The 144,179-nt window shown below is 40.1% G+C and overlaps 1 protein-coding gene across 1 annotated transcript; it reads left to right on the top strand.

Moving 5' to 3' along the window:
* The first annotated feature begins 40,261 nt into the window (after positions 1–40,261).
* On the top strand, positions 40,262–126,804 carry SLC39A8 (solute carrier family 39 member 8). The gene is made up of 8 exons (XM_004431027.3): positions 40,262–40,952; positions 70,467–70,629; positions 78,222–78,391; positions 80,800–80,922; positions 81,420–81,587; positions 123,050–123,257; positions 123,451–123,635; positions 125,729–126,804. Exons 1-8 carry the CDS (start codon positions 40,734–40,736, stop codon positions 125,876–125,878), a joined length of 1,386 nt encoding a protein of 461 aa, XP_004431084.2. The 5' UTR covers positions 40,262–40,733; the 3' UTR covers positions 125,879–126,804.
* Positions 126,805–144,179: the final 17,375 nt, after the last annotated feature.

Here is a 144,179-nt window from a genome sequence, read left to right as displayed (position 1 = left end):
TGTTTTTATGGAAAACCTTGACTAATATAATAGCATATACTTTTCTTCTCATAGAATTTTTACTAGACTTCCTGAAACTAAATGACAAATGCTTCTGCTCTTGGTGTCCTCCTGAGCCTCAGGAGAGACCAGCCCAATATGCAGAGAAGGAGAAGAAGGGTCAAAGGAGCTCAAGAAATCCAACTGTTTAAATAGTCAGCTGCTAAATAATTGAGACTTTCGTAGTAGTTAATTTCTAAACATTTAAGTGAAATGAAATGGGACAGTACAAGGAGTCGAGCAAGGCCAAGAGAAGCAAAGTGTTATGTTGACAATTTTCTATAGAACTTGCATGAGTTCAAAGATTTTTAAAATATCTAGAACTGTGCTGATTAGAATCTTTTATGTTTGCTTGATTATTTGATTTTTTGTAGTTCAAATGCATATTGCTCTTATATTTATGTGAATATGCTGCTAACAATCTGGCTCCAGTGTTTATGAGCAGGTTAAGTGACAGTCTTCCCTATGAACATGCAGTCAATCTGATCCCTTTCCCTGACAGCTCTTTTCTTACATGTGACTGCTTTTCTAGGCTGTGTTGTTCTTTGAAATCCTTCCTTGAGTGTTTCCTATGGCAATCTTACTTAAAACACCACAAGTCTTCCCACTGTCATATCTAGCAATATTAGGAAAGAGTTGCAATTATTCGATAAGAAAAGATACATGTACTAAACGAGATTAATCTTTTCTCGCTCAAGTAGAGTCACAATTCAACATTCTGCCACCTGGGTCAGTTTGTCTTAATAACACTCAAGGGAGCTTGAGATAAGCGTGTAGGGAGTCCTTACTTGCTATCCAAGTTTTCATTAAGATAGCCCCCAATTAAGATAGCCCCAAAGTAAAGTTACAAATTTGCATAGGGAAGCAAAAGTCCTTATAACATGAAAATGTTAACTAATGAACTTCTGCTTACAAAATTATTCTCCACTTATGCTTCCCTTCCCTTTAACACCACTAGAGACTGTGATGCCTATAGTGTCTGTTCCATCTGCGTCTTACTGAGTTTTGGATGCCACGATAAAATGCAAATCAATTGCGTAGTGAAATTCCAAATCTTGCAAAAAAGTAGGATTACATGCAATGTTGAACACAATGTTGAAGAACTTCTCAACCCTTTATTGCAAAAAGTACATCAGGCACAATTAAATCAGTTAGCAATAGAAGTTGACAAAAATCTACCTGGATGATAGAGTCATCAGTACTTCAGAAGAGATTGATTTGATTATTAAAGGATGAAGAAATGTACTCAGGAAAACTGATGAAGCACTCAAATATTTCTACAAAAATAATGAAACTTAGATCATGCTGCACAGTCAAATATGAAGGCTGTGATATTGTAATCTCTTGGGATTTTGTCAGAAAAATGTTACCAGAAAAACACTTGAAATCCAAACGGTACTTTGTTCATTCTTTACTTGTTTTCCCTCCTCTTTTGTTTGACCACAAGTAGAGAAAGTTAAGTTAATAATACTTTCTAGCTTATGGCATGTCATCATTATTATTCTATTAGGTCCCTCTCTTGTTCTGTCTATCATCTATCTATCTATCTATCTATCTATCTATCTATCTATCTATCTATCATCTATCTATCATCATCAATCTATCAATCATCATCTATCTATCTATTCACCTCTCATCTATCTATTCTGTTTTAACCCTGGTTCCTAATTCGGTTCAGCTCCCTCCTGTAGGAACTCTCTTAACATATTTGTTGTGTAGCTAATTGATGCCATCCTTTGACCTTTGGTCCTTGACCTAGACCACTTTATAGGAACCTGAATATCACAAAAACAATTTTATTGAAGAACACTTGGGAACGTCTGTCACTTGGAATCTGGTGCTCAAGTTTGGCACAGCATAACTGCCAGCTCGACATTCACACTGCAGACTCACACCCCTCAGCCCCAGGGTAGAACTGCTCACAGTCTTTGGCCTGTGTACTTTGTGTCCAAGTGCTCCTGAGGCTTGTGCACTGTGCTGTTGCCAGTGTCAGAGCAGACTGCCCACAAACACTCAGGGAAGAGAAAGTTACCTTGTCAAATCCTTGCTCTCGGTATGAATGTCAGAGATTCTGGCTAAATGAAGTAGCATTTTAAGTGATGAATATTTTCTTAACTTCTCTTTGTGTCCATTTCTTGCCTCTTTTTACGTTCAAGTTGTGGTTCAAGAATGATATGTAGGGGCTTGCTCCATGGCCTAGTGGTTAAATTTGGCGTGCTCTGCTTTGGTGGCCTACGTTCGGATCCAGGGCAAGGACCTGCACCACTTGTTGGCAGCCATGCTGTGGTGGCAACCCACATACAAAATAGAGGAAGACTGGCAACAGATGTTAACTCAGGGTGACTCTTCCTTAGCAGAAAAAAAAAAGAATGATATGTGAATTAGCATGTTTTTTGCAACAGTTGCACATGGCAGCCAAGGAATAGTCTGTAGTTCAATAATTGCTTAGCCAAACATTGTAGTCCCATAACAGAACATCCAGCCATGTTTAATAGTAACTAAGTTCAGTCTCATAGTTGATATTTTGTCAACTTTTAGTCATATATATATGTGTATATATATATATGTACACACAAAGATATCTTTACGTATGTTTTTAAATTTTATCATTAGGAAGGTGTATTTGTCAAAGTGAAAGGATAAAACATTTTATTTAACAATTTATAAGCCTGATTTATAACTTTTAAATTGTTAGATGTATGCAACCTCCACCTGCATTCTTGTTCCAGGCCCTGCTGATGTTGTACATGGACTTAATCCATTTACTTGTTTGGTTTTGCTAAATAGTTATGGTTGTTTTATGTACATTTTTTCAATTGTTTTATTGAGGTTGTAATGGCTTATAGCATTGTGTAATTTCAGGTGTACATTATTATTAATATATTTCTGTATGGACTGCATTGTGCTCACCACCAGTAGTCTAATTTTTATCCATCACCATACATATGTGCCCCTTTACCCCTTTCACCCACCCCCCCATTAGTGGTTATCCCTCTGGTAACCACTAATCTGTTCTCTTTATCCGTGTGTTTGTCTTCCACATATGAGTGAAATCATGCAGTATTTGTCTTTGTCTGGCTTATTTTGCTTAACACCATACTCTCAAGGTCCATCCATGTTGTTGCAAATGGGACGATTTTGTCTTTTTTATGGCTGAGTAGTATTCCATTGTGTATATATACCACATCTTTATCTGGTCATCAGTTGAGGGACACTTCAGTTGCTTCCACTTCTTGGCTATAGTGAATAATGCTGCAATGAACATAGGGGTGCATAAGCCTCTTTGGATTGTTGATTTCAGGTTCGTTGGGTAGATACCCAGTAGTGGAATAGCTGGATCATAAGGTATTTCTATTTTTAATTTTTTGAGGAATCTCCATACTGTTTTCCATATTGGCTGCACAAGTTTGCATTCCCACCAGCAGTGTATGAGAGTTCCCTTTTCTCCACATTCTCTCCAACATTTGTTATTTTTTGTCTTGGTGATTATAGCCATTCTGACAGGTGTAAGGTAATATCTCATTGTAGTTTTGATTTGCATTTCCCTAATAATTAATGATGTTGAACATTTTTGCATGTGTCTGTTGGCCATCTGTATATCTTCTTTGGAAAAATGTCTGTTCATATCCTCTGCCCATTTTTTAATCAGGTTATTTATTTATTTATTTTTTGTTATTGAGTTGTGTGAGTTCTTTATATATTTTGGAAAATAACCCCTTGTTGGATATATGATTTGCAAATATTTTCTGCCAGTTGGTGGGTTGTCTTTTCATTTTGTTCATGGTTTCCTTTGCCTTGCAGAAGCTTTTTAGTCTGATGTAGTCCCATTTGTTTATTTTTCCTTTGTTTCCCTTGCCTGAGTAGACATGATATTTGAAAACATGCTGCTAAGACCGATGTCAAAGAGTGTACTGCCTGTATTTTCTTCTAGGAGTTTTATGGTTTCAGGTTTTACATTCAAGTCTTTAATCCATTTTGAGTTAATTTTTGTGTATGGTGCAAAATAATGGTCTACTTTCATTCTTTTGCATGTGGCTGTCTAGTTTTCCCAACACCATTTACTGAAGAGACTTTCCTTTCTCCATTGTATGTTCTTGGTTCCTTTGTTGAAGATTAGCAGTCCATAGACGTGTGGTTTTATTTCTGGGCTGTCATTTCTGTTCCCTTGATCTGTGTGTCTATTTTTGTGCCAGTACCATGCTGTTTTGATTACTATAGCTTTGTAGTATATTTTGAAGTCAGGGATTATGATACCTCCAGCTTTGTTCTTTTTGCTCAGGATTGCTTTGGCTATTTGTCTTTAGTTGTTCCATATAAATTTTAGGATTCTTTGTTCTAGTTCCATGAAGAATGTCCTTGGGATTCTGATTGGGATTGCATTGAATCTGTAGATTGCTTTAGGTAATATGGACATTTTAACTATGTTTATTCTTCCAATCCATGGGCACGGCATATCTTTCCATTTCTTTATATCTTCTCCAATTTCTTTCAATAATGTCTTATAGTTTTCAGTGTATAGGTCTTTCACCTCTTTGGTTAAATTTATTCCTATATATTTCATTCTTTTTGTTGCAATTGTAAATGGAATTATCTTCTTGAGTTCTCTTTCTGCTAGTTCATTATCTGTGTATAGAAATGCAGTTGATTTTTGTAAGTTGATTTTGTACCCTGCAACTTTGCTGTAGTTGTTGATTATTTCTAAGTTTTCTGATGGATTCTTTAGGGTTTTCTATATATAGAATCATGTCATCTGCAAACAGCAAGAGTTTCATTCCTTCCTGTCCAATTTGGATTCCTTTTATTTCTTTTCTTGCCTGATTGCTCTGGCCAAAACCTCCAGTACTATGTTGAATAGCAGTGGCGAGAGTGGGCACCCTTGTCTTGTTTCTGTTCTCAGAGGGATGGCTTTCAGTTTTTCCCCATTGAGTATGATGTTGGCTGTGGGTTTGTCATATATGGCCTTTATTATTTTGAAGTACTTTCCTTTTATACCCGTTTTGCTGAGAGTTTTTATCATAAATGGGTGTTGTATCTTGTCAAATGCCTTCTCTGCATCTATTGAAATGATCATGTGGTTTTTATTCCTTGTTATGTTCGTGTGGTGTATCACATTGATTGATTTGTGGATGTTGAACCATCCCTGCATCCCTGGTATAAACCCCACTTGATCATGGTGTATGATCCTTTTAATGTATTGCTGTATTCGGTTTACCAATGTTTTGTTAAGGATTTCTGCATCTATGTTCATCAGTGATATTGACTTGTAATTTTCCTTCTTTGTTTTGTCCTTGTCTGGTTTTGGTATCAGGGTAATGTTGGCCTCATAGAATGAGTTAGGAAGTGTTCCGTCTTCTTCAGTTTTTTGGAATAGTTTGAGAAGGATAGGTATTAAATCTTCCTCAAATGTTTGGTAGAATTCTCCAGAGAAGCCATCTGGTCCTGGACTTTTGTTTTTTGGGAGATTTTTGATTACTGTTTCGATCGCTTTACTTGTGATTGGTCTATTCAAATTCTCTATTTCTTCTTGATTCAGTTATGGGAGGTTGTATGAGTCTAAGAATTTATTCATGTCTTCCAGGTTATCCAATTTGTCAGCATATAGTTTTTCATAGTATTCTCTTATAATCCTTTGTATTTCTGAGGTATCTGTTGTAATTTCTCCTCTTTCATTTCTAATTTTATTTATTTGAGACTTCTTTCTTTTTTTCTTAATGAGTCTGGCTAAGGGTTTGTCAATTCTTTTTATCTTCTCAAAGAACCAGCTCTTAGTTTCACTGATTGTTTCTACTGTTTTTTTAGTTTCTATTTCATTTATTTCAACTCTAATTTTTATTATTTCTCTCCTTCTGCTGACTTTGGGCTTTGTTCTTCTTTTCCTAGTTCTGTTAGGTGTAGTTTAAATTTATTTATTTGATATTTTTCTTCTTTCTTGAGGTGGGCCTCTATTGCTATGAATTTCCCTCTTATAACCTCTTTTGCTGCATCCTATAAGAGTTGGTATGTTGTATTTTCATTTTCATTTTTCTGCAGGTATTTTTTAATTTCTCCTTTGATTTTTTCACTCATCCAATGGTTGTTCAGTAGCATGTTATTTAGTCTCCACATATTTGGACTTTCCCAGCTTTTTTCTTATAGTTAATTTCTAGTTTCATAGCATTATGGTTGGAAAAATGCTTGATATGATTTCAATCTTAAATTTATTGAGGCTTGCCTTTTTTCCCAACATATGGTCTACCTTTGAGAATGTTCCATGTACTCTTGAGAAGAATGTGTATTCTGCTGTTTTTTGATGGAATGCTCTCTATATCTATTAAGTCCATCTGATTAAGTGTTTCATTTAAATCCAATATTTCCTTGTTGACTTTCTGTCTGGATGATCTATCCATTGATGTAAGTGGGGTGCTGAGGTCCCCTACTATTATAGTGTTGCTGTTAATTTCTCCTTTTAGGTTTTTTAATGGTTGCCTTATATACTTTGGTGCTCCTGTGTTAGGTGCATATAATATAATATTCATAAGTATTATGTCCTCTTGGTGGAAAGTCCCTTTTGTCGTTACATACTGCCCCTCTTTGTCTCTCATTGTCTTTTTTTTTTATCTTGAAGTCTGCTTTGTCTGATATAAGTATGGCAATATCTGCTTTCTTTCATTTGCCATTTGCTTGGAGTATCATCTTCCATCCCTTCACTCTGAGCCTATGTTTGTCTTTAGAGCTGAGATGTGTTTCCTGGAGGCAGCATATTGTTAGGTCTTGTTTTTTAATCCATCCAGCCGCTCTTTGTCTTTTGATTGCAGAATTCAATCCATTTACATTTAGAGTGATTATTGATATATGAGGGCTTAATACTGCCATTTAATCCCATGTTTTCCAGTTGTTCTATATTTCCATTGTTTCTCTTCCTTTGTATTTCTGACTGCCATTTCAGTTTGGTGGTTTTCTCAGTTTTCTCTTTATTTATGAATCGTAGCTCTGCTCTGAGTTTTTGTTTAGTGGTTGTGGTGAGGTTTGTAGAAAAGATCTCATAGATGAGATAGTCCATTTTCTTTTTTTTTTTAAAGATTTTATTTATTTATTTTTCCCCCAAAGCCCCAGTAGATAGTTGTATGTCATAGCTGCACAGCCTTCTAGTTGCTGTATGTGGGACGTGGCCTCAGCATGGCCAGAGAAGCGGTGTGCTGGTGCACGCCCAGGATCTGAACCCGGGCCGCCAGCAGCAGAGCGCACGCACTTAACCGCTAAGCCACGGGGCCGGCCCGATAGTCCATTTTCTGATAGCCTCTTATCTCCGTTAGCCTAAGCAGATTCCATCCCTTTCCTCTTTTGCTTCTGAGTTATTGTTGTCACAAATTATTCTGTTTTGTGTTGTGAGTTTTTGACTAAGTTGAAGTGTTTATGGTTACTTTTGATGCTTTCCTTCACTTTATCTTTTAGGTTATAATTAAGTATTTGCTACTCTGTTCTGAAAGAGAGCTGAAGTTTTCTGATTTTGTTTGTCTATTTATCTCCTTGCTCAAAGCTTTGTAGACCTTTGCCTTTTTGTTTCAGGTATGAGGGCATCCTTGATCATTTCTCATAGGGGAGATCTAGTGGCGATGAATTCCCCCAGCTTGTTTATCTTGGAAAGCTTTTATTTCTCCATAGTATCTGAAGGATAGTTTTGCTGGATAGAATATTCTTGGCTGACAGTTTTTGTCTTTCAGTATTTTGAATATATCATTCCATTCTTTCCTAGCCTGTAAGTTTTCTGCTGAGAAATCTGCTGAAAGCCTGATAGGGATTCTTTTATAGATTATATTTTTCTGCCTTGCTGCCCTTAATACTTTTTCTTTGTCATTGACTTTTGCCAGTTTTAATATATGCCTTGGAGAAGGTCTTTTTGCATTGATATAATTAGGAGTTCTATTGGCTTCATGTATTTGTAAGTCTGATTCCTTCCCCAGGTTTGGGAAGTTCTCAGCTAATATTTCTTTGAACAAGCTCTCTGCTCCTTTCTCCCACTCTTTTCCCTCCGGAATACCTATAATCCTTATGTTGCTTTTCCTAATTGAGTCAGATATTTCTCAAAGAATTCCTTCATTTTTTAAAAATCTTAGTTCTCTCTCCTCCTCCACCTGAAGCATTTCTATATTTCTGTCCTCTAAATCATTAATTCTTTTTTCCATAATATCAGCTCTATTTTTTAAGAATTCTAGATTATTTTTATCTCATTAATTGTGTTCTTCATATCCAGAATTTCTGCTTGTTTTTTTTTTTTAAGGGCTTCAATCTCTTTGGTGAAGTATTCCTTCTGTTCTTTAATTTTATTCCTGAGCTCTTTGAACTGTCTTTCTGAATTTTCTTGTAACTCGTTGAGTTTCTTTATGACAGCTATTTTGAATTCTCTGTCATTTAGTTTGTATATTTCTGTGACTTCAGGGTTGGTTTCTGGAGAGTTGTCATTTTCCTTCTGCTCTGAATTGTTATTGTAGTTTCTCACGCTGTTTGATGAACTAATCCTTTGCTGGCTCATTTATGGTAGTATCAGGTTACAGATTACATTTGCTGCTGCTGGAGGGAAGCAGGAGCTGTGTTTCTGATCCCACTCTGTCTGCTGGAAGTTGTGTGGGTATGATGGGCACTCCTGCTGGCCAGGAAAGTGTTCACTTGTGGGCTCAGGGCTGCTACCACCTCTTCTTACAGTTGTGCTGAGGCATGTTCCCACTTTTGGGGCTGCAGAGGCACTATGGGTGCTCCCACTGGCTGGGAAAGCATTCACGCAGTGCACAGGGCTGCCAAGGAATGGTAGAGAAGTGCTCACTTATCTCAGCTACTCCCTGGGGAGCCAGTCCATCCACTTTCAGATGTACAGCTGAGTGGATCTCTCAGGCATCCTGTTGTGCTGTGTAGATATCCTCCATTGGTTAATGAATGTCCATTTAGTTGTAGTTCAAAGGGGAGAGATAAAGGGAACAGCTCACAAATGTTGCCAATGTCATTCCCTTATGTACATTTTTAAAGAAAAATTATAGAAATGCTACTGTCTTGTAGAGTTCATCTCATTCTTCTTTTGTTTTTCTTAAACTTGGCTTCTTGATGTAAGACCTAACCATGTAACTGTGTAAATAACATGGTCCATCTAAATATTGTGTAATATTCTTTACTGTGCATCCATCACATCATACATTTTAGTTCTCTTGGAGGAAGAAAGACTGAGATTGTTTTCAACTTCCTTTTATGACAAACAATGCCGTGATGAGCATCCTTGAATATGTTCCCTACCAACTCGTGTGATTGTCAGATTTCACTCCAGAAAGACTGCACCAGTTTGTACTCCTGCCAGCAGGGCACAGGGGTTGCTATATCACCACATCCCTGCCCAAACTTGGCATTATTCTGTTTGCTAATTTTTGACAATATAATGCACATAAAGTGACAATCATTGTTGTTTTAATTTGAATTTATCTAACTGCTAATGAGTTTCATTTCTTTTGTGAATTGCTTATTCATAAATTAAGCTCTTACCTTGTTTTTGGTTTTGAAAGAATTCTTGTCTGTTCTAGATAATAGATCCTTGTAAATTTCACATATTTCTCTCAATCTGCCATTCATTTTCTTACCTTCTCGACATTGTCATTGTTGGAAAGACATCTTTACTTTAGATCTAATCAAATTAATCAAATTTTACCTTATATTTTGTACTATTGGGATTTTATTTAATAAGTTTTTTCTCTTGTGTATAAAGATACTCTCCAACATCAGCTTCTCTAAAGTGTATCATTTTGTCATTCACTTTTGTGTCTTTAACCCGTCTGTGATCCCATGTTGCATATAGTGTTAGGTCTTCTATGCAGAACAGTGACTCACTTTTCCACTGACATCCACTGCACTGGTCCTTCCTGTCGCTATTGATTTGTGGTGCCTTTTTCATCATATATTAAATTCCCATGTATACAATGATCTACTTCTTTGTTGTCTATTCTGATACATTGTTCCACTTTCTATTCTTGCACTATCGTGTATTTTCTTGCATCATAATACATTTTAATGCCTGGCAAGAAAGTCTTCCCCTTTGCTGTTTTTTTCAAAGTTGCTTTAGTTATTTGTGGGCATTTATTCTTCCATATCAACTTTAGAATTACTTCAATATATTCCTAATAAAATCTGGTTGGCATTTTTATTGGCATAATTTTGAAATTGTAGATTAATTTGATGAGAATTGACAACATTATAAAATTAAGTTGTCCTATCCAATAGCATGGCATATTGCTTCATTTATTCCTCTATTAAAAAAAGTATCTTCTCATATAGTCTTCAAATTTTCTCCAGAGGAAATAATTTCTCACTCCCAATTGCTATTTTCTCTCTTTCTGGGAGTCCTGCTTTCAAGATATTGGCATTTCTACTCTGTTTTCCATATCTCTTGGTTTTTCTTTTATATTTTCAGTGCCATTACTCTTTTAAGATGCTTTCTGGGAGAGTTCCTTCAATTTACCTTCCATCTTATTGATTATTCATTAGTAGTATCCATCCTATTTATCCAATTTATTGTGTTTTAGTTCAATTATGATATTTCTTCAATTACTTCTTTTTCCTAGTTCATATTACTAATATCCTCCTGTATGTAACTGAGGACATTTATTATACTTACTTTACATTCTTTTCCATGTGGTAGATTCTTTTCAATGTGTCTTCCTTCCTTTATGCTTGTTGTGTCCTTATCTGATTAGTGATGCAGGCAGTCAGCCACTATCTCCCTGGGGATGTCAGCTACCTGTCTGGAAATATGTATTGGGAAGGCCTCTAGACCTTAGGCAGTTCCAAATGAATAAATAATTTCAGTGAGGGTAAATGGTATGCAGAAAATAAATCAGGTTGATGTGATAGCGTGAGTGCAGGGACATTTGATAAGTTAGCATGGCTGGTTGGTAAGGGAAGGTCTTTCCGAGGAGGTTACAGCTGAGCCGACAGTGAACTAAGAAAAGAGCAGCAGTGAGCAGATCTGGGAGAAGAGCATTCCAGGTAGATGTAGCACATACGCAGACACTTGGACGACAAAAAAGCTTGGTGCACACTTGAAGAACATATGCAAGGCCAAGGTCCTGAGCAGAAGAAGCACAGTGGAGCGATTGGATGAGAACAGAGAGATGGGAATGACCCAGATTATATAGGGCCTGCCTACCATGCATTAGGAGTTGGGGTTTTATTCTGAATGAGATGGGAAGCTTCCTTAGGTTTCTAAAGAAAGAATGAGATGATCTCATTTGCTCCCCTGCCCAACATTTTATTCTGGTAATTTTAAACATAAAACAAAGTTGAAAGAATTTTACAGTGAATTACAGTGAACAACTGTATGCCTACAAATAGATTCTACTATTAACATCTTACCAAACTTACTTTATCACATACCTATTCACTTGTCCAGCCATTAATTTATCAGATGTTTTTTGTATTTCATAATTATGTACAGATCCCGGTACATTGACCTCTAATTAATGCAGTATGTATATCATTACCTAGAGAGTTGGTTCTTTTTATTTTGATGAAAAATTTACATAAAATGAAATGCGTAAATTGCCGACTTTTGACAAACACTTCCATCTATGTACTCAAACCTCTATCAAAATGTAGACTGTAACCTTCACACCAGAACCTTGTGCTCTTTCCCAGTTAATATTCATATCCATTGCCCCAGAGGCAGCTACTATATTCATTTTTTCCATCATAGATTAATGTAGCCTGTTGTAGAACTTCCTATAAATATGTTCGTACAGTATGTGCCCTTTTGTGTAAGGTGTCATTCATTCAAGATATTCTTTTTGAAATTCACCTATGTTGTTGCATGTATCAGCAACTTGTTCTTTTTATTTTGGAGTAGTATTCCATTATAAAAATATACCACAGTTTCTCCATTTTATCATTGGACATTTGGGCTGTCCGCAGTGTTTTGCAATTATGAATAAAGCTGTGATGAGGATTCTTGTACAAATCTCTTTGTAAACATATGGTGTCATTTATCTTGGGCGAATCACTGGGAGTGGAATTGATGGGTCATAGAGTAGGTGTGTTTGTTTTACAAAAACTAGCAGACCTTTTCCTGAAGTATTCATACCATTCTCATTTAGTTTTTAAAAATGATCATTTTGGTTGCAATGTGGAGAGTATTGTGATAGAACAGGAATAGAAGCTGGGAAGCCAGTTTGTTGTCATAGCCTACAGAACCTATGTGTGGGTTTTACTGGAATCTCTGTAAAATATTTGTATGATTTTTCTTTGCTGGTAAATCTGATCTCTGACTCAGAATGTGATAACTAACCGTGGGGCCAGGTTCAGCTGTGTACTTTGGAGATATGGAAGGAATTTAACACTCAAGTTCTGCTTACAGGAAAGAGCCTTTCATTTTAGAGAAGGTAATACCTGTAAATCACCAGGGAAAATATTTCTGGAAGCCTCTATGGTGTTTTCCACGTAGTGAGGAGGTGTCAAGTAAAGCTGTATTAGTTTTGATTTTTTTTATCACAAGGATTATATTTTTCTTTTTCTCTGTAAAAAAATAGAATACAGATCTAGAAAAACCACACAAAAGAATTGTATGGCTTTGAATTAGTATAAGCCAAATGCTCTTTTAACTATCACCAGGCCAAAGTAAAAGTTTTGCCAGCCATTCCAGAAGCCCCTCCAGGTGACCTGTCCCAATCACACCCGCCCCCTCTCCAAAGGTAACCACCATCCTGACTTTTATAGTAATCACTTCCTTCTTTATGATTTTATCACTTGAGTGTGCTTTACTAAGTACTATAGTTGATTTTGCATATTTAAAATATTCGATACGTCTTTTATGTCTCTTTTATTCTACAGGGTATCCTCCATTCCATTCTTTGCCTTACAGTTCACCAGTTGAAGACCCTGGGCCATTTAACATGAAGTATCTTGCAGGCTGGACTGTTTTGATTGCATCCTCATGGTGAAGTTCAACCCGCTCTTATCGTCTGCATTTCCTGAACACTGGCAGCTGGATCCAGGAGCTTGATCAGACTCAGATTTGAATCCATTGATCCATATGTCTGGCTGTTTTTCTTTTTCTGACATTAGCAGACATTGACACTCATTGCCTCAAATTATTCATTCATGGGGCATTGCAAAAGGGTGATACTCTAATTCTATCACTTGGTTTTCAATTATTGGCTGAACTACTTTTATAAAGAGACACTTCCTTTACCTACAATTGGGTTACCTAGTAGTACAATTTATGTAGGAAAGGCAGGGTAAATTTTTGATTAGTGCCCTTTACTTACCTGTTTTCGAGTAAAGGATTGGAATTGATTCCATATGATCCTCTGATGGTGAGCATTTCATTTTATATATGTGAAGGGGGAGGGAGTTTGAAAAAGATTTTTAAAAAATTCTCTTACCTGGAATGCTAGCAATTGTGCTAGCATTCAAAAAGAAGGGCTGTTTTGTCAAGATATACATCGTGTGTGTGTGTGTGTGTGTGTGTGTGTGTGTGTATGTCACAGGAAAAACAAACTGGCACAATAAAAGTGTTGAGGAATAATTGTACTTTGGCTAATATAACTAGCACTTGTCACTTTTTACACGGTAGATTTTCTGTAAAGCAAGATAAAGTACTCCTGTTGGTCTGTACTATGACATAATACACTGAATTAAATAACTATCTTTATGGAATTTTCTGTCCTTATATTTGTGTAAGAAATTTTAAGTAGCCATTTTACTTACTTCACAAATTCTTTGGCAGTATTATATTGCAGGATAAGGGAAAGTTAGAAATCATAGAGTTACCTAATTAAGAGTTAATATGTGAGGCTCTAAAGTTGACCAGACTCACATAATCTCACTTTATTTCTTTCATTCAGGAAGTAGAATAACTTCACCTCTAAAAAATAAAAGAGAAGTATCATACTTCTGTGAGAAGGCTGTTGTTTAGTGGCCAGACATTTTGGGACACAGCCAAATGGGGTGGGGATCACAGCCCTCACCTGGGCACAGTGGTTGTGGCTGCCGCGCAGGCTGCTACCTCCTTTGCTCCCGGCATCCACTGCTCCCCTCCTCGGAAGAGGGATGACAGGAGGCATCTTTGTTTACTCTCCAGTGGTGAAAAGGGGGTCAAGGAAACGCTGCAGTTTTTCAAGCTTCAGAGTTGGGAACATACCTACGCCTAAAACGTCCCGTCCCAGAGCCTTTTCAGCTGACGTCTCTTCCCTAGGTTTGCTGATGGGGTTCCTGAGATTTAAAATCACTGTTCTCTGCGTCCTGTGCAATGATGAATGGATATGATGCAATCTGCTGGGCTGCCCTAGCCCACCGTCAGACTCCATTCCTCAAACACCTCTCATGTTCTTGGTTATAAAGACTTCTAGTAGCAAATTGTGTAATTGCTAGCATTTCAAGTAAGGGAATTAAAAAAAATATTTTTCAAATTCCTCTCTATCCTAAAAAAAAAAAGAGGACTATTCTTAGCGATATTAGGAAGCACTTTCGGTAAATAATTTGTGAGTTGTGTATCAAACTTCAACACTGAAGTTCGTTGTCATTTTGAAGCTAAAATAGTTCTGTCTCTATTTTTGGCTTTGTTTTGGTTATGTTATTTATCTGGTAAGTGTTGTCACTCTACTTAGTGGACTTAAGGTGTAAACACGTGAAATGAAAAGAGCATAATTGCCATTTAATGTGGAAGAACAGTGCCACTATGAACCACAGCGCCTGTAGACCGCAGATTTGGAGTTGAGCTGATCTTAGCCAGTTTCCATTGCTTGAGTTCTGAATCCAATAGTATTTTCACTAGTTGTTTGAATTATTTATTTCTGAAGCTGCCATCCATAGGTAGGTTGATTGATCCAATTTAACTGGCAATCAGTCTGTGCCACCTGTGCCTGCTGTGTGCTACCTGAGGGGATACAAAGGTCAATAAAAATACCCCTCCTGGAGGAGCCTCTGTCCCAGAGCAGTGCCGCCCAAAGTGGGAGCCCTAGACCAGGGCCAGCCCGCAAAAATCAGTACAGTCTGGTCCACAAAAATCAGTACAGTCCGGTCCACATAAAATCAGTACAGTCTGGTCCACATAAAATCAGTACAGTCTGGTCCACAAAAATCAGTACAGTCTGGTCCACATAAAATCAGTACAGTCCGGTCCACATAAAATCAGTACAGTCTGGTCCACAAAAATCAGTACAGTCCGGTCCACAAAAATCAGTACAGTCCGGTCCACATAAAATCAGTACAGTCCGGTCCACATAAAATCAGTACAGTCCGGTCCACATAAAATCAGTACAGTCCGGTCCACATAAAATCAGTACAGTCCGGTCCACAAAAATCAGTACAGTCCGGTCCACATAAAATCAGTACAGTCCGGTCCACATAAAATCAGTACAGTCTGGTCCACATAAAATCAGTACAGTCTGGTCCACAAAAATCAGTACAGTCTGGTCCACAAAAATCAGTACAGTCCGGTCCACATAAAATCAGTACAGTCCGGTCCACATAAAATCAATCAGTACAGTCCGGTCCATATAAAATGAAAAGTACAGCAACTGAGAGTAAACGTTTAAGAAAGATTATAGCAATTTAACAGAGTAAAGTTTTTGCGTGTTGATTTCATTCTGCTAGTAATTTATTTTTATTATATTTTTAAAAAATATTGGTGTGAGACAGACGGGAAATTAAAAAAAACTTCGTTCTACACCACTGACAGTTTGAGAAGCACCTGTTAAAGGTATGAGTCAGACTTGTAAACAAATAACTACAGGTAATCAAAAGGTCCAATCAAGAACTATGAATAACTGGTAACTAGGTTTCCTGTCATCAAATTAATCTCTGATTCAGATATTTTCTCATTTAATTTCAGGATAAGTAGTTTGATCTTTCTCTTTTATTGTTTTTTAATTGGGATATAATTCACATACAATAAAATCCACCCCTTTAAAGTGTACAATTTAATAGTTTTTAGTGTATTCACAAGATTGTGCACTCCTCACCGCTATCTAATTCCAGAAGTTTTTCATCACCCTAAAAAGAAACCCTGAACCCATAAGCAGTCACTCCTCATTTCCCCATCCTCCCAAGCCCTTGGCAAACACTGATCTACTTTCTGTCCGTATGAATTTGCCTATTCTGGACATTTCCTACAAATAGAATCCTACAATACGTGACCTTTTGTGTCTGGCTTCTTTCACTTAGCATAATGTTTTCAAGGTTCATCCATGTCTTGGCAAGTATCAGAAATTCATTCCTCTTTATGGCTGAATAATATTCCAGTGTTCCAATAATATTCCATTCATCCATTGATGGATATATGAGTTGTTTCTGCTTTTTGACTGTTTTGAATAATGCTGCTATGAACATTCATGTACAAGTTTTTTTGAGAACATATGTTTTCAATTCTCTTGAGTTTATACCTAGGAGTAGAATTGCTGGGTCATATGGTAACTGTGTTTAACTTTCTGAGGAACTCCCAAATGTTTTCCAAAGTGGCTGCAGTGTTTTTCATTCCCAGCAGCAACATATGAAGATTTCAATTTCTCCACATCCTTGCCAACACTTGTTAGTGTTTATCTTTTTATTATAGCTATCCTAGTGGGTGTGAAGTGGTAACTCACTGTAGTTTTGATTTGCATTTCCCTAATGATTAATAATGTGGGATGTGTTTTCATGTGCTTATTGGCCATGTGTATATCTTCTTGGATAAATGTATATTCTAATCCTTTGCCCATTTTTTAATCAAGTTTTTTTATTGTTGAATCATCAGAGTTCTTTATATATTCTGATTCTAGACTCTTATCAGATATATGATTTGCAAATATTTTTTCCCATTCTACAGGTTGTCTTTTCATTTTTTGGACAGTGTCTTTAAAGCACAAATGTTTTTAATTTTCATGAATTCAAATTAATCTATTTTTTTCTTTACTTGTGCTTCAGGAGTCAAATCTAAGAGACTATTGTCTAATCAAAAGTCACAAAGATTTGCACCTATTTTTTTAAGTGTTTTACAATCTTAGCTCTAACATTTAGGTCTTTGATCCATTTTGAGTTAATTTCCATATGTGGCATGAGGTAGGAGTCCAACTGTATACTTTTGTATGTGGATAACCAGTTGTCACAGCATCATTTGTTGAAAAGTCTATTTTTTCCTCATTGAATTGTCTTGGCACCTTTGTGGAAAACTAGTTGCCCATATATGTATGAGTTTATTTTTGGACTCTTAAGTATATTCCATTGATCTCTGTGGATACTCTTATGCCAGTACCACACAAGTTTGATTACTGTAGCCTTGTAGTAAGTTTTGAAATTGAGAAGTGTGAGTCATGCGAGTTTGTTCTTCATTTTCATGACTGTTTTGGCTAGTCTATGTTCATTGCATTTACCAATAAATTTTGGGGTCAGCTTGTTAATTTCTTTAAAAAAAAAACCAGCTGGAATTTTTATGGAGTTTCGTTTAAACTCTAGATCAACTTGGAGAGAATTGACATTTTAAAAATATTAAGTCTTCTGACCCATAAATATGTGATATGTTACCATTTATTTAGGTCTTCTTTAATAATTTCTTTCAATGGTGTTTTGTAGTTTTTAGCACACAAGTATTGTACTTCTTTTATTTAATTTATTCCTAAGTATTTTATTTATTTTGACACTATTTTAAATAAGATTGCTTTCTTAATTTTATTTTAAGATTGTTCACTGTTAGTGTATATGAAAACAATTGAGTTCTGTGTGTTGATCTTGTATCCTGTAACCTTGTGGAACTCATTTATTGTCTCCAATAGTTTGTATGTGTGTGTGTGTTTTCCTTAGGATTTTCTATATACAAGATCATGTCATCTGTGAGTAGAGAAAGTTTTACTTCTTCTTTACCAATCTGGATGTCTTTAATTCTTTTTCTTGCTTAATTGCCTTGGCTAGAACCTCCAGTGCAATATTGAATAGAAGTAGTGAGAGCAGACATCTTTGTCTTATCACTAATCTTAGTGGTGACCCCTCTGTTTTAATCATAAACAGATATATATATATTTATAAAATATATATATGTAAAATGTGGGCTGTTTCTCCACTGTATTTTCAGCCCAATCCCTCCCGAGAGGGTTCACTTTCTCATTTTTAAAGATATTCATAATCTTAACATGTTAAGATTGTAAAGAGTAATACTTCATTTTGAGTAAAATGTAGATAAACCTAGGCCAGGATAATAAATATTACTATATATACAATAATCTCTTAAAAATCCAGAAGATAACGTACAGAATGTTAGACTAAAGAGCTAGTTCTCTTGTAACTTATCAATAACTCTGAGTTTTATTGTAGTCCCTTTAATGAACCATTATGATGTGAATAAGTCACAGGACATTTTAGAGGTGAAGTGGGAGGGTGGAAAAAGTTATCCTTGGTTGTTCAGGACCTGCTTATTCAGTAGGTGGAATTTAGAGTCATAGAATTTCTAGGTTAGGAATGAGAAATCCACAAAACTCAGCCCTGATCTGATGCTTGCATCCCCCATTATGCTTTTCTAAGTACCTGTGTAGCCCGCGGTTCACTCCCTCTAGTGAGAAGAAACTCTCTATCATACAAGGCCACCCATTCCACCTTGAACACTTCAGAACGTTTATTGTTTCAATACCCTAAACGTTTTTCTCATTAAAACCTCTGCAGAGAGTGGTAAAGCAAGGGAAATGAGGCAAGATTATTATTAATATTATTACTAGTAGTAGTACAGTTGGTTAGAAAGTTAAAATTAATTGCTCAGTGATTTAAGAATAATAACAATTTCATTTTTGTTTAGAAAATGAAATTTCGTGGAAAATCAAATATCAAAAATAAACTGAATAATAAGCATTTCTTTAAGTTTATGGTCAATTTTTTGACTATTAGGTCATAGTGATCTTAGCATCATGTGTATTAAAAGAGAAATCCATCAATTAAAGCATATTTATTGAAGACCTTGTGGTAAGTGTGGTGCATCATGTAAAATCTTGAGATTCCACCTTTCAAGAAGCTTGCAATATCCTTGAAAAGGTAAAATACAAAAATAGAAAATAATTGAAAATACGAGGGCACTGACAATATGCTCAGGGAAGGGTTAAAAATAATAAAACTTAGGGCTTCTCAAAAAGGAGATTTACAGGGTAGGTCAGTAGATGTTTTATGGAGTTTGGAGGACATGGGTACTGATGGAGGACCTGGCTCTATAATGGAGGATGAAGGACATGGGAACTAAGCTGGGCCCTGAAGGATGGTATGACTCAGAGAACTGATAGGATGAGGATGAGGAGGCCGTTTCAGGCTGAAGGTAAGGGTCAGAGGATTCGAGCACAGCCACAGAGGCAGGAAAGAAGAGTACCTGGAGGCAAGTGTGGTAACTGCAAGAGATGAGGCTGACAAGTTGAAAACAGGCCAGATGGTGGAGGTCCAGGGTAAGGAATGTCGGTTTTTGTCTTGCAAAGTTTTGCAGGTTAAAGAATGTGTTTGAATAAGGAAGTGCTGTGGTTCAGAAACTCTAAAAACCCAGAATAAATGCAAGAGACTGCAGTATGTAGACTTTGTGATTATTGTAGGACTTCAGAACTGAAGTAAAAAGTCTGACCTAAGTTGACACTGGCAGGAATGGAAAAGTAGAGCTGGATGTTAATGAAGTTATACAAGAAGAAAAAAGAATTCAGTAACTTGATTAAGAGGCAAGGGGCTGCTAACTCTCAAACTTTTTAATGATGATCATTATAAGAAATGTATTTATATATTTCATATATAAGTACATATGTTATACATGTATAACAGAAATGAAAATCCTAAGAAACAATATTTACCTTTAAGCGATTCTTGCCTTGATATTTCTATTTCCTTCTTTTCTATTTTATTAAAAAATAAACTGTTATTAACCCACTAAGTGGGTTGTTAGCCCAATTTGATCACTATGTCCTAAGAAGGATGCTTAAAGGACACCAGAAAGGTATCTTTCCCCAAGACCTCTTACTGATGCTGCATTTCTAGCATTGGAAATTTTGAGAGTTTGGTTCTCTGCTAAAGCAAAGGTATTTGGAAAAAGGCTTAACCTTTTTCCAATCTTACACCCTAGAGTGAATGATTTATTAATTTTTCTGGAAAGCAAATTGTGTTAGAGGGGAGAGTAGAGAAAATGTGGAAGCCTGAAATCTGTGCCTGAAAGGGACCAAAGACGAGAGAGGTTCTGAGAGAGAAATATTTCCTTTACTGTTTCACCCAGAGGGTACCACAAGTACAAAATAAAATTAATATTTACTGCTAAGCTTAGCAGTATATTCGCTGAATGAGAAAGGATCTGGGAAGCGGGTTAAGCCAGGATTGGCGAACAGGACACTAATGCATCATTTCTTAACTTGGCAGATAGGGTATTAACCATACAGCTGGAAGATGGAAGGCAGGAAGAAGAGTGGTCTGGAATTGTCAGACTAGGAGAGGAGGGAGAGTGTGGGGTTTACCTTTTTTAAGCAGGATGTATCAAAGGGCCATAATAAAAGTGACTCTGTCCTCAGGTTCAGGCAAGTTGCCTAGTCTAAGTTCTCTATCTTTCGTTGCCAAGACTCAACCTCACTAGTGTAATCTGCCCCAAAAAATCAACACGTGGAGAATTAGGAAAACTGGTTCAAAGGTCATCAATGGTATCGTCAGGAGGACAGAAAAGTCAGGTAGTTGGTGTTCTCCTAGTGATTCCATAGATTGAAAAAAAATCCGTTTGGAAGAGGGGCCGAGGGCACATGCCTGAGTTTGTGTGTATGGAGAAGGACCCTTCCAGCTTGTTGCGAGAGGGCCAGGTTGCCAGCTTGAGTTTCGCTGTTGGTATGTTCTGCACCTTGATGCTTTGGTCTGAGCTGAGGGTCTCTTCTTGGCACAGCAGGGTTCTTTTGCACCAGGCACTTCGTGAGTATGTAGAACGTGTCAATTTCACCTGCAAGCCTGAGGTATTAGTTCAGCACAAACAGCAGTCAGTGAGCGAAGTCAAATAATTTAGATAGAGCACAATGGATGCATTAAATTTTATCATGCCCCTGACTTCTGTTTTCAGTAGTGTAAGACTACTTTTCTGTGGAGGCACCAATACCCTCAGAAGAAGGATCAGTTTTCTCTTATTTAATAGAGGCATTACACATTATTTGCAACTTGATCCTTAAAATTTGTACCTAACACTTTCCCTTTAATTTGGAGTAAATTCTGTGGAACTGGAATAACCAGATGAGCTCACCCATTTTCTCTTTGTCAATTTACAGAAAAGGAGTCATATAAAAGGATATGGCCACACTGCTTTCTTCCCAGAATAACAATCACTCAAGTGCCTGAGGAGAAGCCCAACACACAGTTCAAAGTCTTTATTTCTAATCTCTGGTGGGAGTGAGAGAGGAAGAATGTGGACCTGTCCTTACCTGCCCGAGATTGAAGGGGAAGGGAAGGGTGTGTGTGACCCCCCTCCCACCTTCAATGACTGCCATGAAAGTCTGGCATTGTTCCAGGAGTCCCCACTTGCTCTACACTAGTAGCCAGAGAAGTGAGCTGGGTGGTGGGATCAGGAATCCCCCTGACTGTTGTCTTTTGCCATTTCCAGTAATCATGTAAAATAACCTACAACTAAGAGATGGGTGTTACCCCTGCCTCCCAACACAAATGCCCCTCACTCTCTCCTCCCTCTCAGAGATAGAGGTACATTCTGTCTAAGCCACATCTTGTGATGCTGTTGACCTGGGGCAGAGATGAGAACCTGCAGAGGAAGCAGTGGACCACAGTACTGGATCTGGAAGTTCTGGGTCTCTTCTCATCGAGGAGCAGGAAGTACCTATTTGAGATCTTTGGTGAGTAACAACACCTGCCTCCACTGGCAGTACTCCATCATTGCTTCATTGATTCTGCAGTGAACCATACTCTGAAGATTTACCAGGGGAGCTCGTCTGTGAACATATGCTCCTAGTTCTGGTTCAGAGGAACAGGTGTGAGAAATTCAAGGTCATAAACAGTCAAATGATTGAGCACTTTAGAAGACTAATTCACTGTCCACATGAAGTTAGCCTTTGCACATTTGATATGATTTCACAATCATGATAAATGACAAAGAACAGCATGGAACATGCTGCCAGCCAACTGCTCAAGAATGGCTGATTCAGGAGGTTGAGTCTCCATCCTCTGAAAGACTAGGCTAGAATCCTGATTTTTGTGGCACATCCCTCTCCTTTCCTCAGTTGTAGAGGGGTAAAACACTGTGCTGTATACCGGCGATTCCCAGTCCACATGGCACAGATGTGCACAATGACGTGGTGAAGTGAGCAAAGTCACAAAACGGAGCAGGTTTGTCATAAGGCCAAGTGTATTGCATTTAACAGAATTTTTCTTACTTTAAGATTATGCTTTTACATTTTAGGTGATAAAATGCCCTTCCTTTTTAAGGAATATTATGGAGAGAGTGAGTGTGGGTATATGTGTATGTATGTGCACACACATGTATATATTTACTGTGCTTACTTGGCAAAGGAAAAGTGGAAAACTTTTGATCTCTTCCCAACTCTTCTGGGGAAATTTTACTAGTCCTTGATGTTCCAAGATCTGGGAGCCACTGTTTTGTACAGCGTTTCACACACCGGAAGGCCAAAAAGATAGAGTTTGTCTTAGCCTATTTCTTAAAAAAATATTAGTAGATTTATTTTAGAGCAGTTTTAGGTTTACAGAAAAGTGAGTGGAAAATACAGAGAGTTTCCATATGCCTCCTTCCATCCCCGCATTTCCCCTATCATTAATGTCTTGCATTAGTGTGGTACATTTGTTACAATTGATGAGCCATTGATACATTGTGTTGATACATTACTGTTAGCTGAAGTCCATAGGTTAAATATTTGTGTTGTATATTCTATGGGTTTTGACAATGTATAATGACATGTATCCACCATAACACTATCATACAGGATAGTTTCGTTGCCCTAAAAATCCTCTGTACTCTGCCTGTTCATCCTTCCCTCTACCAAAACCCTCGGCAACCACTGATCTTTTTACTATCTCCATAGTTTTATTCCTTCCAGATATCATATTGTTGGAATTATGTAAAATGTAGGCTCTTCAGATTGGCTTCTTTCACTTATCAATGTATTTAAGGTTCCTCCATGTCTTTTGTGACTTGATAGTTCATTTCTTTTTATCACTGAATGATATTCCATTGTCTGGATGTACCACGGGTTGTTTATCCATTCACCTTTTGAAGGACATCTTTGGTGCCTCCAACTTGTGGCAAGTATGAATAAAGTTTCATCTTAGCCTATTTTTTTTTGCATTTAAGAATACATAATGTAGTACTCGCTTGCTGCTATTAAAAGAATATTCATTAAGAAATTTTAAAAAGTACAAGAAATATAAAAAAGAAAATAAATATTATTGATAATCCTACTCCAAAGATAACACTAGTAACTGTTAGTATATATCCATACTCCCCTTTTCCCCCTAACTCTATCTCTAGCTATATCTGGAAGCTATATCTTCATATGCTTCAGTTAGTTTTTTCATAAACTTGGGAATCACATATATACACAGTTACATCGAACACGTGTATATATATATCCTATATATGTAATATATATAGTTTTGTATCCTAACTTTTTTCCTACTCATCATTATGTGTACATATTTTCAAATCTTTAAATTGTATTCTTTAAGAAGATGATATTTAACAACTACACAGTGACTCATGTATGATAAGTGTTTTTAAAAAATGAACTGTGTTATTTCATTCTACTCCAACTAAAATATGAACTCTAAGAAGGCAAGGATTTTTATCTGTTTTGTTTGTTGATGACCCTTCAGTACATAGAAGAGTGCCTGGCAACCACGTAACAGGCACTCCAAAAACATTTGTTGAATAAATGAAAGAATTGTCTTTTTGAAATTTGTATGAAGTCACTAGCTACTCCTTAGAATCACCCCAGAACTTTCTTATGGTAAAAGTTATTGCCTGCTAAATTGAGGATCAAATAATTGTGCAGTCTTAAATACGGTGTTTATTCCTGTGAAAAACGTGCACAGACTTGTGGGGGAGCCTCTGAAGAACCATGTTGAAAGCTCCTCGGAAGTGTCCCTCTGGAAGACTGGAGACTGGGCCTTTATTTCTGACTTTGGTCTCTCTTTGGTTTGTGGTTGCTTCCAGGGATAACTCCTCTGTTCTTGAGAGCTGTGGAGCAAGTTCGTAGAACTTTGGAGAAAACCCTGAGGCAGAAAATCTGAGAGAACTACTTGAGATGAAATTGGAGTTAGAGGTGAGCCAAGGGGATTTGACATGGGGAACAACTAGGGTCTACTCCAGGCACCATGTTTTTGGCTCAGGCAGAGTTTTGGGGGAGAGTGAAGATAGCTTGAATACCTAAGGGTTGAAGTAAGATTTCATAAAATAGCATGCAAATGTATTTTTTTTTTTTTTTGTGAGGAAGATTAGCTCTGGGCTAACATCCGTGCCCATCTTCCTCTATATGAGACGCCATCACAGCATGGCTTGACAAGCTGTGAGCCCATCTGCGCTGGGGATCTGAACCCGCGAACCCCAGGCCGCTGAAACGGAGCGTGTGAACTTAACCACTAGCCCACCAGGCTGGCCACAATAGTGTATTTTTATAAATAGATAATTTTTCTGTTGTTAAATTCAATATCACTTTCGTCCTTGAAATTTCTTGTATCCACTTTTTTCCATGAAATCAAAACATTGACATTTTAAAAAGATGAGTTTGGTGAAAATATGAAACAATATTCTTAAATCTATTGTTATTGTGTATATACATGGATGATTAAAGTGCTATTGTTATGTTACACCATTTCCAAAAACTAGCTTGAATAAAATGCAGAGTGCTCCTTTACTGTGGAGGCCTGGACAGGCAGTGTAACCATGTGTCCCTGACAGCTTCAGTTAGCAAAGTGTCAGCATCTGGAATGTGCTGCCTTATCTTGCTGTTGAGCTGCTGTTTACTACTGATAAAGAAAGAGGGCAACAAAGTAATCCTTTGTGATATGAGTTACAAATACATTGCTGGTAGGTATTATCTATCAAATTACAATAAGAAAAAATTACAAACTACAAAAAGACAAAACAAAAAGTTGAAGATGTGAGGTGCTAAGGTCAAGAGAAAACATTCTCTTACAAATCGAGAACACTGAATTCTAATTCTCAGATCTATCACAGACAAGCAAATCATTTAGTGTTTTTAAGTCAGATTCCTTTTACACAAAACAGAGAAAAAGGCCACCCAGTATCCAATGGATATGGTTATGTTAAAAATAAAGTAAAAGTAAAATGTAGTATGGAAAAATAAGTATATAAACATTAAAAATTCAGTTTTTGTTTTAAAACAAAACAGAATACAGTGGCTGGCACAAAAGTATGTGCTCAATAAATATCAAACTTAATATTTCTAATTTGAAACTTAAAAACACTAATATCTAGGAATAAAGTACTTTGCTATTTAAAATAAGTCAAAATAAGCAATAATTATGACTAAGAATAAAAGTAATTAAGCAATAAAAAAAAAGAAAGAGGGCAAGGAGAAAATTGAAAGACAAGTTTATGGATATACATGATTGATCACTGTGAACTGTTGCATCATAGACTGACGTGATCGTAGCCCCATTCACATTTTAGATAATACATTTTATGAAAGTGTTTAACAGTGCTCCTTAATTTTTTTTTTACTCGAGTCACTGTGCTAAATTTCTGCAGCTCTTTAGAACATTAAACTGAGCAATAAATCTTCATTTATTGCATTTATTTGCATAATATCTCTGATTTCATATTCCTCCTCTGTAAATTGCCTTACTATCCAAGAGGAAGTTATTTTTTCTCAGTTAATATAATTAAGATAATAATCTTAAATGTCAATAAAATTATAAGGTGGGGTTGGTGATGGGGGATTTTAATGGAAATTAAACTGATTGGATAGTCAACTTTTATCCCAGTTTACATTTTATCATTTACACACTTAGATGTCACAAGAAGGCCCTTTGGTTCTTAAGTCACTTAATTTCCAAATCTGTAAGATAAACGTTAAAAACCTCCTTTCCCTAATTCATGGGATGAATATAAAGATTAATATCTGCTAATGGCTTTGGAAGGTATAATATAAAATAAAGACATCACGTTTTACCTTAGGGTAAAATATTAGTGATAAAATATACTTGTAAAGCATAAAATCCCTTTTTATTAGTAACCTTCGAATTCTTGAAGAATTATAACAAAATCCTTGCAAAATTTATAGCATCCATAAACAAAGAGTGCTTAAATCTAGGTGGAAATTTTATGTACCATATGCAATTAACAATCTAAAAGCAAATGCATTGCATCATTCGACAAAATTTCATTAAGGACCTGCTGAGTGCCAGGGTTTGGAATGTGGTAGTAAAAAACACATTAATTCCTTATTATTTTGGAACTTAGATTCTAGTTCCAAAATGTCAGACAATAACTAAATTAAGAGATAAACATCTAATATTATTTGCTTTGAAGAAAACTGAAGTGCAATGAGTTGCCTTGACAAAATGGTTTCTGAGGAGTGGAGAGGTGGGATCCTGAGCGGATGAGTGCTCCAGAGAATGGCAGCAGAGCGAGGGATGCCACCACTTACAGGTAACTCTCACGAGATAGTGTTATCAAAAGGAAGCAAAAGACTAGGGTGCTAGCTGAAGTCAGATTTAGGGTCAAAGAAACTTTTAAGACATCATGTTTTCTGCTCGTGGGAATAATCTAGTACGTAGAGTGGAAATGATATGTTAGTTTCCTAGGGCTGACATAACCAAGTACCATAAACTGGCTGGTGTAGAACAACAGAAATTTATTGTCTCACACAGAGCTCTGGAGGCTTGAAGTCTGCAGTCTAGGTGTTGGCAGAGCCATGATCCCTCTGGAAACTTTCGGGGAACCCTTCCTTGCATCCTCCTAGTTTCTGGTGGTTTCCTGGCGGTCTCTGGCATTCCTTGGCTTGCAGCTGCATAACTCCAATCTCTGCCTCCATTGTCCCAGTGCGTTCCCGTGCGTCTCTCTCTGTGTCTTCACATGTCCATCTTATAGGGACGCCAGTCGTATTGGATGGGGGCCCACCCTACTCCAGGATGACTTCATCTTAACTAATTCCATTTGCAGCAAGCTTATTTTCAAACAAGGTCACATTCTGAGTTACTGAGGGTTAGGAGTTCAACATATCTTCTTTTGAGGGACACAATTCAACACACAACAAATAGAGTGATAGCCTGAGGGATACATAGGGTGAAAGGAACTTTTAAGAGATAACAGATGTTGTTTTTTGCTCATGGGAATGATCTAGTACAGAGGGAAAAACTGATAATATAGCAGGAGAGAGAAGGTATAATTGTGGAAACAAAGACCTTGAGTAAGGGGGCTGGCCTGGTGGTGTAGCCGTTAAGTGCGTGTGTTCCGCTGTGGCGGCCGGCCTGGGGTTCGCAGGTTTGGATCTCGGGCATGCACTGATGCACCACTTGTCAAGCCATGCTGTGGCGGCGTCCAATAAAAAGTAGAGGAAGATGAGCATGGATGTTAGCCCAGGGCCAATCTTCCTCAGCAAAAAGAGGAGGATTGGCAACAGATGTTAGCTCAGGGCTGATGTTCCTCACCAAAAAAAAAAAAAAAAACCCACAAATTAAGTAAGCAAGAGAGGATGGGTTCTATTGTACCAAGAGAGGATGGGGTCTATTGTACCAGTGGAGGGCTGGTCTTGGAAAAAAGCTTGGAAAGTGCATTGCTCTAACAGGAGAGAAGGCAGAGTTTAAGAATTCAGATAAGGGTGGACTGTAGATTTGATGGTGGGAAGAGAAATTTCTCTTCTGAGTGTTTATATTTTCTCAGTGAAAAAGAAACAAATGTATCTGATTTGAAATTTAGATCAGCGTCATAATCACAATTAATATTGTTTCAGGAAATTGTGGTACATATGAAAATACAGCACAGTGCTTGACTGACACACACACACACACACACACACCCCCCATGCCTTTATGCTAGATACTTTATATCTATGATCTACTTTAATCGCCACAACATTTGACAAAGGAATTTCCTGGCAAAGGAGCCTCTTTTTCTATGTACCGTAAAGGTTGGGTTCAGTATTAAATATGTTCACACAGTGATCCAGAGGTTAACTAATAGCACATTGTCATGTCAGTAGGTCCTTTGAAGATTGTAAAGTAATCAGTACAAAGCTGAGAAGAATAGTCTAAAAAAATAAAAAAAAAAATTTAGGATATAGATTAAAGGTCAATTAGTGAATATTTACCAATAAACAAATCATTTTATTAATATCACTGTTTATCAATAATCAGTTTTGTGCTATAAATGACAGCACCAAGACGCCTAAAACAGAACAAAACAAAAAGTCTCTCTTGTCGTTTAAAACTTTTAGGGAACTCCATATTATTTTTTTGTCATGTATTTTGGATAGTAGTTAGCTGTTAGAAGAATCCAGGCCAAGAAAAGAAATACCGCCCCCCCCGCCCCCCGCAAATACCAACAAAACCAAACCCATTTTAACAGCTGTCAAGAGTTGCAAGTAGAAATGCCCCGTGAGCAAGCCCCCTAGGGTTAGTCATAGCCAGCTCCCGGCTGTTCACACACCTCAGCCACTTGGTGCTTTAACCCCGCTTCTTGGCCAGAAGCCAGTCAGGAGGCATTGTCCCTTCTTGTTGTTGCTTCTCAAATGTAGATCAATTTGTTAGTAGGTAGTGGTTTTTACCATCCTTATCAACGTTTATATCAAAAGAAGCTTACAAATTTGAAATGTATACTGCTATGGTTTTCAATGTTGGCCTTTGTTTTAAATAGTCAACATTTAAAAGCCAATTTACTTTTCTATACTTAGCCTATCTTTGATTTAAATTCACTCCTAATATTTAAGAATATAAACTATATCCAAAGTGTTCTTGTCTAGTTAAGACAATGAATTAATTTTCCAAATGCTCATATGCTAGAACTGAAATATCAGATAATAATTCAAGCAAAGGTTCTGTGAGGAAAATAACATCTGTAAGGAAATGGTGGCATTTAACCAACTGCACGTTAACCCGGATGATACAGTGGAATGCTGTCATCTTCACTGTAGGCCTCCACCAGACCTGCCCTATAGACCTGACTGTGGAGTGGAGAGAGTAATCACTGATATGTTTGCTCATGGCATTGGAGCCTCAGCCATAAACATTGAATTCTATAGTGTCAGCAGGGGCATAGATGACTGAAAAATGACAGTCACATACATGGTCTCTATCTTAAAACCCAGGCATCTCTGAAGCTAGTCTAGAAGCGGCTGTGATATGATCTGGTCTGTGATGGCTCCCAACCCTGTTCTTTGGTTGTGTATCTCTGGCAGAGCCCAGCCTTGGCCAACACAGAGCATTACACACTTCTCTCAAGACAAAAGAGCAGAAAGGACACCAGGGCTGATCAGCTTCAACTTTCTGTCAGAACTCTCTGGATGACAAATTCATTTTGGCTCCAAGTTTGTTTCGACTTTTCTTTAAAGATTCAAATCCTAGAATCACAAAATGATGAAGAATAAAATAGGCAGTGACCTAACAGAAAGAATTTTGCATTATGAAGATTGAAAACTTGAACATAATATTGCTAAAAACTTGCTTTGTATTAACTTTCAGTGGATTAAGTAGGAAGAAACAACTTGGAGAAGTTACACTGATTCCTATTTTATTTTATTATAGATCAAATTTTTAGATTTTATTTATATTTTATTTTATTTTATTTTTTTTAAAGATTTTATTTATTTATTTTTTTCCCTCCAAAGCCCCAGTAGATTGTTGTACGTCATAGTTGCACATCCTTCTAGTTGCTGTATGTGGGACGCGGCCTCAGCATGGCCGGAGAAGCAGTGCGTCGGTGCGCGCCCGGGATCCGAACCCAGGCCGCCAGCAGCGGAGCGCGCGCACTTAACCTCTAAGCCACGGGGCCGGCCCTAGATTTTATTTATATTTTAGTATTTATTTATTTATTATTATTTTTTAAATAATTTTATTTATTTATTTTTCCCGCAAAGCCCCAGTAGATAGTTGTATGTCATAGCTGCACATCTTTCCAGTTGCTGTGTGTGGGACACGGCCTCAGCATGGCCGGAGAAGCGGTGCGTCGGTGTGCGCCCAGGATCCGAACCCGGGCCGCCAGTATCGGAGGGCACACACTTAACCGCTAAGCCATGGGGCCGGCCCAATATATTTTAGTATTTAAATATTAAGTGATATTTTAGATCAAAACTCTCTAAAGTAATTACCATCCCTATGCACTATTTTAGATGAAAACTCTGCGAAGTGGTAGCTATCCAGAATTTACTGGACCATTTATTATATCTTAATCATTTGAATTTTAAAGTTTTAGTCTACATTTGCCCTTTACATGTGGGAGGGTACAGTCGCAGTTGGAAAATTTTATGGAGCATAAAAATTCTGGCCTTGGGGGATTTTTTTCCCCTGCTAAATATTGGGTCTGCTGACTCAGTTCTAGTTCTTAATATGAGTCTGTATTTAACCCTGTAGATAAGGAGAAAGCAGGGTTCTTTCCTCAAATCAAAGGAAATCCCACAGGCATGAAATCTAGAATGAGAAAGTTTCACCCCAGCTTAACATTGGCTTTTCAATGAAAAGCTGTTTATATCATCATTCTGCTTAACTCTCTAACTTCTTATTTTGTTCTTGTTGCTGTTTTAAAATTAAAGCAAAAATTTAATTGTGGAATCATTTTTCAGCAGATTTAGAAAATATAAAAAAATCACAAAGCAAAACTTTCACATCCCTATCACCCAGAGGTGATCAGAGTTGATGATTTTGTGCATTCAACGCTTTTTTCTATGCAAATTTATTATTTCATTTTTTACAAAGATGAATTCAAGCTCATTAAAAAAATTAAGACTAGATCAGAAACAGTTTTCCATGACAGTTAAAATGATGAAAACTGTATTTAAAGAGCAACGACAGTGGGAGATATGCGCTCAGATGTGCAATAACCCTCCAGTTGGCTTGAAAACAAGATGGTTTGGAAATTACAGTTTGGAGATTCAGTTTCATTTTTAATAATAAAACTAATAGGGAAATGTCAAAGGAAATAAGAACTTAGTTTAATATATAAACTCATATTATCAGAATCATACCACTCTAGAACATCTCATCTACCCTCCTTCCTCCTTTCGCCTCTCCCTCAAATTCACAAATGATGGATAATAAACGATTGAAAAAGAATCCATCTGAACTCCATATTTTCTTGGAGTTAACTCCATATTTTCTTGGAGTTAACTCCATTATAGCAATTTTTTTCTTCCTTTAGACCAGGAAACCTAGGCGATAGTTATGGGACTTTGGAATAAAGCCACTATGTATTCCTGCTTGTATTAACCTTAAAAAGACTCATGGTGCTTTTGTCTGAGTAAATATTTGGGCATCTTTAAACACAAATTTTTTTTTCCCTATCTAATTTAGTTCCCAAACTGCAGTGGAAAATACATTTTTCATTTATGAAAAAGAACAAACGTGTTTTGGGTAACTTGAATTAAGACCAGGCTGTGAGGTTCCTAGAAGATGTCCAAGGGCCGTCAGCTGTCCACAGACTTCAAGAAATAGACACCCATCAGAGAAGGCTTTTCTAGAGACTGTGCCTGGAACATAACAACCCCAGACATTTGAGAATCCATCATTTTCTCAGTGGCATTAGACTTCTGTCACAAATACAAGTTGAACACTTCCCTACAGTTCCGAGGATATTAGGATATGTTATTTTTGGACAGTAAGTTTCCTGTGTATTCAAACCATTGTCTTTCCCTGTAATATCTATCCTGCTTTTACGTTATTTTCATGTAAATCCTCCTTTATTCCAAGTACATTTATCTACATTAAGACTTTCACATAAGAATGGATGATATTTAAGTGTAAAGCCACAGGTGGCAAAGCTTGGGTTTTCATTTGTGTGTGCCAAGAATAATTTTCCTCCTTCTGAAACATACTGAACAAAGGCATCAAAACAAGTAGAAGTAGAAAACAAAGTTTCTATGATAAATTGACAAATTCCATCCAAGTTAAAAAAAAAAAGCAAGCAGTGTTTTCTAAAGTGGGCTCTCTGGACCGAGCTCAGGCCCTACAGAGAAGTAATTTTTGGGTCTAGAAAGGATGAGCTGCCTCAGCTGTTTGATGTTATGTGTTTCCCACAGACAAGCAGTGTCACAATGCTGTAAACCACGCTCAGTATGACACCTCCACCTGGTTTGGCTAGTTTGAAATTTTAGTTTTCCTTGGCTTTGTAGTTTATAAAATGCTTTAATTCCTGTTATCTCAATGAACTCTCCCAACAACCCTGTGAGATCCTTGGAAGAGCTATGGGACTCAGACTACAAAGACGACAAAACTGTTCAAATGGTTTCATTTAGAATGAGAGTTTAAGTCTCCTGATTCTTATCTCATTGCTCTTTCCTCAACACTGTGCTAGGGTTGGAGTAATCTGTGGTCCATTCCTTAGAGAACAGACAGCTCTATCAAACAGGGCTTCCTTACCAGAGGTCAGAGGCAAATAAATGCCTCAGAACAGCGAGTACTGCCTCTGCAGCAAGACTGTGGTGTGACCGAGTCCCTGGAAAAAGACTCGGAGTGAAGCTAGTCAGGAGGACTCGTACGTAGATTTAAGCTCCTAATAGCGCATACACTGAAGAAAGAACACTTGTTCTGTTTGCTTTTTACTCCCAGTAGTCCCATTCAAAATTCTTGTGTTAAAAACGCTTTGTGAACTAGATAAACCAGTGATGCCATTGGCCAAAAAAGTTGTAAACAGTGCCTGGATCAGTTATTACTTTTTAGTTCTCAGTCTTTTGTATTTTAATGTGAATGGAGATACCATACTGGGATTAGAAGATGCGAATGAAGGGAAGGCAAGGGAAGAGGATGTGAGTCTGAGTACTCAGGAGCTGAGAACCCAGAGGGGAAAAGAGTTCCTTGTCATAGTTTCATTCCATAAACTTGCCAAAAGTAGGCTTTGTACTAAGCTCTTATCTTAAAAACAAAATTCTTAATTGTTATCACATGGTTATAATGCCTAGCAGCTCAATTTTGCTCAAGCTTTGGGACTCTGACCCCCAGAGAGTTGAGTTATGGGAAGTACCCCTTCCAAGGAGAATCATGCGAATCTACTGTTCAGTTTGCCTGATTCCCCATCAAAGACCTGGGGCTAATCAGGATTCACAGAGTGAAAGGACTTGCATGCCTTTCAGGGCTATTTTTATAAATCTATGCTATTTTTGTTAGCCGTCTGTGATAAGAAGCATGCCAGCCACACAGCACGGGATCTGTGCACCTGCTGCTCAGGATTCTCCTCGCTGGGCACGTGGAGACACACTGGTCCTGACTCTCCATGGCCCCATTTGAGAGGCCACCTAGACTTCCAGCACCAGCTACATTTTGACAATTTTTTATTCGTTTCATTATAAAAGTAAGACACACCTTTTGAAAAATTCAACACCATAGAATTGTGGAAAGAAAATGGCACATTTTCCTCGTTTTTCTCTCTAGAGAAAGGGGTCATTCGTACCTTTGAATCCCCTGTTCCCCAAACCTACTCCTTAAGAGGAAAACCTTGTAAACAGCTTGGTGCACATTCTCCAGACCTTTGTTAATTTAAGTGGAACACACATATATATATTGTTGTTTATATTGTTTTACAACATATTCTGCTCTTACTTTTTCATTTATTTATTCGACATCTTTCTATGGTAGTACATAAAAATTTTCCAAAAATTCTAAAAATATCTTTAAAAAATGTATGGGGGGCCGGCCCGGTGGTGCAAGTGGTTAAGTGCGCACGCTCCGCTTTGGCAGCCCGGGGTTCGCAGGTTCTGATCCCGGCCGTGCACCAACGCGCCGCTTGGTAAGCCATGCTGTGGCAGCGTCCCATATAAAGTAGAGGAAGATGGGCACGGATGTTAGCTCAGGGCCACTCTTCCTCAAGAAAAAAGGGGAGGATTGGCATCGGATGTTAGCTCAGGGCTAGTCCTCCTCACACACACACAAAAAATATATACATATGGAGTGATAAAGCAAAGAAACCATGGTGAGGTCATTCTCAGCGAGCAGAGCTGAATGGGAGCAAAGCACCTGGGGACATGGGTGCATCAGAAAAGAACTAAAGAAAAAGGAGAGAGAAGAGGTAGGAAAAACACAAGCTAATACAATTTCCAGTTTCATTTACTCAATCAAATTAAAGTCACACACATATTATTCTCAAAACATCGACTGGTGTTTGTTTTTGGTGGTAAAATGGAAAGAAGCGGATTTGGGCCTATGTTCTAGTCTAAGTATGTTTCTTCACCATTTCACTTAACTCTCCTGAGCTTTCCTTTCCTTGCCCCAAAATGACCGAATTAGACTGGATAAGAGCTATGGTTCTTTCCATTTCCGATTAGTGCTTTAATTTCCTGGAAAAACACCTCAATTGTGTTTGGTATAAAGTAGTCTTTGCTCAGGGTACTCTTGGTTGTTCTTGTCCACTTCCCAATGGCAGTTCTCAGGGCCGGTGACAGGGGTCACATCAACCTATGGTGTTAGCTTAGAATAACAATGCCATTCTGTCTTACGGCTCCTGGAGAGTTTTCACACCTCTGTCTGGTGTTCACAGTTATTCAGTGACGTAGACTGAGCAGGCATTATTGTCATCCCCACTGTATAGATTATGAATTAAGTTCAGAGAGGACTTGCAGAAACCTGACTCCACCTACACTGTCTGTAGCACTGATGACTGGATAGTCATGGTCTGCCCAGAGTCATCATCTTGCTCTTTGAGAATTTCATGTGTGACGTTTGTAATAATAAGGAATGAATATTATTTGATACCTATAACACAGGAAAAAGGCCGTTTAAGTTCACCAATGAGACTTTTACTGTGGACGATCATACAGAATGTTTTGAAGCATCACTAGATAACTTTTGACCCAGCGGATGTTTGAGACTGTTCTGGGTTTTGTCAGATCCTGCCTTTCTGCTCCAGACTTGCCTGTTCCAAAAACCCTCTTGTAGTTCTCCTAGCTCCTTCAAGTCTCTCGGGGCTTTTTATTTTGCATTTCTTCGTCATGGATGTGCTTCCTCTCCCTGTCTTTCTGTCTAATTTCTACTTATCCTTCAAGCTCAAGGGTTACCTGCCTTGTCAATGATTTGCTCAGCATCTTCTGCAGACGTGAGTGCTCCTCTCTCTCTCCACTGCAACCTTTAAAATCTCCATGATAGCAACCACCTCATTTCTGTCTAACCTTACCCACAGGCTTCTTACGGGTAAAATAAAGTGCATCTTTTCACTCTTGTGTTCCTAGACAGCAAGGACTGTGATGCAGAGGTTAAAAATAGGTGTTGAATGAGTAAATTAATTTCACTGAGTATTATCAAGTTGGGATTTTAGCAAAATGTTAGTTTTAATTTTTATGTAATTTGTGCAGGAACTTTCTCTTTTCCTTATTAATACTCAATGTTTTATGTTTTAAATTTTGAAGCAATTACAAACTTACAGAAAAGACACAAGCACAGTTCAAAGACCTTTCCCTCCTGAATCATTTGAGTATAGGTTTCCGATCTGATGCTCCATTATCTTGGAATACTTTAATATTTATTTCCTATATTTTTTGACCACTTCCTTGCTTTCAGGCACAAGAGATTCCAGGTTCATCTTGTTCTTTGCCTGTCCAGTCCTGGAATCAAGGCTTTTTCTAAGGAGCCCTGGTTCCTATTAGTGGAGAATCATTTTTAGAAGCCAAGCTCAGGGCCCTAGGTATGCCCCTGGCTATTCCCAGGCCCTCCCAGTGGACAGACCCAGGGATTATTTACAACTAGGTCAATTTTTATCTGTTTATATACTGAAAATTGTGAATCAACATCGATCTCTCCAATTCCAACCCAACCCCATGGGCTCACTCTACTTTTTTCCCTCTCCATGTTTGCAACTCCCTTCCCTGACCATGAGAAAACTGGCTACGATTATCTTTAATATATTCACTTATTTAATGAATCTTTTTAGATACAACTAATCTTCTATTTCTGCTGCCATCCCCTTCACCCCTGATTCCCTCCTTCTCCTCTTTGGGTTCTGGCACTCTATAATTCTGCACTCAAATTTCAGTAAGGGGGCGTTTCCACACACATCAAAACAATTCTCAGACACCAGCCGGGTGTCCTACAACTCAACCCAATTCTGACACTGTCTACCTGGAGATAGCATCAGATCCCACAGGTTAAGGGCTCAGTCCTATAAGACTGCCCCCCTTCCTCAAATGCCAGTCACAAAGTCCAAGTTGTCAACAACCTGGACTCAAGAGAAACATTTTACTTACTAGATCCCCAGTTTATTATAAAAGGATATAACTAAGGAACAGCCAGAAGGAAGAGATGCATAGGGCAAGGTATGGGGGAAAGGCATGGAGCTTCCAAGCCCTCTCTCAGCAAGCCACTCTCCATGAATCTCCACGTGTTCACCAACCCGGTAGCTCTTTGAACCCCATTGTTTTGGGTTTTTATGGAGGATTCATTACATAGGCATGATTGATTAAATCATTGGCCCTTGGCAATCGATTCAACCTCCAGCCCCTCTCCCCTCCGCAGAGGTGAGGGTGTCGGACTGAAAGGTCCCACTCTCTAATAGCATTGGTTGGTTCTCCTGGGAACCAGCCCTCATCCTTGTCCAAAAATCACTTGTAAAATAACAGGAGACACTTTTAACACTCTCATCACTTAGGAAAGTCCAAGGGTTTTAGGAGCTTTGTGCCAGAAACGAGGATGAAGACCAAATATATATTTCTTTTTAGAAATCATGCTATCACACACCCCATGTCAGGCCACCCTCCTCACTGCACAGACTCCACTATCTCATGCTACTGCCCGGCAGGGTCTCCCTCCTCACCCTCGTGCATCTCTGACTTTCTGTGTGGGGCCACATCAAGCACAGATGCCTTCTTCACCCACTGGGGCTCTGATTCTCCACACTCGGCTGCCTGTCTTTCTCTCCCCTGAGCCACGGAAACCCTGCAGTCTTTGCTCTCGCTCTGACATCCTACCGCAGGCGACCGCTCTTCCTCCAGCCTGGGCTCTGACAAACCGTGCTGGGAAAGATGCTCCCCTCATCATACTCGGGTGCTGACATTCTGTGTTGGGGTGCATGCACACACTCTTATGCCATCAGGGATATGCCTTCTGATTTTTCACGTTCTCTTCCCCAGTCTGGACACCTTTGTCACCCTGCTTGGGCTCTAACTGCCCACACTAAGTGTCCCTCCTACTTGGATACCCTTCTTCTCTTGTTCAGGCTCCAACGCCCCTCTCTGGGGTCTGTAACGACCCTCCATACAGATACCACTTACAGCGCTATGCTCCACCTAATGGCTTTAGGACTGGAAGGGAGAGGAAGACAAGGGGAGGGGAAGAACGGAAAGAAACATCCGTCTCGTAGATTTGCTCATTAGTCCTTCCACAGGGAAATGAATGACGAGAAAGTTTAAAAGAGGCCAACTTATTTCTTATTTACAATAGTCAAAAGATTTGGACTGAGAAAAATTTGAAGTTATTAGAAAAAGTAAGATTTGATGTTAAATGTCCCTTCCATCGGAAAATTGAACTTTTATCTCTCTTCTTGGTGTTTCATGTTTTGTTCTGAGAGAAAACTTCTAAACTGAACATTTAGAAATAAAAAGGCTGGGCCGGCCCCGTGGCTTGGCGGTTAAGTGCGTGCGCTCCGCTGCTGGTGGCCCGGGTTCGGATCCCGGGCGTGCACCGAGGCACCGCTTCTCCGGCCATGCTGAGGCCGAGTCCCACATACAGCAACTAGAAGGATGTGCAGCTACGACATACAACTATATACTGGGGCTTTGGGGGGAAAAAATCAATAAATAAAATCTTTAAAAAAAAAAAAAAGAAATAAAAAGGCTGCAATGGATACTTGTTCTTCTATCCCAATTTCCTTGTTTCCTAGATGAGGGAATTGAATCCTGGTCAGGTCAAATGACTTTTCCAGGTTTCCCAGGTGACATAGTCAGAAAGCCAAAGGACTTCTTTCAACATCCTGGCCAATGTTTTTGGCATGCTCCCTTCATTATTATCATTTAAAATTATTTGACTTTTAAGGCAAATTTCCAAAAAAAATTATAGCTTGTGCATTACACCTTATGTTTTAAATTGGAAGTCCTTTCCTTCAGTAATGACATTGCCGATAGAATGCCATATTTTGGGCCCTAAAACATTATCTGAGTAGTACTTTGGTGATTATATTTCATTAGGGTAGATGGTCTAGAAATTAACCTTACCAATTTGGTAGTTAGTAACTTGTAATTTTCTGAATACTCTCTCTTAATTGCATGGTTACATTACATTAACTGTATTTGGTAAAGTTGCCAAGCAGGTTATTATTTATTTTACTGTTTATTGTTACGAGGGGTTGACGGGCTGCCAAAAGGTATGCGTATAGAAATGAAAGAATGATAAGTAAAATTTAACTTCAAAATATCCATAATATAAAATTTGTATTATTTAAAACTCATTTACTTTTGTGGAAAATCCAACATCTTATCAGCGTTGCAGTTCAAGTTGGGAACGAACAACTTGTTGGGTGTAGATAAACCATCTACAGTGTTCATTAATTTCCAAGGATCACCTTGAGTCACTGAGATCAAAAGGAAAAACAGGCAACAAACTGCATTTAAGAATCCAATAGAAACCTTGAAGAGTCCCACCAGCTGTGTGATTTAAGAGTTTAACTGTGATATGAACTTACTTCTGGCCCTTGGGTGAGATATTTGCCCTTTTTGCACCAATGTAATTCTGTAAATTAATATTAACAAATATACAGATTTTATAATTGGAAGGGACACACCATCAAGATCATTTTGTTGATCTCCCTCCAAGGCAGGAACCCTCCTGCCACATACCGTGCATTTGAATCACTGTCAATCATGAGGAAATTACTACTTCACAAAGCAGTTGTGCCTTGTATTCTGCAGAAACCTTCTTCTTGGTTACTTTGCCCTGTTACTGCTGCCTTCTGCCCTCTGTAGTTAGAATACAGTTAAACCGGCTAGATAGGTCAGCCCTTCGGTTATGTCTGCCTAGATCCTCATTCTTCTGGAATTTTCTCTCCCTGTCTCTTTCTTCCAGGTTATATCTAAGTTTCTCATGCGAGAAGAGATTCTTTCCCCTTCCCCATCTCTCTGCCCTTGTCTGGACTTAGAGACTCTTAAAACGTGCTGTTTTAGGAGCCTGTACACGCTCCCCATGAAAGGAAAAAAACACTGAATTCTCCTGAGCCACGTAACAGTGAATCATGTTTTCACTTTACTTCTGGACAGTTATATCCAGACAGAACTTTTGCCCCCAAACACCGCATTCACTGTGCACAGCTTGTTGACCTTACACCTGAGCCAGCTTTTCTTGAACCCTCATCTGAACAAACATTCATTCTAATCTGCGGATATCCCGTGTGGCGTCAGGAAGGGCCCGCTTGGGCAGTGCTGGCTTAGTTGGGCCCGCCACCACGCTACAGGTTTGGTTTCCTTTTTCTCCTCTGAGTTTAAGAAGTAAGACAAAAAAGCAATTCCTGCTAATCTCTTAGACAATGCCAGGGGCTCCAGACTCTATTCCAGGAAGCTGGTTTCATCAAGGTAACAAAGACACCGCGGAGACCAGAAAGGAGGTTAGGGACACCGACACGGAGGTGGCATTCAGGTAACCCCCGGGGTGAGGTGGGGAGCCGGCTCGGCCGAGGCTGCGAGCGCGCCACGCAGGCGAAGGGGAGAGGCCGGCGGCTCTGCGCCCCGGCGTGGACGCACGCGGGAGCTCATGCTGGGGGAGTGTGCCACCACGTGCCGCGGAGGCGGGGACACGGCCCTCCTCCCTTATCTGTAAAGGGCGCAGGGCCGGATCTCGGAGTTTCACAGCGGACTTGCCAGAGGTAGTGTTGAGACAGAGACAGGGACTCACGTGGACACACAGGGACGCAGGGAGACAGAAACAGGCAGACAGGCGAGGTGAGAGGTCAGCAGGCTAGCGAGTCCTTCCTACTAGTTGCCAGGCGCAGAGAAGAGACCTGGGTGGGAGAGGGAGGGTCCCTTTAGACGCTCAAAGCCCACGACTCCGAAGGGGCCACTTCCTGTAGCCCCTTGGGGACTGCCGGTCTCGGCCCTTCTAAGTCCGCTCTGAGGAGATTAAGAGAAAGACAGGAAGAGGAGGTGGGCTTCTACAGCGAGTGTGGTTTGAGTTCTTCCTAAGCGGTGGCGTGCCTGAGGCTTTATACCCGGGAGGAGCGTGTGTCACCACTGTACGCAAATCCTGGGACGTTTGCAAACCAGCTCCGGGGCAGTTGGCCCAATGCCCGGCCGGGCGTTCGAGGGCTCCGGCCACGCAGTGCTCCCGGGGCCGGCCGGCGGGTGGCCCGGTGGCCTTTATCTCTGTCCCCATTTGTCCTCTTTATCTCAGGCTCTCCAGGAGGCCCAGGGGCGCGCGCTGCCTCGAGCGGCCCCCCAGGGTGCACCGCCATTTCAATGCCCCGCAGGTCGCGGGCTGCTGCTCTTTCGAAGGCGGCGGAGGACCACGGGCGCCGGGTGCCCGCGCTGACTGGGACCCGCGCCCACGCCTGAGCTGCGCGCCCTTGGGCGCCGACGCCGGCGCGCCCGGCGCGTCCCTGTGCGCTCCAGCCCGGTTCGGGCCCTCGAGGGGCGGCCCCGGCCAGGATGGCCCCGGGCCGGGCGCTGGCCGGGCTCGTGCTGCTGGCGGCCACCGGCCTCGGCGGCGCGGCGGCGGGGCCCGGGCTGGCCTTCAGCGAGGACGTGCTGAGCGTGTTCGGCGCGAATCGGAGCCTGTCGGCGGCGCAGCTCGGGCGCCTGCTGGAGCAGCTGGGAGCCGCCCCCGCGGAGGGCGCCCCCGAGCCCGGGCGGCTGCACTTCAACCAGGTACGCGCGGGCTCGGGCGCCCGCAGAACGCCGTGGGCGCGTGACCGCGGGGGCTTTGGGCAACGCGCAGGGGAAAGAAGTTCGTGACGTTTTCCAAGTGTGAGGCGGTAACTGGTGGGGCTTCATTTTCACTAGACCGTGCTTCTTAGCCTGGGTGGTGAGGGGGCCAGAAATGGCGGTTTTATGCCTGATGAGCTGAGAGGTCAGTGGCTTGGGTTCTAAGATTTTATAGAAAAGTTTATGGAGCAGTTGAGGGCGAGAAGCACCTTAAGATATGCTTTTTAGCTGGGAATGGCGCACTTAAATCTTCCAAGGAAAGAAGCGGCTCCCGTGCCGGCCCGGCTAGCAGTTGCTCGGTGGGTGACACGGGCCAGCGGGGTCCAGCGCCGTGCTGTCTTCCCTGTGTGCGTTACCGGAGGCGTCTAGAGCCGAAGGGCCTGCTGCACGGAACAGGGAGACCCAGGAGGCCTTGAGACCCGATCACACACCCAGTTGGTGGCCGAACTGGGTTCAGAGTCTTCGTTTTTAGTTATCTGTCAGGTCAAGTGTTTGATTCTAATATTGATTCAAAAAAAAAAAAATATGTGTTGGGTATACACCGTATTATCTAGGCATTTGGTAATTCCTAGGATTTAAGGACAGCCGTGAACTACCTAGGAGCAATTAAGATCACACCTGTTAATAGGTTCCCAGTTATTTCCGTAATAAACATACTATGATGTACTGAGCGTTTCTTAAAGTTGTGAAGTAGGCAGAGTGTGCTTTCAGCACACTCCTCAAAACTTCTCCCCACGTGTTAAAACTCAGTGCACGCGGTGCCTTGACGTTCTTCCTTCTGCTCTTGTTCCAGTGACAACTGATGATGAATAGCAGTGTGCAGTGTTTCCCATATTGTTCATCACTTCTGGGCGATGTTAGTTTGTGTTACAAAAAGTTTCGTGGCCCAAGATGTTTGGGAAATGCTGCATACTATACTCCACTCTTGGAAATGCGCATTTCTCAGTGTCTCTGACCTGAGATTATATTTAGGGAAACTAATCAGATAAATTCCTTGATAATAAAATTATAGATAGGTTGGCATTCTTTTTGTTAGAAATATCTTACCTCAATTAAAACATACAATACTCAAGAAGAAATAGAACTTTCTGATGCCATGAGGTATCAGAGGGTGATTTCCCTTTGATTTAGAAGGGTTTTGTGGTCCGCCTGTGCATCTTCTTCAGTAAACTATCTATAGTTCCAGTTTTGGCACGGTGTTGCATCTGGTTTAATGTCTGAGAAATGATATTCAGTTGGAAAAACTGAAATGCCCACATATTATATCGATATTTTAGAAAATAAAACAAAGCAAACAACTTTGTATTTTCTGTTTAGTTGCAATCTCTTCTCTTCAAACAGGGAAACAGTTGAGCTGACCACAGTATTTCCAGGTAGAGAAGGGTGGTCATCTGCTTGGAAAGAAGCCTGGGGACTGGACTTGCAGCTGCGTATCTGTTGCCCACACATTGTTTTGACTTAAGTTATCTCCTTATCTTGCAGTGTCTGGAGGTGTTGATGAGTCATAAAGGGACAAAAGACCCCTGAGCTGCCCACTGGCAAAGACACTGGAAAATATGCCTAAATTATTTAGGAAAATTATTCAGTTTATTAGCTATGTGATTCCCAGTTTATGAGTAAGTAGGATGTCTCAGTAGGTAAATTATATGTATGTTGACACCTTGTTTCTCTTTCTCATATTTGCATATTTAACTACCCTCATTATGGCCTCTGTGGGCAACAGAAAGAGACAGGAAGAAGCCCATGATTACTTTGGAAACAAAAGGAAGCCAAGGAAAATTTACCACTTAATCAGGCCTAACAAACATCTATCTGATGTTCTAAAAAGTCCTGATGAAAACAACAATCATCAGTTAAATGATAACAAATGAAATGCCATTCCAGAAGAATCTAGTAATTTGCAGTAATTCATATCTGCTCCAGCAGGAAACCATCCAATTTGGAGCATAATTTAGGGCCATTAATATCTGTATACCTTAAAGAATGCAACTTCAGGTTCCTCACCTGCAACAAAGTAGAATAAATAATGTATGAGCCGACTGTGAGAAGCTTGGTTTTCTGACTTTGAAAAAGGCTGAGAAAAAAGAATTTATTTCTATGGGCCTGGGGTTCATTGAATCTTCTATGAGATCTATTTACAAATGACATTGTTCCTTTGGATGAGAGCTGTGATATTTCTTAGATGAGCTTTTCTCAGGTAATAGACCACTGTACTCTGGAGGTTTGCTAGACAGTTTTGGAAGGTTTTCTAGTATTTTTTCAGTATCTCTTTGTACTATTCCATTTACTTGTTGCTTTGGGAGACCAAAGTTACCTGAGTTCAAATTGGAGACAATAGAACAATTGAGTTTATCGTTTTGCTTCTTAGGGTTTCTGAGGGTACAAAGAGTAGGTGGAGGAGGCCACCCACACGGTGAGAATGGGGAGCCCTTTTAGCTGAAAGGGTCTGGGGCTGCACGGCTGGTGTGAGTCTGATGTCTCCGGAGTTCCTAGAACACACAGGGAAGCCCAGCTCAATGAACCCCTGGGGAGTTAATTTAAGGGGTTTAAGAATGGCTTCGGTGCTACCTTCTCTTTGTTCAGATGTTCCTTTCTCACTCTCCAAATGTTCTTTTACCTTCATTTCCTCTTCAAAACACCTCATCTCCGAGTTCTTATGTGTAGACGTTGGTTAAACAGCTTGGTAAAAAGAAAGATCCTCATTCTCCAGATGATCACCCTAAACTGCAGGAAATGCCTCCATTCAAGTAAATCCATCTCCGGGAGTGTTAGCGGGTGCTGGAGGTGTGGGAGTGGGGTGGTAGGTGGGCATGGGAGGCAACCTTTGTGTCACACCGTCACTCAGCCTTATGCTTGGGCTTCTCTCTCCTAACTCTTTTGTTTTGGTATGCATCTTGCAGCACATCTCCTCCATCTTTTTTTTTTTTCCTTTCAAATTCCTATCACCTGGTTGCTTGAATCTTGTTTGTAAACCTCTTTCAGTATGCCTCTCTTCTTTCAAAACCCTTCTGTCAACATGGCTGGTCAAGTTTAAATATTGAGCCTGGCATTCAAGGCCTGCACCTCAAGGTTGACCCCAAGATGTCTATTCTACCTCTCCAGACTCAGCACTCACTAAACTAAACTATTCACTCTTCAGTGAATTCACCTTATACTTTTGCTCAGCCAGTTCCTAGCTCATAGTCTTCCTTGCATTCTTCCTGTTTCCAACTGGAATATCTTTCTTTTCCTTGAATTGCCCTATCAAAACCCTACATTTTTAAAAGCCCAGTTAAACTCCACCATAAAACGTTTTAGGGGCATCACAGCCAGCACTAATTAGCTGACTTTTCTCTTTTTTGATTCCTGAAATATTTTTTACTATGCTAATGACACAACTATTCATGTGTTCAACAAATATTTTGAATGACTCCTATACTCTAATTAGAGTGATCATTTTAAACTACAAATCTGATCATATCATTCATTTTATTAAAACAATTAAATGTCTTCAGGATAAACTTCAAACGCTTTGATGTGGCTTAAGCCTTTTTATGATCTGGTCCCTACATACTTCTCAAGTCTTATGCTTTGCCGGTACTCGAGTCTTAATGGACTGCCTGTGGTTCCTGGTTCTTCATATACACCTGCTGATGCTTCAGGTATCAGTGTAGACGTTACTTCTTCTGAGAGGCTTTTCTTGATCAGCTCGAGGGTCTAGTAGGAGCCCCTTCTTTGTGATCCTAATTAATTGGCCTGTGCAATCATAACGTTATATATTGCAATTATATAAATAATTTTATGTGTATTACAATTTTCTGTTTATATGGCTGCAACTCCCCCCCCCCCCCCCAGCAGCACTTGTACGCACAGATGATTTTAAACAAATTGAAGGGAATGATGTGACTCAGCTCTCTAGGGGCTAGTGTAGTGCCTGGTACATAACATGCATTTCTTATATATTTTTTGAATGAATTAGTGAAGATCATTTAATATAAGTAAGATAGTTTGGGCCCTCACATGACTTTCCAGTTTATAGGGGGAGGTATGCCATATGCACATGTAACTATTGCATGATAGAATGATATGTCTAATTAAAGAATTACAAACAAGAGTGGAATAGGATCAGACTCGTGTTCTCAGAAAAGTCGTCTGTTTCAGAGTGTGGACTGTGTTGGAGTGAATCAGGACGGGAGCTCAGGAGGACACTGTGTGGTTTGTGCGAGATGTAATGATTTTTGAACCTGGAGACGACAGGAGGCAGCATAAAGGCTCGCCCTTCTTCTGGAAGTGCAGGCATGGCTTAAGAGTAGACAAAAAAGCCCCAAAGATAAATATTTTCTACTTCTGTCTTTATCCTGTAGTGGTCATTTAACTATTGTTAAATCTTTTCCTTCATTAGCTTCTGGCCCAGCGATGCCAGAGGGAGAGGCAGTGAGGTAACTCTTGGCTTATTTCAGTGGATGGCCAGCCTAGCAAAAAGAGGGTGTGTGTGTGTGTGTGTGTGTGTGTGTGTGTGTGTGTGTGTGTGTGTGTAGTCATTACATACATGCTCTATGCATAGCTGGTTGTCATCTGTTGTACTTTTTCCTTGGGTGGGGGTAATGGTGGATTAGATGAGGGAGATTCTGGGAAGCACTGACCATGGACAGAGGAGAGAAAAGAGTATCTGCTCTTTTTTTTTTGGCCTTTCTGTTCTGAGAAATGGTGGGGGTAAATCTTCTAAGAATGCTGTCTGGTCTGCTTGTTCAGGTGAGAAACTGGAAGGGCAGGACAGAAGGGCGGGACAGAAGGGCGAGGTTGCCTTCAGGTCTCTGGTCGCTTTTCCTTCAAGACAGTGGACCTGTTCTGATCTGTTATGTCACTCTCATTTAAGTTGACCCTGTACAGTGTGATTGTTGTTTCCAGGAGGTTTTGGGAAAATGAGGGATACTCATAATTAATTTGACTATGATGTCAAGAGCTGGGTTTGCCTCCATGCCAGGTATGATTGGGATCCATATGGGAAAAATGCCCTTCATTCTTTCAATATCCAACTCCCAAACTTGCATCATTACCCACTACCCTAGGAGTCACATAGACCCTTTGTACATTGTTTTATCTAGGATTTATTATTGGCCTTTTACTATGTGACATAACTCTTTTAAGTCATTTATTTGTATTATCACATTTCATACTCACAGCAATCCTATGATAAAGCTACCGTTATTATCTTTATTTTACACACGAGAAAAATTTGGTACAGAGAGGTTAAGTAACTCAACCAGTGTCATGCTATAAGTGGTAGAACCTCAGGCAATCCTAAACACTGTGCAAGGTCCAGAAACATAGTCTAGACAATAATGCTCTCTAGCCAGGGCAGCTGTTACTTCAGACTGTGAACAACAGGTAGAAGTTACTCATCATCAGTCGCTCATCCAGCTCCATCGCTCGGTCACGTGAAGGGACAGTGCTGAGACTACAGAGACTACAACGATGAAGAGTCGTATCCTCAGAGACCTTATAGTCTAATGAAGAAATAACATGGAAACTTGTGAGGGGTAGGCGAGGCCAAACTGCAGTGGGTCAGGAATCGCTGAGACACACATGAGAAGACGCCGCCCAGGGCTGTGCGTGATCAGCTGTTAAACGAACACTGTTGATAACGTGGGCTACTAGTTCAAAAGAGCGAGAAATGCCTCATGAAGGAGTTACACATCAGTCAAGTCTCCTTTTGGAGAATTTTGCTTATCTGGTTTGGTTTTTAAAGTATGTGTTGATTGAACATCTGCTTGCACCATTGTGTCTGTACTATTAATCACAAGATGGATCTTCCTCTAGGTTACATGAATTCTCTTTTATAGAATGAAATTTTCTTTTATTCTTTCTTATATGATGAATTTTTTCTTGGAGAAAATATTTTGGCAATAGTAGTTTTCCTAATTGTGAGTTTCAGAAATGTTCTTGGAGAAAGGCAATTTAGTCAACTTGTTCTTTCTTCCACGGATTGACTTTGGATATGAGAGAATCACCATGTCTGGTGTTAAAACTTTCAGTCCTGTTCTCACTTTTACTCTAGACGGATTCTGCCAGTGAGTTCCCTCTCTCTTCGGCAGTTGAGGGTGTAAACTCTCCTTTATCATGTGGGTGAAGCACCTGCGTTGTTGACTGCGGGACTGTGGAGAAAGTGGTCTGTGCGCAGGCGCTGGGGAAGGAGTTGAGCGATGAGGGGAGGGAGGTGAGCAGAGTCCTCTCACAGAGTTACTACCTACCTGCAGGCAGGCCATCGCTGCGCTTAGTCACAGTGGAGGGGACAGCTCAACTTCTTCCTTCTTTGGGAGAACATCTCTCTAGGGATGTATAAAGTCCAGTTGCTGGGTGGGAGAACTGCAGTTTGTATGTTTTCTGCCGTTCACGCCATCTTCCTGTTTCCTGATTAAACCCATCTTGGGAGATGTTGAGGGGTGGCGACTTCATTTTCTCGTCACTGAAACCCATTGCTTTTCAACTGTGTTCTGTAGTTTAAGGGTTTTTTTCTTTAAATTTAATGTACATCTGAATCTTCTATGTTATTGATTTCTTTGGGTCGTAGTGGGGGTTGGGAGAGAAAAATAGGAATATAAATAGGAATGGAAAATAAAGCCTGAAGTTGAGAAGGCTTGACATTCCTCAGGGAAAAGAAAAGCAGACCCTAATGAAGGCAGCTTCATGTGGTTGGTAATCAGAGTTTGCGAGATCATACTTGTGTTCAGAGTGGTGTTTCCTCAAGGGACTGTACACATTACTAAGTGCAAACAGTTAATATTACGATCATTTACAGTGCAAGTTATTAAAAAATGTTGCTAAACTCTAGACAACCTAAGAAACTGAGAGTTTTCCCGTCTCCAACTCCAGATAACAGATTCCTGTTTGTAATTGAAACTAATTAATTTATTCTCAAACTATTCCCAGTTGTCTGTTTCAGAAGCCAAATGGGTTCGCTGAGTCTTGAGATTTATTTTGGAAAGAAATGAAACTATCATTGAATTACTTTTGTGATGATTGGATTTGGGAGTGTAGAAAATCTGCAGAATGGAGCCTTGTTTAATTTGGTTTCTGTCTCCTTCCAAAGATCCTCTGTTGTTTTTCTTGGCCTGAAGTTTAAGGAGAGCAAAAAACAAAAATCTGTGAATCTAGATCAAAGGTGTTAACCTGAAAAGTAGTATTATGCCTTCCATTTACAAATATTTAATACTTTGACTTTTTATAACTAACTGCATAGTTAGAGAAAAAAACCAAGTGAGCGTTTATAAGGCCTCTAAGGCTTTATTTATTTATTTTTTTTGTCCAAAATTTACATCGCTACTGAAATGTGAATGATTGGGAGTCCATATTTTACTTCCAGACATTGATATAATTATGGTTTTAAGTTTAGATTGACTTTAGGACCACTATATGGATTTTGCAGCATGAAAGAACCCAGGACCCTCTACATTCTGCTGGCCTTAGTGGAAAAGCAGGTACGAGAACAGGAGCCGCTTTGGTCTCGCTGGGATGGGCAGCGAGAGCTGTGCCTCTTCAGGGACGGGGAAAGAGCAAGTTAGCCCAAACTTCCAATGAAAGGGAGTGGTAAAATCTGTAGGCCGATTCTGATTTGGGTAACAGATCCCACTGTCTTTAAATGTTGAGCACATGTGCTAGAAAACACACAGACCGTTTTGTTAAGGGGTGTGTGCTGTTGATGATACCAGGTAATTGAGTTTGTATATAAAATCATGATGTTCTATAGTTTTCTTTTATGAGCAGGCATCTCAGAACTTAGGTATATTCTTTGGTTACTTCACCTACACATATTAATGTGAAAAGCTAGACGCTGGCTCTGTCCCTAATTTTGGGATGGATGCCATTTAAGTAGATGTTCTGGGCAGGGCCTTCACTCTAGTGGAAGAAACAGGTCCTGTCCCAATGGGAATGGTCGGTAATGTTTGTGGAGCACTTATCATGTGCCAGGCATTGTGATCCATGTTTTCTTATTAACCATCCATTAATCTTCCTCATCCCATGGGGTACATCCTCCAGGTATTCCCATGGGGAGACCTAGCCTTAGCTGGTTCAGTGCCTCCCTCAGAGTCATCTAGCTCAGAAGCGGCAGAGTGAGGATTCCATTCCAGGGTGACTGGACTTTGAAACCTACGTTCTTTCCACTGTTGCTCCTCATGATGAAGAATATCCTCCCACAGAGGTGCTGGTGTATTTCCCAAAAAGCCAAGTGCCTCCTATGTTATCTAAGGGCCTGGATGTCAAAGTGGAACTGATGTCAGTTTCTTGAAGCCACTGGGAAATGTACAGTCATTTGAAGCAGGAAGATGTTCTCTGCTGATATTCCTGTCTTATTTGAGTAAAAAAAGAAAAAAATTATTATTATTATTATTATTATTTCCTGCTGAAACTGTCTGCACAATAGTCAGGACTGGCTCTAAAACCTGATATTAATTCCTCCACAGGCTATTTTTCAACCTTACAATGTCATTTCCTGATTATTGACATTTGATACTCAAGACAGTATTGTGAGAGAATTAGGACAGATTAGTTTCCCCAGAAACTGAGGCACAATTAAGTCATTTGGCCAAAGTCACCAAGTGCCCAAATCTGTCTGGGAGAACAGACTTTCCAATTTTGAATCCTCAGTTCTTCCCCACCATGCTGGTTTTCGGAAGGTGTGGGTTCATGGGACCTTTGTGCTATGAACCCCTGAATACAGTAGTCTTTGTGCCTCACTTTCTGTACATAGCTGGGCGGTGGAAAATGTATGAATTCCTATTCCATTTCCTCACCTTCCAGTCACTCCTCAATGTATTGTGGTCTGGCTTTGTCCCCGACATGAGGAATTACTCTCCAGGATGTCACCCAGAAGCTGCTTATTGCTGAATACACTGGGCGTCTCAGGCCTTACCTCTCTGTTAATTTTGACAGTGTTGAACATGTCCGACTTGAAACACACCCTTTCCTTGCCTGCAACTGTATCTGCCTCAGTTTTCTTACCTCTCTGGGTTCTGTCTCAAGACCTCTTTCTTGTGATTTTATACTCTCTCTACAGCCTCAGCCAGTCCTCTGGCTGCAGTTATCATTTGTCTGTAGATGTTTTCTAAAGAGGTTGGGTTGGTTCAGATTTCTTTCTTGAGGGTCAGCCTTGTGCATCCTGTTGCCGATCGATGGCTAACTCTCTGCTCTCCCCAACTCAGCAAGTCTACACCTGTCCCTGATGGAATCATCCACTCTATCCTTTCTCCATCAGAACCTTCTGGTAATCCTGTTTTGCCTTTCTCAGTGATCAGCATCACCTTCTGCTCAGTTGACTAAGCTGAAAAACTGGATGTTATTCTCAACTCTTATTTCTCTCTCTCTCCTTCTCACATCAAATGCCAATAAGTCCTGTCACAATAACTGCTGAATATCTGTTACTTAATCTCTCTAAGGCCCTGGTGGTCTGGTGGTTAAGATTCAGCACTGTCCCTGCCTCGGCCTGGGTTCGTTTACCAGTCAGGGAACCACACCACCCGTCTGTTGGTTGTCATACTGGGTGGCTGTGTGTTGCTGTGATGCTGAAAGCTATGCCACCGGTATTTCAAATACCAGCAGGGTCAGCCATGGTGGCCAGGTTTCAGGGGAGTTTCCAGACTAAGACGGACTAGGAAGAAGGACCTGGCCACCCACTTCTAAAAAAATTCGCCATGGAAATCCATGAATAGCAGCAGAACATTGTCTGATACAGCACCAGAATGTGAGAGGATGGCATAGAAAGACCGGGCAGGGTCCACTCTGCTGTCCACGGGGTCACTGGGAGTTGGAATCGACTCCATGGCACCACCAACACCAAATTTCTCTAAAGTCCAGTGTTTTTTTTTGTGTAATGGGGGTAGTTTTACCTACTTTATGGGGTTGTTGAGCAGATAAAATTAGATGTTGTATTTTGCCATTCTGTCTTGTGCCTGGTGTACTCTAAGGGCTCAATAAATGTCTGCTGTGTTGCTGCTGCTGCCCGCTGTATCTAGTCCTGCCCCATGTCCCTCTCCATCCTACACACTGTTGCCAGATTTTTGTCTCTAATATGCAAATCTGATCATTCCACCATCCCCGAATGGCTTCTCATTACTATTAGAATAAAATCCAAACTCTTTGCCTGGTAGGTAAAGCCCTGAAGCATCCACCCCTCCCCCATGTTTCTTCAACCTCATTTTCCCTTTTTTCTTCACATCTCATTTTAGATATTACTTTCTCCTTTGACAATCCCATTGCTTTAAGGTGGGTTACTTATCCTGTCTTCTTCACATTCCTTCATGGGTCCTGCCCTAGCACGTACCAGGCCACACTGTGATGACTTGTACTTGTGTCTGAACCCTGCAGTAGGCTGTAAGATCTGTAGGGGGAGGGACTGGGTTTGCCTCAGTCACCTTCTCCCTTCCTGTCACTAGCGTGGTGTCTAGCATATAGTTGGTATTCAGGAAATATTTGTTGAATGAATGAATAACTTCAACCTTTTACAATGGAGTTTATACCAACATAGCTTTCCAAATTATTTTAATCAGCCTAATGTGTCTCATTAATTCCAGGTAAACCAGCAATTCATTTATTTGATGCAGACAAATTAATAAAGAAATAGTATAAAAGAAATAGTATATTAAAGTTGAACTCATGTGTCATCTGAGTAGAAGGAAATAATAAAGTTTTTGTTCTTTCTATTTTCTGAATTATTTAGATTTTTTTCCCTCCTCATTTAGACTCGGATTTTCACCTAGCCCATAGCTATACTTTTTAGGGCAACTTGGAAACATTGGTATCAGTATTAGTTCATTGGTAGTATCAGGGCCACTCTGAGCTGGTTCTGGGAAAGTTTCATAGAATGAGCAGAGAAACTTGTGACTGGAAACTGGCTCTTCAAAGGTCCTCGTAAATGACGCTCAGGTTAATGATATGTATTTTTCATAATTATACTCAGACACTATGTACTAGTTTCTGATCTTCTTTTATCCACCCCTCTTTCCTTTAATCTGTCAAATTAGTGATTGTTATAAATTGTGTGTCTTATATGTCTGAAGCTTTGTTAGGGATTGAGGAAAATGTAGAAAGGAGTACATCCATCCTCTCTAGATGTTCGTGATCTGATTAGTGAGATATCCATTTTCATGAACAAGGAAGCACACAATAAGTGCCAAATAATTCAGTCCTATGGGTGTAGGAGTCTGGAGAGCATGGCGACATTAAGCAGGGGTGGTGGGACCGAAGTCAGGACAGTAGGAGCTGAGTACTTGGAGACGAGGTGCGTCAGACTTCTAGGTCGGGGTCATGGGGTGCTGGGCCTGCAGAGTCACAGTGAAGGTCAGTATGGGACATATGGGAACTGTGTAATTAGGATAGAGAGTTCAGACATGCTTCCAGAGGACAGGAGAGGGAGAAAGGAGGACTGGAGACAGATGATTGAGGTTCTTCAGTGTTAGGACTTTAGACTCTTGTCAGAAGGAAAGCTTTTTGTTTTTGTGTCAGGGGCCAGTTTGAGTAGAAGAGCGACAATGGTGATGTTTCAGTAGAAACCGTCTTGCGGTGTGTAGGATAAACGGGGTGAGAGGTGCGTTAGATAAGCTTGATGAGAAGCTCCCAACTTGTCAGTCAGGTGGTATAGAAGGGCCTGTGTATGTCATTCTTATGTGCTGGATCAGACTGCTTGGTCTCAGGACCCCTTTGTACTCTTAGAAATTGTTGAGGACACCAAAGAGCTTTAGTATCTATTGATATTTGCTATTATAGAAATTAATGCTGAGAAAATTTTAAAATATTTATTTAATATAGTAAAAATAACAGTAATAAGTCCATACTATGTTAGTATTTTTTTAAATGAAACATAACTGTATTTTCCATGACAAAAACATTAGTCAGAAGAATGGCATTGTTTTACATTTTTGCAAATCTCTTTAATATCTGGCTCAGTAGGAGATAATTGAATTCTCATATATACTTCTGCATTCATTCTGTTGTGACATATGTCATTTAGCATCTGGAAGAGTCACTCAAAAGAATGAGAGTGAAAAGGGAAATGCAGTCTTAATATTATAAAAATAATTTTGAGGGGCTGGCCCGGTGGCATAGCAGTTAAGTTTGCAAGCTCCGCTCCAGCAGCCCGGGGTTCGCAGGTTCGGATTGTTGACTGCTTGTCAAGCCATGCTCTGGCGGCACCCCGTATAAAGTAGAGGAAGATTGGCACAGATATTAGCCCAGGGCCAATCTTCCTCAGCAAAACGAGGAGGATTGGCATCGGATGTTAGCTCAGGGCTAATCTTCCTCACACACAAACAAAAATAATAATTTTGACCTTGCATGTGCTCTGAAACAGTCTTGGTAACCCCCAGCGGTCCCTGGACCACACTTTGAGAACCACTGTGCTAAAGGATTGTCGTATAATTGGGCCTGTGATGGACAAGGCCATTTCTTGTATGCGGAGGTGAGACGACTCTGAAGGGTGAGCTCACTCCTTGTGGCATCTGCCCTGGCCCTGAGTGGGAGAAGAGGCATGCCTTCCACATCTTGTGTCCTCCCGCCCCCGGGCCTCAGCAGCAAGGACAAAAGGCCCTTTGATCTTGGCAGGAAACAGGAGAAGACCTGTGGGGCTATCTCACAGGTGATGGAAAGGAGGGTGGGCCCTGCCACCTGGAGGCAGGTCAGGGTCGGGAAGTCACGAACCCAGCCAGTGTCTGTGCTCTGACTCCATGCCTGTCTTTAAGGGGGAGAGGGACTTGAGAAACTGAATGTGGAATGGGGCAGGGCTGAGAAATTGTCAATAGCTATGGCAAAGTCAAAAACTTTGTCAACTCCTTTTAAAAAGTGCACTATAGCTTTTAAAATTTCTTTTTCTTTAGTAAAAATTAAAAAAAATTCCAGCCTATCTTAATTGTGTTTGGAGGAACCCAGAAAAAGAGATTAATAAAAAACCTCAAGTTTTAATTTTATTTTTCTAATTGAAACTGGAATACATGTACATTGTGTAAAACTTTGGCAAATATAGAGAAGCAGAAAGGAAAAAATAAAAATCACCCATAATTTCACCATCCAGAAATAAACACTGTTAATATTTTGCAGGATATATCTGCAGATTTTATTTAACCTTTTTTATAGCAGTGGTGTCATTCTATACATATTGTTTCATAATAATCTTTTTCTGCTTAATGTACCATAAAACAAGGTAAAGACTGTATCTAGGAACAGCATCTCCTCTTAAGGAAGAGTTCTGAGAGTGAATGTGATTGCATGTGTGCATGTGTGCGTGTGTACATAGTAGGTGGGAATGCATTGGCGCCATAGTGGCTTCAGTAAGAAGTGTAAGAAAACCTGAGGGCAAAGTGGAAACATGAATCTTGGGGAAACAGAGTTGGGATTACTTGATTAACTACCTCTTAAACCTAAACCTAGGGATCAGCTTTCTGGAATGTTTGTTGCTTAAACCTTAGAAAATTCTGTTTTATCTTGGTAAAAAAATAATGAGTAAACTTTGAAAAGGAAATTAGGGGGAAAAAGTTCAAGAGAAGATTGGTAGAGGGTGACTCAGCTCATATATATGGTGAGCAACATCAAGGAAGTTTGGAAGTGATACTCGAGTTCCTTGTGACAGAGGTTAGGTAGTTCCATTATTGTGTCAGTAACAAACCTGGAAGTGCCGTCCTCAGCCACTCCTGCTGCCAGTGTGCAGCATTTCCATCACCAGTTCCATGATGTTGTGCAGTCACCCCTGCAAAAATAAGCTAATGGGGAATGATGTCAGCATCATGGCGGAGTGAGCTTTCCCGTGAACTCTTCCCCCGACAAGATACAACAAAAGGAACAGTCACAGACCAACAACAGAATCCCAGACAGTGAAAAGCTAGAGCGGAAAGATCCACACTGCCGCACATCTGAGAGCAGAACGTGCTGGGACCCCGGAGGAAGTGGGGAGAGGTAAGGAGAACTCCTCTCCCTCCCCATCAGATCAGTGATCCCCGTCCGCGCGGCTCCCAGAGAGGGGGGAGGGGCGGCCCTGGGCGGGGAAACCGTAGCTCTTCGGACTCTCTCAGCCAGTGGGAAACTCCCGCACAGAGGACTCAGAAGAGCCACAGGGCTACCATCAACATCTGAGCACCCCAGAGAGTGGATAAAGAGGGGCAAACGACAAGCCTCCCACGTCAGGGACCCAGAGGGCAAAAGAGAGAGCTGCCCCCTCCCCGCAAACCGGACCCTGCAGCTCAACCGACCAGACCAGACCTAGCGATCCGCGGCAGACCAGACCAAGAGATCCGCGACAGACCTGATCAAACGATCAGACCCGTGGATCGCAACGGGGAAAAAAAACCAAAAAACAAAACTGTGGATCACAGCAGAAAAACCGGGGCAGAGCGCAGGGGGCTTAGACTACACAGCCCTTTACCACCAGACAGTGGCGGCAGGTGGAAATTGCCACCAGGGATTTCCAGGATGAGGAAAAACAAAACCAACACAGGAACCACAATGCAAAAATATATGAAATCACCAGACCAGAAACAAAATGACAAGCACCCAGAAATCAACCCCGAAGACACAGAAATCCATAAACGAAATGACAGAGATTTCAAAATAGCTATCATAAAAACAGTCAACGAAATACAAGACAACACAGACAAACAATTCAATGAGATTAGGAGTTTCTTCACAAAAGAGATTGAAATCATAAAGAAAAACCAATCAGTGCTGATGGAGATGAAGAACACAATGGAGGAGATAAAGGAGAATCTGGAATCTTTTAAAGAACAAGGCTGACAATATGGAGGAAAGAATTAGCACTTTAGAGGATAGGAATACAGATATACTCCAGATGGAAGAGGAGAGAGAACTAAGACTAAAAAGAAATGAAGAAAGACTCAGAGAAATATCTGACTCTATTAGAAAATGTAACATAAGAATTATAGGTATTCCTGAGGGAGAAGAGAGGGAAAGAGGAACAGAGAGCCCATTCAAGGAAATAATAGCTGAGAATTTCCCAAATCTGGGGAAGGAGCAGGAAATACCAGTAAGCGAAGCCAACAGGACACCTATATATATTAACAGACAAAGGCCTTCACCACGACACCTAGTGGTAAGGCTAGCCACGGTCAACGACAAAGAAACCATAGTAAGGGCAGCTAGACAAAAACAAAAAATAACGTACAAAGGAACTCCCATCAGGCTATCAGCGGATTTCTCAACAGAAACTTTACAGGCTAGAAGAGACTGGAATGATATATTCAAAATACTGAAAGACAAAAACTTTCAGCCAAGAATACTCTATCCAGCAAAAATATCCTTTAAATATGATGGAGAAATAGTAACTTTCCCAGATAAACAAAAGCTAAGGGAGTTCATGGCCACAAGACCCCCACTACTAGAAATACTCAAGAAGGCCCTCAGGCCTGAAAAAAAGAAGAGAAAGGGAACACAAAGCTTGGAGGAAGGAGAAAAGTAGGTAGACAAACTCAGAAAAATAGTAGATCTTTACCGGAATAGGTTAGCAACCACTCAAATACTAAATTTAAAGATCAAAGGAAGAAACTCACCAAAAATAAATTTAACCTCATCACTGTAAACACACAGCCACAACACAAGATAGAGTAAGGTATAACAAGAACAACTTAGAAGGGGAAGAGGAAAGTGATTGAATGGACTTAGTATAAGGAAATAGGAGGCCATCAGATAATGGACTATCTCATACACAAGATTTTTTGCCCAAACCTCAAGGTAACCACTAAACAAATCATCAAAACAAAACCACATATGATAAACAAAGAGAAAACTAGAAGAGTCATAAGACAGAACAACCAAACTGAATTGGCAGTCTGAAACAAATGGGACAAGAAACAAAGGAAATGCAAAAGAACCAGAAAATAAGTGCCAAAACAGCAACATTAAGCCCTCATATATCAATAATTACCCTAAATGTAAATGGATTGAACTCTCCAATCAAAAGATACAGAGTGGCAGGATGGATTAAAAAGTAAGACCCAACAATATGCTGCCTTCAGGAAGCACATCTTAGCACTAAAGACAAGCACAGGCTCAGAGTGAAAGGATGGAAGGCAATACTCCAAGCTAATGGCAAACAAAAGAAAGCAGGTGTTGCCATACTCATATCAGACAAAGTAGACTTCAAGATAAAACAGGTTAAAAAAGACAAAGAAGGGAAATATATAATGATAAAAGGGATACTCCATCAAGAAGACATATCACTTATAAATATATATGCACCCAACATAGGAGCACCAATGTACATAAAGCAACTATTAACAAACCTAAAAGGAGAAATCAACAACAACACAATAATAGTAGGGGATCTTAACACCCCACTTACAACAATGGATAGATCATCCAGACAAAAAGTCAATAAAGAAATAGTAGACTTCAATGAAAAACTGGAAGAGGTGGACCTAGTAGACATATACAGAGCACTCCATCCAAAAACAGATGACTACACGTTCTTCTCAAGCGCGCATGGAACATTCTCTAGGATAGACCATATGTTGGAAAACAAAGCAAGCCTCAATAGATTTAAGAAGATTGAAATCATAACAAGAATCTTTTCAGACCATAAGGCTATGAAACTGGAAATGAACCATGAAAAAAAAACTGGGAAAGTGACAAAAATGTGGAGATTAAACAACATGCTACTGAACAACCAATGGATCATTGATGAAATTAAAGGAGAAATCAAAAACTATCTGGAAACAAACGAAAATGATAATATGCCATATCAAACCATATGGGATGCAGCAAAAGTGGTCCTGAGAGGGAAACTCATAGCGATACAAGCCCACCTTAACAAACAAGAAAAAGCCCAAATAAGCAACCTTAAATTACACCTAACAGAACTAGAAAAAGAAGAACAAACAAAGCCCAAAGCCAGCAAAAGGAGAGAAATAATAAAAATCAGAGCAGAAATAAATGAAATTGAGACCAAAAAAACAGTAGAAAGGATTAATGAAACAGAGTTGGTTCTTCGAGAAGATAAACAAAATCGACAAACCCTTAGCCAGGCTTACTAAGAAAAAAAGAGAAAAGGCTCAAGTAAATAAAATTGGAAATGAAAGAGGAGAAATTACAACGGATACCACGGAAATACAGAGGATTATAAGAGAATACTATGAGAAATTATATGCCAACAAATTGGACAATCTAGAAGAAATGGATAAATTCTTAGACTTATACAACCTCCCAAAATTGAACCAAGAAGAAATGGAAAATCTGAATAGACCAATAACAACTAAAGAGATTGAAATAGTAATCAAAAACCTCCCCAAAAATAAAAGTCCAGGACCAGATGGCTTCTCCAGTGAATTTTACCAAACATTCAAAGAAGATTTAATACCCATCCTTCTCAAACTATTTCAAAAAATAGAGGAAGATGGATCACTTCCTAAATCATTCTACGAGGCCAACATCACCCTGATACCAAAACCAGACAAAGACAATACAAAGAAAGAAAATTACAGGCCAATATCACTGATGAACATTGATGCAAAAATCATCAACAAAATATTGGCAAACCGAATACAACAATGCATTAAAAAGATCATACACCATGATCAAGTGGGATTTATACCAGGGACGCAGGGATGGTTCAACATCCGCAACTCAATCAACGTGATACATCACATCCGCAAAACAAAGAATAAAAACCACATGATCATCTCAATAGACGCAGAGAAGGCATTTGACAAGATACAACATCCATTTATGATAAAAACTCTCAATAAAATGGGAATAGAAGGAAAGTACCTCAACATAATAAAGGCCATATATGACAGACCCACAGCCAACATCATAGTCAACGGGGAAAGACCGAAAGCCATTCCTCTGAGAACAGGAATGAGGCAGGGCTGCCCACTCTCACCACTCCTGTTCAACATAGTACTGGAGGTTTTGGCCAGAGCAATTAGGCAAGAAAAAGGAATAAAAGGAATCGAAATAGGTAATGAAGAAGTGAAACTCTCACTATTTGCAGATGACATGATTGTATATATAGAAAACCCTAAAGAATCTGTTGGAAAACTATTAGAAACAATCAACAACTACAGCAAAGTTGCAGGGTACAAAATCAATCTACAAAAATCAGTTGCATTTCTGTATGCTAATAATGAACTAACAGAAAGAGAGCTCAAAGAGATAATACCATTTACAATTGCATCAAAAAGAATAAAATACCTAGGAATAAAATACCTAGGAATAAATCTTACCAAGGAGGTGAAGGACCTATACAATGAGAACTACAAGACATTATTGAAAGAAATCCATGATGACATAAAGAAATGGAAAGATATCCCATGCACGTGGATTGGAAGAATAAACATAGTTAAAATGTCTATATTACCTAAAGCAATCTACAGATTCAATGCAATCCCAATCAGAATCCCAATGACATTCTTCACAGAAATAGAAAAAAGAATACTAAAATTTATATGGGGCAACAAAAGACCCCGAATAGCTAAAGAAATCCTAAGAAAAAAGAACAAAGCAGGAGGCATAACAATCCCTGACTTCAAAACATACTACAAAGCAGTAGTAATCAAAACAGCATGGTACTGGTACAAAAACAGACACAAAGATCAATGGAACAGAATTGAAAGCCCAGAAATAAAACCACACATATACGGACAGCTAATTTTCGACAAAGGTGCTAAGAACATGCAATGGAGAAAGGAAAGTCTCTTCAATAAATGGTGTTGGGAAAACTGGACAGCCACATGCAAAAGAATGAAAGTGGACCATGTGCTATCGCCATTCACAAAAATTAACTCAAAATGGATCAAAGACCTGAAGGTGAGACCTGAAACTATAAAACTCATAGAAGAAAATATAGGCAACACACTATTTGACATTGGTTTTAAAGGAATCTTTTCGGATGACATGCCTACCCAGACTAGGGAAACTAAAGAAAAAATAAACAAGTGGGACTTTATCAGATTAAAGAGCTTTTATAAGACAAAGGAAACCAGAATCAAGATGAACAGACAGCCAACCAGCTGGGAGAGAATATTTGCAAAACATACATCTGACAAGGGGTTGATCTCCATAATATATAAAGAACTCACACAACTGAACAACAAAAAAACAAACAACCCGATCAAAAAATGGGCAGAGGAAATGAAGAGACACTTCTCCAGGGAAGATATACAGATGGCCAATAGGCACATGAAAAGATGCTCAACATCACTAATCATCAGGGAAATGCAAATCAAAACAACGCTAAGATACCACCTCACGCCTGTTAGAATGGCTATAATCACGAAGACAAAAAACAACAAATGTTGGAGAGGATGTGGAGAAACAGGAACCCTCATACACAGCTGGTGGGAATGCAAATTGGTGCAGCCTCTATGGAAAACGGTATGGAGATTCCTCAAAGAATTAAAAATAGAGATGCCCTATGATCCAGCCATCCCACTACTGGGAATCTATCCAATGAACCTGAAATCAACAATCCAAAGAGGCTTATGCACCCCTATGTTCATTGCAGCATTATTCACCATAGCCAAGAAGTGGAAGCAACCTAAGTTTCCCTCGACTGACGATTGGATTAAGAAAATATGGTATATATATACAATGGAATACTACTCAGCCATTAAAAAAAGACAAAATTGTGCCATTTGCAACAACATGGATGGGCCTGGAGCGTATTATGTTAAGTGAAATAAGCCAGAAAGAGAAAGACAAACACTGTATGATCTCACTCATATGTGGAATATAAACCAACACATGGACAGAGAAAACTGGATTGTGGTTACCAGGGGCAGTGGGGGTGGGCACAAGGGGTGAAGGGAGTCATATATATGGTGATGGACAAACAAAAATGTACAACCCAAAATTTCACAATGTTAGAAACCATTAAAACATCAATTAAAAAAAAAAAAGAAAAAAAAAAAGAAAAGTAGCTGGGAGAGTGGCAAAGAGTGAATGAGCCCTGCCCTAAAGACTGATCAGAGAAATGTGGGTTCACCCTCTACTCCTATTCTGGAGTTCTTTAGTCAATGGCTAGACTTCACCTGTCTCTGATGTGCATGCAACTGCCTACTGGCCCCACCCCACTGCAGCATGTAAATTCCTATAAATGTCAGTTGCCTCTTCAGTCCAGTGACGTGACTCAGAAGTATGAATTATCTCTGAACTACGAGGTAAATAATAGTCTAATTAAACTCAGTTCATTAAATTAAAATAAATGATATATCTAATGCTAAAAAAAAAAAAATAAGCTAATGGGACTGTTCGCTTGTTTCATGGTCAGAAATGGCCTCTAATTGTTAAACTCAAACCACCCTTTTTAAATTTAAATATTTAAATTGTCCTCTTGGGATCTTTGGCTGGTTGCCATATTTGAAACACTCTGACGTATACTTCATTTTCTGTACTTAACTTCTTTTGCTTTTTTGTAATTTTCTTTAGGTTACTACTATGAACTTAAACTGTTTTTGCAGTCAGTTCTAAAAAATACCATGAAGACAAGTGAGGGGTTCATTCATTCAACAAGTATTTGCTGAGCCCTAGTATATGCCAAGCACACAGTATTATATTATTAGTATTAGCTTTAGTAAATACTAGGATAGATGTGAGCTCAAGGATTCCAGAGGTTTCTTTCCCATTAAATAATTATTTTGCACCTTCACCTTTTTTCACCTCTTAATAAATTCTTAGCAATCTATGGCCAGTTGTACTGGTCTCATAGTCATATAGTTTGTGATGGTAGCTCAAGTGGATGAATCAACAAGCTGGCTTCTTTGCTTGAGATGCAAAAATACTGGGTTTAAAATAGTAATAGGGAAAACTGGATGGCCACATGCAAAAAAATGAAAGTAGACCCTTACCTTACACCAAACACAAAAATTAACTCCAAATGGATTAAAGACTTGAATGTAAGACCTGAAACTATGAAACTTCTAGAAGAAAACATAGGCAGTACACTCTTCGACATCCGTCTTAGCAACATATTTTCAAGCGCCTTGTCTGACCGGGCAAGAGAAACAATAGAAAAAATAAACAAATGGGACTACATCAAACTAAAAAGCTTCTGCACAGCAAAGGAAACCATCAACAAAACCAAAAGACAACCTAACAATTGGGAGAAGATATTTGCAAACCATACATCTGATAAGGGCTTAATCTCCAAAATATATAAAGAACTCATGCATCTCAACAACAAAAAAACTACCAACCCAATTAAAAAATAGGCAAAAGACCTGAACAGACATTTCTCCAAAGAAGATATACAGATGGCCAACAAGCACATGAAAAGATGTTCAAAATCATTAACTATCAGGGAAATGCAAATCAAAACTACAATGAGATATCACCTCACGCCCGTCAGAATGGCTATAATTAACAAGACAGGAAACAACATGTGTTGGAGAGGATGTGGAGAGAAGGGAACTCTCATACACTGCTGGTGGGAGTGCAAACTGGTGCAGCCACTATGGAAAACAGTATGGACAGTCCTCAAAAAATCAAAGATAGAACTACCATATGATCCAGCTATCCCACTGCCGGGTATTTATCCAAAGAACTTGACAACACCAATGCATAAAGATACATGCACCCCTGTGTTCATTGCAGTGTTATTCACAATAACCAAGACTTGGAAGCAACCTAAGTGCCCATCAAGGGACGAATGGGTAAAGAAGATGTGGTGTATACACAATGGAATACTACTCAGCCGTAAGAAACGATGAAATCCAGCCATTTGTGACAACATGGATGGACATTGAGGATATTATGCAAAGTGAAATAAGTCAGAGGGAGAAGGTCAAATACCGTATGATTTCCTTCATTAAGTAGTAGATAATAACAACAATATACAAACACATAGGGACAGAGATTGGATTGGTGGTTACCAGAGGGGAAGGTGGGAGGTAGGAGGGCAAAAGGGATAATTTGGCACATGTGTGTGGTGATGGGTTGTAATTAGTATTTGGGTGGTGAACATGATGTAATCTATGCAGAAATAGAAGTATAATGATATACACCTGAAATTTATACAATGTTATAAACCAACGTTACTGCAATAAACAAAAAATTAAAAAAAAATAGTAATAGGGAAGCAAAGCCTTCAAGATGGCACACACCCAGATATTCTGGCTTGATGATCCTGTTTCAGGAGCACTTCATGGCAACGTCATGAAGTGAAGCACGTGGCAGAGGGTGTTGTGCCAGGTTCTGGCTGGCTGCTGCTTGAGTATGGCTGTTGTCTGCCTAATATTCCTGTTTGCCTGACGGACAGGAGGGCTTACTGGGGGGCAGAGAATCATGACCATCTTTTTTCTGAGGAATATTGGCCCTGAGCTAACAGCTGTGCCCATCTCCCTCTATTTCATGTGTGGGATGCCTGCGACAGCATGGCTTGGTAAGCACTGCGTAGGTCCGTGCCCAGGACCCGAAACTTCGAACTGCGCGCCGTTGAAGAGGAGCGCAGGAACTCAACCACTACGCCACTGGGCCGGCCCCTTGCGTTTCCTTCTTAATTCTCACCATGGTGAGAAAACTTGGCTGATGTTTGAATTTGGCTGATGTTTGATTGTTTTTGAGGTCTCTCTTTGTGTAGGATGCTAAATATGGTCTAAGAGTAACTTAACTCTATGACTCCTTGCCAGGGTCTAAATGGTTCACTCTTTCATTATTTGTGTTCTCAGTGTTCAACCCACCAAAATATAGGAGTATAGCAGCAAGAATATTGGCTTAGCTGTCAGAAGACACAAAAGACATTGGTTGAATTCTGTCTTTAACTCTTATGAGTGGTTTAATCTTGGACAACTTACTTTGCTAAGACATGATTTCTTCATCCCAGATATCTCCTAAAATCTACTTTAGTTGTTGGTGAGGGGATTAAAAGAGACTATATATATTTAAGCTTATAGCTTTTATGTGCTTCTCAGAACTCCTGTAATGACTGTTGTTTATAGAATTCATTTGTCAACTAATCACATGCTTACTTGCATTACTGATTTCTGCCTTACTTAAATTTTTGTGGCTCATATCTTATCTCTCTAGCCATCGGAAGCACTGAACTAACATTTCAGACGCAGCACGTGTATCTGGTCCTCCAGGAAGCCTTCCCTGACCTCTTCCCTCTTCCCTCTTGATACCTTGCACATGTCTTTATTATTCTACCTACCACGTTGTATTATAGTTGTCCATTTTGTATCTATATGTTTTATTTACTGAGTGGTGAGCCTATTGAAAATGGAACCATGTCTTATTCTCAGCACCTGCCAGAACACCTGACCCAGAGAAGATGTGATCAACCTGTGTTTGGTGAATGAATAAATGAATGAGAGTGTAGGAGAAGTGGCTGCTAGAAGAGTAAAATAGATGAAGATTTTGGATGGATTCTTATTTAACCTCTTATCTGTGGCATCTCTTCAAAGAATGGGAGACCTGTCATTCACCTGGGATATGGGGAAGCATGGGTTGGTTACATGGCTTTCAACTCAGCTGGCAAATTCCAGAAGATACCTGCCATTCTTGCTGAAAAACAACAGCTGTGGCAGAGCAGGGCTGAGTAGGGAAGTCACTAAAAGAAAAGAGGTTGGATGGGGCTCTTTCATACTTGGATTCTAACCCCAGGTGTACCTCTGCTCCCTTTGGAGCTCTGTAATGAAATTTAATGTTTGTGTGGCTCAGTTACTTGACAACCTAGAAGACTAACTGGACTTGAGGTTTCATTCTGGGTTTGATTGTCACTGAGTCTAAATGCGCTGTGAGGTGCCCTCTCTCCCTGCCTTTACCTCCACAAGAGGGAAGGCAGCCACGCCTGGCAGCGTCCTCACTGGGAACGTGAGCGCTCAGCTTCTCCAGAAGCACAGTCCATGGCAAAACAGAATCTGAAACCATCTCTGGGCAGCTTTTGAATGGGATGATATCTCATTTCTGGTGTGGTGTGAAGGCCTTGGCGTAATGGGTACGGGATCAGACAGTCCTATTGTTTTGTATTATTTAATGGGTACCATTTGACAAGACAGCCAAGTAGAGAAAACAGCCTATGTGTTGAGAAACGGAAGAAGAATAGAGAAGGTTTAAAGAGTGGAAAAACTTATTTTTTTGTTTTCCTGTAGGTTCTGGATGTAGCATTCATTTGCTAGCTTTAAAAATGTCTTTTGAATAATTACTTTATATCTCAATCAGGACTCTTTCATTTGTAAGTGAAAGAAACTTAATTAGCTTAAGTCAAAAAAGGAATTCATTGGCTCAGGTAACTGAAGAGTCAAGGGGCAGACCAGCTGTAGGCACACTGGTATCCAGGGGATTAGTGATGGTATTGGAAACCTATCTTTCTCTACTTATTAGTTCACCGTCTTTCACATGGTAGAAAAAATGGCCTAAGGAGCCCCCAGACTCATAGCAATCCTAGTGGAAGAAGATCTCTTCACTAGTTCCACTGGAGGGTGGACATGTCATATGTTCCCTGGTCAGCCTCCACTGAACCACACAGGAGGAGGCTCCTGGGGTGGTGAGGCAGTCTGTTACTGGTGGTGGGGAAGGGATTTCAGGCAGGCAACAACAATGGACATTCACTACATTTTACTGGCCTAGATTATTTCCTACGTTTTGGGCTTATCTTGCTCTGTCTTGTTCTCTGGTTCCCTTTTCTGCTTTTGCACAAATTAAATATGTATTTCCAAAGCTTTCCTCTTTTCTCTCTCCTCTCTCTCCTGATGATCTCCCCCAGTCCCACTCAGCTGTTGTCTCCTTACAGAAGACAGCCACATCCTTACCTCTGGCCTCTGCCTTTCTCAGAGAAAGCTCACTCATGTCATTTCCATCTGATGTCCCACAGCCATTACAGCTTAAAATGTTTAAAACCAAACTTGCCACCATCCTCCCAAATGAGCTTCTTTTCCTAGGTTCCCTAATCACTCCAGTAGCAACATCCTCTTTCTGTTTTCCCCGGAGTTCTAACCTCAAACTTGCTTTTGACTATTTCCTCTGCATATCATTTCTCCCTTACATGAACTCTCGTAGTTCTTTATCATTACATCTCTTGTGAATTTATCACTTTCTTTCTGGTTTTATATATACTGATATTTCTGATTTATTTCTGCCAAAATTATTTAGGTTTCTGGATGGAAGGTATTATGACTTATTTATCTTTGTACTATTTCTTTCTTGGTTGTCATCCTGCAGCTTCCCTACCTTCCACTTCTCCTGTCAACATTATACCGAGAATTTTATGATCCAGTAAATATTTGTTGAATGAGGAAAGAATTTATGCGATGTATAGTATAATTATATGGTTATTATACTTGGTGTTGTTAAAACCAGAGCCTGGCAATAGTTACAGGGATAAAAACAAGTTTTATTCAAGAACTATTGCAATGGGGGAAAAGGGCCTTCAGTATAGAACTGGGCTCAATTCTGAGTACGGCATGGACAAGTGGGGATTTGTAGCCAAGGAGCAAGGTCGGGGTGAGTGGATGGAAAATTACTAAGAGGAAACCTCAGGGGTAGGGGGGATTTTGATTAAACAGACCTGACGGGATTCCTGCTGACGGCAGGCTGGGGTGACCAGACACTGAGGATGGGGGAATTTTCTGAACTGACCGAGCAGGACTCTTGCTAGAACTGGGTGATGCAGGCCTCACAGGGACAGATGCAAGGCCGTGGCTTTGAGGACTTAATCGAGGAGAGAGTCTGTATCATTATCTAAGTTCTGTAATTTCAAATCTTGCCTAACTCTTTGGTATTTATTATAGGGAGATTTCAACTGTATAAAATGTTTAGGGAGGAACTTCCCCTAATCATTCAACCTTCCCTCCGTCCCCTCCTGCAGCAGCCCCCAGCATTCCCACAAAGATGTGTCTGGGAAAGAAGCAGGAAAGCTCCTGACTAGTCAGAACTGGTGAGGAAGAAGGGGTAGGGAAGGAGCAGAAGAAATTGTGGAACGATTTGCTACAATGATTTTGAATATAACTTGGGGTCTCGTTTATGATACGGGTCTAAACGCCTTTGCCTCTATTGCTCCCTTCCTTTGGTACCTCGTAAGGCCCAGTTGAGACCACCTTCAGGTGGCAAGAGACTAATGAATAGGCGTTAACGCGGCATTGAGAAGATGTCTCTAGGAAGAGTCAACGCACTGAACGTTGGGACCTCTGCTGGCTGGAGCCTGCTCTGATGGCACAGCGCTCAGACGGCCACGGCGAACATCAGCGTGGCCCTCTGCAGCACAGCAGTGTTGTCAGAACAAATAGGTGGAGAGAAGAACAGCTCAGTCCGTACGTGTGAAGGAGGGCTGAAGGCGCACGAGGCTTTATTAAGGCTCACACCGTTCAGGCGAGTCACCCTGAGTGTTTTCTGAGGAGCCACGGTGGATCCTACCAGCTTCATAATTTATTCACTGTTTGCGTTGGAGAAGAAGGGGTGTGTTTGAGAGGATGTGTAAACTTCCTTCAGTGGTTCTGCTGGTTCTGCTGTCACTCTCACTGTTCAGGCGCTGGGCTCTCATCCTGTTTGTCCCTGCTCAGGGGAACACTGTCCTTTCTCCAACAACTGCTTTCTCTGTTTCAGGTTCAACTTTGTTAAATCAAAGCGTAATAAAAATCAAGATGGTTTAAAGCCAAAATAGGCTGCTGTATAAAACTATTTGCATTCTACTTGCTGGTAGCTAGCTATCTTTACATAAATCAGATCTGCCATGAATTCAGTTTTGCCACACTGTTAGTATTCCGTCCTTATTCTCACCTCATAGGCAAGGCCTAGAGTTCTGTCATCTCTCCACCTCCTTGTTCCTTCTGGAGACTAAGTTGCCGCTGTCGAGTGTTATTATCCATGACCACCTGCCCAGCCAAAATTTCTACCAGATGCTGCCCAGATCGTCAAGACTCTCAGCTGTCCTACAGGATTGACTATATATTTCTTTGACTGCATTGCTTTTTTCCTAAGTGTCCGTATAAGAGTGTCTTCAATGATGTACAGTGGGCAATTTTGGCATCCTTCAGGGTAACGACTTTGAAACTCTTGACTGCCATTTACAGTGAACAGTGACTGTTACGTTGTGATCCAGTGTACATGTGTGTGGTACGTACATGCGTCACTGAAGCAGAAGTTTGACTAAGCAGTACTTGCCCTTGTTTTGTGTGATAACAATAGTTATGATAACTCTCCAGCTTTGTTGTATCATTTTGTACTTCCTTACAGAATGCTGACTGTGACATTGTAAGTGGGTTTCCTAGCCTGTGAATGAGTCACAACTGGAGTCTGAAGAGGACTGCTTAACAGTCATCAAGGTTTAGGAAGTCTTAGAATGTTAATTCTGAGAAGACTTGGCAAATTATTTATTGGCAGCTTCCCCTTTTCCTACCGTTTTGTAGTTGGAGGAACTCGAAGTCCAAGTACGCAGCCTTCCTTGTAGGGAAACAGTGCTGCTTTCTGTTTATGTCGCTACCCCATTTATTCCTGGAACGCTGCGGCGGGCAGTTGGACCACATGGACTCTGATTTTTGAGCCTGGCCATTATGCCCCCTGGGTGGCTTCATGGTCATGAATATGCTACACCTACGTTCCCTCCCGCACTTAGCTCCCGAGCTGTGTTCTCCCTCCTCTGGTTTGTTACCTTCTGGTCTCAGCGGAAGGGAAGACTGTGAACAGAGCACTGGGTGTGGAGTCTCTACTTCTAGGGATGACACACAGCTATCATTGTCATGAACCTAACGAGAGTGTGGGTTGAATAAGGAACTGCTTTAGGCACATACTTAGACATTAAATAAAAAGGAGGTCTAAATGTGTGTTTTCTTTAAGGCCAATGCAGTCTTAGCCTTTGACGACTGCATACATTTAGGTGTATTTGATGTTTTTTATCTTTCCTTTATAATCAGTAGTGATGTTCTTGAACCAAAATCTTAACATTTTTGGTTTCATTTGTCTCTTGTGAAGGACATTACAACACCTTATGGTCAAACAGTTACATCAACTTTTGAATTCTCAATACCATTCATAACGTCTTAGTCAGTCTGGGCTGCCATAACAGAATACCATAGACCGAATAGCTTAAACCATAGAAATTTATTTTCTCACAGTTCTGGAGACTGGAAGCCAACATCAAAGTGCCAGAAGGGTTGGTGTCTGGTGAGGGCTGTCTCCTTGGATTGCAGGTGGCTGCCTTCTCGCTATGTTCTCAGATGCTGGAGAGAGAGAGAGAGAGCAAGCAAGCTGTTGGGTGTCTCTTCTTAAAAGACCATTAATCCAATTGGAGTGAGGCCTCACCCTCATGACCTCATCTAACCCTAATCACCTCCCTAAGCCCCATCTCCAAATAACATCATATTGGGTGTTAGGGCTTTAATACATGGATTTTGGAAGGGCACAATCCAGTCCATAGCACAAAGCTAAGATCTTAGTAGCATTTAAATATTGGCTGAAGTATGCAAAGAACTTTTCTCAATTGCACTGACAGACTCTTCTATTTGAGTCAATGAATATTTTTCACACTGTATAATTCTTACATTTATTAGCAATAGTAACACATTTAACTTCTTTTGTATTCTTCTTAATAATGCAAGTATGTGGAAGATAGTTCACAGTTAAAATATGCCCAAGAGTAAAATGATACCTTTAAAAATTTATTTTTGCAGAGAATATTTTTCTAATATGGATTCTATTCCTCATTAATAACTAATGAATTTCTAAACAGCCCAGCACTATTTTCAAAACTTTATGCAATATAGAAAAGCTACCTACCATCATTGAGAATAATACATATTTTAGAAAACAACCATTTATGCTAAAATATTTAAAAACAAGTTTTTATTTATTTATTTTTTCCCCCAAAGCCCCAGTAGATAGTTGTATGTCATAGTTGCACATCCTTCTAGGTGCTGTATGTGGGATGCGGCCTCAGCATGGCTGGAGAAGTGGTGCGTCGGTCCGGGCCCGGGGTTCCGAACCAGGGTCGCCAGCAGCGGAGCGTGCGCACTTAACCACTAAGCCACAGGGCCGGCCCTAAAAACAACTTTTAAATATTGGAATTATTATTGCTGTCTAGGAGGATAGATGAATTTCTTAACTATGAAACTGTTAGGGAACCAGGTGTTTGTCTACAAGAAATGTTGTAGAGAGCCACTCCAATAGCCTACACAAAATATCCACTCAAACTAAAGAAAAAGAGAGGGAAGATTGAGAATATAGAGTTGTCTTAAAGCCCTTTGTTTGAATTGCTATTGGTCCACTTTTAATATCTTTAAAGTCTTTGGAAACCCCCAAGCCAGTTCTGACCTTCTTGACTGCTGTAGGTAGACTGCTGATCAAGAAGGATTTTTGCTATTTTTCTGGTTTCTAGGTTTAAAGAGGTGTGGGCTGTTTTACAGTTTTAGGAGTGGATACATTTCTGTAGTGGGCTTTTGTATAAAGAGTTAGTGCTGTGTGTCTAGATGAAGTATTCTTTGTCTCTTTGTAGTATCTTGGCATGTGTGCTTTTGCCATATGCATACATATGTGTTTGTTTTGCTTCTTCTGTTTCAGTGTTTATCAGCTGAAGAGATCTTTTCCCTTCATGGCTTTTCAAATGCTACCCAGATAACCAGCTCGGACTTCTCTGTCATCTGTCCAGCAGTTTTACAGCAACTGAACTTTTACCCTTGCGAGGATCGGCCCAAACACAAAGCAAAACCGAGTCTTTCCGAAGGTATGTTGGAAGCTTTTTCTCCCGTTTGCTTGAAAAGTCCATGGGCTAGTCTGAAATGAAATTAATGTGCTTTCTGCATTTTTATTTTTCTGCTTTATTATTTTTAATTAATCTGCATAGAATCCCTTAGTAAAATACTTGTATTCCATAACTATTTAGAATAAGAATAATTAGAACTCGGGGCCGGCCCGGTGGCGCAAGCGGTTAAGTGCGCGCGCTCCGCTGCGGCGGCCCCGGGCTTCGCTGGTTCGGGTCCCGGGCGCGCACCGACGCACTGCTTGGCAAGCCATGCTGTGGTGGCGTCCCATATAAAGTGGAGGAAGATGGGCACAGATGTTAGCCCAGGGCCGTCTTCCTCAGCAAAAAAAGAGGAGGATTGGCGGATGTTAGCACAGGGCTGATCTCCTCACAAAAAAAAAAAAAAAAAAAAAGAATAATTAGAACTCATTTAAAGTTTAGTAAGTTATGCTCTTCTATTTGTGGAATCAAAATTATACTTGGTACCGCTTACAAACTTTCAAACTCACTTCTTGATTTTAAACAATAAATGTTTTATGCTGTGCATATTGGATTGCATTAACTATTTGGCTCATAATTGATCAGTTAATTTCCATTACCTTGTGCTTATCATATTATTTTAAAATCTGTCAATTTTGTCTGTAATTGTCAGTAAAGGGATAAGGGAACTAGCATGGTTCTAGATTAAATCTTCAGGTACTGAGTTATTGCTGCTTTAATTTTCATAAATGAAAGAAAATGCTAGTGACTTTTTTAAGTGCTTATAATAGTACTGCTATAGATACTGCATTTTAAAGGAATAATCTACTGCGAAGAAATTTTAAAATATAAGAAAACAAATGTGTGCTTACTGTATAGTTCACATGCTTAAACATGTAGAAGAGGTCTTTTCACAAATGAGATAAACCATTTGCTAGCTATGTGCAATTTCTTGGTATTCCTAAATTGTTACCCTGCCCCACATGGGTATTTTAATTCTCATTTTTTTGTTCATTTTTTATTCAATAAATATTTATGGCATGACATGCCAAGCACTGTTCTATGTATTGAGGGTTCAGTAGTGAACAAGAAGAAAAATTCTCTGCTTGTTAGGGCTTGCAATATAGTAGAGAAGAGAAATAATAAACATTTATATAACCAAGCAGGTAAATAATATAATTTCGGAGTAGTGAAGGCTATGAGGAAAATTAGGTAGGTAAGGGATAGAAGGAGACAGTGGGTGAGTGTGACCTTGGACGGGTCAAGGGAGGCCTCTCTGATGAGATTACGTTTGGACAGAGTCCTGACTGAGGAGAAAGAGAAGGCCATGGCAAGGTCTTCTCTGGGGGAAGAGAATTTTCAGTCGAGGGAACAGCCAGCATAAATTTGAGAACGAGCTTGGCATGTGTGAGGAGCAGCAAGAAAGTCCATGTGTCTGTAGCATAATGAGCAGGAGGGAGACTAGAAGGAGATGATATCCTGGAGGTAGCCAGAGGCCTTGTCAGGTGTGGTAAATTGATGGGATTTTATTCTGAATGTAGTGTGAAGACACTGTAGGGTTCTAGACAGGGGAGTGACATGATTTTATTTGGATTTGTACAAGATCGTTCTACCTACAGTTTGAAGAATAGATTGTAGTGGGGTAAGAGTAGAAGCACCCAGATTGGTCAGGAGGCTGTTGCCAGGAGTTGGTGCTCAGGCTGGTTGGGACTTGGACTAAGGTGCACGAAGTAGAACTGAGGAGGAGTGGTCAGATTCAGGATGGATTCTGGAGACTGTGCTAAAATGGTTTGCCTCTGGATTTGATGTGGGGCAGGGAAAGATGAATCAAGGTCTGAGCCAGAGAAACTGGATAGATGGTTGCACCATTTCCCGGGATGGAGAAGACTGAGGAGGAGCAGTTTATTGTGGAGGAAGAGAGTGGCAAGGATCAAGACTATAATTTTTGATGTGATCAGCTTAAGCCATTGATGTACACCCACAAGGGGAGATGTCAAGTGGGCAGTGGCATGCACACATTTGGAGCTCAGCGAATAGGTCGAGGCTGGAAATCTGTTATCTCGGCGATGGCATTTGAAGCCACTGGTCTGAGTGAGCTCATCTAATATGAGTATGGATAGAGCATATAAAGAGAGTAAAAATAGAGAAGAAAAGGAGAGCCTCAACAAAGAAGCGCCTATTTTATGAACTTTTGGATTCCTGTATGTATATATGAATACTTTGAGCTCTCTGTATGTGAACAACAGGGATGGCAGCAACAATGACAAAAATAATGATAATAGTCAACTCTTAGGTGGCACTTGCTATATGGCAGGTGCTGTTCCACGTGCTTTACGTAAGTTGACTCATTTAATCTTCATACAACTACGTGATGTAGGAACTACTATTCTCATTTTACAAACGAGGAAACTGAGTTACAGAGAGTTTAGAGTCATTTGGTCAAGATTACACGGCTTTTATATGGTAGAGCCGGGTTGAAAATTAGGCTGTCTCACCTTCAGAACCCATGTTCTCTTTTACATTCTGTATTTACATATACAAAGAATAGAAATCACCAACCAGAGCTTATCAATATAATTAGCTATTTTGTGAATAACACTAATTTCAGCAATTATTTTTGCTGGAGTATGTTTATATTTCTATGAGTCTGTTTAACTTTCATCCAGTTTGCACTTTATGTTCAAAAGTAAATTCAGCAAATGCTTTCTATACTAACATTTGCTAATAGAATAGCATAGTAAAAGCATAGATTCTGCAGTCAACCCAGCCTGGGCTCAAATCCCAGCTCCGTAATTTTTGAGCTATGTTGGGCACATGACTATGTCTTTCTGCCTCTGTTTTCTCATTTAAAATAGTACCTTTCTTATAGGGTTGCTATAAGGATTAAATAACTTACTATTTGTAAAGCATTGCGAACATTCTCTGGCATGTAGTTAGGTACCATATGTGTCTGTTAAATAAAAGTGTCTAACGTACATAATTCTCGGTACAGGAGGTGAGGCTTCAGAAAAAGCAAATCCCCTACTCTGTGCAGGTTAATTACTGATATTCAAAAGTGTTTTTAACCGTAATTCCCAAATTACTGTATCTCGGGAGCCAGGAGGTGAACAAGGAAGTGGGAAGCAGGAAGTGAGAGAATTCTAAGGTCCACACTGCAAACTCATAAAATGGAAAAATCAACAGTTGTAAGTTACAAGATCAGAAAGGCACCAGATATTTGGACAGAGGACCCAATAAAGAAAGAAATACCTCTTTGTCTTAGGAATTGAAATGGGCTGGAGTGGGTGGGGTGGGGTGGGAGAAGATATAGAAAAGTTTCTGGAGAATTAGAGAAACTAGTAGAGTACTTGTTCTTACTATTCTAAGATGTTTAAGTTGACAATATATTCCTTTACTTGGTGTAATATCTTAATTGTTCTATTTTAGTGCAGCCGTGTGATCTTTAGCAACTTATTTAATGTGTCTGTGCCTCAGTTACCTCTTCTGTAAAGTGGAGATAATAGTAGTCCCTACCTTATAGAATTGTTGGGGGTATCAAATGACTTAATATATGCAAGGGCCTGGACCAGGGCCTGGCACAGAGTAGGAAGAGTATGACTTCCCTCTTCTTACTCATGTGTTCATAGGTTCACTCCATCCCCTGGCCCCTGTGTAAGCCTATTTTTTTTCCCATAAAGAGATGATTTTTTAAATAATGAAATGTACTAGATTCTTGACATAACTGTTCGCTTAATATGGAGTCAATTCTGAGCTCATTCAAGGGAATGAAAAACTGAAATGAAAGTAATCCAAAGTAGTCATGATACAAGGATTTTATGAACACGTTTACGCTGATGTTTCAGTGGGCAGAAAAATAGTCTCCTTTATGAGAGACCTCACATTTTGTGATTTTGAAATTGCCTTTCAGGAGCTTTATAAACTCATATTGATGAGTACAGCGAACTGATGGTCAATGAAATTCTCTAGGAGATAAATTAATTAAGTTGCCTCATTTTTTTTGAGGAGATCACAGATGCTGTTTAATTCAAATAATAGGTAAGAATAATAGAATTTTACTTGTAGCATCCCTGGAGATCACATTGTCCACTCTGTAATGCAACCGAGGTATAGGTCAAGCTCCAGGGAGGTTCAGTGCCGTCCTCGAGGTAGAGGACCTGAGGAGGGAGCAGAGCCCAGGCTCCCACCCCTGGTTTGTTGTCCATTCACTGTGTAACAATGAGCTAAATGGAGTAAAATTTATTTGATGGTCTACTTAGTAATTTATGTTTTTTGAAAATAACATTTATTGAAGACTTACTATATTCCAGGAACTACATTAACTGGTTTTATTTTTTTCTTGTAAAAACTATGAAATAGGAGGATGAAATGAGTTAAGATAGGTGAAATTTTTAGAAGAATCTTAGCACATAGTGGGCATTCAATAAATATTAGCTATTGTTAACAAATATTCCTTGGAAATTTATTAAAATCTTTTCAAGTTCACTATGAAGCAAAGAGAAAGAATCCTCTCTGAAACAGATCATTAGAGGGAGTCCTATGTGTACATGGAGAGGTCCAAGGAATATTTTTATACTAATTCAATCTTTGGTGTCCAAGTTGAGTGGACGCATGGATCTTCTTTTTCTGAATCATGTCCTAACAATACAAGAAGGGGAGACTATGCAGTGTACTTGGACTGTGATGACTCACTCCCACAGTTCCCCAAGTGGTTCTGATAAATATGCACAATAGTAGGGAAGGTTAGAAAGATTGAGTAAGCAAATTAATTGGTATATTTTTGACAGAGTTCTGGGCTGCAACTTGAATTAAGGTATTCATTAATTCATTCATCAAGGAATATGTGCTATTTGCTGGGCAATAGTCTAGGCACTGAGGATGAATAAAACATAGCCTCTCTCTTGAAAATCTCATAGTTTGTGTGGTATAGACAAATATATAAGTGATAAAATTACTGTAGCACACAAGAAATGGTAAGCGACCCAATTACCTTCAAACAAATTGCTACGGGAAGGCTTCATGGAGGAGGTCAGTGAGTTGCTTGGAGAGCCATGTGTGAGTTCCTTGGGCAGTGAAGATATGAAGATATTTCCAGATAAGGAACCACAAGTGCAAAGGTAACTCTGTATTTGGAAAACTCTGTGTCTGCGTAAAGGCCATGTTGAGAAAGGGGTAAATAACACTGGAGAGCTGTCCGTTTATGAAGGACAGTTTCAAATAGGGGCATGAGATGATCAGAATTATATTTTAGGATAATAAGTCTGGTGGCCAAGCTGTTGTAATGTATCAGATGATGAGCCTGAGAGTCGAGGCACAGGCAATGGGTTGGAGACACTGGAGTGAGCAATATCTCAAGCAGAATTGATAGAGTTTGGTCACCAATTGTCTTTGGAACTGACTCTGTCTCAAGAGTGAGAAATTGAAATTGATCCTGATGTTTCTGCTGTTTCTGTAGATAGTGCACAAGGGTAGTGGAGCAGGATTTCTCAGGGGAAGGTGATGAGTTTAATGTGTGTGTGTGGCTTTGCCTGTATGTGATACTCAAAAACTTCTTTGCATTTTTCTTTTAGTCAACATGTATGTATCCTGTCTACCCAGTGAGATTATAAATACTTGTTGAATGAGTGAATGCATGTAGGCTGGTGATGGGATGGAGGCTGTTTGGGTTAAGGGAAACTACACATAGGTATACCATGGCGGAAGACGTGGGGTTGAGAACTTTCCTTAAGTGGAAAGTCTGAGGGGGGTAGGTAGTATTGTTTTAGGTGATAAGGTAATAAATGGGAATGAGGTAGATCTTTGTAGGTCCAATGAGATGACTTCGTAGGGCATGGTTAGGAGTCTGGGACTCATAGGAAAGTGTCTAGAGATGATAAAGTTGTGGTCAGTGCTCTCATGATTCTTGTGGTCACATAGTAACATTTATTGTCTGTGCTTTTCATTGGGTACTTAGCACAGGCTACCTTGCAGTGCCTTGTGTAGGTGTTGGCTGCACATTTCCCAGTTCTCCAAACAAAAGATCCAAGCTCCTTGTTGGCAGACTCCTTGTTGTGCACGGTTTGGTCCACATCCTGGGCTCCATAAACATTTGCTAAGGTTATTTATTTGTAGATAGAATTGCTTGAACTAGAACAATGGCAAGCACTCTTGTATTCATGGAGCACAATATAAAGTGTTTACAGTTTTGTTGAGTCCCTTGGGCTTTTTAAAAACTAGATGACCTCTACAGGAGTCATGAAGCATATTGCTAAGAAATATGGGCCCTGGAGTCAGACTATCTGGGTTCAAAGTTCCGCTTTCTATCCACATGACTTGGGCAGCTCATTTGAACTCCATATGCTTTGGTTTCCTCAGCTGTGTGAAGGAGGTGATAGTAGTACTTACCTCAGAGGGTTTTGTGAGGGTCAAATGAATTATTGCATGTTAGTTGCTTAGCACAGTGCCTGGCTCATGGCCCACACTTGCTAGGCGTTAGGTTATATGGTACTTTGCTGATGGTGTCAGTGAGCAAAGTGGCCCAACATCTAAGAATGATTTCTGGGCATTTTAAAGAAGTGCCAATACAGGGGCAGCTTTCTAATCTTTCACATTGTCCTTTGTGCACAAGGTGTGGGGCCACAGGCAAAGCCATGCATTGTACAGCTGCGGGGGCCAGTCTGCATGTCAGCCTGCGCTGCCGTCCGGGACTGTCCAGTGTTCACACAGTGTGTTTCACTCGCTTTCCCATTGTGTCTTTACACCAACCCCTCTAGGATAACAAGGGGGAAGTTGAGGCCCAAAGGCAATTGGTCACACGTGCCCTTAGTGGTAGAGCTTAGGGTAACATTTGTTCATTTCATTCTAGGCAATGAATTATTACGCACCTTTTGGGTGCCCGATCCTGGGGATAGAGAGATGAGAGATGCACCACCTCCTTCTGTCACCAGGGTCTCCACTATGTAGGATATTTTTGCCTTAATCTGGGCCCAGAGGGTGAGCTGGGCAATACAGCCCCTCTTTCCCGCCTGTGTGCTCCTTCCTGAGGGCTCCCTGCCCTGGGCTCCCTGGAGGCCCCAGCAGGGGCTGAGGTGCTGCCTTCCCCAGGAGGTGGTTTCCACAGGCGCCTTCAGATCAGTGGTTATGACAAGCTCTGTGTCAGCAGCTGTGGTCGTCTTGAAGCCGACTCACCCCACCCATTTCCACCCCTGCTCTCCACCCATCATTCCGTACCTTTGCCCTGAAACTCACGCTGCCTCTGTATTCCTCTGAAAGGCTGGGTTTTAAACTAGGCCTTGAGCCGTAGATGAAACCAGTGGCTTGGAGCCTGTGGGCCTCAGATTGTTTGTCACTGTTTTAGATGTTCTCCAAATTCCCTGCAAGCTGTAAAATTCTTTGATCCCAATGTGATGATTTAGGACTGACGAAAGTATAGGCAGTGTTACTTTTAATATTTATTATGCTATACTTATGTTCTTGGTTTTCTATATAATTTTCATTGAGACTATTTTCTTGTTTTAAAGAAGATATCTATTTCAAGCTTTTAAAGAAGAAATTTGTTTCAAGTGTAAGACTTCATTTGGCTCCTTTGATTAATTTCTACTCTTTCCCCTCTGATCCAGTTTGGGGATATGGATTCCTGTCAGTGACAATTATTAACCTGGCATCGCTCCTCGGCATGATTTTGACTCCACTGATAAAGAAATCTTATTTCCCTAAGATTTTGACCTATTTTGTGGGGCTGGCTATCGGAACTCTGTTTTCAAATGCAATTTTCCAACTTATTCCAGAGGTAAGGATGTTGACTATTTGTTCTTGTGAATAATTGTTTCTTTTAAATGTTTTAAGCCTCCATAATTCTCACAGCATTTTATGGTCTGGTTTATGGTGTTTTGGGTAAGAGAAAGCTGAATCACAGCAAATGAGAAAGCTTGCCCCGAGCTGCGGCGGTTGTCAGTGTGGGAGATGAGATCAGAGTTCTGGGAGGCCAGCCACCAGGCCGCACTCAGATGGCTCTGCTACGCCTGCGAGGGCCTTCACACTTTATTCTGTCTCACATTTGGCAAATTTAATTTTTCTACACATTTTTAGTATTTATATTTTTTTTCTAAAGAGCATGCAATATCAAATTTACTGAAGATATACCACAGAATTCCCTCATATTTACTACAGTGATAAAAGACTAGAGGATAAATTAGAGGCTGGTTGGCAAACCTTTTCATTTTTTTTGACTGTGAAAAAAAAGTCAATTGAGGACCAATAGATAAACAGCAGCTTCTTTTTTTCCTTTGATAAAATGTGTTATTGATCTGACATTGACTATAGTGAGCTATTCAATTAATCAACAAATAATATATATGTTTTATTTCAAATCTATATTGTGGCCATATAAGGAAGAGAGACAGAGGGCGGAAAATAAGTGAGAGGAAAAGAGAAGGGGAAGAGAAAGAGACGTTCTTAGGAGGGAGCCACAGAGGAGAAGTAGAGAAATGCATGCACACGTGGGCTGTGTCCCCTCCAGGCACAAAGGAGGAGGGAGGGGCAAGACCCCAACAAAGAAGGAGTACTGCTCTCATCTCATAACTTCTAGAAAATTATAACTAAAGCTTCTTTTAGTTTTCACAGGTATATATGAAAATGGGGATATAACTTCTTAGAGTCTTAGATTTATGATTATAATTATTATTGCTACTGTATCTAGAAAGGACCTAGGAGAACATCTACTTCAAACTCTCGATTGTAGAGATGAAAAAAATTAAAATCCAGGGGGATTAAATGAGTTGATTATAGCCATACAAGCAGCCAGTGACAAAGCTAGGATGACAATACAGATTTTCTGATTAAAAAATTATTACATGTAATATTATACATGTAATACATTTAATATAATATAATATTATATATGTATCTATTCAGTCATCTGATTTGTGGGTCAAATTAAATTAGACAAACTGATATTGTATGTGGACTGGAGATTCCACATTTATGATTTTGAGGTTTTCTATTTTATTGAAAATGTAGTAATACATAAGACATGTCTATCAGGAAAATGAGAAACTTTTTCAACAGCATTTATGGATATTCTTTTGCTTTTCTGTGATAATTAGAGAACTATGGATGTGATCAGAGAATTATGTAAACACTAAAGAATCTGTCTTTGTAATAATACCTCAAAGTTACATAGACAGTTATTTCTTTTTTTTGGCAAAATTCTTCCCTTTTGCTATTTCATAACCTTTGTGTTAGTATGTACAGTCGCTATTTTTATGCCATTTTTGCACTGTAAAATAGGCACAGAGAAGTCACTCAAATGAAGATGTGGCCATGAGGTCTCCCCTAGAGACAGACGCAGAACAAGAACCCAGGAACCCTCTGTTCTAGACTGCTGTTCAGAGGGGAGGTTTGCAATGTGTAGAATGGTGTAACACTGTGGCTTTTCACATATTACTTTCTCCTCCTATTTATTTATTTTAAGTTTCTGTTTCTTGTCTGTTAGGAACATCTTGACACTTTATAATTTCAAACTCCAGCTCTTGCCCTATGTCCTTTAAACAATGAATTATTTCATTCTTATCATTGTGTGTGTGTGTGTGTGTGTGTGTGTGTGTGAGCGAGCCTAGTATCTTAAATCTTCTTTATTCTTGGGCCCAGGGCTTGATTTATTTATCTCTTTAGGACTCATCAGGATGCTCTAGGTTCAAGAGGATCTCTCTTGGGAAAGCAGTAATCTAATGGCCTGCCTTATTTGCCTTAAAAATTTGACTCTGGATATGGTGGGCAGATATATTACTTTTAGAGAAAATGGATAATCAATGTCTCATTTATCTTCATTACCTAGATCTGATATTATCTTATAAATGTGGAAATCAATGCTGCTGCTTTACTACTCAAAGTTTACTCTTTCAAGGTAAATATTGCTGATGGTGTTATAGCTAGGAAACTATAAGATATTCTGGGGGCTTCATTTAATAGAATCTCCTCTGGTTGTAAAACTTCTATGCCATCTCTTTCAGTTTGGTTGCTCAAATTCAGAGTTTTTGTTTTGTGATTTTGGCAGGTAAGTTCCCGGTATTACTTGAATGTGAAGATGGATTTAGAACTTTGGTGAAAATTGTGTACTGAGAAATTTTGGTATTAGTTTCTAGAAATCGAGTTAAAATTATTTGGTTTTACCTGAATTGCCTTTTTTCTCTCTCTCAGGCATTTGGATTCAATCCCAAAATTGACAACTATGTTGAGAAAGCAGTTGCTGTGTTTGGTGGATTTTACATACTTTTCTTTGTTGAAAGAATGCTCAAGATGTTGTTAAAGACATATGGTCAGGTAAATGGACTTTATTTAAAACGTCTGATATGTTACCCACTAAACATACTTTATATAGGTGAATAAAGACAGGAATTTGTTCTTAGAATTATGTGAACAGTCCAATTATTAGGCTTATGAATGTGAGAAGAAAGAAGAGAGTCGATATATTGATAAGTATAAGAGAAACACTTGATTAATATTGCAGAATTTGTAATAAGTGCTAACAATTTAACATTGAATAACAGATGTGCATAACTTGTATTCCATTCATATTCATCAAAATAAGAAGATATTTGTACCCTAACATGAAAAAACAGAAACAAAAGAATCTAATAAATGAGGATAGATTTAAAGGGAGAGAAATTTTATAAATCTAAAAAGATTACATTACACATAGAATAGACATAAGATTTTTTTCTTATAAATTAAAAGCACTAAGCTCTCTATTTTCTTGTCTGTATGAGCCATATTTTTTCCTTCTTACAACCTCTTCATTTTGTTATTGTTCCATGTAGAATGATCATACCCACTTTGGAAATGATGACTTTGGTCCTTCTCAAGAAAAAACTCATCAACCTAAAGCATTACCTGCCATCAGCGGTGTGACTTGCTATGCAAATCCAGCTGTCACTGAGCCTAATGGACACATCCATTTTGATAATGTCAGTGTGGTCTCTCTACAGGTGTGTGGTTCCATTTTCTCTTTACTAGACTGTGTGCCTCGTACTATGTGAAGACTGCTGTGAATGCAGCCAGTTCAGTATTTTGTACATTTAAATGTGTCAGACTTGTTCTTGTATATGTGGGATAAGTGGAATGTAAGTCTGCATTCTTTTTCCACTTTCCCTCTATTTGTTTACTGCAGACTAGTGAGTTAAGCAAAAAATGGTGGGTTACTGAGTCTGAAGTTTCACTATTCTCTAAGATTGTTTAACTATATAAGAATCACTTAGACTTATACAATAATATGTAGCAAGATTAATTCAGAGCATTTCTCTTATTTTGCAATTCTTTCAAGATCCAGAAGCAAAGAACCACTTTGAGTGATTTTGAAACTGCAAGAAGAAAGAATATTTGTGAGCTATTAAAATTGTGTTCATTAATTAATTGAATTAGAATTTTTATTCTCATTTTCTAAATATTAATAGTTATCATTTCTTGAGCATGTATTACTTGCAAGGTAATATGCTAGGCACTTAATTGTTTTATTTCGTTTACTTTTTATAACAACTTTTCAAAGTAGGGATTATTTTCTACATATTAGAACTATTTTGGTTTCAAGTGATGGAAATCAAACCCAAATTATGGATGCAAACAGCAGAATTAATTGGAAAGATAGTGGGCTAATGGAACAGCCAGCTACAGGAAGAACAGGAACCTGGGACCAACAGAACCGTTAGCCCCCCTTTCCTCCCTGCGTCTTAGCGTCATTCTTTTCTTTCACTGTGGTCCAGCTCTTTCATAAGTGGGAAACAGCCACTAGCAACTCCTGAGATTTATGTCTTATAATTTCAGCTACTAGAAGGAAATTGACTTGACCCTAGTCCTAAATCCAGAATTCCTGGCACGTGTCTCTGGTCCAGCTTGAATTAGATATCCACTTCTAGACTAATCTAAGTGCTTAGAGGGTTGGTCCCTTGTATGGCCCCTAAGGAATACGGATGCAGCAGAGGAGTGGTTATTAAAAAGTGATGCTGGGATGATAGTGTCATTGGTGTCCACAGCGTTTCTCATTTGACAGATTAAGAAAGTGGAGCTTTAGATGTTAAATAACCTTTCCATGGTCACTCAGCTCGTAAATGATGGATCCACAAGCTACAAAGTTAAACACAATATAAAAGGGGACAGTTAAAAATAAAATCAAAAGGAAAGCCAGCTAAGAAAAAAAAAAAAGCAGAAAAAAGATATCTGGAGGAGGTTATTATGGAAAATGACCCAAGTTTCTTTCTGGAAAGAGAATATGACTGGTTGTATCCTTCTCCCCACTGATTCAGGAGAATCTCAAGTGTGTTTGAGGAGGCAGGTTTTTTTTTTTTTTTAATTGTGAAATTTTTGTTGTACATTATTGGTTGTCCAGTCACCCTATAAATGTATCCCTCCACCCCTTGTGCTCACCCCCCACCCCCCTTGTCCCTGGTAACCACCAAACAGTTCTATCTGTCCGTGTGTTGGTTTATCTTCTACATATGAGTGAAATCATGCACTGTTTGTCTTTCTCTTTCTGGCTTATTTCGCTTAACATAATACCCTCCAGGTCCGTCCATGTTGTTGCAAATGGGACGATTTTGTCTTTTTTTATAGCCTAGTAGTACTCCATTGTGTATATATATATATATATATATATATATATATATATATATATACACCACGTTGTCTTTTCCCAGTCGTCAGTTGAGGGCCACTTAGATTGCTTCCATGTCTTGGCTGTAGTGAATAATGCTGCGATGAACGTGGGGGTGCATAAGCCTCTTTGGATTGTTGATTTCAGGTTCCTTGGGTAGATGCCCAGTAGTGGGATAGCTGGATCATAAGGTATTTCTAATTTTAATTTTTTGAGGAATCTCCATACTGTTTTTCATAGAGGCTGCACCAGTTTGCACTCCCACCAGCAGTGGATTAGGGTTCCCGTTTCTCCACAGCCTCTCCAGCGTTTGCTGTTTTTTGTCTTGGTGATTATAGCCATTCTAATGGGTGTAAGATGATATCTTAGTGTGGTTTTGATTTGCATTTCCCTGATGATTAGTGATGTTGAGCATCTTTTCATGTGCCTATTGGCCATCTGTATATCTTCTTTGGAGAAGTGTCTGTTCATTTCCTCTGCCCATTTTTTGATCGGGTTGTTTGTTTTTCTGTTGTTCAGTTGCGTGAATTCTTTATATATTATGGAGATTAATCCCTTGTCGGATATACAGTTTGCAAATATTCTTTCCCAGCTGGTGGGTTGCCTGTTAATTTTGATCCTGGTTTCATTTGCCTTGTAGAAGTTCTTTAATCTGATCAAGTCCCACTTGTTTATTTTTTCTTTTGTTTCCCTTGTCAGAGTAGACATGGAATTCGAAAAGATCCCTTTATGGCTGATGACGAATAGTGTACTACCTATATTTTTCTCCAAGAGTTTTATAGTTTCAGGTCTCACCTGCAGGTCTTTGATCCATTTTGAGTTAATTTTTGTATATGGTGAGAGAAGATGGTCTACTTTCATTCTTTTGCAAGTGGCTGTCCAGTTTTCCCAGCACCATTTATTGAAGAAACTTTCCTTTCTCCATTGTGTGTTCTTAGCTCCTTTGTCAAAGATTAGCTGCCTGTAGATGTGAGGTTTTATTTCTGGGCTTTCAATTGTCTTCCATTGATCTGTGTGTCTGTTTTTGTACCAGTAACATGCTGTTTTAATTATTGTTGCTTTGTAGTATGTTTTGAAGTCAGGAATTGTGATGCCTCCAGCTTTGTTCTTTTTTCTCAGGATTGCTTTAGCTATTCGTGGTCTTTTCTTGCCCCATATGAATTTTAGTATTCTTTGTTCTATTTCCATGAAGAATGTCCTTGGGATTCTGATTGGGATTGCATTGAATCTGTAGATTGGTTTAGGTAGTATGGACATTTTAACTATGTTTATTCTTCCAATCCAAGTGCATGGAATAGTTTTCCATTTCTTTGTGTCATCATCGATTTCTTTCAATAAGGTCTTAGAGTTCTCGTTGTATAGGTCTTTCACTTCCTTGGTTAAATTTATTCCTAGATATTTTATTCTGTTTGTTGCAATTGTAAATGGGATTGTCTTCTTGAGTTCTCTTTCTGTTAGTTCGTTGTTGGTATATAGAAATGCAACTGATTTCTGTAAGTTGCTTTTGTATCCTGCAACTTTGCTGTAGTTGTTGATTATTTCTAATAGTTTTCCAATGGATCCTTTGGGTTTTTTATATATAAGATCATGTCATCTGCAAATAGCGAGAGTTTCACTTCTTTGTTGCCTATTTGGGTTCCTTTTATTCCTTTTTCTTGCCTAATTGCTCTGGTCAGAACCTCCAGTACTGTGTTGAATAAGAGTGGCGAGAGTGGGTGCCCTTGTCTTGTTTCTGTTTTTAGGGAGATGGCTTTTGGTTTTTCCCCATTGAGTACGATGTTGGCTGTGGGTTTGTCAATATATGTCCTTTATTATGTTAAGGTACTTAACTTCTATACCCATTTCTTGAGAGTTTTTATCATAAATGGATGTTGGATCTTGTCAAATGCCTTCTCTGCAACTATTGAGATGATCATATGGTTTTTATTCCTCGTTTTGTTAATGTGGTGTATCACATTGATTGATTTGCAGATGTTGAACCATCCCTGTGTCCCTGGTATAAGTCCCACTTGATCATGGTGTATGATCTTTTTAATGTATTGCTGTATTTGGTTTGCCAATATTTTGTTGAGGACTTTTGCGTCTGTGTTCAGGGATGTTGGTCTGTAGTTTTCCTTCTTAGTATGTCTTTGTCTGGCTTTGGTATCAGGGTGATGTTGGCCTCATAAAATGTGTTAGGAAGTATTCCATCTTCCTCTATTTTTTGGAATAGTTTGAGAAGGATAGGTATTAAATCTTCTCTGAATGTTTGGTAAAATTCTCCAGAGAAGCCATCTGGTCCTGGACTTTTATTTTTTGGAAGGTTTTTGATTACTGTTTCAATCTCTTTACTTGTGATTGGTCTATTCAGGTTCTCTATTTATTCTTGATTCAGTTTTGGGAGGTTGTATGAGTCTAAGAATTTATCCATTTCTTCTAGATTGTCCAATTTGTTGGCATATAGTTTTTCATAGTATTCTCTTATAGTCTTTTGTGTTTCTGTTGTGGTATCTGTTGTAATTTATCCTTTTTCATTTCTAATTTTATTTATTTGAGCCTTCTCTCTTTTTTTCTCGGTGAGTCTGGCTAAGGGTTTGTCAATTTTGTTTATCTTCTCAAAGAACCAGCTTTTTGTTTCATTGATCCTTTCTAGTGTTTTTTTGATTTAAATTTGATTTACCTGCTCTGATTTTTATTATTTCCCTCCTTCTGTTGATTTTGGGCTTTGTTTGTTCTTCTTTTTCTAATTCTGTTAGGCGTAGTTTGAGGTTGCTTATTTGGGCTTTTTTTTGTTTGTTAAGGTGGGCCTGTATTGCTATGAGTTTCCCTTTCAGGACTGCTTTTGCTGCATCCCATATGAGTTGATATGGTGTATTTTCATTTTCATTTGTTTCCAGATGTGATGTGATTTCTCCTTTAATTTCATCGATGATCTGTTGGTTGTTTAGTAGCATGTTGTTGAGTCTCCACAGCTTTGTCACTTTCCCAGTTTTTTTCTTGTAGTTGATTTCTAGCTTCATGGCGTTATGGTCAGAAAATATGCTTTTTATGATTCCAATCTTCTTAAATTTATATAAGCATGCCTTGTTTCCCAACGTATGGTCTATTATTGAGAATGTTCCATGCGCGCTTGAGAAGATGTGTAATCTGCTGTGTTTGGATGGAGTGCTCTCTATATATCTATTAAGTCCATCTCATCAAGTTTTTCATTTAAGTCCATTATTTCCTTGTTGATTTTCTGTCTGGATGATCTATCCATTGATGAAAGTGGGGTGTTAAGATCTCCTACTATTATTGTGTTGTTGTTAATATCTCCTTTTAGGTTTGTTAATAGTTGCTTTATGTACCTAGGTGCTCCTGTGTTGGGTGCATATATAAAAGTGATATATCTTCTTGGTGGAATGTCCCTTTTATCATTATATATTGCCCCTCTTTGTCTCTCATTACCTGTTTTATCTTGAAGTGAACTTTGTCTGATATAAGTACGGCAACATCTCCTTTCTTTTGTTTGCCCTTAGCTTGGAGTATTGTCTTCCATCCTTTCACTCTGAGCCTGTGTTTGTCTTTAGAGCTGAGATGTGTTTCCTGGATGCAGCATATTGTTGGGTCTTGTTTTTTAATCCATCCCACCACTCTGTGTCTTTTGATTGGAGAGTTCAGTCCATTTACATTTAGGGTAATTATTGATATATGAGGGCTTATTGTTGCTATTTTATCGCTCTTTTTCTGGTTCTTTTGCATTTCTTTTGTTTCTCGTCCCGTGTGTTTTGGACTACCAGTTTGGTTTGGTAGTTGTGTATGGGGGTTCTCTTAGTTGTCTCTGTCTTTATTATACGTAATTCTGTTCTGATTATTTGGTTAGTGGTTACCATGATGTTTGTGTAAAAAAATCTTTGTCCACTTTTTGATGGCCTCTTATTCCCTTAGGCTAAGTCGATTCGATCCCTTTTCTCTTCCTCTCTAAGTTATTGTTGTCACATCTTATTCCTTCTTGTGTTTTGAGATTGTGTTTAACACGATGAGGTTATATTTATTTTTGGTGCTTACCTTCCCTTGATCGTTGGTTTTATAATTAAGTGTTTGCTAATCTATTGTGATAGAGAGCTGCAGTTTTTCTGGGTTTGTCAATCTATTTTCCTCCTCGTTCAAAACTTTGAATCCCTTTTCTCTTTTTTTCTCAGGCATGAGGGCCTTCTTGAGCACTTCTTGTAGTGGGGGTCTTGTGGCAATGAACTCCCTTAGCTTTTGTTTATCTGGGATAGTTATTATTTCTCCATCATATCTGAAGGATATTTTTGCTGGATAGAGTATTCTTGGCTGAAAGTTTTTGTCCTTCAGAATTTTGAATATATCTTTCCACTCCCTCCTAGCCTGTAAAGTTTCTGTTGAGAAATCAGCTGAGAGCCTGATAGGAAATCCTTTGTACATTTTTTTTTTAATCTAGCTGCCCTTAATATTTTTTCTTCGTCTTTGACTTTTGCCAGTTTTACTACTATATGCCTCGGAGAGGGTCTTTTCACGTTGATATATTTAGGAGATCTATTTATTTCATTCACTGGTATTTCTAGCTCCTTCCCCAGGTTTGGGAAGTTCTCAGCTATTGCTTCTTTGAACAAGTTCTCTGCTCCTTTTTCCCTCACTTCTCCCTCTGGAATACCTATAATCCTTATGTTGGATTTCCTAATTGAGTTGGATATTTCTTGGAGAGTTTCTTCATTTCTTTTTAGTCTTAGTTCTCTTTCCTCCTCCATCTGGAGCATTTCTGCATTGCTGTCCTCAATATTACTAATTCTTTCCTCCATATTGTCAGCCCTGGTGCTTAAGGCTTCCAGATTTGTCTTTACCTCCTCTGTTGTGTTTTTCATCTCTAAAATTTCTGATTGGTTTTTCTTTATAGTTTCAATCTCTTTTGTGAAGAAACTCCTGATTTCATTGAATTGTCTATCTGTGTTTTCTTGTATTTCATTAAGCTTTTTTATGATGGCTATTTTGAGATCTCTGTCATTAAGGTGATACATTTCTGTGTTGACTTCTGGGCGCTTGTCATTTTCCTTTTGGTCTGGAGATTTCATATATTTTTGGATAGTGCCTGTCGGTGTTGGTTTATTTTTCCTCATAGCGAAAATACATGGTGGCAGTTTCCTCTTGCTGCTGCTGTGTGGGGGTCAAGGGCTGTGTATTCCGGCCCACCTCGATCCGCGGACACTCTGGTCTGCCCCCAGCTGAGCTGAAGTGTGGCTGAGCTGAAGCATGGGTGATCCGAAGTGCAGCTGAGCGGAGGCTGCTGGGGGTGAAGCATGGGAACAGCTGGGACTGGAGTGCAGCTAGGCCAGAGAAGCTGCAGCTGGAGCACCACTGGGCTGAAGAAGCTGGAACTGGAGTGTGGCTGGGTCGAAGTTGCTGGCTCCAAGTCAGCTGGACCCTGAGCACAGCCAAGCTGAAGCAGCTGGAGCCTGGGGGGGGTGTTGAGCCAAAGGAGCTGGGGGCAAGGCATGGTCGAGCTGATGCAGCTGGGGCTGGGGCACAGTCAAGCCAAAGGGGCTGGGGCTGTGGCACGGTGGAGCCGGGGTAGCTGGGGCCGTGGTGCAGTCCAGCTGGAGCAGCTGGGGCTGTGGCACGGTGGGACCTGAGCTGCCGCCGCCTCTCGTGTGGTGGTGTGGGCATGCCCTGCCGCTGGTGGTGGCGGGGCGCAGTTGCGCTGCCACTGCTGGTGGGACCTGGGTGCCTGGTGGCCGCTGCCCCTGGGGGTGGGGCGGGGTCTCGCTGATGCTGCTAGTGGGGCCCTGGTGCTGGGGGCCCGCCACCCCTGGTGTCTGGGTGCCTGGCGGCTGCTGCCTCTGGGGGCAGGGCCGAGCTGAAGCGCAGCTGTGTCGAGGCTGCAGGGCCGCTGTGCTGAAGCCCCAGGCCGGCGGGCCAGGTTGGGGAGGGGCACTTACATTTGCCTCCCGATCTCAGAGGTCTCTCGCCTTGCTGTGGCTCTCTGCTCTCCTGAGGGGCTAACTTGTCGAAAGTACTCTCGCAACAGTTCCACTCCTTCCATAGGGGGATTCCCCACAGGCTGTGAGGGATCTCGGAGAGCGCTGGTTTTCCCACAGAGAGCCGAGCCCCGCCTCTCTGAGAGCCGCATGGTCTCATTCTCAGGGTTGCAGTCCTTGGGGAAGGAAGGGAGCTCCTCTTACCTCCTTCCACTTACTCTGGGAATTCCAGCACCTCAGTCCTCGGTGTACAGCTGCCTGGGTGCCTCAGATGTCCCCTGTGTTGTGTGAATAGCTTCTATTGGGATATGAATGTCCTTTTTGTCGTGTCTTAGAGGGGGAGAGTTCAATGGGGGAAGCTCACTCCGCTATGATGCTGACGTCACTCCGAGGAGGCAGTTTTTTTTTTTTTTTTTGTGAAGAAGATAAGCCCTGAGCTAACATCCATGCCAATCCTCCTCTTTTTTCTGAGGAAGACTGGCCCTGGGCTAACATCCGTGACCATCTTCCTCCACTTTATATGGGACGCTGCCACAGCATGGCTTGACAAGCGGTGTGTCGGTGTGTGCTGGGGATCCGAACCCGGGCCGCCAGCAGCGGAGCACGTGCACTTAACCGCTGCACCACGGGGCTGGCCCAAGGAGGCAGTTTTATGTGAGCACTAAGCTAAGAGAGAAAATTATTTCATGCAGTGTAATGAATGATGCTTTCAGCCAAGATTTTGCAAAGAATATGGGAATGTTCAAGTAGATAATTTCTTACAGTAATTACAGCTAGCATTTATTAAATGCTTGAGGACTATGCCTAGAACTTTAAATGAATGATCTCATTTATAGCCTTAGTATAGCCTAGGCTTCAAGTACTGTTATAATTAGGAGACTGTGGCTTAGAGAGGGTTAAATAACACACTCAGGGACACATGGCTCCTAAATGGTGAAGCTTGGGTCAGAACCGAGGTCACCTGATGCTGAAGCCTGCACTGTTATATACCTCACTGGATTGCCTTCTTTATGTTACTGCTCTACTAGAATCAAGATGATGACATTAACTCTTAACTTAATAAATATTAATTTTTATAGGGAGAAGAAGATAATTTGGCCCAAGGGCATTGCTTTCTGAGGATGAATAAATTAAACTGCTCAAAAGTTTGATTTTAGTTTTAAAGTTTTAGGGCTCCTGATTTATGATTCACTATGGCCAGAAGACATGTTTGCAGTAAATATAAGCATCACGACAAAGATGGGGTCCTAGACATGATCCTGTTTTGTATAGTTTAGAAATCTCAATCAGAAGGCCATTCTTAGTTTACTTTGGTGGTAGCACTAGTGTACAGGCTGTTATTCATTTATTCAGTAAACATGTACTAAGTCCCTGCTCCTGTCCTGGGCACTGGGGATTCCAAAGCAGACGACTTCCTGTGGAACTTACAGTTTATTCAGCAGGAATAGACAATATAGAAAAGAGTAAAACAAGAAAACACCAGGTAGTGGTAAACACTTTGATGAAAATAAAACATGGTGATATGGGAGTGACATATGGGGGATTCTTTGATGGACTTGTCAAGAAAGGCCCCTTAACAGGTCAGCAGAGAATTGGTTAATGAGAAAGAAGAGCCAGCCTTGCAAGTATCTGGGAAAGAATATCCTAAAAGTTTTGAGAATAATTGAACAGGTCACATGTAAGGGAACTGGAAGCCAAATGGCATTGGGCTTCCTGACCTCGGTGCTGGAAACCAGTGGCTCAATCCCTTCGCTATTCTGAATAGAAACAGCTGTGGAATTGTGAACCTGGGTAAACTATCAATCTGGAGAGAGGGCGGAATGAAGCGAGGATTCTGGAAATAGACTTCTAGGAGTAAGAAGTCCAGCTGAAGGCAGAGAAGGTGGGTGTCAGGACGACAGCCCTGTATCAGGCCTTGAGGTGAGCCACAGAAATATTCCTGACACTAATTTCTTATGGAGGCTATTTTCTGGTCATTTTGGTTGAAGGCATAGTCTTGAATGAAGAGAGATTTAAAAAAATGGAGCAATATACTATTATTTTCTGTTTTCTCTTTATATTACATTAAAAAAATTAAAAGAAGTAGAATTTAAGAAATACTGTAAGTGTCTAGATTATGCTTTAAGAGGCAGTAGGTATTGTAATATAAGTGATAGTGATTTTAATAATAAAATTAAAATATTTTCTAGTATTTTAGATGATAAAAATAACTTAATCTAGATGACCCCATTACAATGATCGAACATGACATGTAAAATTCATGGTTCATTTCTGAGTCCAGGTATTGCCTTAAGAATTTCGTTGATGATTCCTGTTGCTACTACTTGAACACAGTGAAGTTTTTCCAAATTGAAAATAATAAGAAACTAAGAGTTACAATGAGTTAAGAAAAGTAGTCTAATTTGACATTACTATCAATAGAACACAAATTATTTGACAATATAGATTGTAACAGCGTGAGTCTTGATTTTCCTGGAATGTAGGAAGAACAAAAGAAACATTATAGAATAATTAAAATGTATGACTTAGGGATGTCTTTATTGATATTCCTCCAAACAGTTCTGGCCCATCACAGAATACTCAGATATGCAATAACATTTAAGTTTCATTGTCTTTGGTATTTTGTCTATATTCAGTCATATAAAAACCATAGCTTTACACATATTTTTTTTCTGGTTTTGTAGCCATGGAAACATATTTATCACAGTAGGAGGATGGAAGATATTTTATTTAACAATTTTGTTAGGTTTATTGTAACTTTTAAATATTCAGACAAATGATGTGCAATTTCCTTTGTACCCTTGCCCCAAATCCAGTCAATGTGAGGTACTGCACTCCACGTAGCATGTGTTGTGTGTGTGTGCATGCAGGAAATGTTCATGCACATTTTTGGGGAAAGATAGGGTGATAAGGGGATGATAAGAAGGCAGTTATGAGCGAAGAAGGGGAGCACAGAATTCCATTTCTCCAGTTATTCAATTATTGCCACTAGGTGAGGTTTCACATCTCACCCTGTGACGCTTGCTGTGTTCTTTTCTCTCTCTGACTACTGTATAGACACATGAAGAAGCCATTTCAGTATCTATGGGGACAGGTGGGTCTTTTTCCTCTGAGTCTACACCTTTGGAGGACTGTATTTGTTAGGTGTTGATTCCTTAGGAAGGTAAGGTAATTGGGGATTCTTAGCTCCTCAAAGCCGCTAGAGTGACTATGGAGCCCATTCCTCATGTCGGCTGTGATCAGGCTCTGTTCTAAATGAAACGTCTTGTGCTTTCATTTAAAATAGTTGCTATTAAATATAAAGTGATATGATCCACCTATTTTTCTAAAAAAAGAAAAATTAATATCAGCCATTTTTAGAAGTTGCCTAAGGTGAATTTTATGTTTAAAATTGAGGTGCAGTGAAGTGGAATTTGGCTGCAAAGTGTACGGATGTTAAGGAGACTTTTCTACACATAGAAAGATAACATTCGTGAGGTGCTTGGGTTTCCATGAGAGTCCAACCAATTTTAAATACACTGAATTCATTGATCAAGTATTTACTGAGTACCTAATATGTACTTGGCATTCCTCTAAGTACTGGAAATGCTTCAATGGGACAAAACAGACAGACTTTCTGCCCTTCTATAACATAACTGAAATATTATATAATATTATACAGTAATGTTATACAGAAAAGTGGAAAGTGTTCTTTTTTTTTAAGTATGAGATACAAAAAACTTGTTGGAAGCTCTGTGTATATGTGTGGGGCTTATCTACTGGTCTCTTCTCTCAGGTAGTTGGTTTTCTCCATTCTTGCCTGGGGGTGGGAAGGGTGGTATACATTCCTGGAGTCCCCTATTGGGAAGTAGGATGGAGGAGAAGGGGACTGGGGCACTGTGGATATTTCTCTTACTAGCCCTGTTCTCAGCACTGTACTTCACTCCAGCCTTCAGTTTGCTTTGTGTCCTTGAATTGGGGTCTTTCTGGTTCAGTTTCCCCAAAGGGTAAACGTCTGGTCATCATTTGGGGTGGTTGCCTTGCTGCACTGGCTTGGGAGCAAGGATCGGGGGTTCTAATTGCTCCTTAAATAAACTTACACCTAATTCTCTCATTTTCAGTTCCACTCTTTCCCCACCACCTTCAGAGGTACTTAGTGCCTCCAATTTCTGAACTTCTCTGAGATTCCGGGCCCTGCATCACTTTGCTTATTGTTGACTTTGTGAAGTCGGTTAGAACTCATCCTCCTCTTTTCATCTTCCAAAATAATGATCTTAGTGCTGTCATATCATCTTCTATTCTCCCTGTCCTGTGGCTTTTATGGCCTTTTTATTCTTTTATTTTAGGGAGTTTCAGGAGGACTAGAGAGAACTATGAATGTCCAGTCTGCTGTATTTCACCAAAAGCCTATTTACTATTTAAAATCGTATAGTTTTTGAACATCACAAGATTTAAAAGCAGAAATCAGTTACTTTACTGTATGTGGTTATAATAACAATTAGTTAAAATTGAAAACTATATAAGTAATAAAATTATATAAGAAGTGGTTTTCATTGATGTTGATTGATTGCTGCTTACACAAAAGCTGGTTTAATTAGAGGCGGACAATGTCCCTAGACAGTCATGAGGAGGAATTCTGGGTGGGTGGTTGTTGGTGCAATTTGCTGTCTCGCTGGATCCGCCTCAGTGCTTCCTCGCTCCCTATAGGCCATTTTATCTGGCTCTAGTCTATGTGTTGCCAAAGTCATGAAAACTGGTACCTGAATCCACTCTGAATTAGCCCACACTACACTTTTACTCATCTCTAGTGAACACCTTTTCAATTTTCAGGAATAACTGTTCTAAAAATTTTTCGTTACTCCACAAAATTCTCACTCCTACGTTTTCTTCCTTGAATGAGAAGACTGATGTTGGTATTTGGAATCTCTGTGAGCTTTGTTGCCTCACCTCCTCTGTTAGTTCCTGAAAACTGCTCTGTGTCCTCTTGGGCTCTCCATCTTCCCTTTTGTGCGACAACTTGTATCCTTTCTCTTTTTTAAGGCCAATTCCTCCAAATGTGCTTATCTTTCCCATAGTCTTTTCTTGTTTTCGTTATTTTTTCCTGAATCTCTCCTTCTCTCCATGTCTACAAACATGCTCAAGTCTTTTCTACCCTATTCTTTTTTCCTGACTCTGCTACTCCCTGAGACTTCTCAAACTTTCTCCTTCCCTACAGTGTCCAACTTCTCGAAAGACTAGCTAATACTGAAGTAAGACTATGTGTCAGACATTGTCTTAAGGGCTTTACATATATTAACTCATTTACTCCTCAAAGTAACAACCCTTTGAGGTAAGTACAATTGTTATCTCCATCTTAACAATGTGGAAACTGATGTACAGAGAAGTTAAGTAACTTAGCCAAGATCCACAGGTACCAAGTTTCGGTTTAAACCCAGACATCCTGCTTCCTAGATCCATGCATTAACCATTACCCTGTAATGCACTGCCTGTTAGTTCCATTTGCTGACTGATCTTTATGTGCTCCCTGTAATGCACTGCCTGTTAGTTCCATTTGCTGACTGATCTTTATGTGCTCCCTCCTCTTCTTCATCATCTCCTCAAACATTTAATCGTGTATAATTTTAAAAAATCACTACCTACTCTCTGAAGTTTCTCTCTGGAATGGTACAAGTGATTCTTCTAGGCAGCATGCTATATTCTTTTTTTTGTGTGTGTGAGGAGGACTAGCCCTGAGCTAACATCTGATGCCAATCCTCCTCTTTTTTCTTGAGGAAGATTGGCCCTGAGCTAATATCCATGCCCATCTTCCTGTACTTTATATGGGACGCCGTGCCACAGCATGGCTTAACAAGCGGTGCGTCGGTGCGCGCCTGGGATCCGAACCCACGAACCCCAGGCCGCCGAAGCAGAGCTTGCGCACTTAACCGCTTGTGCCACCCGGCCGGCCCCAGCATGCTATATTCTTAACACTCATTCTCCTTCTTTCTGAGGCATTCCTGTAGTTTAGCAACATTTGAGTACCTGTTACTGACGGAATGCTGGAAACATAAGGGCGGATTTTTCACTGGAACACGTTCCCTCCCTCTTGCGATTACTTATTCGATGGTCTCTGTGGTGTGGCAGTGTCCTGTGCCGTTTTAGCTACTGCTGTCCTGGTGCCTTCTCTGAATCTCCTTTTTCTTGCAGGGTAGCTGGGTGTGGGGGAGGCAGCTAGGGCTTTAGACTTACGTGGGCCAGTGTTCACATCTCAGCAATAGAATATGTTAGTTGTGTGATTTGGGGAAAATTATTTAACATCTCTGAGCCTTTGTTTGCTTATCTTGTAAAATTAGGAGCAAAAATCCTTATATTAATGAATTTTTGTGAAAATTAAATAATTTACTATGAGTCAACTATGTAACAATGTGTCTGACATTATATGCATGTGATAAATATATATTTCCCTCCCTCTTCCATTCACTACATTTTTTTCTTCTATTTCCTTAGAGGTTTTTAATCATAGTGATCTCATCAAATCCTATCACTTCAACTTTAATTCCTCTGGAATTAGCTTCTAAATCCATGTGCTTAATTATTTACAGATCATTATTTAGAAGAGGGTTCTACTATGCCATAAAGGCCTTTGAATCTGTTAGTTTTTTCCACTGAGATAGAGTAACACAATGAGAGGATAAAATATGTAGAATTCCATACTTTCTCATCTCCATTTTTTTATAAGTTGAGTGCTTTTCCTAGAAATTAAAGTTTGATTTTTAAAACTTGAAGGCTGTTTAGTAGTAAAGAAAACCTTGTGAATGTAAATGCTTGCAAGCCTGCCATTGACCTTCTGTCAGACTGACTAAGAGAACTTGAAACATTTACTCTCACTTAATGGAATAAAACTTTACGGTGCAATTGAACTTGCCATTTGAATGATATTGTCAGTTTTTGCATCACAGATTCTCTATCAGAGTTGTTCAGCTATGCACTCAAAAGTCCAGTTTGTCTGTCACACTCTGATACATTCAGTTCATTTGAAAGGACATTAAAATAATGACACCTTAATTATGTATGAAAGATATTTGTCATATTATTGAAATAATTGGGGTGCATAAAATCCTTAAAAATGAAGTAAGCATTGTAGTTAGTGCTGTTAATTTTTTTATCTGGATACAGAAATTTTATTATTAATTATAAAGTGTTATATTAATTTAAAGATTAATTATAAAGATGAAAAATTTAGTGGTACAAGATGTAAAAATCATAATTTGAACGATGAGAGAGAGCACTGGTGAATAAAGTCACGCTACTGAAGGCTACATGCAATCTAAATTAAGTCAGAACTAAAATGGAGAGGCTTGAAATATCGGCCAGAGCAACTTACTAGAAGGGGAAATCCTCCGTTAAGAACTACTTTTGGTTTTTCAGATAAAACCGTGTCCTAGATATGTAAATTTGGTAAAAGCATTTTGGTTGATACCCAATGTGAGGCGGGACTTAAGGTTATCTGTTGTGACTCCTTAAATTAGCCAGTGGTTTGGCCAGCTGGGACATCCCTCATCTCATACAGAGGGGCTGGTAGCATCACCATGACACAGAAAATTCATAAAGAAAGACGTCACTACTACCAACTCCTAGGCCAGCTGGGAGAATCAAATAAGATAATATATATGGAAGTGCTGTGGAAGGTACCCAAATCTGTACTACTTAATCTGTTTGAAGGATAGACAGTAGCTTAAGGATCTCAGTCAGGGACTGGTATGATATCAAATGAAAAGGGAACATTTTAGTTAATTGTCTGGTAAACATTTAAATGGTTCATATTTTTGTGGAGTTTATCATTTTAATCCATTGATATGTGCTTTCAGGACCATGCAAACATAATTAAAATGTTATGAAATTTTGAGTTCTGGGTATAATCTGTAGGCTTTTATGATTCTCTTTTCCCTGTGTGTATAGCCACACCCACCTGCACAGAAATTTAATTTCTGTTGAATAAATGAATATCTTGAAGTTGAAAAGAAAAGGCGTTCAAAGACAAGACATTCCAAGAGAAGTCCTCTCAATCTCGCTAGAAATTGCCAGAGAAATCCTGACTAATTCCTATCCCACATCTTGTTTGCCAAAGAATCTTGAAAAATCCACTCAGAGTCCTACTCACGGTGGATGGAAACCTTTTAGGAGTTATCAGGGTAAGATACCAAAACGTCTTGCTTTCCAATTTGATTTATAAAATGCAGAGTTAGACATTTTTATTGGGTACATGTGTGTGGTGATGGGTTGTAATTAGTATTTTGGTGGTGAACATGATGTAATCTATGCAGAAATAGAAGTACAATGATGTACACCTGAAATTTTTACAATGTTATAAACCAATGTTACTGCAATAAACAAAAAATTTAAAAAAAAAAAAATGCAGAGTTAGACAGAAAACAGAAGATCTGTTTGATGTTGGTGGGAAAAAAGGAAAGAGAAATTTCATAAAAGTCCCAGTTAGTATTAGTCGGTCTTGTCTGCTGGAGTTGAAAGACCAAATATGAGTGTGTGAGCCTGGGTGACAGAAGAAAGATGGCATGGTTAACAAAATGAGCGATCAGGAGAGAGCCCTGGAAAAGGGGCGAGTGGGCAGGGAGGAGGAAAGATGATTAAATTTTCTCTTAATAAGCACTTGCATTGAGATAAGACATACATACAGGAAAGAGAACAGATCCTCACTGTATAGCTCTATGAGTTTTTACAAAGTAAATGTCTGTGGAACCACCACCCGTCTACACCAGGAAACAGAACATCACCAGCTTTCAGAAGCCTCCACTGTGCCCCTCCCCAGTGATTACACCCTTTCCTCCCAAAGGAAACTGCTACTGTGAGTTCCAACATTATACCATAAATAGTTTTTCACAGAGTATATAATCTTTTGTATCTGCCTTCTTTTGCTCTATATTATGCTTGTGAAATTCATTTATATTGTGGCTTGTAATAGTAGTTCATTCATTTTCATTGCTTTATAGTATTCCATGACATGCATATATCTCATCAGTGTCATTATCATGAATTTAATCTTACCATATCTATTTATGTTTTTATATTTTTATTATATATTTATATATCCATAAAAATATATTGTATTATTTTACATTTTTGGAAGTGAGTAAAAAAGCTATTGTATTGGGCATTTTATTGTGCAACTTGCTTCCCCCCCCCCCCATATCTCAGTACTTGTATTTCTACTTCATTCATTTTAGTTGTGGGATCTTACTACTACTTGTTTATCCATTTCCTCTTAAAATGGTCATTTTTTTCTTTCCAGCTTTTTGCTATAACAATAATGCCGCAATGTACATTCTTATACATGTCTCACTGTGCCTGTGTATGAGAGGTCGTCTAGGGCAGAGGTGGGCGCTGACAGCACTTCAGATGGAACGACTTTGTGGGAGAGTGTCCTGTGCATCCCCTCTGTGTGGGAGAGGCAGCATTTCTGGCTCCAGGGCACCACTTGTCAGTAGCAGCACTCCAGTCACTAATGACAACCAAAAAATAGCCGCCGTTATCCTCACATTTCTCAATGCCCTTGGGTGGCGTTTAGGTCATCTCAGATTCGTGGTTTAGAACCGTGGTCTAGAAATTTTCTCAACAGGGGTTTTGTGAGATGAGTAAGCCCCACTGAAAACAAGCTAAGTGACTGTTTTCTCTCATCTCTTAAGGATGATACATATAGTTAGTACCATTCTATGTGTATGGAAGAGAATTTAACTTATTATGTATAATGGACACCTTAAGGCGTTAAGACTTAATTGTCTTTCAGAATCTCTATGAGAAAGGTTGGGGTATATAGCTAGACTTATAAGAAATGGGTCAGAGGTTTGCATATATCTAATTTTACTGAATAACAACAAACTGCTCTCCAAACTGTTATGCTTGTTTACACTCTCATCAGTAGCAGAAGAGAATTTCACATTTTCTCCACATCTTAACCAGTGCTTGAAAATTTCAAACTTTTAAAAAAATTCACTACCAATTTAGTGTGTTTGAAATGGTATCATTTTGTGATTTCTCTTTGTATATTTCTGATTACTAGTAAAGTTAAGCATCTCTTTATATGCTTACTGGTCATAAATTTACTTTTGTGTTTCCTGTTCATCTGTTTTACACATTTTTAGTTGAGTTGTTTATCTTTTTTCTTATTGATTTGTATGAGAGAAACAAGATTTTGACACTTGTTAAAATGGTAAGGAAGAGTTTATTCAAGACTATGACAATAGGGGCCAACTCTGTTACAATAGAGGAGAGAGATTAGACTCAACTATGAATGCAGTAAAGACAGCTGAGGATTTATTGCTAATGAGCAGAATGAGGGAGTCAGTGGATAGAAAATTACTAAGAGGTGATATTGAGGACAGGGGAGATTCTTGCTAAACCAACTTAACAGGATTCTTGCTGAAGGCAGGCCCAGGTGATCAAATATCAAGGATGGGGGCATTCTTGTTAAATTAACTTAGGATACTTGCTACCACTGGACTCTGCAAGGATGGACACACAAGCCCAAGACTGAGGCCTAGTTGAGAAGAAGGCTCAGAGTAGCTTGACTAAAGTTTGGTCAAGGAGAGAACCTTTATCATTTGTAGGAGTCTGACATATATTCTGGATGCTAATCTTCATTAATTAAGTGGGTTACAAATATATTCTCAAAGTCTGTGACTTCTCTTTTCACTTTGTTTATAAAATATTTTATTGTAAAAAAGTTTTAATTTCAGTGTAGTGAATATGTCAATACTTTTCTTCTGGCTTTCTACTCTCTGAGTCTTGTTTAAGAAATCTTCCCTTTGCCAAAGCAAAGAAGATATTCATCTATATTTTCTTCTAAAAGTTTTAAGTTTAATTTCCCATGTGGAATTTATTTTGTATATGATATAAGAAAAAGATGTAGTTTTTTTTTTTTCTATGTAGAAAAGCAGTTATCCTAGCTTGTTTTATTGGATAGATCATTTTGTCTCTGCCATATATCAAGTTTCTGTATATCAATGTGTTTGTATAAGGGTTTTCTATTCTCTTTCATTTATCTATTTAAAAAAAAAAATCCTGCCCTAATACCACACTACCTTAATTATTGTAGTTTTTAGTAAATGTTCAATCTCCTAAGACAAGGCTCCTCACCTTGTTTTTTTCACTGAAAATTATCTTTGTTATTCTATATTAGTGTCATTTTGGGGATTTTTATTGACATTGCATTGAACTTAGAGATCAATTGAGGGACAGCTAACATCTCTATGATGTTTCAGATTTTCTTTGTAATTTTCTGTATAAATGTCTTTAAAGTATTCTGTTAGATTTATTCCTAATTACTTTGTAGCTTTTGAGATATTATAAATGTCTTTTTTCCTAGTATATTTTCTAACTGGTTATAACCAGTTAGACGTAGGAGTACGTTGAATTCAGTATATTGATTTTGTATCCTGCAGTATTGCTGAACTTTCCTTTTATTTCTTGCATTTTATTTGTTTACTCTTTTGGATTTTCTTTGTAGACATCAAAGACCAAATAAGCACATTTTTTCTCCTTTTCTAGTTGTTACAGCTCTTACTTTTCTTGTCTCGTTGCATTGGTAAGAACTCATGGATAGAATGCTGAGTAGAAGTAGTGATAGCTGGTATTTGTCTTATTTCTGATTTTGATGGGAATGCTTCTAAGTTCAGCAGGTTGCTTGCTTTAGTATTCTTTTTTTAAAAATAGATACCCTTAATTAGATTAAGAAAGTTCCTTCATATTCAGAATTTCCTAAGTGTTTTTCTCAGGGTTGAATTTTATTAGATTTTTTTTTCCTTTTCTACAATATAACCAAGTATAGGTAATCTGTACTCAATTAATTTTTCTACTTTTACAATTGAGGAGGCTTAAAGCAGAGTGAAAGAATAAATGAATAAATAAGTATATTTTCTCACAAAAATTGTGTCATTTCTGAACTATGGTATTATTCATTAGGTGTTAATTGATTAGTAACATGAAAATTAGAGTAACTTTGCTTTGTCAAAAGAACTTGAGTCAGATTTGAGTTTAGTAAGTTTACTGACAACTAATCAGGTTACTAAAACTCATTTTTTTCATCTGTAAATTGGTAAAAATCTCTACCAGTCAAGATTATTACAAGGATTAAATATTTTAAAAGTAATGAATAAGCATAGGTATGCAGTAAATATTAACTCTTTTTACTACCATGACCAAACAATCAAACATTACCATATTCCTGAGAAGTAGTGGGGATTAAGTGAGAGCAACAGCAGCCGACAGTGTGTGTGGTCTCAAACTCACAACGACCTCTATTTCAATGCAGAATATTGGGCTCTTGAAAGAGTAGGAGATTTGATACAAGGTTATGGGATCGTGTGTCAGGTTTACAAGCACATGGCAACTAGAAGGAGAAAACATTTCGTGCAGTGGGTTTTCGGTGAAGATATGGTGGGGTACATTTTGAAGATTCAAAAATAGATTGATGACCTCAGTGCAGGAGCAGTTTATAGCCAAGAGTTATAGTAGTGAAGGTTACTAGGATAGATGAGGAGAACAGGGCTTTCGTGGCGGTTTGCAGAGAACAAAACCAAACACAAGTATGAATACAGGATCTGAAGGCAGTTGGATTGAATTTTGAGGTTGACTTGCTTTCTCTTCAGAACAAGTTTCCTGGTGTCAGGTTTTCATTAGAAGAGACTTTGGTGGACAGAGTCTTGTGCATTAGGCAATGCTAGCCTCAAGGACATTAGGGAGGAAAAGTAGAAGAAAGTGGCCAGGAGCTGGGGTGGGATGGGCTGGTGCCATGTTCCCAGTTATGAATAGAAGAAATGTCATGGGCCCCCAGGATATAGTGGACTCTCCTTGATAACCTTTCTTTGTTTGCACTGCCCCAGCAGAGTCATGAATGAGAATAATGGGTCAGCTTCCATAATAAGTTTATCTGAAGATGGAGAACTGGTGTATTGGGGGGAGAGAAAAATTTGGAAGAATTTTGAGGGAAGAAGAGATTGGGAGGATCTGCCCTGACAACTGAAACTATGGCCAAGAGAGAGGTCTGCAGCGCATTGAGAAGTGGTGCCATGTGTGTGCTAGTAACTCCTTCCTCGGTGTTTTCAAAAAGGTTTTGGTAAAGAATACATAAATTTCCAGTGCTTTTAAAGTCAGATATAGCTACTTTTGGAGGCAGTACTATGCTGTGTTGGGCTGTAAGGAGAGGAAAGGCCAGATTTAATAAATAGATAGAGAAAAAGACTAGAAAAATGAATTATTCCAAGGAGTTTCTGATTTAAGGGAAGTGCATTTCAATGAAGTATCAGGATTCAGGATTTTGTTAATCTAAGGGCGATTTCAGACAGAGGAAAGGCCCGGTGGACTGAGAGATTGAAGATGCAGAAGAGAATGGAAGTCACGGTAAGCACGTCCGATGGAGCAGATTCCTAGAGAAGAAAAAGAAAGGGCATTAGAGCACAAGTGGAGCTGTTGATCTTGACAAGGAGAGGGTTCTTATTCTAAGATGGAGTGGAAGGTGGAGAAAGTGTTTGTGGGTGCAGGGGAGGGCGTGTGTGTCAGATGGTCTCTATCGCAGGCAAGTGGGAAGTAGCAGTGAAGGAGTGTGGGGCTGGGGAAAAGTGGAAAAGGCTTGGAATCAGCTCTCTGTTAATGTGCTTAAGAGGTGATTAGAGATGATGGCAGACTGCTGGGCAGAAAGGCAGAATCCTCAGCCCTGAGTCTGTGTCCTCACTTTCAGGGGTAGAGATGTTGACCTCTACATCCCAGACCCACAAACTCCAGCACCGCTCTGCACAGATGTGAGGCACAGTCCAGCTGGGTGGCGTTGCACACCATTGCAGACAGGGAGAATGGCATGCCTGCAACCTTTGAAGGGTTCTGGGAGCCAGGAGGTCACATATGAAAGTAGCCTCCTCCTGCATATGAAGTTCCAGAAACGTTTTGCACTCCACCTCCTGGAAAGCTGTCCCTACACAGATTTTCTTTTCTTTGGTCTCTGAACCACAGTGTCAGGTAGAGCATCTCATTAATAGGCGTGTCAGATTTCTATTACCTGCCACTCCTAAATAATTAATAGGAATGGTAGTGATGGTGGTGGTTGGTGGTGTGATGGCAGTGGTACCTATCATGTGCAGGAAGTATACTCAGTACTTTACAAATATTATTATTCATGTACAACCTTGGTTGGTGGGTGTGATTATCTCCAGTCACAGACGAGGAAATTGAATTTCAGAGCTATCAGGGTTTATTTATTTGAACTTAATCTGTCACACTCAAAGTTCTTTTAACAAAGCTAAGTTACTACGTGATTTGCATGCTTCTCATCAGTTAAAATGACTACTTATAATGAAATCCAAATATAAATACATTTTTATGAGGAAAAATATGTATCCACTTGACAGGCATCTACCATGTACTCGGAATTCCTTAAAGGTGCTTATAGACATGTAACAAATAGCTAGAGTGTAGTATGATGAGTATTGTAGAGAGGGGTGCCCAGGTTGGTGTGCTGAGAATGGCACATGTTGGGGTGGGAAGTGACGCAAGTGAGGTGGTCACAGGTGCTTTCCTGGGAAGGTGATGCTTGTCCCCATCTTGAAGGATGGGTAGGAGGCTGCTAGGTAAATCAGATTGGGTGAAACGGTAACCTAGGTTCAGAGTATACTTCCAATTATTATTTTTAAACATTTCGCCATTTCTAATTTTGAAAATTTTAGGGAAGTGTCCTAAACAGTAGGGCAATAGTTCTTAATCATTCTTCTTAGGAAGCTGTTTGATGAAGTACATTACATTTTGCAACAGAAGGGTATACAGACCCACTAACTTTTACAGAGTTTAAAGGGGGTCAGGAACCCACTGAAGCACCTCCACAGCCTCCCAGCTATTCCTCTCTGATGTAGAGAGAGACTTGAGAAAAGAAAAGAAATGCAGAGAGGTAAGAGTAGACAGCACTGTAGTAGGTGCCTTACAGCTATTATTATGTGTAATTCCTACAACAGCTCCCTGAACTAGGTATTAAATCTATGTACAGATTTGTAAATTAAGACTCAGTGAGGTTAAGTGACTCACTCAAGTTCACGCAGACAGTAAACAGCAGAGCTGTGACGAGATGCCCTCCTGGGGTCTGATTCCCAAACCTGTGTTCTTGCTTTACACTGACTTCCTAATGGGAACGTTGCTTTAAGGACTTCTGATTTCTTTTTTTTTTTTTTATAATTTTTTATTTATTTATTTATTTTTCCCCCAAAGCCCCAGTAGATAGTTGTATGTCATAGCTGCACATCTTCTAGTTGCTGTATGTGGGACGCGGCCTCAGCATGGCCGGACAAGCAGCGCATCGGTGCGCGCCCGGGATCCGAACCCGGGCCGCCTGCATCGGAGCGCACGCACTTAACCGCTAAGCCACGGGGCCGGCCCAGGACTTCTGATTTCTAACAATTAATGTACACTTGAACTTCTGGAATACAACTTGTAGTGAGTTGAGGATTGCCTACGTAGTGAAACCTGGTTAATTTTGACTCTACTAGTCTATGATAGCTGAGAAATGACGATTTGTTATATGTATTTTGCTTATAGGCTAACCTGTAGAGTATCTTTTTTTTTTTTTTAAATTTTTTTTAATTTATTTATTTTTCCCCTAAAGCCCCAAGCGATAGTTGTAAGTCATAGTTGCACATTCTTCTAGTTGTTGTATGTGGGACGCGGCCTCAGCATGGCCGGAGAAGCAGTGCGTCTGTGTGCGCCCGGGATCCGAACCCGGGCAGCCTGCATCGCAGCGCACGCACTTAACCGCTAAGCCACGGGGCCGGCCCGTAACCTGTAGAGTATCTTGACAGCATCTATAAAACGTGCTTTTGAAACAATTTGCAGGCAAGATGCACCTAAGGTTTTTAAGTTATCTAACAAGTAATTGATATGCTACATTAATCTTGCCCATACAATGTGGCAGATTTTCGGAAGGGCCTCTACCGCACCCGTGTTGCTGCGGGAGCTGTTCGTTAGTGTGATTCTGGAAAGCAATAAAACTGTGTTTATCTCAACATGTTCTGTACTAAATTGCTTTCACTAATCAAGCAGGACTTATCCCTATTTAGAAGAATTAGTGAGGTTTTACTCAATTAGGCTTGATGTCAAGTTAATTTTCCCCCCATTAGTATAATGAAGAATTGCTGTGTTGCTCTGTCATGCATGCTGATTGATAAAAAATTTGAGAGTGAATGCCAACACATTTTCTTTTGATAGATGAGGAAAAAATGTAAGAGGTTCAATTAAATTATTCTGAGCATCAGAAAGAGTTGCTTAATTCTATTGTGCAGAAAGCCCAGTTGCAAACCAGCATAAGCAATGGAAAAATTTAAATACATATTTTATTGCTGTTGTGTCTTTAACAGCGTCCTTTTTAAGGTTTTTTTTTTTAAGGTTATATTATAAAGGATGTTCATGTCATAAAGATTGGACTTGCCAAAATAGGCTTTTTTCTTTTCTTTGACTTCTGCTATTTGCTCATTTGAAAATATTTATATGGTGCTATATTCTTTACATGCTACATCTTGCAGTTTGGGAAGACTGACTGGATCAAGACCTGGTGAGTAATTTTTACTCAGTGGATTGCATGATGGAAAATTTGCCAAAGCACGAGGAGTTTTATTGTAATAAATGAAATTCATGCCCCAGGAAGAAGCACTTGGGGAGGTAGAATTTATTCTATTATTTCATGTTGTATTTATTCTATATATTTCAAAATAAAAATCCTAAATTAGAAAGTCACAAGGCTAAAGCTTCTTGCAAATGAAATGTGGTCTTGCCAAAATGCTTTCTGAGTTTTACACTACTATACTATGAACAGAGTATCAGCAGATTGTCACACACGCACACACCCACACTCACCTATGGGTATTCATGTGTCTTTATATTCATATCTATTCAGTTTTATGTCTGAGGCAAATGTCCACATCACAAATATCACTTTTGTAACTATTAATACCTCACTGATAGTCTTAGTGAATACAAAAATAATTGAAGGTGTTTGAAGACCAAATTAAGTGCTCACTCTTGATGAATGTACCATCAGGTTAGAGTCAGATCATTGATTGGGTGGTGAAATTTGATTTTACTATATGCCTGCTTTTTAGATAGGGGATTTCAGTCCCTTTCTGAGGATCTCAATCCAATTAAGTTAATGACTCCTCATTTATTTTAATTAAGTGATGACTTTCTCTTGTCTTTAACTTTGCTTGCCATGTTAATCAGTGGTCCAATTTGTTCATGTGTGTTGTAAGTTTTGCGTTCTTATCAGAAAGGAGAGAGCTCTATGTGTGAGCCCATTTAGTTTTAAAGTGGTTGGGATATTATTGCTCTTTATTTCTGTTATCAGGTATCAGAGCATTAAAAGTAAAAAAAAACAAACTTTATTTTATTGAATCTTCTTATACTTAGGAATATCAAATTGCTTAATGAACATGACTTTATTAAACCTTTAAAGCAACTCAGTGAAGGCAGATTAAAATAAAAAAAATTCAGTAGCTGAGACCGTGCCAATAAAAATCAATGCAGGGCTCTGGTCTCATGCTTTTATTACTAGGATATAAAGTACATATCGGAAAAACTGAAGTGCGGGGTCGTCAGTAATAGTTGTGTAGGCTGCAAAACAAACATGCAAATCTAGAGATTGTTTTACGTTTGGAAAGTAAAATCACAAAAGTCCTTTACTGGGAAGGCCTCACTTTTGCATAAATAGTCCACATTCTTTCTGTATTCTTTGTAGTTTTTGTGACTTGAACGAAAATTTCAGAGTCATGCAACTTACATATTAAAACAATAATGGCAATCTTAAATTGGGCCGCACTCTGGCAGCGTTTCCTGTTCTGAATGACATCCTGCTCTGTAGGTCAAGTCAGTGAAGCAGGAAGAGGGATTCAGTTATTCATTCTGTCTTTCATTCACTTGTCGTGTGTCCTGTGACCACCTGCCCAGTGCTAGACTCTGTTCCGTCCCCTGGAGATATCGTGGCAAATTAGACAGAAAATGTTCCTGCTCTCTGGCATCCTTTTCGTTCCAGTGGGACACACAGCCCACCATCACAGGGTTACAGATGCTGTGCAGGGAATTAAAATGTGGTGATGTGGTGGTGTCTGGGCGGCTACTTTAGTTTGGGTGGTCAGGGACATATTTAAGGTAAAATCTGAACTCTAAGAAGCAGCCATCCGTGCAGAGATCGGGGGAAGGTGGTCACGGCTGAGGAAACAAAAGTGCAAGGTCTCTAGAGTGGGAAGGAGCTTGCTGGGTTTTAGGAATAGAAGGGCAGAGTGGCTAGGCCACAATGGATGTGGTATAATATGACATTGGAGAAAGTTCTAGATAGAACTCTTTCTTCAAAGTAAGTGTTACTGTGTTCTAACATTTAAATAGTATCCATAATCTAAAATAAGCCTCTGATTCTACAATTACATTTTATTAAACGTAGCAAACTCAGGAAGGGGCGGTCAAGACAACAGCTGTGTTTTTCCATCCATGCTGTGGCCCATAAACAGCGGATTATATGGAGCAGATTTGAAAACCCGAGGATAGTGTTTTTCCCCTCAATGATTGAGGCATTACTTTAAGTGTGTTTGAAGTGTTAGCAAACCTCAGAACGTCAGTTTAGTGTATTCTACTCAAAACCAGAGGTACTTGAATCACTGGCACCTTCCAGGATGGAGGATTGCTGGCAACAGCAATAAAATAATGCATTATTATAACAATAAACTGCTGAACTCAGAATTTCTTATCTGGAAAACTCAGTTCTTTGGAGCAGTCTCTCTGCCTTTTATTGCATGGGCTGAGGAGTCAAATCGTCTGGGTTCAAGTTCTAGCTGTGTGGTTTTGGTCAAGTCCTTCCCTCTAGTATCTTCATTGCTTCATCCGTGATTAGGACGTTAGAAGTACTTATCTCATGGCATTTAGGAAAGCCCCTTGCAAACAGTAAGCACTCAGCAGTGTTCGTTGCCTTTGTTGCTACTATTCCTACTTTTATACCTCCCTCCTCCAACAATCTTCTGGGAAATGTGTAAGTCTCATCAAGTTAGCTGCAAGATAGCTGATGTTGAAAGTCTTTAGCCCCTTCGTGGTCACTGGGGTGGAGGTGGAGCACTGAGATCTGTTGACTGGAACGCAGTTTCGGCGTTCCACATCTCCGTTCAGTTCAGCAAAACACGGCCCCTCTCCCCATCGTTTATTTAAAAGAAACATTTATTGAACACCTGCTAACGTTAAACTGTGTCCTCTGGGAGCTCTCGATCTGGCTCCACAACTTTCAATCACAAAGAACTAGCAAGAAAACAAAGAACAACAAAAACACTTTTGCACTTTTGGAGTTTTTTTATGTAGATGAACTGATTTGGAATGGATTAATGAACAGTTTTCCATGCACACCTTTCCCACGTTGTATGTAAATGCCCATGTTTGCTCTTTGGAAAGCCTGGAAAGATGCTTCATGTGACAATGATTTGTGAACCTGCAGGCTGCTTTTACTAGCCTGCTGTGCTAGATACTGGGTGAACAGGAGTGCACAAGAAAGAAAATAAAATCCCACATCTCCTAGGGATCACAGGCGTAGCTTGCTTGGCAAAGGGGTTCAAATCCCATCTCTGCTCCTTTCTAGAGGTATGATTTCGGCAAGTTAGTTACCTCTTTAGACCTCAGTTTCCTCATCTGTAAAGTGGGGATAATAACCATGTAGGGTTGTGTGAAGATTAAATGATTTGTAAACTACTAATATTATCATAATTACTGTTCTGTGCTTGATGAGTGTATCCTCTATCTTTCATGCTCAATTCTCCACTGTCAAACTTCTTTTCTTGAACTGTCAACAAATCTCAGAGTGTCACAGTGACATCTTTCAGGGGGAATTGAGGTTCTGGTGCCGTTATCCCCTGTGTGGTTCCCGCCCCTCTCTCTCCATGTACAGTGTGGAGATGGCCTCTGCTATTCTGAACTGTTGAAACATAGACCAGGGGGCTGGATGGCCCTCAGAGAACAGCGTTTTATTTCTAACCCTCTGTTGCTCACTTCTTTCTCTGCTGGCAGATTGCCTGATTCTTAACACCCTGCTGTGATCCTGATCGCCTGCTCTGTCTCGGTGACTGCAGCTGGCACTTCCCTTGTTCCTCTTATTATCTGTCCTTCCTTGCCTTTCATTACTTTTCCCAAGCTTCTTGCCCTAAGAGGCTTGTGTTTCTAGATCTTCTCTGCCCCTCGTCTTTTGCAGGGCCGGTTAATCAATCGTTTGTAGTACTTTGGGTGGGATCTTCTCTAGTTCAGTTCTTTTGACACAATTCATGTCAAACGGTGATTACACAGCAGGCAGCTGCTGCATGGGGTCGGTTCCACTACTACACCCCACCTACCTCTGTCTTCTCATCTGAATTATCCTGGAAGGCTTGATGCTGAGTGGTATTGATATTCCTGTATTTTGGGAACACTGCTTTTCAGAAGCAAGAAATTTCTCCAACTTACATTAAAACTTTATCAATTTCCTGGTGCCTTCTCACTCCATTTAAGACTTCTCAGTAACAATGCAAGTTGTGTGGACTCGGGAGTATTTTATACAAGCTTTTTATAAGAAATGATATCCTGCTTCCTGAATATACTGTTAAAGTGTTAATGCTATCCTCATCTGTAGTAACAGTAGGAAAACTTTTAGAGTGGTGTAAATAGTCCATTAAGATAACTGTAAATGTTACCGCCTCACGTGGGGCCTTCTGCTCGCCGCAAGACGTGCCAATAGTCAAGAGGCAAGGTGGTGGGAGAAAAAGGACTTTTTTATTACAGCTTGCTAGAAAGAGGGAAGATGGCTTACTCATGTCCAAAAGAACCATCTTAAGGGGGCATGAAATCTTCCAGCAGTTATATAGACCATTGTGTTATGGGGAGGGGGTTAGGAATGTTGACCTTTTGGTGTTACATGCTGGGAGTGCCACACCAGATCTTTCAGTTTTCACTGATGATGGCTATCAGCATAGATTCTCTGTTTAGGGGTCATCATATTCCTAAGGAACTCAAAAAAGCAAAGTTATCATCTTATCGCAGCTGAGAGGTACACGCACAGGCACGCACAAGTAAAAGCTACAGAGCAGTTAGATCTCCTGGAGAGTGCATATCCAGCTAGGTTAGTTTGTCAGAGGTCATTCAAAGTTACAATAGGGTTTTTCTTTTCTACAATATGGCTTCCCTTATGGCAACCTTGTCTTGAGCCGGTATCATAAATACTTAATTAGTGTATACTTTAAATTCCATTAGCAAAATAGTAGCGTATTTCTTGAAAACTCTTCAGATTTCTCCTAAATTATTTTTTTTCAAGACAGTAAAATGATATGGTCCCAAACTGAAAATGAAAGACAATTATTTCAACTCCTAAAGACGGAAACAACATTACTCACATTCCACACAGGGGATGGAGGGAAAGGAAACCATTTTCAAGGTTTCTGGAATTTGTTATTTTTCTGTTGTGGGAGATCAAAATTTGGCCGCCCTGAAATATGTCTCTTAACCTTGATTATTTTCTCTGACAGACATTTGACCTCCCCCACTAACTGCCTAAAGGAATTTAACTCTGGGTATGGACAGACTGGCAGAGTCCTTGCTAAGCCCATTCTTTTCAAAGTTCTGTTTACCAAATATTTACATTTGTAAAGGTATCTCCCTCTCTGTATTAGGAAGGGGGGAGAGATGGCCTTATCTCTGGAAACTCTTATCAGTACAGAAGGAGAGGACTTACTTAAATCTACATACTCTTGATTACTGTGATTTCTGTCTCTCCAGGCACAGTCTCTATAGGTGGCCCTATAAAGAATTGTCTGACAAACATTTACATTTCCTTCTCCATGTGAATTGTCTTCTTCCCCTCTGAAATCCCAAACCACTACCACCCCCGACATCCTCCTTTGTCTTTAGCTGAAGATGGTATTTAAGATGAGAATTGCCACTATTGTGTTGAGAAATTCAGTTTCCCTGGTTTCTTCCATGTATACATGTTGTTAAACTTGGTATTATTTTCTCCTGCTAATCTGTCTTTTAATTATTTGGCCAGCCATAAGAACCTTAATGGAAAGGGCAGAGGGGGATTCTCCCTCTTCCCCAACACTGTTAATGGTTATTTTCATTACCAAAGAGAGTTCTGGAAATAGTTATGAGATTTTCCCAAAACCAAATGACTAAAGACTAAGTGCATTTGAATTCTGTTTGATTATATGCATTAAAGATAAAATTCCTGCCTCCTTTCTCCTGTGAAGTTTCATTTTGGTTATGGTGAGCTGAGACTGACTGCAGGGCTAGAGGAAGGACAGAGGAGCCACCAGCTGTAAAGTACGTTGGAATCACTAGAAAATATAGTCATAAAAGCAAAGTGAAATTTTGTATTTCTATAGTGCTCTTTATAGTATCTTCTTTATAGAACTCTTTATAGTATCTTCATGTGTATTTAATCCTTTTTATAAATTTTTTCATTAAAATACATTTAGTAGTATATATAGAGTCTGTGAGTGTTGTGTGTGGAATGAGCATTAGACTTTGAATCAGTCATGTCCTTTCCAGAAAGAGAGGGCCCATTTAAATAAGGATAAGTCATAGATAGAAGAGGGACAATTTGCAAAACTCTGAGCAAGGTGTAGCTGAGCCACAGGGAAGAATGCAGTAAAACTGGGGCTTAGAATAGAGGAGCTGTTAACAGTCTTATGTCCAAAGAGAAAAGGGATGGAAGAAGTTCCTAGAACCTGGGAGGAGCTAGTCTTGTACAGAAAGCCGCTATAAGTGGGGCAGTGATCTTTAATAGGGATGTAGCCAGCCTAAGGGACTCCTCAAGGCGGGAGCCTGGGGAATGAATACCCTGGTCTCCCTCTGTTTCCGTCTAATTTTATGTTAAAGCACTTTGTTTGGAACCAGTAGAAGCCAGGAGCATAGGAACCCTTAGATAGAGTTCATACAGGTCTCATGGAGCAGAGAACTGAGAGAAGAAGGGTGGAAAGTGGATCTGGAAAGGCAAATGAAAGATATCTGGCCTATTCCACCCCCTTTTTTCCCTGTCAGCCTCCACTCTTGTCCTTCATCTGGGTTAAAAATGCATGTCCCCAAGACAGGGAATGAAGAGTCCCATCAACTACCATATCATCCCAGTGTGATACCAATACAGTAATATTGCAACCTGAAACTAAAATGTTGGCCACTCCCAGTGTTCTTCATATAAAATACTGGGGATGGGAGAGGGAGAAAAGGTGCAATTAAGGAACATAAGTTTAACTTATAGCTGCTCCTCACTTCTATGGCTGGTCATAAGGCCTAAGCTGGTAATTATAGCTGCCTCCTTCCACTCTACATTCTGTATTTACCTCACTGTCTGGCATCACCTTGACTGACTAGGTCCTTTTCCAGTTGGAGTGACCCAGACCTTCGTTCTTGCAAGATCTGAGTCCTTGGTGGTCTTGTCTTCACTGGGTTGTAGCCATTCTTCCTGGACCACGACTGTTGGGAAGGGAGTGCTAAGAAGTGCCCCACTGAATTCCTTGAGTTCCAAGCATTGTTCTTGTCTTTATTCTGTAGCAGAAACTCAGGTCCTCCTGATCATTGAGTGCCATTATCCTAGCCAGTGTGGTGACTTCCTGATCTACCTGTTGGTTTAGGGACATAAAGAACCCTAAATTTAGTTTCCACTTCCAATGAATCAGAAAATAACCATGTTTCCTGGTGGAAGAATTACTCCGTTGGATGTTAGGGCCTTCAGACTCACCAAGTGTAAGGTCCTGGGGACAGGAAGCAAGAATTCTTCAAGTGGGTTAGTAGATGTAATCATGAGTGGGCCACTCTCGCCTCCACCCCTTGGTACTGGACCTGTGCATCCTCTACAGTGGTGATAGCCCCATGTATTTGGCTGCTAGTGTGAGGCATATATATACATCCTATGGGCAGAACTCCACCCTCTCAGGGTGTTCTGTCTTGGCTTGCACCCTGGCTGAGCCTTCAGCAGGGCATTCCACAATTCTGTCAAGCTGGTTGCTTCTATGAGGAAGCAAGTGATATGATTTGTGAATTCTAAGTATTGACTCCATTGTCTCACTTCTTTTGCTGAAAAATGGTTTGGAGGCAATTTATACAGGTTACCTTGGCTATATATCAGTTGTACTATAAATCCACGAATGATGGTGCTAGCAGAAACAGTGAAAGCAGGGGACGCTTATTATATATGTCTATCATTGGGAGTGGGAAGAGTACCTCCTTGTGATGGGAAGGATCCAGTGTAATCATCCTGCTGCTGCACAGAACCAGCTGGGCTTTCTTGCCCCATTGAGCATGCCATTTTGGGGGCTCAGCATTGACCTTGGCTTTTGACAGATTGGACCTTCTTCAGTGCTGCTAAGCCAGATCCTCCTTGGTAGAGAAAGAGATTGTTGAACCTGTGAATAGTCTCTATCCCCACTACTCTGACTGCTTTGTATATGGGCCCATCAAGCAGACACTGGGATGGCTGATGAGAGATACCAAGTGACATTTATCATCAGATTTTCTTTTTCACTTTATCATTGAGACTGTCCTCTGTGATACCCTCTTATGAAATTTAATGGAATAGAATTATCTTCACACCCTGTGTCTTTTATGAGAAGTCCATCTATATATTTCTTTCCAGATCTCTTTCCCAGCAATTTCCAATTTTGTTTTTTAAAAGTCTCTGACCAACTAGCCAAATTTTTAGAACCCACCCATGAGTTAGTGTAGATTTATATCTCAGGCCATTTCTTCTACATGAAGTTCAACACAACACTCAAATGTTCTGCCCTCTTGTAGGATTTCCCTTTATCAATATATTTTAAGTTCATTATGAGTAATTGTACAGCTGGCTGGTGCTGGCACACTTAACAGATCTATCCACAGTTAACTGGCTGTAGGGAATTTCCCATGAAAGCTTATTGTTGTTGAGGGAAAAGAGATGAAGCATTAGGTTTAGAAACTGTGGGAATCTGAATCACCTGCTGTTGCAATTTGTGTCTTCAAGACTGGTGTGGGCCTATTCCTGTACATACAATTTAATAATAGATGCTTATATGAATAGCTGATTTTATTGGCTTGCTGGATCAGATAACATCCAGTTCACGCTGGGCATGATCTCATGGCCATTTAATGTCCCGTGGGCACAAGCTAAGTCTCTACAAGGACCCAGATATAAGGAAGGAACTGCTGTTGAGAAAAAGAACAGTTAATGGCAAAAGAGGACATGGATTTATCCTAACATCCTAGGGGTCTGCACTATGATTCTCTGATCAGAGCTTGCCAGCAGGCTCCTTTCAGCATCTCTGTCTGCCATAGATTTTTCCAATTCCACTGGGTATGCTGGGTCAGAAGACTTCTTGAGAAGTGCTGTGGCAGGAAAGCTTGCATAGACCTTGCAGAGCCCTTTCATATTCTGGGCTTCCCTAAAAAATGCAGCCTACCTATGCGTAACCATTTCCGTATACTTCGAATATATGAAAAACCCAATTAAACCTCATTTCTTTGGTGTGTTGCATACAGCCACTTCCAGCACCGATGATTATATCATTTAGGATCCCAGTAGAAACAGATGGAACACTCAGAATAATTTCAAGAAGATTTATTTGTAAGGTGTGACTGGCGTATGAGAGAACCACAGGGGTAGTCCCTGAACCAGGGATCAGCAATGGCAAAGTGGTTTCCACCCCTGGACCCAAAGGGCGGAGGGGAGGGAGCAGTCACTGGAACCTGCGAAGAGAGTTGTCTTGAGAAGAGGGTCATGGACAGCCTGAGGTGACCACACAAAGGCGTAGCAGAGAAATAAATACCCTGACTTCTCTCCCTTTCTCCTCCTCGGTTCCCTCTAGGGCTCCCCAGTGGTCAATCTCAAATGGAAACCGAGGGGGAGGAGCCTGTGGAGGTGGCCCATTTGGGGCAGCACTTCAGGACAGAGAGCAGGGTGAGAGAGTGGAGAGTCATTCTGGAAGGGCAGATGGGAGCATTTATCACAGGCTTGAAGTTTGAATCCTGGATGTTCCTTTCTGGACTATGAATTCCAACAAGATGGAGATTCTTGGGGCCTGCCCAGTGGCGTAGCAGTTAAGTTCATGCACTCTGCTTTGGCAGCCTGGGGTTCATGGGTTTGGATCCCAAGTATGAACTTACACACCGCTCATCAAGCCATGCTGTGGCGGCGTCCCATATACAAAATAGAGGAAGATTGGCACAGATGTTAGCTCAGGGCCAATCTTCCTCAGCAAAAAGAAAAAAAGGATGGAGATTCTTTTATTTATATTTCTGTCGTCAGTTCTTAGCACAGTTCCTGCCTGCTATAAAATGATTGCTCAGTAAATAAAGTAGTCTAATCCCAACACGTCGTGTGTGACTTTGAGCAAGTCATTTATATTCTTGGATTGTCCTTTTCCTCATCTCTAAAGTTGGTATACCAGTGTCTGTTCTATTTCGATCATGAGGCGGTTGTAAAGGTCATAAGAAAAGACAGTAACATATGGAAGTGCCTTGTAAACTGTGAAGTGCTGGGTATGCAAGATATTAATTACACCTTTCAGATTCCTTTCCTCCTTACCCAGTCAACTCTGTGATTCATATAGCCGTATTAACTCAGATTTCATACTTTTCACGAGGGTTTTACTTTCTGGCTAATTAATCTCCTGACTGTTTCATACACCTTGAACTTCAGAAGGTGAAAGTTCAAGAGCTTTCTGCGAGAGTGTATTTATGCCCAAGCTCAAGCATCCTTATTAAAACTTTTCCTTTTTTCTTTTTAACAAGTCTCTGTACCCCCTCACTTTTCTAAAGCTCTTTTTTCTGTAGAGCTTAATTAATTAATTAATTTTCCTCCCTTTTTTCTCCAATAATCTTGATCAGTATGCTCCTGAATGTATTCAAGGATCACGCATGAGAAATCTTTTGTCTTGCACACTTTTCTCTTAGGCAGTTTTTGTTTTTCTTCCTTGTGATAAGGCTGTGTTCATCTGCACTTTGTTAGATAAAGTGATCTATGTGACATCATCATCATCATTCACAGAGCACTGAGCAGTTTATAAACATCTCATTTAATCAGCACAATAATCCTGTGAAGTTAGTTGGTAGTATTATTTTCTCACTCTACAGACAAGGAATCTGAAGTCAGATTCCAGTTTTTTTCTTTAAGGACTTTATTTTTTTTAAGACCAGTTTTCGGTTCACAGCAAAATTGAGAAGAAAGTACAGAGATTTCCCATATATCCCCTGCCCCCACATATGCATAGCCTCCCCCATTATCAGCATCTCCCACTGAGTCAATGCGTTTGTTACAATCAATGAACCTATATTGACACGTTGTAATCACCGAAAGTCCATAGTTTACACTTCCCTCATGGTGTTGAACATTCCATGGGTTTGGACAAATGTATAATGATATGTATCCATCATTGTAGCATCATATAGAGTATTTTCACTGCACTAAAAATTCTCTGTGCTCCGCCTATCCATCCCATTCCCTTCCCCAACCCCTGGCACCCACTGATCTTTTTATTGTCTCCATAGTTTTACCTTTTCCAGCATGTCATATAGTTGGAATCATACAGTATATAGCCTTTTCAGATTGGCGTCTTTCACTTGCTAATATGCATTTAAGATTCCCCTATGTCTTTTCATGGCTTGATAGCTCATTTTCGGGGGAAGGTTAATAATATTCCATTGTCTGGATGTACTACAGTTTATTTATCCATTCACTCACTAAAGGATATCTTGGTTGCTTCCAAGTTTTGGCAATTAGGAATGCTGCTATAAACATCTGTGTGCAGGTTTTTGTGTGAATATGTTTTCAGTTTCTTTAGGTAAATACCAAGGAGCATGATTGCTGGATTGTATGATAAGAATGTGTTTAGTTTTGTAAGAAACTGCCAAACTGTCTTCCAAAGGGGCTGTACCATTTTGTGTTCCCACCAGCAATGAATGAGAGTTCCTACTGCTCTACGTCCTCGCCAGTATTTGGTGTTGTCAGTGTTCCCAGTTTTGGCCATTTTAATAGGTGTATGGTAGTTATCCCCTCATTGTTTTAATTGTCATTTCCCTGATGACATATGATGTGGAGCATCTTTTAGAGGCTTATTTGCCATCTGTATCTCTTCTTTGGTGAGGTGTCTGTTAAGGTCTTTGGCCCAGTTTTTAATTCGGTTTGTTTTCTTATTGTTAAGTTTTTAAGAGTTCTTTGTATATTTTGTTTAAAGTCCTTTATCGAATATGTCTTTTGCAAATATTTTCTGCAGCCTGTGGCTTGTCTTCTCATTCTATTGACATTGTCTTTTCCAAAGCAGAAATTTTTAATTTTAATGAAGTCCAGGTTATCAATTATTTCTTTCATGGATTGTGCCTTTTGTGTTGTATCTAAAAAGTCATCACCATACCCAAGGTCATCTAGGTTTTCTCCTATGTTATCTTCTGGGGTTTTTTTTTTTGCATTTACATTTAGATCTGTGATCCATTTTTTGTGAAGGGTGTCAGGTCTGTGTCTAGATTCTTTTTTTTTTTTTTTGGCATTTGGCTGTCCCCTTGTTCCAGCACCATTTGTTGAAAAGGCTATCTTTTCTCCATTGTATGTTGCCTTTGCTCCTTTGTCAAAGATGAGTACACCATATTTATATGAGTCTATTTCTGGGGTCTCTATTCTGTTCCATTGATCTATACACCTATTCTTTCACCAATACCACCCTGTTTTAATAACTGTAGCTATATAGTAAGTCTTGAAGTCGGGTAGTGTCAGCCCTCCAACTTTGTTCCTTCCCTTCAATTTTGTGTTGGCTAGTCTAGGTTTTTTGCCTTTCCGTATAAACTTTAGAATCACAAAATAGCAAGTTGCTGGGATTTTGATTAGGATTGCATTGAATCTATAGATGAAATTGGGAAGAACTTGACATCTTGACAAAATTGAGTCTTCCAATTCATAAACGTGGAATATCTCTCCATTTATTTAGTTCTTTGATTTCTTTCATCATAGTTTTGTGCTTTTCCTCATGTAGATCTTGTATATATTTTGTTAGATTTATGCCAAAGTATTTCATTTTTTGAGTGCTAATATAAATGGCATTATGACTTAAATTTCAAATTCCGCTCATTTATTGCTGGGATATAGGAAAGCAATTGACTTTTTGCATGTTAACCTGTGTCCTACAACTTTGCTATAGTTGCTTATTAGTTCCAGGAGCTGTTTTGTCGATTCTTTTGGATTTTCTACATAGACAGTCATGTCATCTGCCAACAAAGATAGCTTTATTTCTTTCTTCCCAATGTGTATATACTTTTTATTTCCTTTTCTTGTCTTGTTGCCTTAGCTATAATTAAGTAACTTTCTGAAGGACACAGAACAAGTAAGTAGCAGAACAGTATTCAAACTCATGCCCATGTAATGCTAAGGCACACACTCTTTAATCATTAAGCTAGCTCGCATTCAGTGCTCCTTTCATGGGCATAGATTTTATACGTTTCTTTGCATATAACTCATCTTTTGTTTGTTGTCATTTATAATTCCTTTTGCCATCTTCATTGTGTCTTTTGGTGGGTCGCTACTTTTCTTTTTGGCTTGGTGTTCTTTTTATCAGAGCTCTTCCTCTGAAAAATTCTTTCAGCATGGGATGTGGAATTTGGAATTGAACTTTTACCTGCAGTGGTTGTACACTTACCAATAAAACTTATTTTTTTCATCAGTAAAACGTATAGACAACCATGACAACATATTCATTAATCATGGCTCATCTTGCCTCCCCCAGTGCAGAATGAGGTCTGACTGTGCTCGTGCTGGTCTTTGCAGCCATTAACCCAACACAGAAAGTTTCACTTTGGTGGGATGACACCTCCCTTTTTCAATGCAGACCCAATTCAGCAGGAGGCCTGCTTCCTCAGCTTGACCTTGTCTGCTGGTGACTCTCGAGTCGTCACGGGTTCACTTCTCCCCCTTGCTGGTTCTCATCCCATGGCTTTAATGTTTTGTTTTCTGAGTTAAGATAATATATAAGTCAAAAAAACCCATAACACTCCATATAAGAGAAAAAGAAAAAACCCAAAGATTAACCACAGTACTATCCCCCAGGGACAGCCATAGTTAGCATTTTTATATATATCCTTCCAAATATGCTTGCACTTAGACCATTATGGAATTATAATAATAATTATTTTTACAAAAAGGTGTCCACTAGACATGCTGTTTTATAACTTTTTTTTACTTCAACACTATGTTTTGGACATCTTTACATGTAGAGAAATATAGATATTCATCATCTCTACTGCTCTGCGTAGTTTTTCATCGCAGATATAAGCCATGTTTATATGATCCATTTCCTACTGAGCGATACCAAGTCCTTTCTTTTTCTTTCTTCCTCCTCCTCTCCCTCCTTCTCATTCTTCTCTACCTCCTCCTTTCTATTCTTCCTTAAACCGTTAGACTTCAACTGTTCAATAAGCGCACATGCTTTCTTCATTTTGACTTCATAGTCTTTTTTTTCTTTTGCTTTTTGCTCCTTCCCCTCCATACTTATGTTGGGTTCTACTTAGTCTCCCCTCTACTCTCATCACTCTGGTCCATGATATACTTTCTCCCTTTCTCTGCTTACTCTGCACTTTGCTTTGGTAACTAAGGTGATTAGTAACTAAGGAGAGAGATGTTAAGAGCCTTGCTGCTGATTACACAGTGATTCTTGTCAGAGCCAAGCTAGAACTCAGGTCTCCGGGATTTCAGACCTCTAGTCTTTTCACTAGATTGAGTTGCGTCATCATGGCTGAGGTTAGAAGTAGCATCACATTTAGTGTACATGTCAAACAAGGAAGCAAGCAAGCAAACAATAACAGCAACAAAAATAGAAAAGAAAGGGAGAGAGGAGAATATTCACTAACTTAAGTAGAGGGACGTGAATTCAGTGTTCCCTCTGCTCAGTGACTTAGTTCCAGGTGAATTAAAAAAGAACTCTTTGTGGGGCCAGCCTGGTGGCATAGTAGTTAAGTGCGAGCTCCGCTTCAGTGGCCCAGGGTTCGCAGGTTCGGATCCCTGGTGCACACCTATGCACCGCTCATCAAGCCGTGCTGTGGAGGTGTCCCACATACAAAATGGAGGAAGATTGGCACAGATGTTAGCTTGGGGACAATCTTCCTCAAGCAAAAAGAGGAGAATTGGCAACAGATGTTAGCTCAGGGCCAATCTTCCTCACCAAAAAAAAAAAAAAAAAGAACTCTTTGTGAGTGTTTACCTACCTTCATTTGTTCCAAAACCATTCAAAATATATGACTGTTAACCTACCAAGCAGTGCCATGTGAGACCCAAGCTTATAGAGCTAAAAGGAAGTGTAATAAATAGAGTCAATAATATCTGTACTTAGCAGTAAGGGAATCATGGCTGATGTATTAACTTAATTTCTTTTTCAGAATTAAAAGAGTTTGTATACAGTCTCTGTATGTGATATCAGGTGGTCAAGACTTGGTCTCTTAATCTTTTCCCTAAACCCACAAGTAAATAAGGAAATTATAAATACGTGCTGAGGTAAACTGAGTTGGAACATGAAAACAACTGGTCTTGTTAAGTGTATCTTGGCAGTAAGTTTTTGCAAAGCCAAGGTCACTTCCTCTGTGGCTTTTCCTAGGTCCACCTTTGTTTCTCCTTTGGCAGTAATCGCTTCCTGCTCTGGGGCATTTCTTACCCAAGCCACCCATTTGACCTGTACTAAATCGTACTTGTTTGTTATGTGTGCATTTAAGATACATCAATGGTTAGATTAATTAAACAAGGAGGCCGTTAGACGAGGTGGCTCTAACGCCGTGGCGCCCACATAAGCAAACCATAATCTCAGCCCGTAAGTGCCCCAGGGTTACGAAATCGAAATCAAGAGCAACCCATCACGACAGCCAACTAGGCTTTAAGCCAGAGCCAACCGATGATTTCCTTGCTTTGCTTCACTTTTCTCTATAGGAGTCCCTCCCCAGCTCCTGTTGGTGGAGTGCTTCTTACCACTTACAATTCGATGCTGCCCGATTTGAATTGATTTTTGCTCAAATAAACTCTTAACATTTGTAATTTGCCTCCGTTTATCTTTTAGCACTATAAAGTAAAAAGACCACATTTTAAGACCAGATGAAATTCTTTTTATGCTGATGAGATTTGCTTTTTAAAATAAAAGGAAATTAAACACTTATTCCAACATTGCTTCAAGTGTTTAGAAGAGTTTTTGAGAGGAGGGGGCATTCTCCTTGTGAGTTGCCTTCAGATCCTACTACAAACGAGGTGTCTCCCCCCACCCCACCATAAGTTTGGAGTAGCACAACAGTTGCTAAAGAAGCCTGCTCATTTCCCTTGTGTCCCTGGGTAAGTTCACCAACCTTTCTGTGCTTTAGTGTCCTCAACTATAAAATGATCATAGTAGGACTCAGCGCATAGAATTGTTCTAACGGAGTTAAATACTTAAGTGCTCAGAGCGGTGCCTGGCACATGAGAAACAGCGTCAGCCTTTGGTGACTGTGTCTACGACCAGGACAGCTGCTCTTCCTCCACCACTGCTGCTACCACTACGAGAACCCTCCCTCCATACTGATTTACAAAGACATTGGCTCCAAATGACTTCCGGCTGTGTCTGCAAACAAAACACATCCCCCAAGGAGGAAGGTTTGCCACTAACGAAGCAGTGAAAAGATGTATTGCAAGATCTAAAGTCAGTCCTGAAAGAGGAGTCCCCCAAGTGTTCCGAGCAGTGGAGCGACTTGGAAGTACATGTCCAGTCCCTCCGATGACTGCTCTGAAGGCAGCCCCCCCAGCCGGATAGAGAGCGCACATTTCAAAAAGTCAGTCATACACTTTACGTCTCGGTTCTCCCAAGGAGATACGCTTCTTGAAGACAAAAGCTGTGTGTTCCACTTCTGTGTACTTCCGTGGCATCTGGCACACTGTTCAATAAATGTGTTGATTAGCTGCTGAGGTTGAGTCGAGGAGAGGAAAATTAGGAATAAAATGTTCTCCAGTTAATTGCAAATTGCTTCCCTACTTAAAAATGAATTTGCATTTTATTATCTTTTTTCTACCATTTCTGGAAAATGCTTTAGTTGGCATTTGTCATTCGATTTTATACAGTTTTGTGGCAATTTAATTTCTTCAAAGGGCCCATTGTAGGATTTTCTTTTTTTGTTATTGATTCAAAATGGAAAGAAGTGTTAGTGGAAAGGCAAGCCTTTTCTGGTCATACTCATGAAATTTGTGGAGAAAATCATCGACGTTTAGAGCTGGTAGGGACCACGTCATTGTAGCCTGAATACCCCCCAGCACACTGACTGCCTGGAACGGTGCACACTTAAGTTATTGAAAAATAAACAGATCTCTTAGTCCATCCTCTTCATTTCACAATTGAGGAGACTGAGCCCAGATAACTTGCTCACAGTCGCACAGTGGTATAGGAGGGATTAGAATAAATGTTCCTTGATGTCATCATGTTTTAAATGTGGATTTGATGTTTAAATTGTAACATGGAAAAGACTTTAAATTTAGTCTTTGAAAAATTCCCTTTATTTTAAAGTATGTGAATAAATCAAATTCTTAGGTTAACATCTGTTAGATTTTAGGAAAGCTGTACTAGGAATTTGTTCATACAAGTCAAAAGGATTGTTTTAAGGTGAAAACAAAGTAAAATGTCTTTTAAGTGGCTGGTTCAAGGCCTGTCAATTTATTCATTTCCTTTCCCCTACCGTGAGTCTTTTCTCTGCTATATATGATTAGGAATTCCTATTGACTCTGAAAGACTTTCTCTTGGAACCATTTGTTTCTCTCAATACATAACACATCTCCTCCTTCTCTGTATTTATTAGACTTGCGAGAAATGTTGGTTATCCTGTTGATTGATTTTCTGTTATTTCACAGGATGGAAAAAAGGAGCCAAGTTCATGTACCTGTTTGAAGGGGCCTAAACTATCAGAAATAGGGACAATTGCCTGGATGATAACGCTCTGTGACGCCCTCCACAATTTCATCGATGGCCTGGCGATTGGGGCTTCTTGCACCTTGTCTCTTCTTCAGGGACTCAGCACCTCTATAGCGATCCTGTGTGAGGAGTTTCCTCATGAGTTAGGTAAAGGCTCTGCTCATGTTGTAAAGCCCGACACTTCTTGGTGTCAGGGGAGTGAGACATTTCAGGTGACACAATCTTAAAAATCTTGCTGATGCATCAAAATGAAGGAGCCCTTGTTCGACATTGATGATTATCTTTTATCTCATCCCAAAAGTGAAAGAACGATTCACTTGATCTTTTCTTCTTCTTCTAGGGGACTTTGTGATCCTACTCAATGCAGGAATGAGCACTCGACAAGCCCTGTTATTCAATTTCCTTTCTGCATGTTCCTGCTATGTTGGGCTAGCTTTTGGCATTTTGGTGGGCAACAATTTTGCTCCAAATATCATATTTGCACTTGCTGGAGGCATGTTTCTCTATATTTCTCTGGCGGATATGGTAAGAAATTTTAATATTTCATCTTGTTTTAATTTAAAATTTAGAAATAAATGTTTGGATTATGATTTGACTCAGTGCAAAAGGAAGTCCTTACTGTTGTAATTTAGAACATTTCTGGTTCAACAGATAACTCTTCTTGAGTAGTTTGTACTAATAGTAATTTGAAAGTGATTCTCATTGATTAAAATCTATGATCATATTGATAGAAGATGAAATGATTTATTTCATGAAGTGATTTATTTTAATGAAGTAGAGATATTTCCCCAGGATTTTTGCCATGTGCTGGGTAAACCTTGTATTCCATTATAGTATGTCCTCATAGGACTTTTCCCCCTGTTTTGTGAGGATGTCACATCGAGAAGGGAATAACTTGTTAAAGTAAATAGCATTTTGTTATTTCAAAGTTCTAAACAGTGAGAGCCATTTGGGTTAAACTAAAACTGGTAAATTAAAATTGGACAATGTTTACTTGGGTCGGTATGTATTTGTATCGATGTTTGTGGCTGTGCTGTGTCTCTGTCTTTGTTTATGTCTCTGTATGTGTAAGAGAGAGAATATCAATGGTCCTGTGTGTTTTCAAATGGATCATGGACAGCTTTCTAGAAAATGAAAGTGTGCTAAGTGTATGCCAATCAAGAAATGTTTCCTTTGCATTTGGAACTGAATATGTATTACATGCATAATTTAATAATTTAATTTCCTTCATCTGCATTCTTAGCTCCAAATGATAACTGTCTCCCCGTGTTCATTGTTCTGTGCAGACCCTTATAAGAGCAAGAATTTCATCTCTTAGAACCATCACTACATTTTTATTTTTCTTCACAGAATTAATGTCTCATACTGTATGGATATTAGGTCATCATTTCTCCTTTCTCTGATATGAGAACAGAATCTGTTAGAGTTGTTCAGTTTAAAGAAATAACACTAGCAAATGATGCTGTGTGTACTTACAGCAGTTTTGCTTTTCTCAGAGTGGTTTCATAGCTTTCTCTCATCTCATCCCAGTAACCATTTCCTTGAGTCAGGCACACGGATTGACTGTGCGCTCTGGAGACCTCTAAGGTGCTTTGGTACAGTGCGCCACTGCATACAGAGCAAATCATTTTGGAATATGTTTTGAAAGGCTGCCATTTACACATCTCCTCATGGAGCCTTTCCAGAAAGTAGAAATTATCTGCTGAGAAAGGGTAGATTTTTAAGTACAAAACTTGGGGTTTTAATTGCTTTCACACTAACGAGATTGTTAATAGTCTTCAACACTGGAGCAGTGTGTAATTTATTTTAAAAGTTTATGATTTTGTGAGAGGTAGAGCAAGCAGAAGGAAACAAGTTGAAGAGAATAGGAATTACATGTATAGTGGTTCTAAAAATTTATTTAATCAGCTACTATCGATGGATATTTCTGCACCAGGCCTGGAAGTTGTGAGGCCCTAAGGACACTAGGGTGAGCCGAAGAGGCCCAGTCCTGTGTCCCTGGGCTTTCTGTCCACAGAGAGGGGAGCCTGACTCTCAAACAGAGTCACACACGTGACTAAAGAACTGCAGATAAGAAAATCTGTGAAGCCCAAGGAAAAGCAATATATATGAGGAGAGATGATAATAGGGGAATCTGATGTAGGTTAGGAGGGGTGCTAAGGGAAGCCTTTCTAGGAAATTGTGATTTAAGCTGAAACCTGAAGGATTTAGCTCATTGAAAATGTGGAGGGAGAAGAGTGCAGATAGGGGTTTTGGTGGGTGTGAAGATTTTGAGGATGGAAAGAGGCTGGATGCATTTGAGGTCCTGAAGGAATGTTATGGATGGACCATAGAGAGCAAGGAAGAGAAAGAGAGGGAGGGAGGGAAGAGGGAGAGACGAGGCATAACATGAGGTGAATCCCGTCCTGTGGTTGACTCACTTGGAGAAGACTGTTTTAGTGCTTTTATTCTTGTTGGTGTCTGTTAGGGCTAGAGATCCCTTTATGCTAATCTATACTAAAACATTTAAACCTCTGAAATAAGTGATCAGCCACCCCCCCCACCGAAATCTATAAATGACTGTTTTATGTTTTACCACAAGATGGCAACGGTTATCTAATAATATGTCTTCCTTGTAGTTTCCGGAGATGAACGATATGCTGAGAGAAAAGGTAACTGGAAGAAAAACCGATTTCACCTTCTTCATGATTCAGAATGCTGGAATGTTAACTGGATTCACAGCCATTCTGCTCATCACTTTGTATGCGGGAGAAATTGAATTGGAGTAATAGGAAGTGAAAGATGGTGTTGTTAGTGAAGGCATCTAATAAATAAACACTTCTCCAAAGGGGTTTTTAAGCTGATGCTATTTAGCGAAAAGATAATTTTGTTTTCAACTATGGGTCAAGGAAACTGATGGTTAGTTTCAGATTGTGAAACAGACCGTTATTTGTTGTTAACAATGCTTCAAAAGGCTTTCAGTTCCAGCTGAAAAGCCTGGTGTATGAGATCTTTGGTAAACACCCACTTTTCCATGTTTCATGCATATTCAAAAATCATCACAAAGCAAGAAACATGCATTCTATAATCATTTAGACACAGAGACCCAGAGAAGAATACAGGCGAGGTTGTATAAGCCTTTAAACCCCTATGGTAGGATCAAAAGTTCAGTGGTTTCAGAGTGGTTTTCTTTTAATGAATTTGTTCTGGTGCTTTCATGAGCAAGTACATTGAAATGTGGAAGAGAATCAAAACGTATACAACACAGATATAAATGATTCCAAGGCCTTAACTAACCCAGGAAAGAAAGATTGCTCACAGCTTTTGCTCTGTTTCATATTTCAGGTAGAGACTTGTAGGTTTGTTTTGAAAACCATCCTAAAATAATATGAATTATGAAATCAATGAAGTTTTGTTAGCCCTACTAAGTTCAGACTTTGATACTTTATCTCTAAGTGTAAATTCTACTAGATTCCCTAAAAATCTAGAATTGCTTTTTTATGACTTATGTTGTGATTGCACCACAAGAAGTGTCAGAACAGTATGTAAAGCTGATGACAACTCAGTTCAGTGTACAGTGTGTTTGCTTTGTGAAGGTGAAGAATATGTTGGTTTGTAGAAAGAAATGGAATGTAATTTTAAGCAATTTATTTTTAAAGATGAACACAATTATTTAGCAGGGGATATTTTAAATAAATGCAAAATAACAACTGGACTGCTGTGTCAAGGACTGATTAACTAGAAGACATACGTTCCTTATGGGTGATTGAGAGTCATTCAGAAAAGACTTGTTTTGTGTTCAGCCTACATTTGTCCTATATAGTATGCTTTGGGAAAGCAATTCTGCACACCATGGTTATTTTTCTACCTTCTATAAAAGATGGAGCCTGTTTACTCGTTTAGCAGATATAGCAAGTTGGTCTAAAATTGAACATCCTAACCCCAATTCACACTCCCAAGTCACTTAAAGAAAGATGATTTTGTTTGTTTGTGAGGAAGATCAGCCCTGAGCTAACATCCAATGCCAATCCTCCTCTTTTTTTTTTCTTTTTTTGCTGAGGAAGATTGGCCCTGAGCTAACATCTGTGCCCATCTTCCTCTAAGAAAGATGATTTGAGGGCCGGCCCCGTGGCTTAGCGGTTAAGTGCGTGTGCTCCGCTATTGGTGGCCCGGGTTCGGATCCCGGGCGTGCACTGACGCACCGCTTGTCCGGCCATGCTGAGGCCACGTCCCACATACAGCAACTAGAAGGATGTGCAACTATGACATACAACTATCTACCGGGGCTTTGGGGGGGAAAAAAAAGGAGGAGGAGGATTTGCAATAGATGTCAGCTCAGAGCCGGTCTTCCTCAGCAAAAAGAGGAGGATTAGCATGGAAGTTAGCTCAGGACTGATCTTCCTCACAAAAAAAAAAAAAAAAAGAAAGAAAGATGATTTGACAGTGAGGAAAATGATTGATAAAAACTAACAATGATCTCAGGAATTACATTTTCCCACAGACCATAGAATGGTGTCACATAGCACTAATGCAGATCTGAAGAGTATTTAACATGTGTTAATGTACATTTCACTTTATGACTGACAGTTAAAAAATTATCATTTGACCAAGTAGTAAACACCTTTGAAACCAAGTATTGTGTCATTCATTATTCATTTTAATATGTATCTTTTTGAATGACTTCCAGGTACCTGGTATTATAGGGGAGAGACATAAATAGGAAACTGGTGGTGTGTTTATTTCAAAGATATTCAGCAAATAAATACTGTAAAGATTAATCATTGTTCATTAAAATCTATAAACATAGAATCTATTTTTATCATTTCTTAGGAAATAATCTTACCTTTTTAAAGCGCAGATTGTACGTCTGGGTTAAGAAGCTATTGACAACATGATGTTAAAACAAGGCAGTTTAATAAGCTCTCATTTGGTGTGGATCTTGTGTATGTGGCCTGTGTGGGTGCTTTGCATTACTCTCTCCATGTGTTGATCTTTTGTCCATTCTCCTCACCTATGAGGAGAACAGAGGCAATAGGGCATGAAGACCCAAAAAGCAAAAAGAAAATTGCTACTTATTGGAAGTTGGTGGTTGCAGGTAGAAGGTAGGATATGGAAAGCCATGATTTAATTTTAATTATCCTAGATAACTATTCAAAAAAGTGTACACCTATCAGTCAACATATCTTACACTGAGGCATTCTTTATACCAGTTGAATATTCTATAATTTTTAGACTTTAAAGATGCTATGACAAACCAAAAATGATTTCAATGCGTTATGTATTGGGTTATATATTTTTATTTTTGCATTATTTAACTTTTAAAAATGCCTACTGAAAGCTGGCATGTTTTGAGTACTGAATCAGACCCCATCTTAGTCCGTTCAGGCTACTGTAACAAAATACCACAGACTGGGTAGCTTATAAACCACAGAAATTTATTTCTCACAGTTCTGGAGGCTGGACATCCAAGACCAAGGTGCTTGCAGATTCCGTATCTGGTTCATAGCTGGCGTCTTCTTGCTGTGTCCTCACCGGGTGGAAAGGCAAGGGATCTCTCTAGAGCCTCTTTTATGAGAACACTAATCCCATTCATGAGGGCTCTATCCTAATGACCTAAGCACCTCCCAAAGTCCCCACCCCCTAATACTGTCATCTTTGGGCGTTAGGATTTCAGCATATGAATTTTGGGAGGACACGAACATTCAGACCATAGCAGACCCCTACTCAGCTATTGTGGAGTAAAAACCCACCTGAAGAGTCCAAGGCTCATAACAACAGGTAATTTTTGTGCTCACAGATCTGCTGACTGAGGTGCAGCTGATCTAGCCTGGGCTCTGCTAAGTGGCTAGGCTTCAGGCTGGAGGCTCAGGCTGTGGGTCATCTAGGTTGGGCCCCTGAAGTAGGAGGTGCTGCAGAGTCACGTGGCAAAGGGTATAGATGTGCAATTCCAATACAGGGGAGAGTGAAGAAGTACAGATGGATGTAATTGACTTTAAGTAGTCTCTAGAGACTATCCATTATTTCATTTTACCTAGTAGAAAATATCTCATCAATAATAATTCACCCAGAGCTTCCAGAACCACTTCCTTGTGTGAACTCGAATATTTGTCCTGATTTCTTTATGAGAATATTGTGTTCTTTCCTTTACCAGTATAAGCTGTCCTGTGTAGATGTGTGGATACGACAGTGGTTTACTCCAAGCCAAGCTAGTCTGCGTTTCTTCAGTTTGTGAGTCTAGCCCTGCGGCGTTCGCGTCTAGAGCAGTTGCTCAGCGTGGCCCACATGCGAGTCCAGTCGTGTCGTAATGATCTCTACATGCTTGGTAAAGACTTCCTGAATTGGGTATTTCCCACCTACCGCATCTAAAAGGGTTTCTTTGACTAGGACCTTAAATCTTAAAAAGTGAACTAATTGAGAAGAACCAAAACAGCACTACGAGTTTACCAGCTGGTTAGCCGAGGCGGGTTGACAGAGCTAATGACTGGCGGCCTGTGCCGTTCCCTGCCGCTCCGGGCTCCGTGCTCCACTTGGCATCGTCCTGCCCCGGGGCTCCTCTGGCTGTTGTCAGTAGGCCGCCGTGCTTCCCGGACTCCCTGTGTGTTTGCTGAAGGTCCACTGCGGTGCCGGAGTGGCCCCCGCAGGCCACGCACCCCGGGACCCCGCCTCCCCGCTCTGGGGGCAGTGCCCGTGTCGGCTTCCTCTCTCTGCTGAGGATGCGCAGACTCTCTCTCATGACCACTTAACTTCTCGTATTGGAGGCCCAGCTTCTGTGTGTCTCAAAATCAGTGACTTGGCTAGTAAAATTTCAGGTAAGCTAAGGCAGGGAGATAAACCAAAACCCCCAAATGCCTGTTCCATTAATTCTAAGACACGCATTTCCCCCCATCTTTTAACATTTCCAAAGGAGGTGCTGCAATCGCTGGCAGCCAGGTGGCATGTTGAGGTAGGAGAGTTGAGTGAAAATGAAAAGCACTGTTGGAATCTGGTAAGGCCAAGAAAATGCCGGCGTCACTGCGTTTAGGATTTGTTGGGGTATGATAACAGGCGCTTACACGCGTCAGGTCTCCTCTCCTTCCTGTCGGAGGAGTGTGGCAGAAGCAGTGCAGTGCCCGCATGGCAGTGTCCTGGTCATGGGGAACCCAGGCTCCTTTGATCTGTCCTCTGTGGCTTCTGACTTCAAGATAACTTCATGTTCTAAGATGCTTGCTAGAGAGACCAGCCTTAGAGTCTAAATTCCATACAGCAGGAAGGACGAATGGGTAGAAAAACAAAACATTCACACCCAGCTCCTCATCCCCCTAAAAGAGCTTTCTCAGAAGTGGCATACGACAATCTCCACTTACATTCATCCACCAGAATTCGTCACATGGCCACACCAGCGCGCAAGAGAAGCTGGAAAATGTTGCTTTAGCCGGACGCACTGCTACCGATAAAGTCAGGGTGCCGTTACGAAGGGGAAGCAAAGAATGGATATGCGGCAGATTAGTGGCCATCTCGGGTGCAGACAGGTTTGCATCGGTTCCCTTGGGGACCTTGTTATTCTAGATGGTTCTGATGCAGCCAGTTCAGGGAACTGCTTCTTTTGGGGGTTCTCATGGCTTTTTGCAAATTAATTCCTTGTCACCTTAACTGTTTTAATTATCCTGGCCCACCTGACCCATCTTACTTTATAAACGGTATTGTTCATACGCATTTGTAGTTAGAATTTCTCTGTTAGCCTGTTGTGAGTACCATTTACTTTGAAGACATCCTGTTTTTCACAGGATGGTCTAAATTCTAAGGAAACTGAAACAAAACTCTTTTTCTGTGGACTTTAATTTTTCTGTTTAAAACTTTTCTCATTACTAGGCTCATATCCAAAACTATGTAATGAAGTACTGTCAGCAAAAATTCGCAAAAATAAATTTTAAAAAAACATTTCTTTTTTTCCCTCTCTCTGTATGGGTCATTACTGCTATTTAGCATAAGCAAAGTTGGATCAGAAGTGTTGTTATCTGCTTTTGTAGATAATTAAATGGGCTACTGGTGACATCAAATCTCACCATCGTTTAGTTTGGGTGTTTACAGCAAGATTACCAGAGAACAATTATAATGGGTAGGGCTGGCGTGTTTTAAACTCTATACAATGGCTTCATGCCTGTGACAGGGATTGTGTGTGTATCCCCACAACTGTATGGACCGATCCGTGGTAAAATCTGTGGATATCCGATCCGTGGATAACTTATGCTTGTGGTCCCCAAAGGGGTGTTTGGTCAGGGGTTATGGGAACGGAAAATAAAGATGCGAAATGATGAATTACAGGGAAAAGTCTCTTAGGAAGAATTCAAGTCAGAAATGCTTCCCTCCCTCAGAAAACTGAGGACGTTTATAAAACCCGTCTCCTTCTGTATTTTGTGGCAGACTCCAGCACTGGGCCCCGCAGAACGCTGGGTCGAGCCCGCTGCGGTTAGGAGGGACACAGCAGACTGGGGGCTGACTCCCTTCCAGGAAACAGGCTGAGAAGGTGCCACCAAGGGGCTCTCGAGGTTGAGCTGCCGCTGTGTCCGCCTTGACCTTCAGGCTTCGAGTTTGCCGGGACAGAGGAGACGTGAACGTTCCCTGGGCTAGTGTGAGCTATGTGGGGGTGAGAGATCCGGTCTGGAACAATTTTAAAGTCATGTGTAAGAGGGGTACCATCTTGAGGACAGTGAAGGTCAGCACTGAGTGGACTTCGGAAAACCCGGGACTGAGTCAGGTGGACGACTGGAGAACAGAATGCATCCCCGAGGAGGAGCTCCTCTGAAGAACCCTAAATGTGCTGGTAAGAGAAGGGGTTAGCTTTCAGCACCTGTCAGTCCAGACAGCATGAAGCCATATTTTGACTGTACCGGGCAAGCAAGAACTTTTCTAGGCCTCCTTTTCCCTCCTCCATCCAAGCCCTGAACCCTGGAGGAACCAGAAGCCACAGTTAGCAGACAGCGGGAGTAAAAGAGATGAAGGAGAAGGATTCCTTCCCAGAAGTCTTATCTTTGAATAACGGTTGAAGTACTGATTGATATATTGGACAGGATACTTTCAATAATTGACCTGAGACTATGTTTGTCTCTTAAAATGATTGTAGGACTTTATATTCCCCAGAGTCCTGTGTTGGAACAGTCATTCTGCCCGTCCAAGTTGCCTTCAGGGGTAGAAGGACTCTCCAGTCCCCATGCCCCAAGCAGGTGGGGAATAAAATCAAAGTAGGTTTTGGTTCACCCTGTGAAAACTGCATGTCAGTATACTGATTACATATGCACCTTTAAAATCAGTAGTCACAACAACGCTGGGAAATTGCTTCTATTTTGAATGCCAGGCCAAGCTGGAGCTGAGAGCTTGCAGCGGGACCACCTGCTCTGAATGTGTGGTTGGGTCCTCTCACCCACACCACTGACCGCACACAGCAGCTGCAAACTGGGAGAGCCCCTTCCTCCTGCAGTAACCCCCAGGACTCTCCACAGAGAGAGCTCCACAAAGTGCTCACAGTACAAGAGAGACCCTTTGCTTAAAGGACTTCTGTCTGTTAGGGCAGAGCATGTACTGAAGGGCGAATCTAGAGCCGAGAGGCAATAAATTGATAAGTGGCACAGGGAGTAGGACCAAAATGACATCACTCTGTGGTGTTGGGACTTTGTGCCTTTGCTCTGTTGGGGACATAAACTTTTCAGTTGTACAGAAAGAAGATCCACTCTCCACCATCTGTATCCTGCTCTTTGTTCCAGAGGACTGACCTGTATGGATGTCAAACGGCTTAGCCCGTGGGGAACTTCAACAGGAGACTGGAGGGAGAGAGGAGAGTGAGGCTGGGTGCTCCATCTCTGTGACTGTCCTCCCACCAGGCTCCCTGGGGCCGTCTGTGTCGCACAAGTGAAGGGCAGCTCCTCTCCAGAAAGCCTTCTCCAGAGCAGAGCTTCTCGTACCAGCTGTGGTGAAGGGCCAGATCATTCTTCTTACTTCTAATTTGTCACAGGTTGGGACTTTTGTAAATAGAATGCAAAGGAATTACTAAAAGCTGAAGTGAAATTTAAAATAAGGACATAGATAATCTAAACCGTTTTTATTAGTGGATACAACAGACATACAATTATTCTGTCAAACTACTATCAAAAGTTGTAAATGCTTACTCTCACTTTCTGTACCTAGCTCAGCTAACAGTTACTGGGCCAGCACCAGTCTGTGGATTCCTCTGCTCGCTCCTAGCAAGCACTCGCTCTCTCTGTCCCCCTGGCCAGGGGTAGTACCAGGTTCTCGAGGTGGTTTCCCTGAGGCCCACTTGCGTGTTTGTAATTAGACCCTTTGTAAATAGATGAACCCACCTCACCTGATCCTGGTTTGAATGGGCAATTTATTTCCCTTATGACTATGATTGCTCAGCAGTAAATGTCTTATCCTGGAAGAGGAGGTGACTGCGTGTGAATTTGGGAGAGAGAGTAAGACACTAAAGTGGGTAAACGAGAGTGGAGTTGGTGTGATTTGAAAGCAAGCTGAAAATTTGTGGGGGCTGAAGATGATTAGAAGGTATGCATTAAATGTTCTTAGGTTAACAGGATGGAACTGGGTTAGACTAATTTGTATATGTAATTATTCAAACAGAGAAGAATATTAGGATGTTTTGGGAGACTAGCTCTGAAGTGGACTTATCAAACTTCTGGCAGATAAGTATCTTTGAATAGATAACGAATTCCAACTGTCTGTGTGGCAGCACCTCCTTAAGCATCACTCCCTTTTCAACGAGAACATAGATTGCTAAGTGGGGAGGAGTGAATATATTTCTATAGATGCTGCATAAACAGATTGTACATTATGAGAACTTTTCCCATGTAGACATTTCATATTCCTTCACTTAAATGTGCTATGAATTATGATGAGGCGAGTCAGTGAGAAAACCAGGGTCTCCAGCTTACCCCCATGGAGCGAGAGGCTCCTATTCGCAGCAGGCCCTGCGACCAGACAGTGTTTTCCTCTGGGAGTCATTATATTCGTTAGCCTAAGAGTTGTTATTCTTGTAATTAAATGAGGGATCGTTAATGAACTTGGAAACACTGATTTTAGAAATCTTAGAAACTGTCGGGAAGCTGCTTCATGAGTATCTTCTCCACCTCTGCTTTTTGTCTTCCAATAAAAAAGTCTTCTTTTAATTTACAAACACTAAACCTCAGAATTTTGTGTAAGCATTTTATAGAAGGATGTCTGTGAGAACAAACAACCACACTGTCCTAGCAATCTTTTGGTGTTTTAAGGGGAAAAAAGTTCAAAACATTTTAGAATAGTGAATATTAGAGACAATATTGTATTAGATAGGGGTTAGGTCGCCCTAAAACTGCAGTGACAAAACAGATGCAAGTGATATTAAAGTCATTGCCAACGTGGTTGGAGTAATGGACTTCTGCTGATTTTTCCTGCACATCTGCCTGTCTTCTCTCTCTCTCTCTCTTTTTTAATGAGGAAGATTGTCCCTGAGCTAACATCTGTGCCAATCTTCCTCTGTTTTGTATGTGGGACGTGCCACAGCATAGTGTAGGTCCGCACCCCGGATCCAAACCCACGAACCCTTGCTGCCGAAGCGGAGTGCGCCAAACTTAACCACCACGTCACTGGGCCGGCCCCTGCCTATCTTCTCTTAACAGCTTCACTCTTCCTCTTAGAAACTGGTGCTCCCATCTGCAGTGGTCCTGGAGGGCCTGTCAACCACCGCACCCATCCCGCCTATGCCACGAGTAGACAAGGCACAGAGGCTGGGCCAGTCCTCGTCTCTCCACAGGACTTCCTACATTGGAGAGGAAGGGCCAGGGCTCTTGCCTTTTGGCCGTGACTCCAGAGCTGCTGGTGGTCACATCTCTGGCACTAGGAGAAACCTGAGAAAATGAGAATGGTACCCAGAGAGAAGTAGATGACATGGTGGAGACTACGTGGAAAGAGAGAGTTATTATTCAATGTGCATGGTTGTAGTCTCTGACATCCTTAGTATGTTTCTGTTTTTTCTGCAATTCCTTCGATTTCAATTTTAATATCCAAGTTATTTGAATATCTCAATAAGTCCTTTTTTCTTTTGGCTTTAGTCATTTTGTTTGAGTTTCTGTTACTTACAATAAAGCCTTTCTAACTAATATAGCAGTTAAGTATTGAGATATTTATTTCAAGCACAATTTCTAGCACTTGAATTTGGCACAATCCCTGAGTACTTTTTGGACCTCCCACTGTTAAGGTTTGGTATCAACTTGCAGTTTGGGGCAGAGTATAGCAAAATCTCCATTATGTTTCACTAGTGGTGAACAAAAGTCTTTCAAAACTTGCAGATAATATCCCACTCATTTTTATTTCACTTTGGAATATGGAAACATTGTAGATATTTTAAGTTTTGTGTTTAGCACTGTTAGTGTATCAGAAATGCTGGTTGTTCCTCAGTGGTGACTAAAGGAGAGGGTCACATTCAATGCTGCTGAAATGCTTTGGGGCTAAAGGGGGTCTCGGTCTGTACTCTAAACAACCTGGGGTTCAGAAGGGACAATGGTGTTGAAATAATATTCTGTGCATAGAATCAAGATTTTTAACAGCAGGAGCAGGGTAGCAGAAGGAGGAACTTACATACCTCGACAAGCCATGCAAAATCAGACTTTTTAGATAACTCCAAGGAAGATGTTTAATATAGGATATGAATCTAGGCCATACTTCATACACCATGTGTTCACAGAAAAATGCAGTTTCTTAGCAACTGTCACCTGGTTGTCAAGTTATGACTTGATTTTTATAGATACCTGGCTTTTTTAGGTACATGCCTCACTAATACTTCAGCATAATATCCAGGTTAGTGTTGGAATAATTAATTTCACTTTCTTCCAAATGATACTTTGAAAATTAACCATTCAAACTTTAACTCTTTTTTAAAAACAAGGTAAACCACTACAGGGAATCGTTGCAGGGAATGAGAAAAAAATTCTGAGCTTGTTCTCCTGTGAATGAAAGAATTCATTTATTTGCTCAATAAAATATATATTCGAGGTCTACTGATGCCAGGCCCAGAGGATACAAAGATGAATCAGAGCTCTGCTTTCAGGGGATTTTGGGGGAATAGTCACGTAAAAACCAATGATACCACAACTCATAGGTGTTATGACAGAGGACATAGGCAGGCAGGCAGACACACAGACACACAGACAAATAGTAATTGAACAGAAGTTTGATAATTATCCTTAGGCTAGAGTAGGAATGAGTCAGGCAATACTCATAGAAGAGGTAGTGTTTGACTATTTGACTTTGGTTTTAGTGAATAAAGTCTAATTCCTTTCTCACCAGACCTTTTCTCCCTTCCCAACACTGGAACCAAGAACTTCACTGTGCAACTTACCTTGAGAAGGAATACTTTTGCAATTAATGATACCAAAAGAGAACTATAGAGTGCAAATATGTTGGAGATGAGTTAATAGGATTGCTACTAATACTACAATGAGAAGGGAAATGTAAACAGTTGCATTAATATTAACTAAAAAAGCAGGCTACTCAGCACTATGCATGCTATCATCTCAAGCTCTGTTTGTGTCTGTAGGTATGTGTAATATAGACAGATGGGAAAGGTATTTTCCAATACATTGGTAGAGAGTATCTCTGGGATTATGAATTGTTATAAATTGGTTCTTTGTAAAATATTAACATCTTATCCATTTTCTTCAATAAACATGTACAAACCAGTGCTTTAGAAGAAGAAATCTCTGTTGGTGAGATTTGAATCATTCAAAATTTGCTGTTTTTAACTTTCTCAATGTTCTTCAATGGGGGGCCAGCCCTGTGGCATAGCAGTTAAGTGCGTGTGCTCTGCTGCTGGCGGTCCGGGTTCGGATCCCGGGCCCGCACCGATGCACCACTTGGTAGGCCATGCTGTGGTGGTGTCCCATATAAAGTAGAGGAAAATAGGCACAGATGTTAGCTCAGAGCCGGTCTTCCTCAGCAAAAAGAGGAGGATTGGCATGGATGTTAGCTCAGGTCTGATCTTCCTCACACACAAAAAAATGTTCTTCAATGAACATTTATTCTTTTTTTTTTTTTTTTTTTTGCTAAGGAATGTTCGCCCTGAGCTAACATCCGTTGCCAGTCTTCCTCTTTTTGTATGTGAGCTGCTGCCACAGCATGGCCACTGACAAGTGGTGTATGTCTGCACCCAGGAACCAAACGTGGGCCGCCGAAGTGGAGTGCACCAAACTTAACCACTAGGCCACCGGGGCTGGTCTAACATTTATTCTTAAAAAGCTAATAAACGCAATTAGGAAAAAAAGGAGAAAAGCTCACAACTTAGAGGACTGAAAAATTTAGGGGAGCGTAGTATCTCAAGTACTTAATGTCTTGCTATGTTCCTTCCCTTTGTCTCAGTCAAGGTGGTAATTGCATTCTCTGGAGCAGTTCACCTCCAAATCTCTGCAATTCCAATCCCTTCACAAGCGATTAGCCAGGGGTGGGTGTTCTGACCACTGAGACAAGACAGTATGTGTGCTGAGAAGTTTATTAAAAGGAGTGAGGAAGAGATGGATACGCTCTACTTCCTTGGGACATTGTATCTAATGTGATGTCTGGTGCTGCTGTTTTGCTACACAGAGGGGTTGAATTGTGTCACTCCCAAAAGATAGGTTGGAGTCCTAACCCCCAGTACTGCAGAATGTGACCTTATTTGGAAATAGGATCATTGCAGATATAATTAGTCAAAATGAGGTTATACTAGAGTAGGGTGGGTTCCTAATCCAGTATGACTGGTGTTCTTACAAAAAGGAGAAACTGGGGCACAGATACCCACAGGAAGAATGCCATGAAAAGATGAAGGCAGAGATGGGAGCGATGCTTATACAAGCCAAGGAAGGCCAAAGATTGCCAGCAAAGCATCAGAAGCTAGGAGAGAGGCACAGAACAGATTTTTCCCTCACAGCCCTTGGAAGAAACCAACCCTATGCACATCTTGATCTTGGACTTCCAGCCTCGAGAACTGTGAGACAATAAATTTCTGATGTTTAAGCCACCTAGTCTGTGGTACTTGGTTATGGTAGCCCAAGCAATTAACCACAGTTACCTTGAGAGGAAATAGCATGAGGACAAAGGTGATGTACTGCGGACGTAAAGCAGAAAGTGGAAATATAGTCTAGGATGACATCCTTAGCAGCTAAATGAACAAACCTCCTCCTTGAAGTCCCACTTCCTGAGACTTCTTGCTATGTGTAATAATCACTATTTCTAGTTGTGCAAACATTTTTGAGTTGCTTTTTATTACTGGCAATTAAAGTGAGCTAATTGATTCAGCCCTCCCCATTGTTCCCTTTTGTGATCCAAATTCTCATGTCCAACTCTGCCCCCGGCCACCCCACCTCTACTAGTCCCCCAGGTGTTTCTTTATATGTCTAAACTCAAGAAGGAATCATCCAGTATTTGTCTTTCTGTTACCGGGTTATTTCACTTAGCATAGTGTTCTCCAGGTTCCTCCATGTTGTCGTATATTGCAGAATTGCCTTGATTTTTTAAGGTTGCATAATATTTCATCATATGTATGTAGCACATTTTCTTTATCCATTCACCCATCGATGGGCATTTAGGTTGTTTCCATATCTTGGCTACTGTGAATAATGCTGCTATGAACATGGGAGTCCTAACATCTCTTCAAGATCCTGATTTCAATTCTTTAGGATAAATACCCAGAAGTGGGATTGCTGGGTCATATAGTAGTTCTATTTTTAATTTTTTTTTCCTCTGGTGAAGAAAACTGGCCCTGATCTAACATCTGTTGCCGATCTTCCTCTTTTTGCTTGAGGAAGATTAGCCCTTAGCTAACATCTATGCCAATCTTCCTCTATTTTGTATGTGGGATGCCGTAACGGCATGGCTTGATGAGCAGTGTGTAGGTCTGCACCTTGGATCCAAACCTGTGAACCCTGGGCTGCTGAAGCAGAGTGCGTGAACTTAACCACTACACCACCAGGCCGGCCCCTATTTTTAATTTTTTGAGGAAATTCCATGCTGTTTTCCATAGTGGCTGTACCATTTTGCATTCCTACCAGCAGTGTACGAGCATCCCAATTTTTCCACATCCTTGCCAACACTTGTTGTCTTTTGTTTGTGCATAATTCCATTTATCTAAAGGTATCTTATCTAGAGGTATCTAAAATAGTCAAAATCATAGAATCAAAGAGTGGAATGGCAGTTACCAGGGCAGTGGGGAGTGGAAAATAGGGAGTTGCTAATCAATGGGCGTCAAGTTTCAGGTAAGCAAGAGGAATAAGTTCAAGAGCTCTGCTGTACAACACTCTACCTATAGTTAACAATACTATATTGTACACGTGAAGATTTGTTAAGAGGGTAGAACTCATGTTCACCATTATTACCACAGACACACACAAAAACCCAAGAGGAAAACAGGGCTAAATCATTTTTTCTTGCAAGAGATTCTCTGCTTCTCTGAAAACCAGAAGGAAGAGTGTTCTCTAACTCGCATCACCAGGAGGAGTCACACCAAGTCTTGACCACTGTCATGGCATTCAGACAGCTACGTTTTATGAGAAAAGCCCAAACACACAACACCCTGTCGGTTACGTCTGTCATCGTTATGCATTCTCCACCCAGCAGTGCTTCAGGGAGTGCCTGGTCGTTGCAGGGTAGAAGGAAAAGAAATGATTCCAGACCTATGCCCTAGCTCCTCACTTTTTGGAGTTGGCTTTGGGGTTTGAGATCTTTAGGACTGAGGAAAGGTGTCCATTTCCTTACTCTACTTTAGTGGGGAGAAGCTTCGGTGAGGTTGGGAGGTGGGATGTAATCTCCAAGAGGAAGAGAGAAAAGAAAGATGCTTAAGGCCACTAGGCCTGAGAAGTCGAAGAAGGTGATTTCCCAGGCTTTGAAGTGGGCATTGCGCCCGAAGTCTGGCCCGTGCAACTCCCTGTCCTGTACAGCTCAGTTGCTGAGGCTAGCTGTCCCTGCACAGGCACAGGGTCTGCAGGGCTGGGACACTGAAGACCTTCTGCCTTTTGCTGACATAACAGTTAAGATTCCTGTGACTTTCTCATCTTCATGTGGCTTCCCTGTGACTTTGAAGCTGCTAAAGTAGCTCACACCTCCCCAAGGGACTGTGATATGGACTCAGGGAGGAGGCGATTCTCTGTGCTCCCCTAAGCGAGCCAGCCCCTGATTTCTAGGTGGAATCCCTAATTGGCTGTCCTGCTTCCGTCTGTGTTATGGGTCACAGGCTTGAATGATCTCCCGACAAAACCCGGGAGTTTTTACTCTGCGATGCTGGTATGGGCTCTCTTCTTATTTACCCATGCACTGAAGAAATGTGCTGGATTGATCTTAAGGGAAGAGCATTTTTGAAGGTGGTGTTTTTCTGCTGATGAACAAAGAATGGGAAGTGTATTCCTTGAGTGCTTTGTTTATCAGAGCTGAAATGAATGACTTGTGAGATATCCTCACAGAACTTATGAAGGTAAAAAACTTTCTTAAAAAGGACTTAGAGGGTGCAAAGAAACTAGATCATCCTTCAACCTGGTTTTAAAATATAGAACTTGCCATTGCTATTTCAAGATCATTATAAAAATAGGTAGTATTGAACAGAGACTGTTTTATTAAATATAACACTTGTTCTATTAATTTTTTATTATTTAATTTTTAAAAAAGATTATAGGAACAGCAGGTGTGTGAAAGGAGAAAGGATTTTGGAATCAGAGACACCAACTCTCAATCCTGCCTCTGAGATCGGCTTGCTGTGTGAACTTGGTCAGACCTCTCTGAACTGCAGTTTCCTGACCTTACCTAGTAGGAGAGAGACACTCAATTCGTATTATTTTATAAGCCCCTTTATTCTCTGAAGAACACTTAAAGATATGAATGGTTTCTATTCCATGGTGACACGGCCACAGAGCTATTATCATTTACAAAAAATTTTAATTGAAGGAATTTTTAAGGTTCCACCATTACACTGGCTTTGCTTTCTTTGAAAGCATATATGTATAGCAGGAATATTACTAATATTACTTTAAAAGATCAATGCTTAAGTGCCGTTTTTGCTTTAAAATGTTGGTGTTTCATAACACATACTTAAGATCGATGGAATTCCTGCCTGGATTCAGATAGGTTCATCAAATGACCCATATCATCTTGACCTTGCCAACCAAGAACTTTATTTGGATTTTTGTTCGTTGGTGATTTCCCATTTCTTTGTAGTTTGTGGCAGTTTTCAGATACACATTACTCAAAATGCTACAGATTTTTTTCCTTTCTGGCATTGCCTCTGATGGAGAAAATGTGATTTAATGTTACAATAATATTAATGCTATAGCACTTTAAGCTCATCAAAACTTCTCTCTATTATATTATTTCATAGTCATATTAACTCTGCACAGTTCATAGGACGCAGAATATTCAGATGAGGAAACTAATCCCCAAAGAAATTGTTATTTGTCTGAAATTATAAGCAGGGTCTGGAATTCAGTGTTAATATTACCTTTGTAAAGATTATTTTTACGGTGTTAAAGTCCAGTTGGTTCTTAAACCTTTTTGGATCCTGGACTTCTTTGAATCTCTGATGAAGGTGATGGTGCCTCTCTCCATATAATGGCAGAAATAAACGTGTGCACACACGTGTCTGTGGTTCGTCTCCGCTCCCCAACTCAACTCGTTAAGGGAACCTCTAGTTTCAATAGTCCTGCTTATGCATCCCATTGCAATGCGCCTGCTGAGGCAGCCTGGGTTTGCCGAATTATAACACGAGTCTACGTGTGAGTGTGTGTAGATGTGAGAACCTGAGACACACAGCACAGATCCTCCCCCAGCAATGCACTTAGATAGTTTCCACCACAGAGAAAGAATAAAGATTGATTAATTCAGTCAAACTGTGTTCTGTGGAAAATAGGTTATCTACACAATGTTAACATCTTTTTCTAAGAAAAAAGAATGCCGTGTTCAAAAAAGTTTAGGAAATGCTGCATATATAGTTGTCTCATGGAGATTCACTTTAGGATATCAAAGACTCTAGAAGTAAAGTAACCTCAGAACTCTCTCTGACCCAGCTTCTCCCTACATTATCAACCTCACAGCCTTTTTTTCTTACTCATGTAATTCTTATCAGCATCACCTAGAATACACTTTTGTTTTGGAAATGGTGACTACTTTCATTCAGTTTTTTCCATACTTACAACATCTGCCCCTTATCCTGGGAGCTGTGACAGTGTCGTGGCTGCCTCAGTGTTTGGGGTCTGGACCTGCTGGGCCCTGAGCCCTTCCCCTGCTGTGGTTATCACTCTCGCCTGGCCAGATTGGAGGATTGTGGCCTGCATCTGTCTAACGGCCCAATGTATTGACATTGATATGGGGCTCCTTCTTCTGGTTTTTATTCTAAAAGCTTTTGAAGATACTAGACAGGAATCCAGTGCACCCTTTGTAGCGCTTGCCTCCTTTCATGTTCTTGGCAGTTTCTATGCCATTCTTTTTTTTTTTTTTTTAATTTTTTGTTTATTGCAGTAACATTGGTTTATAACATTGTAAAAATTTCAGGTGTACATCATTGTACTTCTATTTCTGCATGGACTACATCATGTTCTTTTTCAACCGTTCTAGTCACTATTCCAGTTACGGTTGAGACTAGAGCTTATCCTACTACAACCTTCTCACCTTTCACCATCAGGCGGGTTTGAGAGGTAGAAGCACGTCATGGATGACACCATCATGAATGGCTCTGGGACCAACAGGCCTGGGCTTAAATCCCAGGTCCACTGTGTACTGGCTCCGTGAGCAGGGCAATCTGCTATACCACATCTGTACAATGGTGATAATAATGTGCCGACCTCATTGGTGCCACTGCCTTGAAGCAGTTAATACATATCATGGAAATGTATTGGGCTTGAAGACTGAAAATCTTTTCCTTGACTGTCTGGACTTTTCTGGTTATTTTTCATCTTCAGCCTGCGTTTGGCCTTGTGAGGCTTAATCTTGATGTCTGGACCTTGACTTCCTGGGCAAGACAGCTCACTCACATGCTAAGGAGGAACAGACAGACCTGGTTAGTTCTGAACAACAGTTGATTATCCTGAGAATGCACAGCTGCACTTAGCAAAGCTTATCTCAAAGTTTTCACTCTAGGGAAGATTTTTTAACTTCTTCATTCTCAGTTTCAAGTGGAGCAGTTTGATTTGAAAGCAGGTAGGCTGGGGCCTCTTGGGAGCTGTCTCCTGTCAGCAGTCACTGGAAGAAGACGAGCAAAGGAAGCCTGCAGCTTCACAGAAGGCCTACTCCACGTTTGGAGGCAATTTTCAGACACTTTTTGAGATCTTATTTGGAACCCAGACATGAAAGAAGAGGCAATAAAAGTGGTTGAAGTGTGAGGACTTGCTGGCTTCTCCTTCCATCATTTTTCTCCCCAAATCGTCCCTGAGAGACCTGAGAACTCCAGGTTTGGAAATCACTGATAATGTGAAATAAATGAATATCCTTTTGTTAAATTTGTGACTCTAATATATTAGGTGAAATTCTTAAAAAATATTTAAACTTTTATATTTTTAATGGACACTGTAGAGAGGATCTTCAATTTTTTTCTATAAACAGCCAGAGAGTAAATACTGTATGCTTTGTGGGCCAAGATGCAAAATTGAGAATATTATGTAGATACTGATATAACAGGAGAGAAAACAAATTTCCACAAAATTGTTTGACAAAATTCAAAATATAATAATAATAATTGTTGAATACAAGTTTTTGAAATATAGGTTGGCTAATAAGAATTTTTTTTTTTTTTTTTGGGAGGAAGACCAGCCCTGAGCTACCATCCGATGCCAATCTTCCTCTTTTTTGCTGAGGAAGATTGGCCCTGGGCTAACATCCATGTCCATCTTCCTCAACTTTATATGGGACGCCACCACAGCATGGCCTAACACGCGGTGCGTCGCTGCGCACCCAGGATCCAAACCTGCGAACCCTGGGCCACCGCAGCGGAATGCACGCACTTAACCGCTGGCGCCACTTGGCCAGCCCCAAGAAGAATTTTTTTTAAATAACATTTTGCTTAATGAGAGTTCAAGTTAGCGTTTCCTGTCATCAAATTGATTGCAAATGTTCATCTGTAAA

Source organism: Ceratotherium simum, chromosome 8, assembly GCF_057802395.1.
Source record: "Ceratotherium simum simum isolate JZ-2026a chromosome 8, ASM5780239v1, whole genome shotgun sequence".
NCBI classification, from domain to species: Eukaryota; Metazoa; Chordata; class Mammalia; order Perissodactyla; family Rhinocerotidae; genus Ceratotherium; species Ceratotherium simum.
This window is presented reverse-complemented; position numbering and strand designations above follow the sequence as displayed.

What these genes read in the sequence shown, in the direction of transcription:
- SLC39A8 (XM_004431027.3), top strand. Translation starts at nt 40,734, where the DNA reads ATGGCCCCGGGCCGGGCGCTGGCCGGGCTCGTGCTGCTGGCGGCCACC. An exon ending in GGCGGCTGCACTTCAACCAG is followed by an intron (nt 40,953 to 70,466) that starts GTACGCGCGGGC and finishes CTTCTGTTTCAG; the next exon opens with TGTTTATCAGCTGAAGAGAT. An exon ending in TTTTCCAACTTATTCCAGAG is followed by an intron (nt 78,392 to 80,799) that starts GTAAGGATGTTG and finishes TCTCTCTCTCAG; the next exon opens with GCATTTGGATTCAATCCCAA.